General features: G+C 44.5%; 1 protein-coding gene and 1 non-coding gene across 3 annotated transcripts; one reads left to right on the forward strand and one right to left on the reverse strand.

The window, feature by feature from the left end:
- Positions 1 to 21,245: 21,245 nt before the first annotated feature.
- Positions 21,246 to 109,342, reverse strand: UVSSA (UV stimulated scaffold protein A). 2 transcript variants are annotated; one of them, XM_029046433.2, is made up of 14 exons: positions 109,270 to 109,342; positions 107,214 to 107,444; positions 104,907 to 105,237; positions 95,890 to 96,010; positions 90,703 to 91,131; positions 88,776 to 88,885; positions 87,359 to 87,481; positions 62,182 to 62,284; positions 47,559 to 47,736; positions 45,587 to 45,739; positions 40,293 to 40,476; positions 38,004 to 38,115; positions 27,068 to 27,251; positions 21,246 to 22,216 (listed from the first exon to the last, which is right to left on the reverse strand). In XM_029046433.2, the coding sequence occupies exons 2-14, from the start codon at positions 107,351 to 107,353 to the stop codon at positions 22,123 to 22,125; spliced, it is 2,262 nt and encodes a 753-aa protein (XP_028902266.1). In that variant the 5' UTR covers positions 107,354 to 107,444; positions 109,270 to 109,342; the 3' UTR covers positions 21,246 to 22,122. The 2 variants fall into 2 exon arrangements, with proteins under 2 accessions (XP_028902266.1, XP_028902265.1); XM_029046432.2 differs by having other exon boundaries at positions 88,776 to 88,888.
- Positions 53,252 to 53,389, forward strand: LOC114805533. The gene has a single exon (XR_003753505.1). It is a non-coding gene; the product is annotated as a small nucleolar RNA SNORA7 (small nucleolar RNA).
- Positions 109,343 to 144,179: the final 34,837 nt, after the last annotated feature.

Consider the following 144,179-nt stretch of genomic DNA (forward strand, 5'->3'; position numbering starts at 1 on the left):
TTCGGAGTCCCGCCGCTTTCCAAGGCTCATTGGGAAAGTAGTCGGGGCGGGGGGGGGAAGATGAAAAAGAATAAAATCCAACCCGGAGCCACTTTCAAACCAAGACAGAGCCCGAAACGGATCCGGCCCGGGAGGGGAAAGTCTCTCGGTTGCGTTGGTTTGGGTTTTTCGGTTCGTTTGTTTCTAAAGACATCAATCATTTAATTATGTATATTTCTGGTTGTTACAAAAAGTTTTAAATTTATAAATTAATGTATAAGGTATCGGGGAAGGGGAGGGGGCGGAGAGGGGGGAGTCTCGATCCAAAAGCACTTTGTTTGCTAAACACTTTAAACCAATCAATAAACTTTAAGGAAACGGTGATGCTTCGGCCCCCGGTCTCCTCCTTTCTCTCTTCTCTGCGGATCCCGACCCGTTTCTCTCTCGAATCATTTCTCCGGCCTCCGGGCCCTGCGGCGGGACCCTCTTCCCTCCATCCGGATCTTTCTCCTGCTCCCGGACCCTCCTCTCTCCCCCCAGCCCCCCGGCCCCCGGGACGTCCGGGAGGAGCAGAAAAGGTGGGGATTTTTCGGGCTTCGGGCCCGCAGCCGGGCAGATGGAGGAAGGGGACGGGGGCTCCGGAGGCCGGGAACGGGCCCAGACCCACACCCGAGAGGCCTCTCCCTATCCCTGCCCTTGTCCCGGCCCCCTGCCCTTGCCCCTACTGCATTGATCAGCCATGGGCCTCCCCTATTCCCCTTTGCCCCCACCTCTGCGCTCTTTGCCCCCCTGCTCCCCCTGCCTTCACTTCTCCCCCAGGGCCTCCTGTGCCCCTGCTCCCCCTCGCACTCTCCCTGCTCCCTGCTTACCCCCCTGCTTCCCCTGACACTCTCCCTGCCCCCTGCTTACCCCCTGCTCCCCCTGACACTCTCCCTGCCCCCCGCTTACCCCCCTGCTCCCCCTGGCACTCTCCCTGCCCCCCGCTCACCCTCCCTGCCACTCTCCCTGCCCCCTGCTCACCCCCTGCTCCCGCCTATTCCCCCTGCCCTGATGGCCACCTTCTCCCCCTAGTCGCCCCGGACCCCCGGGCTCCCTCCTTCCCCCAAACCCTGTGTTCCACTGCTGCCCCTTGAACTTCCCCGGCTCCCTCCGATTCTCCTCACCCTCTGCTTCTCCCTGGGCCCCCTTTTGCATGGTACTTGTTAAAACCTTACGGTGTGCCAAATACTGTACTAAACGTTGGGGCCCACCGACTAAATAGGAGGAAGTAGGATTGACCTCCTCGTTTTATAGAGAAGGAGCAACGTGGCCAGGTAGAAAGAGCCCGGGCCTGCGACTCAGAGGACTTGGGTTCGAATCCCAACCCCTCCACGCGCCTTCTGTGCCACCCTGAGCAAGTCGTTTCACTTCTCTGGGTCTCAGTTTCCTCAACTGTAAAACGGGGGATTAATACCTGTTCTCCCTCCGATTGTCTGCCCCTTGTGACAAGGACTGGGTCCCACCGGCTTCAGTTGTATCTAAACCAGCGCTTGAACAGTGTTGGACGCATAGTAAGCACTTAACAAATACCATATGTCTTATCGTTAATTATTATGAGATCATTGAAGCTGGGGGCGAGCTGCGGAGACGGAGGGGAGGCTCAGGTCTCCGAGAGCACCTGGACGGGACGGCCAAGCCGGGAAAACCGTTTTTTCTCCTCTTCCCCTTTCCCTGCTCCACCGTGCGCACATCCCGCCCCGCAATTCCCGCGCTTCCCGCGCATCCCGCGCATCCCGCTCCGCTCCCTCGGCCTCCCCTTCCCCAACTGGAGAGAGAGGAAACGAGGGCCTGCCCAGCCCCCCACGATTCCCTCCTGCACCCGGCATTTGGACCGACGATCTAGTTATTATTATTAACGACAATTACTAGTATTATTATTATGCCGCCCGGTCGTTTCCGATTCATAGCGACTCCTTGGATATACTTTCTCCAGAACGTCCTGTCCTCTGCCACACGACGACGAGCCAAAAGGGACACGAAATCCCGTTTTCTCATCGGTCTCGGCAACTCCACCCGTCAACGCCCTGCCCACGCAGCTTTCCCCAAGGGGATCGTGGGGAGGGGGTGGGAAGGTAAGGGACAGGAAGGGAGGGGACCTAATTCTCCTCTACCCTTTTCCTCTAAACTTTCCCCTTTCCCTCCACTTTTTACCCCTTTTTTCAATCCCCTTTCCTCCACCCCTTTCCCCTAGCCTCTACCCCCTCCCTCTTTTCTCTGTCCTTCCTTCTCCCCCTTTGTCCATCCCCCTCCCTCTTTCTCCACCTCTTTCCCCTTACTCTGTCCCTTCCCCCTTCCGTCCTTATCCATCTCGTCCTTTTCTCTAACTCCTTCCCCATCCCCCTAACCACTTTCCCTCTATCCCCTCCCCTTTCCCCCATCCTCTCCCACTTTCTCCCCCTAACCACTTTCCCCCATCTTCTCCCTTTCCCCGATCCTCTCCCACTTTCTCCATCCCTCTAACCACTTTTCCCCATCCCCTCCCACTTTTCCCCATCCCCTCCCCTCTTCCTTTCCTATATCCCTTATTGAGCTCGGAAGTTACCGCTAGAGCCAGATGATGGGAGAAAGGGGGGATGGAGGGAGAGGATGGTGATGATGATGACGATGAGGAGGAGGAGGAAGGGGAGGAGGAAGAAGAGAAGGAGGAAGATCCGGGAAGAAGGAAGCGGAGGAAGAAGAAGAGGAGGAGGAGGAAAAGGAGGAAGAAGAGGAGAAGAAGGAGGATCAGGGGAAGAAGGAAGAGGAGGAGGAAGAAGAGAAGGAGGAGGAGGAAGAGAAGGGGGAGGAAAAGGAGGAAGAGGAAGACGAGGAGAAAAAGGAGGAGGAGGATCAGGGGAAGGAGGAGGAGGACGAAGAGAGGGGGGAGGAGGAAGAGGAAGAAGAGGAGGAGGAGGAGGAGAAAGAAGAGGAGAAGGAAGAGGAGAAGGAGGAGTTGGAGGATGGGGAAAGGAGGAAGAGGAGGAGGAGGAGGAGGAGGAGGAGGAGGAGGAGGAGGAGGAGGAGGAGGAGGAGGAGGAGGAGGAGGAGGAGGAGGAGGGAAGAGAAGAAACATCGGTCGTTGTTTTCCCCTTTGCAAAGGTTTGGGGCCGGAGACCAACAGACAGACAGACAGACGGACAGACGGACGGACAGACAAAATGATTTCCTTCCAACGCCCTTAGCTTCTCGGTCGTCTTATTTGCCCCCTTGTCGGAACGCTTTTGACAGGCTTTTCCGGCCGCGCCCGGCCTCGGAGCGTGAGCGACGCCCACCTGCTGCCGGGGAAATTGGCTCCTCCCCGGCTCCGGCCGCCCGTGTCCTCCCCGCGTGTCCTCCCGTGTCCTCCCCGCCTCGAGAATGGTTTGCGGGGGCGGCCGGAGGACGGCAGGGAGGAGGAAGTGTCGGGGTGCCGGGGCTGGCCGCGCTGGGGGCGCCCGCCCAGACCCCAACTCGCCCAACCTCATCCAACCCTAAGATCCAACCTCAGGGGCCGGGCAGGGCCGGGGGCGCAAGGAGTCGGGAGCCCACACTGCCTGCTCCAAACGGGCTGGGGCACTTACTCACTCTCTCCCTCTCTTTCCTGCTCTCTCCCCCGCTCCCTTTCTCTCCCTCTCCTTCTCTCCCCTTTCTCTCCCTCGCACCCTCTCCCTTTCTCTCCCTCTCTCCACTTCTCCCTCTCTCCTTCTCCTCATCGCTCTCCCTCCTCTCTCTTTCTCTCTTCTCCTCCCTCTCTCTTCTCCCTCTGCCTCTGCCTCCCTCTCCCTTTCTCCCTCTCTTTCTTCTCCCTCTTCCATCCGTCTCTGTCTCTCTCTCCCTTTCTCTCTGTCTCCCTCCCTCTCCTCTACCTACACATACACCTCACTTTGTTCTACCTTTTCTCCTCCCTACCTCCCCGTCTACCCAAACCTGCTCTGTTTTCTGAGAAACACACACATACAGCCCACAGTACGGTTGGGTTTGCCCCATCAACGTTCAATCAAGAATCTCGCCTCAGTTTCTTCCTTTGTGCCACGGCACTCTCCAGTCTGCTGTGTGACCTTGGGCAAGTCGCTTAGATTCTCTGTGCCTCAGTTAACTCATCTGCAAAATGGGGATACCGACTGTTCGCCCCATGTAAGACGAGGGACTTTGTCCAACCCAATTTGCTTATATCCACTCCAGCAATTAGTACAGTGCCTGGCACATAGTAAATGCTTAACGAATACCATAATTATTATTATTATTATAATGCACTCCCAAAGAACGTTCAGAATGGGAGATCTAAAGCAGACCCCTTGGCATTCAATAGGATACATTTCATCCTCGCCCACTCAATCAGTCAATCGGTCAATGGCATTTAATGAGCACTTACTGGATGCAGAGCACTGCACTAGTGCATTAGAGAGAGTTTAATACAATAGAGTTGGTGGACAAAATCCCTGCCCTCTCAGAGTTTACAGTTTGGAGGGGGAGACAGGCACTAAATTACAGATAACAAAGCAGCAAAAAACAAGAATAAATGTTGGAGGTTAGGGTGGAGTGAGCATCAAAGTGCTTAGGACCAAAGTTCTTGGGCCAAGCAGAAGGGAGAGAGAATAGGGAGGGGAGATGAGAGGTTAGTCGGGGAAGGCTTTTTGAAGGAGATATGAATTTAACAGGGCTTCGAAGAGAGGAAAGAGTGCAGCCTATTAATAACGATGGTATGTTTGAGGAACTTACTATGTGCCAGGCACTGTACTAAGCGCTGAGGTGGATTCAAGCAAATCAGGTCGGGCGCAGTCCCTGTCCCACGTAGGGCTCACATTCTCGATCCCATTTTTCAGATGAGGTAACTGGGGCACAGAGAAGTGAAGTTACTTACCCAAGGTCACATAGCAGACAAGTGGCAGAGCCAAGATTAGAACCCACCATCTCTGACTTCCAGGCCCGTGCTCTGTCCACTATGCCATGGAGCTCCAGGTAGGAGGAAGGATGTGAGCAAGGAGTTGATGGTGAGAGAGATGAGACTGAAGTACAGTGAATGAGATGTTACTAGAGGAGCTAAGAGTGCAAGCTAGATTGTAGTGAGAGAGGAATGAGGATAGATAGGAGCGGGAGAGCTGATTGAGTGCTTTAAAACCCATGGAAAGGAGCTTCTGTTTGATGATGAGATGGGCTAGAAACCATCAGAGGAGAATGAAGAAGTATGGATGGAGGGGGAGAGGCTGGAGGCAGGGAGATCAGTGAGGAGACAATCAGTAGTCTAGGTAGGTTAGGATAAGGGCTTGGACAGTAGCACTTTGGTTGAAGAGATGTTGTGAAGGTAGAACTGACAGGATTTGGCAACAGACTGCATTTGCAGGTTGGAGTAGAGAGAGTCAAGTGGAGAATAATGTCAAGGCTATAAGCTCACGAGACAGGAAGGGTGGTGGTGCTGTCTTCAGTGATGGGAAAGATGCAGGGAGGACAGGTTTGGGTGGGAAGATGAGGAGTTCTGTTCTGGACATGTAAAGTTTGAGGAGCAGGTAGGACATCCAAATAGAGATGTCCTGAAGGCAAGAGAAAATGTGAGACTGTAGAGAAGGAGAGAGACCAGAGCTGGAGATGTAGATTTAGGAATCATTCAGATAGAGATGGTAGTTGAAGCCGTGGGAGGACATGGGTTCTCCAAGGGAGTGGGTGTAGATAAAGAATAGAAGGGGACCCAGAACTGATCCCTGAGGGACTTCCACAGTTAGAGGATGGGAGGATCTCGATTAGACTGTAAGCCCGTCAATGGGCAGGGACTGTGTCTATCTGTTGCCGATTTGTACATTCCAAGTGCTTAGTACAGTGCTCTGCACATAGTAAGCGCTCAATAAATACTATTGAATGAATGAATGAGGCAGAGGAGGAGCCCATGAAAAAGACTGAGAATGAGCGGCCAGAGAGCTAGGAGGAGAACCAGGAGAGATCAGTGGCAGTGGAAGCCAAGGTTAGTTAGTGTTTCCAGGAGGAAGGGCAGATTGATAGTGTTGAAGGCAGCTGAGAGGACGAGGAGGGACAGGGTGAAGGAGAAGCAAATGGATTTGGCAAGAAGGTGTCTTTAGAGAGGGCAGTTTCTGTCGAGCAGTGGTAGGGGGGGCAGAAGCTACATGGCGGAGGGGTCAAGAAGATAATTGAAGAACAGAAAGTGGAGGTAGCAGTTGAAAACCGCTCATTTGAGGAGCTTGGAAAGAAACTGTCGGAGGGAGGGGGATGGTGACTGGAGAGTACAGTGGGGTCATGGGACAGTTATTTTAGGAGAGGGGAGACATAAAGTACTGGGAAGGAACCACTGGAAAGTGAACGGTTGAAGATGGCAGTCGAAGAGGGAAGAAGGGGGGGAAAGGGTGAGGTCAGAGGGGCAAGTAGAGGGGGTAGATTTTGAAAGGATAATTATTACAATTATAATAATGACAGTATTTAAGTGCTTACTATGTTTCAAGCACTGTTGTAAGCGCTGGAGTAGACTTGGAGGGCTCTGCATACAGTAAGCGCTCAATAACTATGATTGAATACAAGATAATCTGGTTGGACACAGTCCCTGTCCTAAAGGGAGCTCACAGTCTTAATCCCCATTTTACTGATGAGGTAACTGAGACATAGAGAAGTGAAGTGACTTGCCCAAGGTCGCACAGCAGACAACTGGCAGAGTCGAGTTTAGAACACTCATCCTTTTGAGTCCCAGGCCCCCGCTCTAACCATTACGCCACACTGGCGGGGCTCCTCTAGAGATGAGAGGGCAGGAGGGGTGTGAGACTGGAGAGGCACAGGGGAAATTTTAGGTAGTTCCCGCCTGATGGCTAGGTAAAGGATTTCACCCCAAGACACAGAGAGAATGTCAGAAAGCAGACAAGAGACAGGCAGAAGTTGGTCAAAGAGAAATCCAATTTGAGATACATTAAATCAGCTAGCGAAAGAGAAAAACTAGCTCTTGGAGTCCCACCATGGAAATTCCGCAAGGGAGGGCTGTGGGAAGAACAGAATCTTCACTTGTTTGGGATTTATTTCGAAAGCTGTCATAGAAACTCAATAAAACTTTGATGATCCAGGAATACCGTGGATAACCTAAAATTCGGTCAATAGGGAATGACCAGAATACAGAATGTTCAGTTTATTTTTAAGAGACAGAGAAGCACGCTATGCCTTGATATTCAGGGAACAGTCTAAGACGAATCCCAATGAAAGGGACTTCATTAATAGGGAGTGCCTAATCGTTCCGTGCTATTCAGTACCAGGGTTCATACCCCTTCCCTTCGGTCAGGATCACCCCAAACTCTGCCCCACCTGTGGATTAGCCCGAAGTTGGGATCCTTTAGGCTCTTGACCATAGCTCTCAGGGAAGGATTTAGTTTTGCCCTGGAACATTTAAAATGTCACTCGTACTGTTGGGAAGTCTCACTCAATTAAAGTATTGCAGACTGAGGGCTTGACTCCCTCCTCAGGGTTCACCTGCCCTCTGACTGCAGGCAGCTTCTGTCCAATAATAATCATTATAATAATAGTAGTAATATTGGTATTTGTTAAGCACTTGCTATGTACGTACTAGGCGCCGGGGTAGATACGAGATAATCAGGTTGGACACAGTCCCTGTCTTAATCCCCATTTTACAGATGAAGGAGCTGAGGCCCAGAGAAGTGAAGTGACTTGTCCAAGGTCACACAGCAGACAAGTGGCAGAGCTGGGATTAGAACTCAGGACCTTCTGACTCCCAGGTCTATCATCAGCTGCATCTGGGCTTCTTAAGCATTGGCCGGAGACGGTTGGTCTAGTGGTTAGAGCATGGGCTTGAGTGTCAGAAGGTTCTTACCCCAGGCCTGCCTCTTGCTCGCTGTGTGACCTTCGGCAGGACACTTAACTTCTCTGTGCCTCAGTTTCTTCAACTGTGAAATGGGGATATCTGTTCTCTTTCCTATTTAGACCGTGAGCCCCATGTGGGACAGGGACTGTGTCTTACCCAATTAATTTGTACTTACCCTGGTACTTAGAACGGGGCTTGGCAGGGGAAGCAGCGTGGCTCAATGGAAAGAGCCTGGGCTTCGGAGTCCGAGGTCGTGGGTTCGACTCCCGGCTCTGCCACTTGTCAGCTGTGTGACTGTGGGCGAGTCACTTCACTTCTCTGGGCCTCAGTTACCTCATCTGTAAAATGGGGATTAACTGTGAGCCTCACGTGGGACGACCTGATTACCCTGTATCTCCCCCAGTGCTTAGAACAGTGCTCTGCACATAGTAAGTGCTTAACAAATACCAACATTATTATTATTATTATAGTAAGCACTTAATAAATGCCATTAAAAAAAGGGGAGAGTGAGCTGCAGGGGGTGGGTTCTACAGCCCCTGACTTGGTCACTCCTGGCATCAGAGTGGGACTGTGGGAAAAGGTAATGTAGAAATCCAAATATCTGAATAGTTGAAGGGCTGGTATCCTAGACTGTAAACTCCCCGTGGGCAGGGAACGTAACTACCAACTCTGTTATATTGAACTCTTCCAAGTGCTTAGTTCAGTGCTCTGCGCACAGTAACCACTCAATTAAATACAATTGATTGATTACTCAGAGGCTAGCTCAGATGATCTCCCACTCTCCTGGCCCCCTCTCACTCCACCCCACAACTCGAACAAAGAACTCAAAGAACAGAAAAAATTGGAGACAAGTATACATCCTAATTAAATTTTGAACCTTTGCATTTAGTCACTGCTTTTGTGAAGGCCTTTCTCTTCCTTGCCAGGCTTTAAGGCACTACGCCACCTGCTGAATCTTGCCTATCTGCTGTGTGACTTGGGGCAAGTCACTTCACTTCCCTGTGCCTCAGTTACCTCATCTGTAAAATGGGGATTGTGACTGTGAGCCCCCCATGGTACAGGGACTGTGTCCAATTCAATTGGCTTGTATGCACCCCAGCGCTTAGTAGAGCGCTTAACAAATACCATTATTATTATTACTATTATTATTTTCCCACAATTCCCTAATCCACTGCCTTTGTTCCTCTCAAGATAACCTCATTACCCTCCCCTAAATTTCCAGCAGGGATGAATGTTGGACATGTTCTAATGTTCTAGTCATGCACATTTTCATTTTCCTAATCTACTGTTTGAACACTTGTTCCTCCTAATTGTAAATTATTATGTCCTGACCCTCTATATAGATTGCAAGATCCCTGTAGGCTGGGATTCATAGCTCCTTAATCTGCTGGATGCTTGCAAGACCTTAATGCAGAGGTCTGCACCCAGAAGGGGCTCATTTGTTTTTATGATATTTATTAAGCGCCTACTATGTGCCAGACACTGTACTAAGTACTAGCTTGGATACCACTTGTCAGCTGTGTGACTGTGGGCAAGTCGCTTAACTTCTCTGTGCCTCAGTGACCTCATCTGTAAAATGGGGATTAACTGTGAGCCCCGCGTGGGACGACCTGATTACCCTATATCTCCCCCAGCACTTAGAACAGTGCTCTGCACCTAGTAAGCGCTTAATAAATACCAACATTATTATTATTATACAAGCAAGTAAGGATGGACACAATCCACATCCCACATGAGGCTCGTAGTCTTGATCCCCGTTTTACGGACGAGGTAATTGAGGCACAGAAGTGACTTGGCCAAGGTCACACGGAAGACAAGTGACAGAACCGGGATTAGAACACAAATCCTTCCGACTCCCAGGCCCGTGCTCTATCTACTCGGCCACGCCGCTTCTCGATAAATATTATTGATCGATACATATGTTACCATGTGCCTATTTCGCATTTTACCCTTGTTATCATTTTAGTCCTGGTATATCCACTCCTACCAAATATGCCCCGAGGGTGGGTATTACTTACACAAGCATGAAGGCCCAGATGAATAGAGATTATGGTATTATAGCTGCCTTGCTTCATATTAAAGACAGAGGCACCCAAGTCCAGGCCTGAGTGAATTTACATCAGTGATCCAGGATGGGTGAAGGGACAGGGGTCGAGAAATGGACAGGGGTCAAGAAATAAAACTAGCAGAAAATTACTCACCTTGCAGGAAAAACGGGGAAATAGCTCCAAGCCCCTTTTCTATTTATTGCCATTGTTCTTGTCTGTCCGTCTCCCCCGATTAGATTGTAAGCCCGTCAAAGGGCAGGGACTGTCTCTATCTGTTACCGATTTGTACATTCCAAGCGCTTAGTACAGTGCTCTGCACATAGTAAGCGCGCAATAAATGCTATTGAATGAACCAACTCCCAAACCTGCATTTCCTTGCTGCTGTTTTAGTAGCTGGGAACCCCCCTCTCCTAGCAATTCAGCATGGCTCAGTGGAAAGATTCCGGGCTTGGGAGTCAGAGGTCATGGGTTCGAATCCCAGCTCGGCCACTTGTCAGCTGTGTGACTGTGGGCGAGTCACTTCACTTCTCTGGGCCTCAGTTCCCTCATCTGTAAAATGGGGATTAAGACTGTGAGCCCCACGTGGGACAACCTGATTCCCCTATGTCTACCCCAGCGCTTAGAACAGTGCTCGGCACATAGTAAGCGCTTAACAAATACCGACATTATTAATTCCCCTCCCTCTTCGAGCCTCTGCCGAGAGTCATAGTTGAGCTGTCCACGGCGTGGACGGTGGTTGTGGCGGCAGTGTTGATGTGGTTGTGTTGTTTTGTATGGTGTGGTTGTGATGCGTGACAGGAGTGGGGGAGGCAGTGGCCCACCCAGTGAGGGGAAGCCGGGAAGCAAGAAGAGTGTCACCAAACGGGGGAAATATGAAAAGCATATTTTATGAGAAGCGGCGGGGCTTACCTTATTATTATTATTATCATTACCCTATTTATTTTGTTAATGAGATGTATATCGCCTTGATTCTATTTAGTTGCCATTGTTTTTACGAGATGTTCTTCCCCTCGACTCTATTTACTGCCACTGTTCTCGTCTGTCCGTCTCCCCCGATCAGACCGTGAGCCCGTCAAAGGGCAGGGACCGTCTCTATCTGTTGCCGACTTGTTCATTCCAAGCGCTTAGTACAGTGCTCTGCACATAGTAAGCGCTCAATAAATACTATTGAATGAATGAATGAATGCTTAGTGGAAAGACCACAAGCTTGGGAACTGGAGGATGTGGGTTCTAATTCCAGCTCTGCCACTTGTCTGCTGTGTGACCTTGGGCAAGCCATTTAACTTCTCTGGGCCTCAGTTACCTCATCTGTAAAATGGAGACTTAGACTGTGAGCCCCACATGGGACAACCTGATTACCTTGTATCAGCCCCAGCGCTTAGAACAGTGCTTGACACATAGTAAGCGCTTAACCAATACCATATTATTAATTATTATTATTAAAACAGCATGGCCTAGTAGATAGAGCCTGGGCTTGGGTGTCGAAGGACCTGCCACTCGTCTGCTGTGTGACCTAGGGCAAGTTACTTGACTTTTCTGTGCCTCCATTACCTCATTTATAAAATGGGGATTAAGACTGCGAGCCCCATGTGGGACATGGACTGGGTTCAACCTGATTAACTTGTATTTACCCCAGCACTTGGAACAGTGTCTCACACATAGCAAGTGCTTAACAAATACCATACCATAAACAAAATGTAATTTGCTCATGCTCTGTCCCCTTGGGTTCCTTTTTCAGACCAAGGTGATAGTAAGACTAGACTGTAAGCTTCTTGAGGGCAGATAATAATAATAATAATAATAATAATAATAATGTTGGTATTTGTTAAGCGCTTACTATGTGCAGAGCACTGTTCTAAGCGCTAGGGTAGATACAGGGTGATCATGTTGCCCCATGTGGGGCTCACAGTCTTAATCCCCATTTTACAGATGAGGTAATTGAGGCATAGAGAAGTGAAGTGACTTGCCCACAGTCACACAGCTGACAAGTGGCAGAGCCGGAATTAGAGCCCATGACCTCTGACTCCCAAGCCCGTGCTCTTTCCACTGAGCCACACTGCTTCCCATACACACAGTAAGCACTCAATAAATTGGACCCGGGCCTTGACAGGAATTCTAGGGCTGTGAGTTGGAAGTGCAACTCGGGGAGATCGTAAGCTCCTTGAGGGCAGGAATTGTGTCTACTTACTCCTACTGTACTCTCTCAGGTGCTTAGTACAGTGTTCTGCACATAATAAATGCAAAATGAGCACTCCTGATTAGTCATTATGGCATCTGTTAAGTGCTTACTATGTGCCAAGCATTCATTCATTCATTCTGTCGTATTTATTGAGTGCTTACTGTGCGCAGAGCACTGTACTAAGTGCTTGGAAAGTACAGTTCAGCAATAAAGAGAGACAATCCCCGCCCACACCGGCCTTACAGTGTAGAAGCGGGGAGACAGACATCAAAACAAGTAAATAGGCATCAATATAAATACATCTTGCCTCATGCTGTTGAATCGTCTCTGACCCATAGCGACGCCACGGAGACGTCTCTCCCAAAATGCGCCACCGCCATCTGCAATTGTTCTGGTAGTGTACCCAAAGAATTTTCTTGGTAAAAATATGGAAGTGCTTTACCATCGCCTCCTTCTGCGTAGTAAACTTGAGTCCCCGCCCTCGACTCTTCCTTGCCGCTGCTGCCCAGCGCAGGGGAGTCTTGACTTGCCTGTAGTCGGAACTGGCAGAGTACTGGAAACTCCCCAGGTGTGACCCTGAGAGGGCATATAAATAAATAGAATTATAGATATATACGCACACCAAAACAAGTAGACAATACTATCAATAAATAGAATTATAGATATGTGCATATAATAATAATAATAATCATGGTATTTGTTAAGCGATTATTATGTGCCAAGCACTGTTCTAAATGCTGAGGTAGATACAAGGTTGTCCCATGTGGGGCTCCCACTCCTAACCCCCATTTTATAGATGAGGTAACTGAGGCACAGAGAAGTTAAGTGACTTGCCCAAGGTCTAGATACCCTTTCTAAAGTATCTACAAATTCTTAAACTTTAATATTTGAATCTAGCATCAAGAAATAGTAATAATAATGGTGATGACATTTGTTAAGCGCTTACTACATGCTGAGCACGGCTCTAAGCGCTAGGGGGGATAACAGGTGATCAGGTCGTCCCACGTGGGGCTCAGTCTTAATCCCCATTTTACAGATGAGGCAGCTGAGGCACAGAGAAGTTAAGTGACTTGCCCAAGGTCACACAGCTGACAAGTGGCAGAGCCAGAATGAGGACCGACGACCTCTGACTCCCAAGGGTTGCTCTTTCCACTTAGCCACGCTGCTATGCTGTGCGGGGGTTGGGGGGGTTGGGGAAAGGGAGGGAGTCAGGGTGACGGGGAGGGGAGGGGGAGCTGAGGGAAAGGGGGGCACTGTACTAAGCATTGTACTAAGTGATGGGACAGTTAAGTCAGACACTGTCCCTGTCTTACGTGTGGCTCACAGTCTACAGAAGAGGGAGAACAGGTATTGAATCCCCATTTTACAGAGGAGGAAACTGAGACCCAGAGAAGTTAAGTGACTTGTCCACGCCCACGGAGAAGGCAAGCGGAAGGGCCGGGATTAGAATCCAGGTCCTCCGACTCCCAGGCCCATGCTCTTTTCATTCATTCATTCAATAGCATTTATTGAGCACTTACTATGTGCAGAGCACTGTACTAAGCGCTTGGAATGAACAAGTCGGTAACAGAGAGAGACAGTCCCTGCCCTTTGACGGGCTTACGGTCTAATCGGGGGAGACGGACAGACGAGAACGATGACGATAAATAGAGTCGAGGGGAAGACCATCTCGTAAAAACAATGGCAACTAAATAGAATCAAGGCGATGTACATTTCATTAACAAAATAAATAGGGTAATAAATATATACAGTTGAGCAGACGAGTACAGTGCTGAGGGGATGGGAAGGGAGAGGAGGAGGAGCAGAGGGAAATGGGGGGAACTAGGCCACTCAGCTTCCCATAGATTGATTGATATAAGTACCTTTTACCTCACTCAATCTTCTTGTGCTTGTTCAAAAGTCTCAAGAGAATTGACCATTTTAGAGCTAATAATAATAATAATAATTATGGTATTTGCTAAGTGCTTAACTATGTGCCAGGCACTGTACTAAGCGCTGGGGCGGATACAAGCAGATTGGGTTGGACATAGTCCCTGTCCCATGTGGGGCTCATAGTCTCAATCCCCATTTTACAGATGAGGTAACTGAGGCCCAGAGAAGTTAAGTGACTTGCCCAAGGTCACCCGGCTGACAGGTGGCGGAGCCGGGATTAGAACCCATGACCTCTGACTCCCAAGTCCGGGCTCTTTCCACTGAGCCACGCTGCTTCTCGCTGAGCCACGCTGCTTCTCGTGGAGAGCTGGAGAACAGGGTCAGGGAGGAGGAGAATAATAATGATGGTACTTGTTAAGCGCTTACTATGTGCAGAGCACTGTTCTAAGCGCTGGAGAATAGCCACAGACGTGAGGGCAGAAAGTTCAGCTATGGCCGAATTCCCCCCGCCACCTGTCACCCAACCTCCTACTCCCACCCTTAGGTTCATCCCTCGAAGGCTCCCGTGTGGCTGAGAAGCAGTGTGGCTTAGTGGACAGAGCACGGGGCTGGGAGTCAGAAGGACCTGGGTTCTAATCCCGGCTCCGCCCATGTCTGCTTTATGACCTTGGGCAAGTCACTTAACTTCTGCGTGCCTCAGTTACTTCATCTGTAAAATGGGGATTAAGAGTGGGAGCCCTATGTGGGACAGGGCCTGTGTCCAACCCAATCAACTTCTATCTACTCCAGTGTTTAGAACAGTGCTTGGCACAAAGTAAGGGCTTAACAAATATTATCATCATCATCATACGCATTATTATTCAAACCCAAACAAAAGCCAGTGTGAGCCTGTGTTTGATGATAATAATAATAATAATGTTGGTATTTGTTAAGCGCTTAATACGTGCAGAGCATTGTTCTAAGCACTGGCGTATATTCAGGGTAATCAGATTGTCCCACGTGGGGCTCACCGTCTTAATCCCCCTTTTCCAGATGAGGTAACTGAGGCACAGAGAAGTTAAGTTACTGCCCAAAGTCACACAGTTGGCAAGCGGTGGAGCCGGGTTTTGAGACCCATGACCTCTGACTCCCAAGCCCGGGCTCTTTCCACTGAGCCACGTTCCCGGATACATAAATATCCATATTTCAGTTGGGTTACTTTACCTTGGAATCTGGCCACCTTATTTGCAGAAGCTGTGCATGTGAATGGCCTTTTCTGCTGATAAACAAATCTTGTTTTAACTAAGACTGTTCAAGTTCAAAATTAAGCTACTCAATCTACTTGCTCTAATAACTAAATTCATATTTATAGAGCAAAGGAGGGAGGTAGGAAGAGAAGAAGGGAGAGATGGGGAGAGAAAAAAGAGAGAGGAGAGAAAGAAAGAGAAAGTGTTGGGGGGAAAGAAGTGGAGAGATAAATATTGAGAAAGAGGGTGCACTCTATTACATGGGCAACTGACCTTGACATCAATGAGTCAATGAGTGTTACGAGTGCTTGGCACATAGTAAGCGCTTAACAAATACCATAATTATTATATGGGCAGTAGATGAGGCCCCAGAAAATTGAACAAATTTGTATTTCATACCTCGTAGTGCCAGGTTCTTAACGGTATCTATAACCAAGGGAGAGGTTAGGAATCGTCCCACCGGGAAACAGCGATGTATATTTGTCTTCTCTGAATTATTTTAAGGCGTGAATTTGGTCGGGGCACATATGGATGCAGCTCAGAGATTCAGCCAGTTTCCCGAATTCGTTACTATGTGGAAGGGTTGCAAAAAGGATCTCTTCTATGGTCTAAAGCCAGCTGGACACAGTGAAGAAAGGAACCCAAACGGAATGGAAACGGCAATTTGAAAGACGTAGAAATGTAAATGAAATGCCAGAAAACTCTCCTCCTACCCGGGTCCCGGCTCCAGGTTTAGAACAGTGCCTGGCACATAGTAAGTGCTTAACAAATACCACAGTGATTATCATTATTATTCTTCTTAGAGGTGCAGGGGAGCCCAGGGAAGCAGCAGTCAGGTTCTAGATTTGCCAAGAAAAAAATTTTGCCTTGAAAAACACCCCTCTCTGAAGTTGAATGTGCCCGAGTGGTTTTCGGAAGTGTCTTTGGATTGCAGCATTATTTTGATCGCTATTTTTTTCCTTCCAGAGACTCAACCGCCAACTCAATAATCCCATACCAGGATCGAAAACATTCTGATTCCAGGATTCCCAGGAAATTTCCTTACCCAAAATACCCTTTGAAGGGGAGGAAGAGGAGGGAGAGGAATTACTGGAGAACCATTTGAAAGCTCTGTAGGATCATTCACGCTTCTGGCTCAAAATGCACTTTTAAAGAGGAGGAGGAGGGAGGAGAGGAATTATTGGAAAGCAATAATTTGAAAGGTTTGCTGAATCACTCACACTTCTGATAAAGCCTTCGGAGTGTACAAGAATAAGAAAACTTCCTAATGGCATTATAAATATAGCAAATTAATGGAGGATGGAATGCCACCACCTCGTCATTATGCAAATTAGAATGTCCACGGAAATGGTTATTCAACAGCCCCTTTGAAGTAACTGCTTAGCGCTCTATGCCTAATGTTACTCATTAGGACTAAGCTAATTAGCCCCACTTTGAAACACTTTTTAATAAGCTTATTTCTTAACCCCTTGGCTCCAGAAGTCAGGATATTCTAACTCAAAGGGCCAAGGCATTTAAGTAGGCATGCGGGGAGCATTCTGGAGGGAGACAAAAGAGGTCTGAGCCTCGTAACTAAAAAGAATTAAAAAGTACCATGAGATGGGAGGATCGGCGACCTGGGTTCTAGTCCCGACTACTATTTGCCCGCGGTGTATGGTCTTGGGAAAGTCACTCTGTGGCTCTGTGCCTCACTTTCTTCATTGGTAAAATAGGGATTAAATAACCGTCCTCCTCTCCTACTTAATCGTGAGCTCCTGCGGGCAAGAGATTTGCATCTGTGATGCTTATTTCCTCTTATTTCTTTTATTATTTATTTCTACTAATGTCTGTCTCGCCCTCTAGACTGTAAGCTTGTTGTGGGCAGGGAACGTGCCGGCCAACTCTGCTGTATGGTAGCCTCCCGAGTGCCTAATAGAGTGCTCTGCCCATAGTAGAGAAGCAGCGTGGCTCTGTGGAAAGAACACGGGCTTGGGAGTCAGAGGTCATGAGTTCGAATCCCTGCTCTGCCACTCGTCAGCTGTGTGACTGTGGGCAAGTCACTTGACTTCTCTGTGCCTCAGTTCCCTCATCTGTAAAATGGGGATTAACTGTGAGCCTCACGTGGGACAACCCGATTACCCTGTATCTACCCCAGCGTTTAGAACAGTGCTCGGCACAAAGTAAGCGCTTAACAAATACCAACATTATTATTATTACAGTAAGCACTCGGCAGATACCACTGACTGATCCGATTGCATTGTAACTATCTCAGTACTTAATACAGTGCTTTGGCATATAATAAGTGCTTAATAAATGCCATTGCTATTAAGGATCAATTGATTGAGTCTTACTCTATGCAGAGCAAGTGCTGATGGTGTGCAGACCACTGTACTAAGCCCTCTGAACATTAGTACAGAGTGCTGAGTACATAGTACTATGGGAGAGTGCCATAACAATACAACAGACTCATTCCTTGCCCACAATGAGCTGACAGCCCAGAGGGGTAGGTGGACATTAATATGTTACAGATATGGTATTCGTTAAGTGCTTAGTATGTGCCAAGCACTGTTCTAAGCACTGGGGTAGATATAAGTCGATCAGATTAGACATAGTTCCTGTCCCACATGGAGCTCACACTCTTATTCCCATTTTCCAGATAAGGTAACTGAGGCCCAGAGAAGAGAAGTGACTACCCCAAGGTCACACAGCAAACACGTGGCGGGGCCAAGATTAGATCCAACGTCCTTCTGACTCCCAGGCCCGGGCTCTATCCACTAGATCACCCTGCTTCTCAAGTGTTGTGGGGCTGGGAGAGGGATGAAAGAGAGAGGGACAGAGAGAGAGACAGAGAGGCAGAGGGAGAGATCAATAGAGAGGGAGAGACAGAGGGACAGGCAGAGAGACAGAAGGAGAGAAAGAGAGTGTGTGTGTGTGTGAGAGAGAGAGAGAGAGAGAGAGAGAGAGAGAGACCTGGGCAGAGGGTGAGCTGCGGTTGGGGAGGGGAAGAGGGAGAGTCAATCAGTGGTATTTCAATCAATCATATTTACTGAGCGCTTACTGTGTGCACTGTATTAAGTGCTTGGGAGAATATGATAAAATAGAGTTGGTAGACATGTTCCTTGTCCATTATGAGTTTACAGTCTAGAGGAGAAGACAAGCATTAATATAAATTACAGATATTACAGATTAATAAACAGATAAATTAGAGATTGATACAAATTACAGATAAGAAAGGTGCCGTGGGGCTAAGGGAGGGGTGAATAATATTAGACCGTAAGCCCGTCAAACGGCAGGGACTGTCTCTATCTGTTGCCGACTTGTTCATTCCAAGCGCTTAGTACAGTGCTCTGCACATAGTAAGCGCTCAATAAATACTATTGAATGAATGAATAAAGGGAGAAAATCCAAGTGCAAAAGTGACTTAGAAGAGTGTGGGAGAAGAGGAAATGAGGGCATAGTTAGGGAAGGCCTTTTAGTTTTAGGGGAGGGGTGAAAGAGTTGTTTCCATCTGGTCTGTCTCTTCACCCTTCAGCTACCCAAGACCAGAGAAGCCACAGTGCAGTGCAGTCCATAAGTCTCTATTTTTTTTTTCCTGTTCTCTTTCTTTCTCTCTCCCTCTCCTCTCTTAGCTCCACACTGGGACCAGGAATACGGACAGCAGCAGGGAGGGTGGGCGGAGAGTCAGACAAACAGATTCCAGCTAGGGAGGGGAAATCCCAGAGCCCCATGAAGGAAGAGTGGTGAGGAGGGAGAGACAGTTCTCTAATTAGCTCGATCTCTCTTTTCTACTAGAGAAGAGACAGTTCTCTAGCTCAATCTCTTTTCTAACTAGCTATTTCTCTCTCCGGTGAGAGAAGACAGAGCTAGTGTCAGAGCTGAGAGGTGTGAGGAAGCAAGTGACCCCGCTCATTTCCCGCCCCCAACCTCATTCCGGTTAGGAGCCACGGCTCTTTGAGGTAAACGACTAACAGCGTGGCTTAGTGGAAAGATCATGGGGCTGGGAGATCTGGATTCTAATCCCATCTCTGCCTCTTGCCTGCTGTGTAACCTTGTGCAAGTCACTTAACTCTTCTTCGCCTCCGTTTCCTCATCTGTTCGATGCACCTGCTCTCTCTTCTTAGAATGTGAACCCTGTGTGTGACAAGTACTGTGTTTAAACTGTTCGTATTGTATCTACCCCAGTGCTCGGCACACAGTAAGCGTGTAACAAATATCACTATATTAGGAGAGAGAAAGCCGAGAGAATGAGGAGGGAGATGCTCCACTCGGCTGCGGGCCAGGAAGAGAGCATCTCCTTGCGGTCCTTTCTCCCCGCTTCCACAAAGCTCTAGGTACTGTGTCTATTTTCCAGCAGAGGTTATGCTACAACAGAATTAGCGGACACGTTCCCTGCCCCTAACGAGCTTACAGTCTAGAGGGGGAAGATAAACATTCATAATAATTTATAAAATATAATTTAAAGTTATGGACATAGTGTTGTGGGGTCGGGGAAAATGTCCCAAGTCCAGAGGTCGCGGATCCAAACACACAGACGACGCAACGAGTGCTCAATAAATACCACTGATTGATTCTTTATGGAGGATGTGATCACCATCCCCACGCCCTCCCAGCTGAGCGTGGGCAGAGTCCGGTGAGCAGGGCAAGCCAGTCTGCCCACTCCAGCAGGGCACCTCCACTTGACCGTTCCGTGCCAGGTCTCGGGGCGGCAGGCTCTGTTGTAATAATAATTATAATGACGGTACTTGTTAAGCGCTTATGTGCCGAGGACTTTTCTAAGCGCTGGGGTAGATACACGTTAAGCAGGTGGGCCCCAGTCCCTGTCCCACATGAAGCTCACAGTCGTAATCCCCATTTGACAGATGAGGTAACTGAGCCCCAGAGAAGTGAAGCGACTTGCCCAAGGTCACAGACATGCGGCAGAGCCGGGATTAGAATGCAGGACCTTCTGACTCCCAGGCCCGGCCTCTGTCCACTAAGCCTTGCTTGTAGGAAGGGGGTGAAGTGTTGTGGCCAGAGGAGGAGAGGTGGGTTTCATCCAGACATGTCCGAAGGTGACTTCCAGTCTGGGGGGGGAGGGAAGGGGGGATTCAGCAGAGGGTGGGCTTAAAAGTGAGGCAGTAGACTCTCTCATGCCCTGAAGGGACTACCTACTGCTAAACCATCGGATCGGCATTGTGCGTCTACTTGGGAACAGGGTGAAGTCAGGAATGTGTGTGTTGTTATATTGTGCTCTCCCAAGCGCTTAGTACAGTGCTTTGCACACAGTAAGCACTCAGTAAATACAACTGAATCAAGTCCTCTATGCCTTCCCCTCTAGACTGGAAGCTCGCTGTGGACAGGGAACTTGTCTACCAACTCTGTTGTACTGCACTCGCCCAAGTGCTTAGCACATTGCTCTACGTACAGTGAGCGCTCAACAAATACCACTGATTGAGAATTTGGGTCAACAGACTAAACAATATTACACTTGCTTAATACCACCAAAACACGAAAAGAGTTCCCCCTGGACATCTTTTAAATTTCAGTTGCAACTTTCAGGAATTACCGCTTCTAAAAATTTGTAATTCCGGGGAAAGAATCTAAGGCTGACAACCACTTCAAGATAAACTCTTGAGGGTTTTGCGGCACACATATGCAAGCCAAGAGTTGCTATAACTTTACACGATCTGAAGTCGAATACGGACAACAAGAATTCAAGGTGGTAAAAACCGTTCACCTCTCAGGGTCGCACCTGGAGAGTTTCCAGTCCTCTACCAGTCTCGACTACAAACAGAGGCCTACCCATTCCATTCCCAGCTTGTCCAGTGGCTAGCGAGTGGAAGGCAATCTGCTACACGTCAGAACTCACCTGTGCCGGGCAGCAGCAGCATGGGAGAGAGCTGAGGGCGGAGACTCGGGTTTATCGCACGGAAGGAGGCAATAGTAAATCGCTTCCATATTTTCACCAAGAAAACTCTATGGACCCATTACCAGAATGACTGCAGATGGAGTTGGGCCATTCTGGGAGAGCCGTGTCCATGGCATCGCTACGGTTCTGACACGACTCGGCAGCATAAGACAACAACAACGAAAGCTGTTAAGTGTTGATAAAAACTCCTTCTACCCAAAGCCAACTTTAGAGACTGAAACAATTTACAAAAGCAGTCTGAACGTCTACAGTAGGGAGTGTGAAACGACTTTAAATATCAAGGATTTTATTTAAAAGTATAACTCCTGTAGTAATAATAATGTTCAATAAAACACATTTTTAAAAAATCACAATAACAAACTTGGCTCTGAATAATACTCTCTGGGACTTCCTTATATCTACTCGACGGCTAAATGACTGGAGATAGTGTAGTGTTCCAGAAGGTCTCATCAAACTCAATAGCTTTGAGTGTTGACTGTGTTTAGAACGGTAAACTAGGCGCTTAGGAACATACAAGAAAAAAAAAGACAAGGTCCCTACCCACAAAGAGCGGACAATCTGAAAATAAAAGTGACTGCTCTGAGAAATCTACAGCCTCTCATCTGTTAGGATGCTTATGCCAATTCCAAAGATTTAAGCAAGCTTCTGAGGCTTAATACAGGCCAGATTTTTAAGTGCTTTTTTTTGTTTTTCTTAAACCAACAAAATTGCCTGAGATTGACACCTCTGCTGAGGAGCACTGAGACCAGGGCAAATTTTCAAAGCGCTTGGCCCCAAAGGCAGTAGAGAGAAAATTACATCAGTCCATTAAGAAAGAAAAACCCTGAGCATTTTAATTAGAATATGTTCACGCCGTAAAGCTCATTATATTTCGTGTCAAATCCAAGTAGTTACCAATTTATGCTAAATACACACAATTATGTACAGCCTTGTTGTTATTGCTAAAATCCATGTTCGTTATCAAATCTTAATAAGTTAACAGATGAAACAAGCTGATATGATGATTAGGAAAGATAATGTAAAAGTGCATAGTTCAATTCTTTCATTTCACTAGAAAGGTCCCAGAGCAGTCTTTATATTCACATGGCCGCAGGCTGCTTCTTTTTCCTCCCGGTGTTTTCTTTTTGACCAATTCAATTCAATGCGTAGTTAAATTGGTTGGCAAACTTTTCGTGTTTCTTTTGGTCCATGCGATTCATTTCTTTTATTACTCGTTTCATTGCACCTCTGGAAGAAGAACAAACCACGGATGAAAATAAGTACACTGCTCAAGTGTATTTTTCACAAATACAGTCATGGAAGAAAGTTTATGAATATGTTGGCAAAAAAAATTGAGCGGGGTATGATTAATTGCTAATCAACCTTGCTAACACTGCACTGATGAGGCAGAATAAATTTGTCCTGTTAACCCAGTGAGATGTGGTAATACAAACAGCTTTATTCAGCAGAGTCTGAGGAACAGGAGTAAACAAATTTAAGTTTTTTCCGCACTCCTTTCAGAGTAGATCCCCGTTCTTGGAAGAATCCGTCACCTGTCTGCTGTGTGTCCTTGGGCGAGTCACTGAACTTTGGGCTGTGCCTGTTACCTCATTTGTAAAATGGGGATTGAGACTCTGAGCCCTACGTGGGACATGGACTGTGTCCAACCTGATCAGCTTCTATCTACCCCAGCGCTTAGAACAGCGCCTGACGTATGGTAAGTGCTGAACGGATATCATTTTTTTTAAAAAAGACACCCAAATCGGCATTGTCCAGAGTACCTACGTGAGCAGATTGCACATTTCCCGAAGGTTTATGCTTGGAGGAAACAAGTTATGAGATTCCAATGACTCCCCATCTCCGAGAAAGAAAATTTCATTCAGATGCATTTCTGAGCCCAATTTCCTGAAGATCCTCCTTATCCTCCCAGATCAAGGTTATTCCAGTGAGCTAAATTTACAGCTAAATGACCTAGCGTTGGATTACCGCCCCCTGATTACATAGGGATGCTTCTTACGGAGGATCCCATGTCGCTTTACAAACGAACACGCAGGCGTCCCACACGGGGGTTGGAAAGGCCCGTGGCGAGGCGAGTAATCCGCCAACCGAAAACGTCTGAACCAGCAGAGCAGGCAGCCGGTCAGGCGTTCACTCCTCAGAGGACTTTGGGTGGGGACACCAGAGTTAAAGGACCCTCCCCTTTAAGGAAAGTGTCAGGTGGGCTTCAGTGCCCACAAGAGGTCAGCATTTCCATTTCAGCCTTCCTAGGAAGTTAGCAAATTCAGCATCCGAGGACTTCTAGCTCCACCCGCAGACTCCTGCAGGCCACTGAGTCGGGAGGACGCGAAGTGATCCCCTCGCGGTCCTCTCACCAACACTCCGGAGAATCCGACAGTCGGGCCGTCAAGCCCCTCTCCAACAACGGAGTCTCCTGCCGTTAGTGGGGAGAGATCTCCGAGAGGGGCCGAAGATGGAAGATGGCTTCCTCTTCTTTCCTGGGTGACGCGACAAACTACTGCCCTCCCGAGGACGTGAGGTTCTTCGGAAAATGGAAGGGAACGCCCAACGATGTCTTCCAGGGGATCCGATGGAGGTCGGCTCCGCCCCGGTTTTAAAGACTTCGATGCTGTGAAATAAAGAAGTCGATATTCCGAAAGAGACGCCTCGAGGACGGTGTCCTTAATTCACCAAAGCTGACGGGAAAGTTAACGGGATCGGTGTGGCTTCTGTCTTGTCAGAATAAAGCAGAAAGTGACCCGTCCTGTCTTACGCTGTCGAGTCGTCTCCGACCCGTAGTGACTCCATGAGCACATCCCTCCCAGAACGCCTCACCTCCATCTGCAATCGTTCTAGTAGTGTATCCAAAGAGCTTTCTTGGTAAAAATACAGAAGTGGTTTACCATCGCCTTCTTCGCAGTCAACTCTTGTCTCCACCCTCGACTCTCTCCCACGCCACCGCCGCCCGGCACGGGGGAGCTTTGACTTGTAGCAGATTGCCTTCTACTCTTTAGCCACTTCCCAAGTTAGGAATGGAACGGCTAGGCCTCTGCTTGACTCTCCCTCCCGTAGCCGAGACTGGTAGAGGACTGGAAACTCTCCAGGTGCCATCCTGAGAGGGGAAGAAAGTGACTGGGCACTGATATAGTCTAATTGGGATGAGAAGAGGGAGTCTTCAGAGGCCAAGACTCTTGTGCCCTGCTAGTTTTACACTGCACTGCTGGGCTGTGCGATATTGCTGATGAAATAAGAACCCACTCTGAGGGTCTGCGGCCAACTTCACGTAATAATAATAATGATGGTACCTGTTATGCGCTTACTATGTGTCAAGCAGTGTTCTAAGCACTGGGGTAGATATAAGGTAATCAGGTTGGGCGCAGTCCCTGTCCCACATGGGGCTCACAGTCTTAATCCCCATTTTACAGATGAAGGAACTGAGGCACAGAGAATAATAATAACTGAGGTACCTGTTAAGTGCTTTTTATGGCCACACACTGTTCTAAGTGCTGGGGTGGACATAAGCAAATCCCTGTACCACATGGGAATCACGATCTTAATCCCGATTTGACAGACGAGGTAACTGAGGTACAGAGAAGTTAAGTGACTTGCCCAAGCTCACACAGCAGACAAGTGGTAGAGCCAGAATGAGAACTCAGGTCTTTCTGATTCCTAGGCTCGTGCTCTATCCACTAAGCCATGCTGCTTCACATTGACTTACTGGTACTCCCGGAGCTTGAGTTCATCACCTGGATGTTTCAAATTACTACTTGGGGCTGTTACGAAAACCAAAATTATCATCTCACTCAGCAGCGAAAACCCTGAAAACCACTAAAACATGACAGGTCTGATTCTCCAAGCCTGATACCCTCTCCCAAACACACAAACATACACTCACTGACTCAACATCAGTGGCACTGAGCAGTGACTAACTAAAAACATCCTTTAATTTTTTTCGTGAAGGAAGATGTGAAATTCCAATTATTCAAACTTAACTGCCTAACTGAATCTTCCAACCTATATCGGATAATACGAGAATTTCACGGACACGGGGACATTCCATGACCGAGAGCGAACACTTTCAGTTACGGCATGAGTTATCTCAACATAATATCAAGCAGAGGAAAATATTTGAAACTTATTTCTAAAGAGACACTGTTCTGTGGCTTATTAGGCCCAGCGCAAACAATTTTTTCTAGACTGTAAACTCGTTGTGGGCAGGGAACGTGTCTATCAACTCTGGTGTATTCTATTCTCCCAAAGGCTTAGTACAGTGCTCAGTGCTCTGTATACAGTAAATGCTCAAAAATTATGACTGATTAATTGATTAAAAAAATACTGTAGCCACAAACTGGGGGAACATCATAGACTAGGGAAGCAGCATGGCGTAGTGGAGAGAGCACAGGCCTAGGATTCAGAAGGTCATGGCTTCTAATCCCAGGTCTGCCACTTGTCTGCTATGTGGTGAGACTTGGGCAAATCACTTAACTTCTCGGTACCTCAGTTATCTCATCTGTAAAATGGGGATTAAGACTGTGAGCCCCATGCGGTACAGAGACTGTGTCCAACCCGATTTATGTGTATCCGCCCCACTGCTTAGTACAGTGCCTGGCACATGGTAAGCGCTTAACAAATACCATTTTGGCTGGTTGGTTTTTTTAGGAAGCCAGGAGACTGGGCCACAGGCGAACAATTTCTTTCTTTTAACAAATAATGCTCCCTCTCATCTCTCTTGTCACCTTCACAGGGAATGTGTCCTCACAGTAAACAGGCTGCTGCCAACTCCCTGGTTTAGAGCAGCGACGGAAGTATCATACAGAGTTTGGGACAAAAGACCAGAGCAGTCCCGAGGGAAACAAGTAGGACAAGGAACATCAATCAATCCATCAATGGTATTTACTGGGCGCTTACTGTGTGCAGAGTACTGTACTAAGCGCATGGGAGAGTACAGCACAACAGAGTTAGTAGACACGGTAGACATCTATTTTAATCTACAGAGGTGAGCTTTTCACTGCTAATACCCAGGTGGGGCTCAGGCCAGATTTCCTGGGGGACGGACGGGGTGAGGGGTAAGGAGGGGGTCACCTCCACCTCCCAGTCGGCCAGTCACTGGGTGGACTGGATACCGACTGGGATAAAGGTTCCCCACAACCCACTCTGGAAAAATGCAAGAAGCCCAGCTTGTCCCCCCCAAACCCTCCAGGCGATATTTAAACCCTCGGGGGTCATTTCACCTTGGGGAGGTGGGTCAGCTTGAAATAAAATTATGGGAGTGAGAGACCAAATTCACTTCAACGCAACTATTTCGAAAGACCTTTCAAGCTACAGCTTTGTCTGGCTTCAGACAGTGACAGACAGTGGCTTCAGCAGGGTGGAATGGATCATAGACGATATCAACTAAAATAAGTGCTTTAAAGGCATGAATGGGAGAAAGTTATATGGCCTAGTGGATAAAGCTCGAGCCTGGGAGTGAGAAGGAGTTGGGTTCTAATCCCAGCTCTGCTACTTGTCTACTGTGTGACCTCGGGCAAGTCACAACTTTTTTTCATCTGTAAAATGGGGATCAAGACTGTGAGCCCCACGTGGGATAACCTCATTATCCTGTATCTACCCCAGCGCTTACAACAGTGGTTGGCACATAATAATAATAATGTTGGTATTTGTTAAGCGTTTACTATGTGCAGAGCACTGTTCTAAGGGCTGAGGTAGATACAGGGGAATCAGGTTGTCTCACGTGAGGTTCACAGTCTTAATCCCCATTTAACTGAAGCACAGAGAAGTGAAGTCACTTGCCCACAGTCACACAGCTGACAAGTGGCAGAGCCGGGAGTCGAACCCATGACCTCTGACTCCAGAGCCCGTGCTCTTTCCACTGAGCCACGCTGCTTCTCTAAGTGCTTAATGAATGCCATAATTATTATTATTATTCTCTGGGCCTCAGTGACCTCTTCTGTAAAATGAGGATTTAGACTTTGAGTCCCACCTGGAACATGGGCTGTGTCCAACCTGATTAGCTTCTATCTACTGTTTAGTACAGTGCCTAGCACATAGTAAACGCTTAACAAATACCATTTTAAAAAACCCTTTATATATAAAAACTCTTACTTATTAAAGACTTTTTTCTCGATTCTGGAACGGGATGTATTTGCTTGCTGCTTTAGATCAGTCAGATTAGGGAACTTCTTCTTCTTCCCTTTGCCCTTTCCTCCTTTTCTGCTGTATCTGGCAGAGCCAAGATCCGCTCCGGTGGCTGCTTCAATCTCTCTCATAAGCTCAGGGTCCTGCCATTCTGTCGATTAGAAGAAAATATGTTTTAATAAGAAACTGCAGGAATCGCTCTCCTGTTATTCAACTGAGCTGAACAAGCAATGTTTTGCAAACATTTTTTTAAATCTCATCACTCCAATAAAGTAGGTACAGGATAGCGAACCTTATTCTCTTTCTGTAGATGAGAAGACTCCGGCATAAAATGAAGCAACATCATGAAAGTCCAAAACTAAGTAGCAAACCTAGGCATTAGGATAAGTTACTTTTAAAATCAGCAGTCCTAAATATGATCAATCTCCTTTCTCGCCTTGTGAGAACAATTCAGGCCAGGTTCATTTCTTTGCCTCTAGAATACCTGGAGGTAGGAGGGCTGGAAATGAGGACTAGTGATTTGTTTTCAAACCGATTTGCAAGGCTGCTTTATTGTTGGAGTTTTCAATCTGGTTCAACTTCCGATTGAATTTTGCAGGACTGGAGATCACTGTGACAATGGGGAATGGGGGAAAGGGAGGTCTCAAGATTAAACTTTAAACTGCACTTTATTTTTACTTTAAGTACACCTTTTTAATTCTTTTTTTAAAGCACTTAAAACTATTTTCTTTCTTTAAAAATACAAGGAAATCTAATTCCTGGTATCTTGCTTCTCTTAGCAATGACTTTGCGTTCTCCAAAGTAGAGGTTATTCAAAGGCAGATCTGATGTACAAGCGTAATCAGGCACAACATATATGGATGCACACACACACATACAGACAAATGTACCTATTTCTAGATGAATATACTTGTCATCATTTTCAAAGATGAAGAACAGAATTGACATTCATTCAATCGTATTTACTGAGCACTTACTGTGTGCAGAGCACTGCACTAAGCGCTTGGAGAGTACAATTCCGCAACAAGTAGAGAAATCCCTACCCAACAATGGGCTCACAGGCTAGACGCGGGGAGACAGACAAAAAACCAAAACAAGCAGACAGGCAAAAATAGCATCAATATAAATAGAATTAGAGATATATATCCATCATTAATAAATAGAATAATATGTATATCATAATATTGGTATTTGCTAAGTGCTTACTATGTGCCAAACACTGTTCTAAGCACTGGAGTAGATACAAGGCAATCAGCTTGTCTCACATGGGGGTCACAATCTTAATCCCCATTTTACAGATATACAATATATACGTTTTACATATATACATAAGTGTTGTGGGGCAGGGAGGGGGGTAGAGCAGATGGAAGGAGCTGGGCGATGGGGAGGGGAGGAGGAGCAGAGGAAAAGGGGGGCTCAGTCTGGGAAGGCCTCCTGGAGGAGGTGAGCTTTCAGTAGGCATTTGAAGAGGGGAAGTGTGCTAGATATATCAAACGGCAGATGTGAGGAGGGCAGGCATTCCAGGCCAGAGGTAGGATGTGGGCCAGGGTCGACGGCAGGACAGGCGAGAACGAAGCACCGTGAGAAGGTTAGCACCAGAGGAGCGGGAGTGTGTGGGCTGGGCTATAGAGGGAGAGAAGGGAGGTGAGGTAGGAGGGGGCAAGGGGATGGACAGCTTTGAAGCCAAGAGTGAGGAGTTTTTGCTTGATATAAAGGTTGATAGACAACCACTGGAGATTTTGGCGGGGGGGGGGGGGGGGGGGGGTGTGTGACATGTCCAGAGCGTTTCTGTAGAAAGATAATCCGGGCAGCAGAGTGTATTTACTGAGGGCTACGTGACACATCTGAGGAAAAATGAACAAAATAATTTAAAATAAAAATTCCTTCCCTCTAGGAGCTTACAATCAAAAAGGGGAGATTTCAATACCTTGTTTCACAGATCTGAACAGATGACTAAGAAAATGCAGTCAGTGAAAAGCCAGCACTCTGAAATCCTATTTGAGCGCTCCCAATTGCTGCTCATAACGAGAGAAGAGATTGCTTCTCCAAGTGCCTGGAGCTGTGGTGTGTATGAAAAACAAACTACAAAAATCAAACCGGGAATATACTATAAGTGAACAGGTTGCTAAAAAAAAAAGAAAACCACTCAAACTTGGGCACAGTTTAGAACAGATGGTGGGATAAATACTGAGCTATATTCTCCCTGCCACAGTGGGGATAAATGAGCTCTCAGAAAGTCAGTAGAGAGTCCGTTCCACAGACTATTTTTCTACGGCATTTGTTAAGCACTTACTAGGTGCCAGACAAAGCGTTTGGGTAGATACGAGTTAATTAGGTTGGACACCGTTCATGTGTTATATGGGGCTCACGGTCTTAACCCCCATTTGACAGATGAGGTAACTGAGGCCGAGAGAAACTGTGACTTGCCCGAGGTCACCCAGCAAAAGAAAAAGGCAGAGTCAGAATTAGAACCCAGGTCCTCTGACTCCCAAGCCTACGCTCTACCCATTAGGCAACACTGCTTCCCATGACTTCTGGTAGATCAGAGTAAGTATGGGAGCTCAGGTCCAGAGTGCAGCCGGAGGGGTGGGAGAATGAGTGAGTATTCACAAGAATTTGTTAGGAGGGCTACAGCAGCAATAATAATAATAATAACAGCATTTAAGTGCCTACTATGTTCCAGGCACCACACTAAGTGCGGGTCAGACACAGTCCCAGTCCCACATAAGGCTCACAGCCTTAATCCCCATTTGACAGATGAGGGAACCGAAGCCCAGAAGTGAAGTGACTCGCCCAAGGTCACACAGCAAACAAGTGGTGGAGCTGGATTAGAACCCAGGGTCTCTGTCTCTCAGGCCCGTGCTCTAGGCCTAGGCCATGTTGATCTCCAGTGGCAGTTTCCCAGCACGCTGGAGAGAGCGGTGAGTTGGAGAACTGTATTTCTGTTCAGGGAGGTCTTCAGACTTTTGACTCCCTTCTTAAGCCCTCTGTTCTCCCGACCCCCGCCACTTCTCTGGCCCCTAATGACCTGGCCGTGCAGTTCTTGATACACTGAAACCATTATGCCAGGGCTCTAAAATCGCCCCTGCTTCTTTCCTCTCAGTTCCTCAGTCTTCCCCCTCTTCCAAGCGATACAGCAAGAGGCTACTCCCGCCTCCTTTCCAATTCTATCTCATCCACCTCTGCTTCTGACCTCATTCCTTCTCACCTTATCAAACCACTGCTCCCTTCCTTCTTCCCTCCCTGACCACCATCCTACTATTCCTCTCCAAGAGTTACCACTGATCCTTTTCATGCCAAATCCAATGACTTCTGCTCTACCCTAATCCTCTTTGACCTCCCAGCTGCCTTCAATGCTGTGGACCACTCCCTTCTCCTGGAAACGTTAGTCAACCTTGATTTCACCTACAACTGTCCTCTCTCCTTGTTCTGCTCCTCTCTCTCTAGCTGCGCAATGTCAGTCTCTTTCGCAGGGTCCTCCTCTGCCTCCCACTCTCTATGGGAGTCCCTAAAGGGTCAGTTCTGGGACCCCTATTCTCAATCTACATCCACTCCCCCAAAGAATTCATTCGCTCCTACAGCTTCGACTACCATCTCTATGTGGATGATTGCCAAATCTACCTCTCCAGCCCTGACTTTTCTGCTTTTCGCAGTCTCACATTTCCTTCTGCCTCCAGGACATCTCTACCTGGATGTTCTGCCGACACCTCGAACTTAACATGTCCAGAGCAGAAATCCTCCTATTCCCACACGAATCATGTCCTCCCCTGGACTTTCCCGTCACCGCCGACAGCACGACCATCCACGTTACCTCACGAGCCCATGACCTTTACGTAGCCCTCGTCTCAGTTCTCACATCCGATCCACACGATTCGATCTGTCACGAAATCCTGTCGATTCTACCTTCGCTACATCTCTAGAATTCATCTTTTCCTTTCCATCCAACCACTTATCATATGCTGCTTTGACTATTACATCAGCCTCCTCATTGACCTCCCTGCTTCCTGTCTCTCCCCTCTGCTGCGTGGATCATTCATTTGAGAAACCATTCAGTCCACTTATCCCCGTTCCTCAAAAACCGCCAGTGGTTGCCCATCCACCTCCACATTAAACGGAAACTCCTTACCATCAGTTCTAAGGCATTCAATCAGCCCTCTCCCTTCTACTTTACCTCTCCTTCTACAACCCAACCAGAACCCTTCGTTCCTCTAACGTCAACTTACTCTCTGTACCCTGACCTCATCTATCCCTCCATCGACTCTCGCCTCCGTCCTCCTTCCGGCCTGAAACTCCTTCCCTGTTCATATCCGACAGCCCACCTTCAAAAACCTCCTGAAATCACATCCCCTCCAGGAGGCCTTCCCTAAGCCCTCATTTCCCTTCTCTGCTCTCCCCGTGATGTTGCCTATGCAATATTTACCCCAGCCCCATGATGCTTAAAAAAATATCCTTATACTCTATTTCCCCTATTTTATTTTAACATCCGCCTCCCCCTGTAGACTCTAAGATCCTTATGGGCAGGGATCGTGTCAACCAACTTTACTGCACTGAATGGTCCCAAACGCTAACCAGTATTCTGCACACAGTAAGAGCTCAATAAATACCCTTGATTGGAGAAGCAGCATCGTTCAGTGGAAAGAGCACGGGCTTGGGAGTCAAAGGTCACGGGTTCTAATCCAGTCTCCACCGCTTGTCAGCTATGTGACTCTGGGCACGTCACTTGACTTCTCTGTGCCTCAGATACTTCATCTGCAAAAAGGGGATTAAGACTGTGAGCCCCACAAGGGACAACCTGATCACCTTGTATCCCCCTAGTGCTTAGAACAGTGCTCGGCACATAGTAAGCGTTTAAGAAATGTCATCATCATCATCATTATTATTATTTCTCGATGCTAGATTAAAATATTAAAGTTTAAGAATTTGTAGATACTTTATAAAGGATATCTAGAAGATCTGGTCACTGACTTTTCCGGTATGAGAGATGCTGTGGTTCTTGGGGCACTAAATAAAAAACACACTCATGACTGGCTTATATTGAGATTGCTGGTGAGAGAAAATAAATCGAACCCAAGGGCATGAAATTCAGGAGATTTAAACAGTTAGACAAAAGGGCAAAAACTGAACTTGTGAAGGAAAGAAAGCCCCAGAAGTATGCGGGAGGAGGAAATAAAAAGCCACTCGGAGGCGACTTCACCAACTTTATATTTTGAAGTGCGGGAATACGGAGCAGCCCAATTCTGATAGAGGAACGATTAATCCAAGATTAAGGAAAACTGTCTAAACAGTTTATCTCCCAGTAATAAGAAGGCGTCACAGTTTAGGAACCCAGTGAATGGAGCAATTGTTTAAACACAAGGAAAAAATGCTGGCATCCAGTAGAGATGAAATGAGCATTTGAGTAAAATGAAGGAGCAATTTAAAAGCCTTTGAAAAGAATCAATAGAATGCCAGGGAAGAGCAGTCTTTTTGAGCATTGATGGGCCCTTAAAGCTCTTCATACATTGTTACTGAGTTTAGCAGCAGGGAAAAGAAAATTACACAGTTTGCAAGGGTAGGCGGGAATCGATACTGTAGTTAGTAAAGAGATGCTATTTCACATCTGACTGGCCAGCAGGCTGCCTTCACCAGCTTGTCCTGATACCTGTTTGTTAACAAGTCACTAAGGGCTGAAAAACCAGATACTCTTCAGGGTTGACACAAAAAATAGGCACTTAATTTGCTCCCGTGTGCGAACTATTGGAAAAGGATGAACACTGCAGATTAGTGGGTCAGGGTAATCCCTCATGATTCATTGTTTCAGGCCCGAGGAATCTGCACGACCATTCCATGGGCATCTGGCTAAAATCTAATATTTTCACCTCGAGCATTAAGAGGCACAACCTGAGCGCTCTCTAATTATGACAAATCAAGATCAGATAGTGGCACTGTTGTTTTAAAAACGCCACATCGGGCAGTCGCTCACGTGAGCTACATTATTTTCCCGGATCCTTATTGCTTTCCTCTGCCATTATATCATTTATAGCGTTGAAAATGTGATCTCTCTTCCCAAAGAGCTGAAAGACAAAGCAGGCCTCACTGAAGGCCCACCTTCAGGCAGAGCTTTCCAGGGAAAACCTTTCCAATAAAATAAATATTTGGCATCATGTTATCAAGGCACTGATGAGTAGATGTTACAAAATCAAAATAAAACAAAGTGATGCTTCAATCTCTCTATAAGGATCTGCTTGCTACTGCTCCTAAGGATTTACACAGTGACTACAAGACAATAGTAATTGCTTAGAAAATGATTTTTGTTGTGCTGATGATAATTGATGTCTTAACTCACCCAAAACCTAGAATTGCACTCATTCTCGGCAAGAGGTTTCCTAAATAAAAGTACTTATCCATTCCCAAAAGTGTATTCCGTCTCAACCAGAAACACACATTTCACTAAACTGAAAAAGAGTATTTAAAATACCATCTTCAGTGGGATGAGAGACAATACTTACACTTTTGGTATTTCTTGGAACTAGTCCTGTGAGAGAATTCTAGTTTTCTGCCTTTCGTGGGAAATAAATATATTTATTACAGATATAAATAGTTTTTATGGTATTCATTAAGTGCTTATTACATTCCAGGCACTAAATGCTGGGGTAGATACAAGCTAATCGGATTGGACACGGTCCATCCCGCAATCGGGGCTCGCGGTCTTAATCCTCATTTCTACAGATGAGGTAACTGAGGTATAGAGAAGGAAGCAGACAAGGGCGGAGCCAGCATTCGAACCCAGGTCCTCCTGACTCCCAGCCCCGTGCTCTACCTACTGGGCCACGCCGCTTCTCATTTTGTCGACATACGGATTTACTGAGAACGCATACGAGGATGACGAGGGAATCCGCCATCAGGACCGAGAGCCCACGCAGGGGAACCTATGATAGCACTAGTGGCTGGGGCGGTGACGCTCAGACCCTCCTCCCTGCCATCCCGGTGTCGCTGGGGCGTGGAGGGGCAACAGGTGAGTAAGTAGGCCGAGGTGCGGCACCTTGTGACGTGCAAGTGTAACTTAGTCCACATTAGCCAACTACAGCTAGTACCAGGAATAGACACTAGATCTCCTGATTTCCAGATCAGCACTCTTACCACTGGCCCCAAAATAATAATGTTGGTATTTGTTAAGCGCTTACTATGTGCAGAGCACTGTTCTAAGCGCTGGGGGAGATACAGGGTCATCGGGTTGTCCCACGGGAGGCTCACGGTTAATCCCCATTTTACAGATGAGGTAACTGAGGCACAGAGAAGTGAAGTGACTTGCCCACAGTCACACAGCTGACAAGTGGCATAGCCGGGAGTCGAACCCCTGACCTCTGACTTCGAAGCCCAGGCTCTTTCCACTGAGCCACGCTGCTTCCCTAAACAGCTCGAGAGCTCAAATGGAAAACATAGCCCCTACCCTGAAAGAGCTTCTTTCGCTGAAGCTATTCAAGGTACTTAGACACACACCTTTTAAACAAAATTAAGTGATTTTAGAAGCAGCGTGGCCTAGTAGAAAGAGCTCGGGCTTGGAAGTCAGAGGACCCGGATTCTAATCCCTGCTCTGCCACTTGTCTGCTGTGTGTGATCTTGGGCAAGTTGCTTAACTTCTCTGTGCCTCAGTTACCTCATCTGTAAAATGGGGCTTAAGACTGTGAGCCCCTATGGGGGACAGGGACCCACCCAATTACCTTGTATCCACCCCAACCATTAGTAGAGTGAATGGCCCATAGTAAGCACTTAAGAAATACAATTATTATTATTATTAGATCTACTTGCCTCTGAATCAAGCGTTTCATAATGACTCATCTGTGTTATTGTTCATTCGCTGACCACTAACCAGGCTGATTAATGGACGAACCAATAAGCAGCTAAAAAACAAATCACTGTGGAATTACTGGAATTCTATCACACACAGAGGGACAGAGGGCCATCACTAGGGTAGCAGGAATTTCTCTGACTGTTCTCTGAACCTCAAACCCCTTAGGGGCTACCGGCTCAGAGGCAATACTTCACGATACCCATCCGATTTGTTCTTTCTCGGCAACTGAATAACTAATTTCTGGAGGTGGTGAGAGAGTGGTAGACAAACATCGTGATGGAATTCAGAAGCCAGATTAGAGGCTCTGTGGATGGTTGCACCGGGCAAACTTTTATATCTGCTTCAGGTCAAAAGCATCTGTCCCACTGCAAAGGGATGTCCCTGTTTATGTACACACAGAGCTGTCTTTCGTGTTTGAGGAATGACGCCACGGAGGAAATTCCCCAACCTCACCATGTAGACCCAAAGACGGGGGCGGGGGGTGGGGAGTTGTGTGTGTATGTGGCTGAAAAGACCAGGGAAGGGGGGAGCCACAGCCCCAACCTCACCAAGCAACCCCAGAGATGTTTTGGCTGTCTTGGCTTTTGCCTCCACCTCACGATCCACAAGCCTCTGATGGAGAAGAGTCTCTCCTTACTTGATTGCAGATAGATTTTGGTGATCCCGTTTAGCTTTTGATATTTCCTGAATAGAGTTCACGAGTGATGTTGACAAAACTGCTCAAAGAGACATACAGGGCATCTGTGAGGGGTCCAGACCTCTCAGTTACAGACAAGGCCGGGCGCCCCAGAATCCTCTCTCTCCCCTCTCCAGTCCACACTTCACTCTGCTGCCCGGACCATTTTCCTGAAAAACTGTTCAGTCCGTGTTTCTCCAATCTGCAAAACCTCCAATGGTTGCCCATCCACCCCTTCATTATTATTATTTATTAATGGTATTTGTTAAGTGTTTACTATGTGTCAAGCACAATTCTAAGCACCGGGATGGATTCAAATTAATCAAGTTCAGACCCAGTCCCCATCCCACGTGGGGCTCAGAGTCTAAGTAGAAGGGAGTATAAATTTTAAATACCATTTTATAGTTGAGGAAACCGAGACAGAGAAGTTAATAAGCTATGGGCAGGGAACCTATCCGCTAATTCTGTTGTATTGTACTCTCCCAAGTGCTTAGTACAGTGCTCGGTCACAGAGCAAGTGCTCAATAAATACCATTGAGTGACTAAGTGACTTGTCCGAGGTCACCCAGCAGACAAGTGGCAGAGCTGGGATTACAACCCATGTCCTCTGACCCCCAGGCCCCTGCTCCTTCCACCAGATCACGCTGCTTCACACTCATCAAGCAGACACTCCTTACTATCGTCTTTAAAGCATTCGATCGGCTATTTCCCTCCTACATTACTTCGCCGATCTCCTGCCACAACCCGGCCCACACCCCCCACTCCTTTAACACGAACCTAAGGCTTAGTGGATAGAGCACTGGCCTAGGAGTCAGAAGGAACTGGGTTCTAATGCCGGCTCTGCCACTTGTCTGCTGTGTGACCTGGGGCAAGTCGCTTCACTTCCTCTGGACCTCAGTTTACCGCCATCTGGAAAATAATAATAATGATGGTATTTGTTAAGTGCTTACTATGTGCCAGACACTGTACTAAGTGCTGGGATGGATACAAGCCATGTAAGAGTGTGAGCCCCATGTGGGAAACGGACTGTGCCCAATCTGATTAACTCGTAGCTACCCCAGGGTTTAGAACCATGCTTGGCACATAGTAAGTGCTTAACAAGTACCATAATTATTATTATGTTCTCTCTCCGGCCTGGAACTTCCTCCTCCTTTATATCCAATAATCCACTACTCTCCCCATCTTCAAATTCTCCTAAAATCACAACTCTTCCAGGTGGGCTTCCCTTTGTTTCCCCTGTCTTCCCTCCCTTCTACATAGACCCTGCACTTGGCTGTGTCCCCAATTAAGGATTTTGAAACTCACCCCAGCCCCACAGTACTTCCGTAATTTACTATAACATCTGTCTCCGCCCAGTGACTGTAAGCTCCTCCTGGGCAAGGATAGCCTCTCCCATGTCTGATGCATTGCATTTTCCCAAGCACTTAGCGCAGTGCTCGGCACACAGTAATGCTCCAAAACGACCATCCCTGATTGACTGGGTGTGTTTCTCATCTATTAAGAGAGCTGAACAATTAAGCTGTGATATTTGCCAAACTGACATAAAGACGAGTGTCGATTGACCTAAAGTGCAACTTTCAGTTTGATTTCTGGTTTCTTCCCGGGGCTGATACTGTTTTAAATGAGTATGCCCCCAGCCTCCTGAATCCTTCGTTTTCCAGAGCCCACAGAGTTTATTATTATTATTATTATATTATGAATAATAATAATAGCATTTGTTATGTGCTTGCTATGTGCCAAGCACTGTACTAAGCACTGGGGGGGAGACAAACACATCGGGTTGGACACTGTCCCTGTCCTACGTGAGACTCACAGTCTCAATCCCCATTTTCCTCTGACCTGGGGCAAGTCATTTCACTTCTCTGGGCCTCAGTTCCTTCATCTGTCAAATGGGGATTGCCACTGTGAGCCTCATGTGGGACAGGGACTGTATCCCACTCGATTTGCTTGTATCCGTCCTAGCGCTTGGCACATAGAGAAGCAGCGTGGCTCAGTGGAAAGAGCACGGGCTTTGGAGTCAGAGGTCATGGGTTCGAATCCCGATTCTGCCACTTGTCAGCTGTGTGACTGTGGGAAAGTCACTTAACTTCTCTGGGCCTCAGTTACCTCATCTGTAAAATGGGGATTAAGATTGTGAGCCCCACGTGGGACAACATGATTCCCCTGTGTCTACCCCAGTGCTTAGAACAGTGCTCCGCACATAGTAGGCGCTTAACAAATACCAACATTATTATAGTAAGTGCTTAGCAAATACCATCATTATTACTATTTTCCACTTGAGGGAACTTAGGCCCAGAGAAGTGAAGTCACTTGCCCAAGTTCACATAGTAGACAAGTGGCATGTTTTATCAACTATGCCGTGCTGCTAATTCAGTCCTCTTCCCCATAAAACCAACCTGGCTGGTCTGCCTGCTTCTCAAATTTCTTCTTTTCCTCTCTGGCTTTGTCTTCTGGGTCAGTGGGAGTCCCAGTTTCATCCCGAGGAATTATCTTCCCATGGAATGGACACTGTCAAAAGGGAAAAGAATAACTTGGGTTAGAGGAATAAAGTATTTTGCTTCTTTTCAGGCTGGAATCCAGTGAGTTGCACTGAACATGACTCACCCTTCCAGTTCAGGAACTACCAGTTAGTAACATTTATTGGAACGATGCTCTGTACTAGGCATTTGAGAAATATGGAATAAACAAGGATGGAATCAAAAATGTGGGACCAAGAAGTTTCAGAGAGCAACTAAAATCACCTTTTAGAAAAGCAGATCTGCAGAACAGCACAGAGGATATCACAGCACAGCCTTTCCAATCAACCAATAATAATAATGATGATGGTATCTGTTAAGCACTTACTATGTGCCAGGCACTGTACTAAGCGCTGGGGTGGATACAAGCCAATTGGGTTGAACACACATCTCCAAGTCCCAATCTCCATTTTACAGATGAGGTAACTGAGGCCCAGAGAAGTGACGTGACTTGCCCAAGGTCACACAGCAGACAAGTGGGGGAAACGGGATTAGACCCATGACCCTCTGACTCCCAGACCCAAGCTCTATCCACCACACTGTAGACTCCACTTCTCCCTTCTGGCTTCAGGCCATATTTCTAAGACTTTGGGCTGCCCATTTCAGCTTCCCGAGGTGTTAACAGTGGCTATTTTGGGGCATATGCTGAGTTTCTGGGTCTTTAACTCAGAGAGGTGAAACATATTAGCATTCACGTATTTCTAGTTAAGACAAAGGAATGTCTACTTTCCCCCAAATACACATACACATTTTAAAGACCTAACCAAACTGAATATCTACCATTTATTTGACAGAGAACCAACAGCTTTCAAAATGGGAATTTAATAATAATGTTGGTATGTGTTAAGCGCTTACTATGTGCCGAGCACTGTTCTAAGCGCGGGGGGGGAGATACAGGGTAATCAGGTTGTCCCACGTGAGGCTCACAGTTGATCCCCATTTTACAGGTGAGGTAACTGAGGCACAGAAAAGTGACTTGCCCACAGTCACACAGCTGACAAGTGGCGGAGCCGGGATTAGAACTCATGAGCTCTGACTCCCAAGCCCGGGCTCTTGGCACTGAGCCACGCTGCTTCTCAAATCAGGTCAAATAGTAGAGCAGCCTTGCCTTGTAGAAAAAGCATAAGCCTGGGAGTCAGAGGGCCCGGGGTCCAATTCAGGTTTGGCCACTTATCTGATGGGTGACCTTCAGTAACTCAATTAAATTCTCTGTGCCTCAGTTACTCATCTGTAAAATGGGGATGAAGATTGTAAGCCCCATGTGGAAGACGGACTGTATCCAATCTGATTATCTTGTATCTGTCCCAACACTTAGTACAGTGCCTGGCACATAGTAAGCATTTAACCAAAATCATTAAAATAAATGTACATGTATACATATTTGATGTTTATATATTATACTTGTATATACATATGTATGTATGCATATAGGTCGATAGATACAAATATATATTGTACATAAATATGTGTACATTTGAAAGGCTGAGAAGTCAGGGAAGAAGACAGAGTGCAATAATAATACTTGTTAGGTGTTTATTATGTGCCAAACACTGTGACAGACACTGGATAACTGAATAGAAGACAGTCCCCGTCCCACATGGAGCTCAAAATCTAAGGGGGAGGGAGGGCAGGTAATTTAATCCCGATTATACAGGTGACGAAACTGAGACCCCGAAGACGTAAAATGACTTGCCCAAAGTCACACAGCTAGTATGTGATTAGAACCCAGGTCTCCTGACGCCCAGTTCTGTGCTCTTTCCACTAGGACATGAAATCAGTGAGGTGGTGGAACCAAAAGGAACTCTGCACAAGAAACCAAACCACAGTGTTATGGCCAAGTGCGAGCACGCACTAAGGAAATATCAGCATTGAAATTAAATAGCACCATCGCAAAAGAGCACAAAATGAAGAGCATTGTAGTGAGAGACACCTCTATTTGAAACAGCCCGAGCGCATCAGACCTTTCATTACAATTTACCAATGCATTAGAAAAATTCTTCCTACCTGTAAGGCGCTAGGACACTATGTGGAGGAAATTCTAAGCAGCATTTCCTCTTCACCTCCCCAGGTGCCGCTTTCAGTGAAGTGCTTGTCTTTACTCTGAGCGGTTAACCTTTAGTCAATCTTTTACACCCAGGACACCGAATTCAAGTGAATGCAGGGACACACCTTAAACCTGTCCTGCCGCTCACAAAGCCTCCCGCCGGGCATAGGCGCTCGACACTTGTGCTTCACGGGTTCGAACTTGCCGGCAAAGGTGATGTAGCGACTTTTTAACATCTCGGCTATTTCTGTACTTTCCACTTCCTCCTCCAACTCATTCGGTGCCCAGAACCGGTGTTGAGAACTAAATCTGGAAAAATCAGTAAAAAAATTGATTTGTACATATGCAAAAAAACTGTATATATGATAATAATAATAATGTTGGTATTTGTTCAGCGCTTACTATGTGCCGAGCACCGTTCTAAGCGCTGGAGGAGGTACAGGGCAATTAGGTGGTCCCACGCAGGGCTCACCGTATTCATTCCCATTTTACAGATGAGGGAACTGAGGCACAGAGAAGTTAAGCGACTTGCCCAGGGTCACACAGCTGACAAGTGGCAGAGCGGGGATTAGAACCCATGACCTCTGACTCCCAAGCCCGGGCTCTTTCCACTGAGCCACGCTGCTTCATATACATATGCATATGTATATGTGTGTGTGTGAGAGAGACGGAGAGAGAGAAAATTTGTTCTCAATTTTACAGCAGAGAAGCAGTATGGCCTACTGGACAGAGCGTGGGTCTGGGAGTCAGAAGGACCCGATCTCTAATCCTGGCTCTGCCACTTGTCCAGTGTGTGTCCTTGAGCGAGTCACTTGAAATCTCTGGGCCTCAGTTACCTCATCTGTAAAACGGGGATTAAGACTGTGAGCCCCATTTGGGACAAAGACAGAGTTCAATCTGAAGCTTATATCTAATAATAATTGTGGTATTTGTTAAGTGCTTACTATGTGCCAGGCACTGTACTAAGTGCGGGGTTGGATACAAGCAATTGGGTTGGTCACAATCCCTATCCCACGGGGGGTTCCCGGTCTCAATCCCCACTTTGCTGATGAGATAACTGAGGCCCAGAGAAGTGAAGTGATTAGAACCCATGATTTTCTGCCTCCCGGGCCCGTGCCCTCTCCACTACACCATGCTGCTCCTCCTATCCCAGCGCTTAATACAGTGTCTGGCTTAATAGTAAGTGCTTAACAAATATCTTGTCATGTTCCGAGTTCCAGCCGGGGTCCCTGAACTGAGAAGCTCCTTGATGGTTGTGTATAGTCTCTGAGCTCTACTGTTCTTACTGTGTGCAGAGCACTGTACTAAGCATTTGGGAGAGTAAAATACAACAGAGTTGGTAGACACATCTACCCACAAGGAACTTAAAAACATTTTGGCATTCAGCTCCTACTGTCTCCATGCAGTGTAAACAGTTCTACGACTTGGGTGCAGATTGGGTGAAGGGGGTGGGGGTACTCCTTTATTTTTTGTAAATGGTATTTATTGAGCGCTTACTGTATGCAAAGCTGTGTACTAAGCGCTTGGGAGAGAACAATAACAACATCAGACACATTCCCTGCCCACAACAAGTTCACAGTCTAGATGGGAACAGTCTCCTCTTGTTCTTAGTGGGGACAGATCTCCGATCTGGAAAATCAGAAAAGCAGCGTGGCTCAGTGGAAAGAGCCCGGGCTTGGGAGCCAAAGGTCATGGGTTCGAATCCCAGCTTTGCCACTTGTCAGCTGTGTGACTGGGCAAGTCACTTAACTTCTCTGTGCCTCAGTTCCCTCATTTGTAAAATAGGGATTGAGACTGTGAGCTTCACGTGGGACAACCTGATTACCCTGTATCTACCTCAACACTTAGAACAGTGCCCTGCACACAGTAAGCGCTTAACAAATACCGACATTATTATTTGGGAGTCGTCTGACCCTGAACAGCAAAAGAAACAAAGAGGGACACCAAATTCCAAATTTCTGTTTTCAGCCTACAGTCCTTTTGATTATCCAAGTGACCAGAAAGGGCATAGAAAATAGCAGATAATACAAAACAGCCATGTCCTTGAGGCTCATCTGGGCAGAGGTGGGCAAAATACCATTCCCAGCCCAGGCTGGAATCAGCCCATCATGGGATTTGATCCATGGGGCCTCTGTATGCAGTGACTTCTCCTGAACGGCTGCAGATAAACTCACCAACCTCTCAGCGACTCTCACGAACGGTCTGGAAAGGTTTTACCGAAAGTGTCTGAGACGGACTGAGTCCCTAGCTTGACTGACAGCCCTGACTCTGGCCTCAGCCTATTTGCCTCTTCTATTTCTTGTTTCCTGCCCTTGCCTGAGTTGACTTTTGCTTGACCTGTCTTTGGGTTTTAAAAGTCAGAGTAGGCCGGGAACCAAACAAAGTACATTTCATAATAATAATAATGGTATTTGTTAAGTTTTTACTATGTGCCAGGCACTGTACTAAGCACTGGGGTGGAGACAAGCAAATCGAGTTAGACACAGTCTCTATCCCATGTGGGGGGCTTCTCCAAAGGCAGAATATGATAAATGCTGGAATCGGTAATAATACTGGTAATAATGCTGACGATGATGATGATGATTAAAAAAATGTAATAATAACGATAGCATGTGCCAAGCACTGTACTATACCCAAGAATAGATACAGGCTAATTAGATCAGTGACAGTCCTTGTGACACATGGTGCTCACATTCTAAGCAGGAGGGAAAACAGGTATCATCTCAATTCTACAGAAGAGGAAACTGAGGGACCGAGAAGCCAAATGACTTGCCCAAGGTCACACAGCAGAACCCAAGTCTTCTGACTCCCAGACCTGGGCTTTTTCCAACAGGCCACATTGCTTCTTTTAATGCACTTTTAGATATTTTAATAACTTCCAGTATTCATCAGCGTGTTTGTAGGAGTCAAGGAACTGTCCGTGAATAGGATCAGTTTTATAAAATGCTCTGCAGACAGTACACACTCAATAAATAGGATTGTATGAATGAATAAAGGCCCAAATGACCCCCTATATTAACAGGCTCCACTACTTTAGGTAGTAGTACCTTTTAATTATAGGTTAAGAACAATTACAAATACGTATCCTAATTTATCAGTGAGTAAATTCTAACCAAGAGCCAGTAACGTAGCAGTTGTGTGGGTGCAGTTTCTTAAATTATCTTTGGTAAGATTGGTATTTCTGTACTTTTAGGCTCTAAGGTTCAAAAGTGTGCCCTCTATTTTATTGGGAAGCATAAAAATAAAACAGTACAGCACCAAGCAGACAGGCAGTGAAATATGCTTTTGATTTCACTTATGACTTGAATAATTTATTTGCAATGTAAAATAAAGCCTTACCATACTTTGGATGGTATCACAGGCAAATGCTCCTTAAGGTCTCAGTGAAAACTTAACTAGAGTGACTTCGGAGAACTCGCTTCGGACAAAACAAAACCCGAGCGCTGGAATGGCCAAGTATTCCTTATCATCACTCCCCAGAGTGGAAGAAATTAAGAAGAACGTATGGTGTGATGGATATGGATCACGAAAGAACACCCCACAGGAATATTTCAGCAGATGAGGGGAATATGAGGGAAAATCTAATATTGGTGCCAGGGGGCTCCCTGGAAAAGGAATCTATGAGGGGTTCTTTTAAATGCCTTAACACTAAAAACCCAAGCTAAATAAACTAAGTCCTGGAGAACTTAATTTGTCTATGAGTAATACAACAGGATACACTTCTCGGGACTCATAGGGATTGGGGAGGGAGGTGTGTGTATCAGGGGGAGGAACAAAGGGAGGCGAAGAGCAGGAGAAAAAGGACCAGCAGAGCAATGGTTCACTGAAGCAGCGTGGCCTAGTGGAAAGAGCACGATCCTGTGAGTCAGAGGACCTGGGTTCTAATCCTGGCACTGCCACTAGAAGCAGCGTGGCTCAGTGGAAAGAGCCCGGGCTTTGGAGTCAGAGGTCATGGGTTCGAATCCCAGCTCTGCCACCTGTCAGCTGGGTGACTGTGGGCAAGTCACTTCACCTCTCTGTGCCTCAGTTCCCTCATCTGTAAAATGGGGATTAACTCTGTGAGCCCCACATGGGACAACCTGATTCCCCTGTGTCTACCCCAGCGCTTAGAACAGTGCTCGGCACATAGTAAGCACTTAACAAATACCAACATTATTATTATTACTTGCCTGCTGCGGGACCTGGGGCAAGTCACTTAACTTCTCTGTGCCTCATTTCCCTTAACTCGAACTCACCCCAGGGCTTAATACAGCACCTGGCACACAATAAGCACTTAACAAATACCCTAATTACTATTATTGAGAGGCAGTGTGGCTTAGTGGAAACAGCAAGGGCTTGGAAGTCAGATGTCATGGGTTCTAATCTTGGTTCTGCCACTTGTCAGCTGTATGACTTTGGGCAAGTCACAACTTCTCTGTGCTTCAGTTTCCTCATCTGTAAAATGGGGATTAAGACTGGGAGCCCCATGTGAGACAACCTGATTACCTTGTATCTACCCCAGTGCTTAGAACAGTGCTTGGCACATAGAGCTTAACAAATACCATTATTATTATTATTATTATTACCTTATCTGCAAAATGGGGATTCAGTACCTGTTTTCCCTCCTATTTAGACTGTAAGCCCCATGTGGGACCTGATTATCTTGCTTCTATCTCAGCGCCTAGTACATTTTAGCATGTTGTAGTGGACAGAACATGGGCCTGGGAGTCAGAAGGTCGTGGATTCTAATTCTGGCTCCGCCACTTGACTGTTGTGTCTCGGTAACCTCATCTGTAAAATGGGGATTGAGACTGTGAGCCCCACATGGGACAGGGACTATGTCCAACCCAATTTGCTTGGATCCAACCCAGTGCTTAGTACAGTCCGTGGCACGTGGTAAGTGCTTAACAAACACCACAATTATCATTATTATTATCATTATTACAGTGCTTGACACATAGTAAGCACTTAATAACAAATACCACATTTATTATTATTATTACTGGGGAAAACCTCTACCCAATTCAGCGCAAACTCTAGGCTATCCAAGGATATAAGAGACCCCACCCCAGTGACTACTGCTGATGATACAGCATCGTTAGAAGCTTCAGAAGTGGCCGAGACCTGAGGCAGAGTCTGAAAGACCTATCCTAATGTGTCCTCTGGAAGTATTCTCTGTTCTTTTTCCACCAAAACCTGACAAATTCTGGACAAGTGGCGCAGCCAGGATTAGAACCCAGGTCCTCTGTCCTCCAGGCCCGTTAACCCCTGCTTTATCCCCTGCTACCCACCTAGGTCATGACCTCGAGAAATTGAGATACAGAGAAACGCAGGGTAGTCACAAACAGCAAGTAAATGTCTCCTCCTCACAGAATCATCCCTTAATTGGGAGGTTTTTTTTTCTGCCTATATTTTTCACTCTGAATGCACTTGTACTTACTTTAGAATCTTTCCAGCAGTGGGCTGCTCCTCTCCCCAGTAATAAAGATCTATTCCAAAAGGCATAACTGGGGCTTTAGCTCGTTCTTCCTCCAGCTTCTGGGACTTGCTGCTGGGTTCCCCCTCCGAAGCTGATGCCATGTTTCCTGAGCCACTACAGAGAGATTATAAAATGTCACTGCAAAACAACAGTCATCAAAAAGAATCTAGCAGATAGCCCCACTAATATAAATTCCTAAGCTTTTCTCTTCTTTCAGTATTAGCAGGACTTTCGCACTTCGGCAGCGAAGACAACCGTGACTCCTCGTGGAAATTCAAATCCACGTGGACATTCTGGGGAATTATTTCGAGAGAAGGAAACTTACCGTGGAATGAATTCAGCTTCAAATTGTTCCCCGTCCACCCCCACCTCGGCTTGCATCTTGGAGTGGTGGAATCTTCAGCATGCACTCTTACTCTTTTATGTATTTAAGGATTTATTTATTCACTTATCCATCTTTGTGTTTTTCACCTCTACGGTTCTCCCCCCAAAGCAGTTAGCCCACTTGACCTGCAATAAATCCCGAGGGTGATGATCTTAGTGATGGAGTCTCCCATCGAGAACACGGGACAAGACTTGGACCTGAAACTGATGACCGAAGGGAGGAGTTGCAGCCCAGCACCATCGGAGCTTAGCAAGAAGCATGGCAGAGGCCCCTTAGCGACTGGTTATGCTATTGCTCGTTGCCAATGCCTGGTCGTTGTGTTTTCAAAAACCACTCTTTCCATTTTTGCTCTCTGAAACCTTGCAATCCATACTGGCGTAATTCCTCTTTCTCCTCCCTCAGTGGGGGGAAAGTTTAACATTAGTAAGACTGTGCATTAACCCTTCAGTTCATTTTTCCACTATCAAGAGTTCATGTTCACAATTAGCAAGCTACAATGAGTCATAAGCAATATCTCCACTGGCCACAATAGTTGTGAAAATAAGTTCTTGGAGGCAGTCCTGAAATTTCTGCCAACTCTGAGAATGTGTGACAAAAAGACAGTAAGCTCAAGTTTCTTTCTGCCAAAGTTTACTCCCTCATAATAATATGGGCAGAGAGTGTATAAGGAAGCACCTTATATCCTAACTGAACACTGAAATTGTAATGATTTATTCTGATCTTCTCTATTTCATACTTGCATATTCTTTCAATTTCCTATTTAGTCTTCAGTCTCTCTTCTGTTCTTATAATTGGTAGTTTTAAATCCAGTAGATTTTAAGCTCCTTGTGGGCAGGAAGCAAGAATATTGTTTCTATTGGGCCTTTCCAGATACTTATTACAATGCCCTGCTCTCAGAAAGTGCTCAATAAATGCTATTTTTACTATACTACAGTGCTCTAAACAATCTCCGGCAGGCTGAAAGAAGAGATGCTTCTCCCAAAGAACCTAACTTTTTTTTTCTTTTTTTATGCTATTTGTTAATCTTACTATGGGTCAAGCACTGTTCTAAACACTGGGGTAGGAACAAGCCAATTGGGTTGGACACCATCCCTATCCCATAAGGGGCTCACAGTCTAAGTAGAGCCTAGAGATTGTAACTTTAGGGCCCGAAATGATTGCTCATTGTGATTTTATATCACTATGGCAATCTCAAGGCAGGCATTTCTGCTAAAGAATGTTAAAAACATTTGACAAAGTAGCAGGATTCTCACTCTCGAGTCACTTGAAAACAACAGCACTTCCCTGGCACCTTTTAGCACAGTTTTCTGAACCACAGCTTCTGTGAAAAGGGTAAAGTATGAATGAGGTTTAGAGATCACTGAGATATCAAGTTCTAATTACTAGGCTTGTTTCACGACTGGGTTTGAAACATTTTTCTATTTTTTTTTTGGCTTCATCGGCTAATCGGATTCTTTGAAGGGTGAGGGTTTTAGGTGTGCAACTCTCAGAAGTAAGAATGACTCAAAACCGAGATCTCTACAGAAAACCCAATAGGCGGTGAAGGACCTGGTTGGCGGAGAAGGTAACTTGGGCAGTTTATCTCTGATCAGCCTCAGGGTCGCAGCGGCACAGGTTGGGTCGAGTTCCTCTTCGTTCCGTTTTGGTTGCCGTGAGTGGCCCGGCCCCAGTGATCTCACTCCTTTGGCTTTCTCTGGGTTCAGAGGTGATACTGTGGGCTCCAAACCTAAAAAATACATATAACATGACAATGCCACTTGGCATGCCTCCACATTTTCTTCCAAATGAATTTGAGGATTTCAAAGATCACAGTTACACCCCTTCAAATCTCTCTGTTAGACTGTCAGATAGCCAGGATCAGCATCCCTCTTTATAATACTACTACTACTACTAATAATTGTGGTGTTTGTTAAGTGCTTACTGTGGCCCAGATACTGTTTTAATAGTTGGGGTGGAAACAAGCAAACTGAGTTGGACACGGTCCCTGTCCCACATGGGGCTCACAGGCTTTATCCCCATTTTCCCTTTGAGGGAACTAAGCCCATAGAAGTGAAGTGACTTGGCCAAAGTCACACAGCTGACATGTGGCAGAGCCGCAATTAGAACCCAGATCCTTCTGACTCATTTCATCATCAAGGGATCCCGAGTCGCAGGAGTCCAATGCCTTTTTTTATACCATGTATCAAACTCGGTCCTAAGCGCTGGTATAAATACAAGTTAATCAGGTTGGACGGCGTCCCTGTTCCACAAGGGGTTCACAGTAACTAGGAGGGAGAACAGGTATTGAATCCCCATTTTATAGATGAGGAAACTGAGGCAGAGAGAAGTTAAATGACTTGCCCAAGGTCGCACAGTAGGCACGTGGTAGAGCCGAGTTTAGAACCCAGATCCTCCGACTCTAGACCCATGCTGCTCCTCGACTTCAACATCAGTATTACATTCACATTACAGTCACATGGGGCAAAAAATATTTCTTACTGTGTTTCACAGGATTTGACAGCAGTAGACTTATAACTGAGATCATTCTATTGGGCTGAGACTTACAAAACCCTAGGTATTTATTCTTAAACTCTAATGTAATAAAGTACAAATGCTTCTCAAGTGTATCAGGATATAAGTTATTCTGGTTTGTTATTTCAAAAAGAAAGTTTTCAGTATCCCCACTCAAAAATCAACCAAAATACCCAACATCCAAATTAACTTCTAAAACTTGACCAAATTCCCCAAATTCTTATATTATCTCAATACAGTTTAATGCTCAAATGCTGAAAGGAACACATATATACTGTGGAAAAGCAAGACTGATAAGTGAACAATGTGACATTTAGGTAGATACCAATCTCAACCAAAAGATCAATATTAGAATTCCCAACAGATACAAGAATGAAATATACTTTTTCATTGATTTGTTGTTTTCAACCATTAAAAAGATGGGTAAGTGTGTTAAAGAAGGGTAAATACTTAAGGCATAAAATAAACTACCATTTTAACATTGTTGTAGAAAATCAATCTTCCTGACATACTTTCAAAGTAAAAATCCTTACAGCAGATAGAATTCCTCGGCATCCGTAGCATTCATTTTCCAAAAGACTACCGAACTCTTGGAAAAACAAGAAACAAAATGTGTTGCTCACAATTCTATGCCTCTCACCATTCCTTGACTCTGGTCTCGCACAGCTACAGGACCTAGGTTCAAATTCACCCTTGGAGTTGCTTTTAGAAGGAATCATAAAAAGGACCAAATCCCCTTTTTTGTTTAAATTGACCAAATGGCACCTATTTGCCTGAAGCAATAAGGCAGACGGTGTTCAAGAGATAAATCGATAGGAGGAAATAGAGAGGCTGGGGTTTCAGCTGAAAGTTAGGCTGCTGAATGCTGACATTATTGATTTTACCTAGTTCAGCTGGCCTTGTAATTAAAATGTAAATTTGAGAAAGAGATTATGTCCTGACAGAAATGGTGGGATTAAGGGGAAGATAAAAGCCCCTCAGTGAAAATTCAGGGAAAGAAATGAGAAAGAGAAAAAAAAAAAGAGGACTGCTTTCTTCAGCAATGTGGATTTAGACTAAATCTAACTACTTCTGATTCCCCTAAGTTTAATTGAAAAAATGGAGACAGAGAATAAATGAGAACATATTTAATATTTCATTTTAATTTTGAATTTTACCTTTTCTCATTACCTTTTAGATTGTGCTCCCCATCTGGGACAGAGACTGTTCGATCTGATTATTTATATTTATCCTAGTGCTTAGCACAATGCTTTGTTTCACAGGAAGCATACTTCACCATCATTATCATCATTTCATGGTACCTCTTATTCATTCAATTGTATTTACTGAGCGCTTACTATGTGCAGAGCACTGTACTAAGCGCTTGAAAAGTGCAATTGGGCAACAGAGACAATCCCTATCCAACACCAGGCTCACTTGGGACTCACAGTCTAAGGGGGAGGAAAAACAAGCTCTGTAATGCCCATTTTGCAGATGCCAAAAATGGTGGAGCTAGGATTCGAACCCACGTCTCCTGACTCCCAGACTCGGGCTCTCTCCTTGAGGCTGTGTGGCTTCATCAAAGATTAATGTCTCGATGTCTTCATCAACGATAATTGCCCCTAACAAGAGGTTGCCGTCACTTAAGCTGAACGTATTACTAGTTCCCGTTTCGTAATAATTAATAAGCAGAAGCCATCATACGATGCTATGTGAGCATCAAGAGAAGATTCCCCAGATGCTTAGAAACAACCGTCACGAGGTCTAAAATGAAGATCCAATAGTATGTTTTAGGCAAAGAGTTTGCCCGGGGAAGGGGATGGCACGAATTGACTGAGTGGCCACTTGCAAACAGGTCCTGTTGGAAACAATATTGCCACGGAAGGCGCCCAGGGTTAAACAGGCAACCATGTCTGTAAACTCACTGTGGGCAGGGAACTTGCCTACCCACTCTATTGTACTGTATTCTCCCAAGTGCTTAGTACAGTGCTCTGCACTCCATAAGCACTTAATAGTATGTGAAAGCACTGTACTAAGCACTTGGGAGAAGAAGTTTGTTGTGAGCAGGGGACGTACAGTACAGTGCTTTGCACAAAGTAAGCACTCAGAAATACAACTGAATGAAGCCCTTAACCACTTTGGCCCCGCCTATCTTACCTCCCTGCTCTCCTACTACAACCCAGCCCACACACTTCGTTCCTCTGGTGCTAACCTGCTCACTGTACCTCCATCTCGTCTGTCTCGCCGCCGACCTCTCGTCCACATCCTACCTCTGGCCTGGAACTCCCTCCCTCCTAATATCAGATAATTGCTCTCACCCACTTCAAAGCCTGATTGAAGGCACATCTCCTCCAGGAAGCCTTCACTGACCAAGCCATCATCTCCTCTTCTCCCACTCCCTTCTGCGCAGTTCATACTTGCTCCTTCATTCGTCCTCCCTCCCTTTCCCCTGGCACATATGTATATATCTTTCATTAATTAATTTATTTATATTAATATCTGTGTCCCCCTCTAGACTGCGAGTTACTGTGGGCAGGGAATGTATCTGATGTTATACTGTAATCTCCCAAGTGTTTACTACAGTGCTTTGCACACAGTAGGCACTCAATATTATTATTATTATTAATAATAATGCAACATAACAGAGTTGGTAAAATTAAATACCATAGACTGATGAAATGTGATGCCTAATTTTTGTAAAGGCATAAGGTAGAAGTGAAAGCCAGCACCCTGAGGCATATCATCCCTTCAGCCAACCCTAAGCACTTGAGAACTTATTTATATATAACTCCCTCAGCACTCACGACTCTCTCAGGATGGCACCTGGAGAGCTTCCAGTATCTCGGCTAGAGGAAGGAGAGTCAAGCAGAGGCAAAACCATTCCTAGCTTGGGCAGTGGCTAGCGAGTGGAAGGCAATCTGCTACGAGTCAAAACTCACCCGTGCTGGGCAGCAGCGGCAAGGGAGAGAGTCGAGGGCGGAGACTCAAGTTCACTGCGTGGAAGGAGGCAGTGTAAATCGCTTCTGTACTTTTACCAAGAAAACTCTATGGATACACTACCAGAACGACTGCGGATGGAGGTGGGGCAGTCTGGGAGAGATGTGTCCCTGGAGTCGCTATGGGTCGGCAACGACTAGACAGCACAAGACGAGATAAGCCCCTGTTCCAAGTGTACAAAGAGTTGGAATCAAGATCATCAAGTCCCACATGGGGCTCCCTAAGTAGGAGGGAGAAGAGGTATTGAATCCCCATTTTGCAGATGAGGGGACTGAGGACCGGAGAAGTGAAGTGACTTACCCAAGGTCACCTAGCAGGTAAGTGGGGGAGTCGGAATTAGAACCCAGGGCCTCTGAACTCCCAGGCCCATGCTCTGTCCACTAGATCAAGCCGCTTTTCACGTAGGACAGCGGACCTAGCCCAGTCACCTTTGTTGTCCACAATGATGACCACGTTAATACCATCACTCATCCTATCCTGCCTAGATTACTGCACCAGCCTCCTTTCTGACCTCTCAACTACCTGCCTCTCCCCACTCCAGTTCATACTTCACTCCGCTGCTCAGATTATCTTTCTACAGAAACGTTCAGGGCATGTCACCCCCCTCCTCAAAAATCTCCAGCGGTTGCCTATCCACCTCCATATCAAACAAAAACTCCTCACTATTGGTTTTAAAGCACTCCATCACCTTGCCCCCTCCTACCTCACCTCCCTTTTCTCCTTCTATAACCCAGTCTGCACACTTTGCTCTTCTGGTGCCGCTAACCTTCTCACTATGCCTCCATCTCACCTGGCTCGCCGCCGAACCCTGGCTCAAGTCCTACCTCTGGCCTAGAGTGCCCTCCCTCATATCCGCCAGACAATTACTCTCCCCACTTCAAAGCCTTATCGAAGCCACATCTCCTCCACAAGGACTTTCCAGACTAAGCCCCACTTTTCCTCATCTTCCACTCCCTTCTGCGTCACCCTGACTTGTTGCCTTTGCTCTTCCCCTCTCTCCCCACCCCACAGCACTTATATATATATATATATATATATGTGTGTAATTTTATTTATACTGATGTCCGTTTATTTGTACTCATGTCTGTCTCCCCGCCTTCTAGAATCTGAGCTCACTGTGAGCAGGGGTTGTCTCTCTTTATTGCTGTATTGTACTTTCCCAAGTGCTTAGTACAGTGCTCTACATCCAGTAAGCACTCAATAAATATGACTGAATGAATAAATTCATCAATGAAAAGGACCTTGCAATATTTTAGCGGAAATAGGACTTGTGAGGGTTGATCTTACCTCACTCAATATTTATTTCTACTTAAAGAATCTTCAGTTTTCCTCTTTAATTCCCCTCAGTACCCTTTACAATGGAACTCAAAAAATACTGTTGAATGCACGCTGTTGACTGGAGAACATTTTGTCAACCACATCTGTTGTATTGAAAACAAATGCAATAATTTGGATTTTTTCAGTTTCTTCATTGCTGTTAAATATCTTCCTCCCAAAAGCTATCCTTCACACTCTGAAGGAGTCTTTTTGTTCCAAGAACTACTACTTCCTCATAACCTAAAACTGAATTTAATTGCATATGCCCTGTTTAGGACTGCAATTGTGACCTGTGAAATTTCTCACTATTTCTACTCCACCTGCTGACATTTCCTCCCCCATTTTTAATCTTCAGTTCCTTAGTCATCCTAATCTAAACTAGAAAGAACAGAACAACTAGGACATGTGGATTTTTTGGGGTACATATGGGAAGCTTCACCCTTTCAGGATCACATCTGGAGGGTTTCCAATAGTCTACCAGTCTCAGCTACAGGAGGGGGAATCAAGCAGAGGCATATCCATTCCATTCCTAGCTTGGACAGTGGCTAGTGAGTGGAAGGCAATCTGTTACAAGTCAAAACTCACCTGCGCCGGTTGGCAGCAACATGAGAGAGAGTCAAGGGTGGGAACTCGAGATTAACGCATAGAAAAAGGCAATGGTCAACCACTTCTGTATTTTTTACCATGAAAACTCTATAGATACACTACCAGAACAATTGCAAATGGAAGTGGGGCGTTCTGGGGGAGATGTGTCCATGGAGTCACTACGGTCAGAGGTGACTCGACAGCATATGACAAGACAAAATGGGAAGATTAAGGACACAAGTGGGAGACATACACATAGGTGTTCCACGAGTTTATGGAAAACTGAGGGAATACCCCCAAAACTTCAGAGATGCCACCTTAATCACCACCTTCAAGAAGAGGAAAAAACTGATCATATAGATCCCTGAAGAATCTCTCCGGTTTCCACTGCTGTGATGAGTTTAGGCAGTAGAGAAGCAGCGTGGCAAAGTGAAGACAGCACAGACCTGGGAGTCAGAGGACCTTGGTTCTAAACTCGACTCTGCCACTTGTCTGCTATGTGACCTTGGGCACACAGCAAAAAACTTCTCTGTGCCTTAGTTTCCTCAACTGTAAAATGGGAATGCAATACCTGTTCTCTCTCCTACTTAGACTGTGAGTCCCAGGCAGGCAGGGACTGTGCCCAACCTAATTAACTTGTACCTACCCCAGGGCTTAGATCCGTGCTTGACACACAGTAAGCGCTTAACAAATACCATAAAAAGGATAGAGTGGTCTACTGTGTTACATCCTGGACAGACAACTGAAGAACACTAGTCAACTGGGCATTGTCTGAATAACCATGAGGTTTCAAACCAAAACAAGGCACAGTAGATATGATCTCATAACAAGAAAAGGAAAAGTCCAGAGAACATCACCAAAAATTCTAGATTGTTTTCCTACATTGAATTTGAAAGCATGTGATTTGGCACGTGATTTGAGCAACTGCTATGGAAATTCAGCTCTTCTGAAAAATTTACGAGATCAGATGTGTAGGAGTTGAAGGTGTCCTGTTTCACTCTTTACCCTATCACCATAGGAGAAAAGCAGGGCTAGGTCCAGAGCTGTTCGGTTTATTCTATACTGCCTTTACTGCTACTTGACTACTGCACCTGCCTCTTCACTGACCTTACTGCTCCCCATCTGTCCCCACTCCAGTCCATATTTCACTCTGCTGCCCAAATCATTTTTCTAAAATTATACTCAGGCCCTGTCTCCCAGGTCCTCAAGAACCTCCAGTGGCAAACCATCTACCTCCATCTCAAAGCAGAAACTCCTCACCACTGGCTTTAAAGCACTCAATCAGCTTGCCCCCTCCCAACTTACCTCACTGATCTCCTACTCCATTCCTCTGGCACCAGTTTACTCATGTGTCCCAATCTCATCTACCTCACTGCTGACCCCTTTCACACGCCCTTCCCCAGCCTGCAATTCCCTCCCCGTCCAAATACACCAGACCACCCACCGCTCCACCTTCAAAGCTTTGTTGAGGTCACATCTCTTCCAAGAGGCCTTCCCCGATTAAATCCTCTTTTCCCCAGCTCACTCTCCCTTTTCCATCATCTATGCACTTGGATCTGTGACCTTTAGAAATCTGATATTTGTCCCACCCACAACCCTACAGCACTTGTACATATATCTTTAAATAACATATCATAAATTACTTCTTTAGTCATATTAATGTCTGTCTTCCCCTCTAGACTGTAACCTCATTTGGGGCAGGGAACGTGTTTGTTAATTCTGGCCTACTCTCCCAAGCCCTTAGTACAGTGCTCTGCATATAGTAAGCACTCACTATATACCACTGCTTGACTGACTGGGGAGTGGGGTGAACTCATTCATTCAATTATATTTATTGAGCGCTTACTGTGTGAATACGATGGGGAGACGCACGATTAAGCAGGAAAGGCCTCCTGGAGAAAATGTGATTTTAGTAGGGCTTTGAAGATGGGAAAAATGGTGATCTGTTGGATATGAAGGGCAAGAGAATTCCAGATAGAAAGAGGCTGTGAGCAAGAGGTCGACAGTGAAAGAGCCAAGAGGAAGGCACAATGAGTTGGTTGGCATTAGGAGAGTAAAGTGCACAGATTGGGTTGTAGAGGAAGAGAAATGAGGATAAGTATGGAAGACAGAACAGCTAAGTGCTTACAGCTGAAGGTTCAACTTGATGTGGACAATAAGGGACTCGTTTTGGGCGTGGAACTTGCCTGCTAATTAAGTTGTACTCTCCTAATTTGCTAGTATGGCACGCTGCACATAGTAAGCACTCAAAAATACCACTGATTGATTGGACGACTAGATCTCCATCAAAAGACCAAAAAATCAAGTCAGGAAATTCAAGGCCGGGGTGGAAATGGAATTGTGAGGAAATGCTCAGCTCTGTTGTTTTTCCTGAAGGTTCAGAGCTCTGCCTATAACAGACAGTTCTTGTCGGTGAAGATATACAACATCTGTGGCTTTGCATCATAAACGCAACCACTTTTAAAGGTCAAAAATTCTGCACCACTGATAATAATAATGGTATTACAAGTGCTTACTGTGTGCCAAGCACTGTTCTAAGCACTGGGTTAGATATGAGGTAATCAGGTTGAACACAGTCCTGTTCCACATGGGGCTCACAGTCTTAATCCCCATTTTACAGATGAGGTAACAGGCACAGAGAAGTCAAGTGACTTGCCCAAGGTCACCCAGCAGACTAGTGGCGGAGGTGGGATTAGAACACACGTCCTCTGACTCCCAAGCCCGTACTATTCTGACCATTCTACACTGCTGGAGTAACGGTTACAAGATCCCTTCTCAGAGATTTTAATTTCTAGTCGTAGCACCCTGCTACGACTACTCTGGCCGCTTCACCCGGTCACCAAGTAATAGGAGTCAGAGGACCTGGATTCTAATCCCCCCTCTGCCACATGCCTGCTGTGTGACCGTGGGCAAATCACTTCACTTTGCCTCAGCTACTTCATCTGCAAAAGGGGATTAAATCCTACTCCCTCCTACTTAGACTGTGAGCCCCACGTGGAACAGGGACCATAATCAAATCCAATTAACTTGTATCTACCTCACCACTTACAACAGTGCGTGGCAAATAGTAAGCGCTTAACAAGCACCATTATTATTACTAGTTGCGTTCAGATCGCTGTACTCCGTGCTTGGCAGAGTACAAAAGAGTTTTGGCAGACCCATTCCATTCCCCATCTTCAAGACTGTTCTTGAAATCCCACCTCCTCCGGGTAGTCTTCTCTGATGATTATTGTCATCTCCCCAACCCTTTTCCCCCCGTACTGCCACTTCAGCCCTTCTGTATCACCAAAGCACTTGCATGCATTCAATCGTGCTTATTAAGCGCTTACTGTGTGCACAGCACTGTGCTAAGCACTTGGGAAAGTGGAAGACAACAATAAAGAGTGACAATCCCTGCCCACAGAGAGCTCAGTCTCCTTGGCTTCTCGTATAACCCTGTTGCACTTATGTACATATATCTTTACACTTTATTGCTTCCCCCTACCTGGAATTTATTTTAGTGCCTGTTTTTCCCCACTAGGTTATAAACCCCTTGAATAGTAATAATAATTATGGTATTTGTTATACACCTACTATGTGCCACACACTGAACTAAGCGCCGGGATGGATACAAGTCAATCGGGATGGACACAATCCCTGTCCCACCTTGGGCCTCACTCCCCATTTTACAGATGAGGTAACTGAGGCCCAGAGAAGTGACTTGCCCAAGGTCACCCAGCAGACAAGTGACGGAGCTGGGATTAGAACCCATGACCTTCCGACTCCTAGGGCTGTGCTCTATCGACTACGCCATGACGCTTACATGTTTTCTAACTACTGAACTCAGTACAGTGCTCTGAACAGAGCACTGCTCAGTAAGTACTATTGACGGCCTCAATTTTCAACTACGCTTTGGAGTATCTTTTACTCTTTGTCCACTTGGGTGATTGTTCCTCTTTCCTCTAAAGTGTACCTCCACAGAATTATCTAGGCTTTGGGAATCTTCCCATTTAATGGCTTTAATACACCTTTTAAATAAGGCTAATCTTTAGAACTCTGTTAGGGTTTTTATGGGAAATGTAGTGGCTTGTTTGTTTACAGATACAAAGGGTCTGAAGAATGCTACACCTAAGCTCCAGGATTTCTACTGAAATCCCATTTCCTTCCTTATCTGTTTCCTTCTCAGTCCTCTAGACTGCCAGCTGGTCTCTAGCCTGGAAATGCAACGTGGGCAGGGAACATGTCTACCAAAGCTGTTATACTGTACTCTCCCATGCGCTTAATACAGTGCTCTGCACACAGTAAGTGCTCGACAAATACCACTGATGACGATGAGCATCATCCAAGGTACTGGTTTTTTCAGGGATGCTTTATCCCCTGGGCAAAACCTTAGGTTCCCATGGCTACTCTGACAGCATTACCACTGCTGCTTGATTCCCTTTGGAATTTGTGAGTACATTCTAAATTTTAAAGGTGCATTTGTGGGGTGTTTTTTTAATGTAAAGATGCCACACACATTTGATTCTAATCCATACTACAATTTAAGTGGCACTTTAATACTGCAAGATGGCTGGCCTCTTGCCCCACTGCAGACATCAGGTGCAAGTGTAAATAAGGATTATACAAATGGGAGGTCGTTAAAAGTCTGGTAATGTTAATTTGGCATGACACCCCCTAATGGGTTATATCTTCACACTTGAGTTGCCTAATCATCTAAATTCTTTTAACAAATTTACATTTCATTTTACAGACAGAGATTCAAATAGACTTGTCTAATTCCCCACAACAGCTTTGAGAACTGTTTTATTTGTTAACCCTTAATTTTTAAGTCTTTACTGGCGCACACTTTCTGTATGATTGTGGTGATTGTGAATATACTCAAGTTCAAGTAACTTTTTGTGTTCGACAGACAGGGCCTAAGTTCTAGGAGAACAAAAAACTATTTTAAAGGGAACTTTTATCATTTAAAAAGCCATTTTCAGGTAAAATTTTAACAGGTAAATATGTCTTTACATATAGAGTAAGGTATTGTGAATAATTCAAAATTTATCATTTCAAAAATTTCAAGAAGTTGTTTATCAAAGTTTTGCTTTGTCACCCAATAAAATACCAAGCGTGTGTCTGCCCTGACTTCTCTATGGCATAAAAACAGTTGGCATTGGCATAAAAGCTGGACATTTCAATTACATTAGACTTACAATCACATAAAACGGAGCTCATTAGGTGCTAATTAAAACTAGTTCAAGTTTCAAATTGATAGATTAGCAAAAACACTTTTCCTTTAGAAAAATAGGAGCTTTACTAGCTCAGCTATTTCTTTATGTCAGCCAAGTCTTTCCTCATATACTAACTTCCACGTGCCTGAGAATTTTAAGTGTTGCTGACCAAATTCTGCAGGAAACATCTAGAGAGACTGCAAACTTAAGTCAAAAAAGAAATCGATGCTTTGAAAAACTTGAACCAATTTAAAGTAGAGGGTACCAAGAGGGTGTCTTAGCTTTCCTAAGACATTGGCTTATTTCTCAATGTGATGTAAACTTCTACAACAAGCTGCTAGGCACAAATCATTATGCTAAACATTATAAACTATGATACTTAATTTGTTGTTCTGTTTCAAAGACTGTATAAAATTCCTTGTACGTGAATCTTCCAGAAGGACTGCAACTAAGTCTCCAAAGCAAAGCAAATGGTTCACATTAGCACCAAAACCTATTTGGTTTCCTGGAGCATAATGAAAAAAGAATAAAAATGCATTTGAGTTTGACAGACATGAATGACTATAATGTTGTGATTTTATGGTTTGTTTTCAAAACTTCCTACCCAAATCTTCAGGAATTAAAAATAAGAAGTTTATTCAATTTGACTTGACACAACTACTAAAACGTGATTTGGGATCACTAGTCTGATTCTGGCTACTGAGAGGTCTTTTCTGTAGTTGCTCATGTTGTACTAGTAATAGCATTTGAGTGCGGCACAGTCTTACTTAAACAAAAACTCTTCATCAGTGATTTCATGGCTCTTCTACCAGGTTTACCTCTGCTCAGGTTTACCTATCAATCAACAGTATTTATTAAGCGCCTACTCTGTGCAGAGCACTGTACCCTCTAAACTGTAAACGCATGGTGGTCAGGGAACATGTCTACCAACACTGTTGTACTGTACTCTCCCAAGCCCTTAGTACAGAGCTCTGTACATAATAAGCACTCAATGAATACTACAACAGAGTACAAGAGAATTAGTAAACATGATCCCTGCTCTCAAGTGTACAATCTTAGTGGGAGAGACAGACCCTAAAATGAATTACAGACAAGGGGAAGTAACAGAGTATAAAGATATATACATAAGTGCTCAAAGGGCTGTGAGGATTTAAGTGCTTAGGTGATGAGAAAGTGCTGATCCCAAAGTATGGATTAGGGAGTTGAGAGGGAGATTAGAAATTTATTAGAAAAGGACTCCTGGAAGAGACGTGATTTAAAAAGAGTCTTGAAAATGGAAAGCGTCGTGGCCAAGTGGAAAGAACACAGCCCTGGAAGACAGAGGTCCTGATTTCTAATCCTGGCCCTGCCAGCCTGCTGTCTGACCTTGGGCATGTCGCAACTTTTCTGAGCCTCAGTTTCCTCAACTATTTAGTGGGGATTCAATAGCTGTTCTCCCTCCTACTTAAACTGTGAGCCCCTTGTGGGACAGGGATTGTGTATGACCTGATTAATTTGTATCTACCTCAGCACTTAGAACTGTTTGACACGCAGTAAGTACTTTACAAATACTATAATTATTAATATGGGAAGATTTGTGGTCTGTTAGATATGAATAATAATATAATAATCTTCCCACCCAAACTTTGTCCTCACCCAGACTTTCCCATCACTGTAGACGACACTACCATCCTTCCCGTCTCACAAGCCGATAACCTTGATGTCATCCCTGACTCCCCTCTCTCATTCAACCCACACATTCAATTCATCCCTCAATCTTGTCGGTTCCACCTTCACAACATTACTAAAATCCACCCTTCCCTCTCCATCCAAACTGTTACCAGGTTAATACAATCACTCATCCTATCCTGCCTGGATTACTGCATCAGCCCCCTTGCTGACCTCCCAGTCTCCTGTTTCTCCCCCATTCCAGTCCACACTTTATTCTGCTGCCCTGATCCTTTTTCCACAGAAATGTTCAGGACACGTCAACCCACTCCTCCAAAAACTCCAGTGGTTACCCATCCACTTCCACATCAAGGAAGAGGAAGGGACTGAAGACAGGGAAATCAGTGAGGAGGGTGATGGAGCTGTCATGTCAGAACACGATAGGTGCCTGGATTAGTATCGTGGCCATTTGGATGGAGAGGAGGAGTGGATCTTGGAGGACAATTTGACAGGATACGGCAACAGACTGCATATGAGGGTTGAGAGCCGAGGAAAACGCCACAGTCACGGGCTTGAGATATGGGGAGGATGGTGATGCTGTCAACCGTGATGAGAAAGATTACTCAAGGAGAAGATTTGGGACAGAACATGAGGAATGCCGTTTTGGCTAAGTTGAGCTGGAGGTACCAGGGGGACATCCTGCAGCTCGCAGATAAGGAGAGAGGTCAGGACTAGTGGGTAGACTGGGGAGTCACCCACAAGGGGATGGTCGTTAAAAGACATGACCCACAGGAGCGTAACCTACACTGTCAACAATTAACAAATACCACTTGAAGAAAAATGATCATGCGGCTTCTACATGCCTGAATTGGAAGAAGTTCTAAGAAGCAGTTCAAAAATGCTATGTATATGAGATGAGGCTTTCACTGAAAGTTGAATGGACCTCTTTGCTTTGCTTTTCAGGAAGCTGCACTCTACATGACTCTAAAATGTAAACATGAGTGAAGGGGAGGAGTGATGGCAGAGAAAAACCAAACATAATAGCATATGAAGAAAAGCATTCCTTTTGCGAATACAAAAGTCACTCCTCTAGCAGCGTGCTGGTTAGTGGCAACATCTACAAATGAGGAACTTTTAACTTTTAATGCTTTTAGCTTTTACCTAATGATAACAAAACATTTCTTCTGCGGTCTATTGCAGGATTAAAATGCATCACATTAAGGAAAAGCTAAGCTCGGACCATAAATCCGTCGGCTGCATTATGGAGTCAGGAGAGGTGGGGAGTTGGATTTGATGGAACTATCATTTCTGTTCTTTACGGGCCACTAACTCACCTTTGGGCTTTATTAGTACACAGCAGTATGTGTAATCCCCCAAACCTTTACAAATTATCTCAAGTGGAGGTAAGCACAAAATTTCATTGGGTTATTGGGTTTTGCTCCACGGTTCTACCACGGAGCAGAAGGATTAAGCTCAACTTAACCTTCCTCGCCATATTGGTATGAGAGAGTCAGGCTGTGGCATTCATTTGGCTTCCCTAACAGTATCACATAGCTTGGGTCTGCAGATTCTATGATGGCAGAAAACAGCAGGAAATACTCTCTGGTTTCACCTGTGGGTATTTATACGCTTTAACTCTTTTTTTTCTCCCTCTGAGCAAATAAATATCTCTGTTTTCAAGCACAGAATGGCTTTTTGTTGCACATGAGAGTGGAGGACGCCAGAATGATATAAGCATCTATTCTCAGTGGCTTCTTCTCCTAGAAAGTATTTGTTTATCTAGAGCCAATAAGCTGGGCTTCTATCTAATGACTTCCTCACTGCAGTCAGAGAGATTACCCACACGGCTGATCACTTTATTACTTCATAATGGCTGTTTATTTACTTTACTATGGCAGTAACATGGAGGGATAAAGCTTTTCACAGCTGGGCAAACTCACCATACTCCTTTCGCAGGTGGTCTGGAATGTGAGGCTCATAACCTTCCTTCTCAGGAACCTCCACAAATTCATCTTCATCATCTTCATCGTCCGAGGCTTTCGTCTACCAAAACATCAGAAAACACAGGGAGACAGATTTTAACATGTTGTACTGAAAATATTCATTCAAGGTTAGGGTGCTTATTAATAACTGAATTATTAGTGACATATTTGACCATCATTCCAGGTTGGACTTGGTTTTAAGATATTATTTCCAAACTATTCCTGATCCTTCAAATGCTATTTTCCCTACAGAGTCTCCTAAACAAGGCTTTAAAAAACCTGACAATGCATAAACTAAAACATTAAACTGTCAATATCAAAAATATATGTTACAAACGAACCACACTAGGCCCACCCCAAGAAGAAAAAAGTGTAAACTGAATATTGAGTTGAGAAAAACAAGAAAACCAAACCTGAAATTTATAGCATACACGTTCTAAAATTAACTGCAAAGCATTACAAAACAGTAGCTAAAACAAGTAATGAAATAATAGATTTAACTCTACTATAGAGAGTGGCATAAATAACATTTCAGGTGTTTTGCTAGATCCAACTTAAACCTAAAAAAAACAGAACACCGATTCAGGTACTTTAGATCTGAGATTAATTAAACCAATTCAGTGTGAACTTTTACCCTATATAGACTATTCATACAGTGGATTTCCCTGTACACCTAGTAATGAGAATTATGTACTCCTCAAAAGGAGTAATTGCTTCCTTCAAATAATACTTAGGTTATAGAATTGATTTGGAGGGGGGCAGAAAAGAGAGGAAATCATATCAATCAGCGATTCCTCCTACTTGTAGACATTTGTAAATTACGAACATTTTTAAAAACATTGAAAGTTTTCTTCTTAACCCGGGGAAGCTGGCACTGTGAATATGCAAAATGAAGTTATAATGACTAGATCTGCTAGCCGTTCTCTAGTCATCCGGGGAAAGTGCAATAAATGCTTTTTCATCTTGCCCTCCGGGGCAGTGAAGCCCCTTGCCTGGACCCACATAGACCGTTTCATTTAAAAACAAACTAACAACCTCTATGTCATTTGCTCATTTTATGGGTTTGAGAATCAATGCACAGTAACTGCATAGGAAGAAAGATCTTCCCACAGAACACAACAATATTGGGTACTCACTGCAGTAAACCAAAGCAACAGACAGGTCGGTGCTTAGATAATCTTAAGTATGATTTCCGTTAGGAGGGAGACCATTTTTTTTCCACATAATTCTTTCACAGAGGTATTTATATCAACCACTTGTTGTTTCAAGTAAAGGGAGGGAGGAAATATTCCTCTGCAGCAAAATCACAGTAATTTAATTTACTAATCTAACTGTGACTCACAGTTGGACAGATGAGATTCTGAGGCTTGAAAAATATAAAAACTGGAGGAAACATCATAAAGTGCAGCCAAGTCTGCATTTTCTCTTGACTGGATTTTTTGTAGGCCAGACCGAAGTTGATCACCAAGAGAATTCTCCTAATTGCTCATGATCCTTTCAGTACCAGGTAAACAAAAAATGTGAACACGGAGATAACCTGATTTTACTCTTTTCTCAAAATATAGAAAACCTTTTCAAACACCATGGAAGGTATTTCTAACGTGTCATTAGAAACGAGTATTTCTTGCCCTGTTTTTCCAGTTGACTAAGGATTCCCTAGCCTTGACTGAAACAACGCTTTTATGGTTAAAATCAAGGGGAACCCAAATGACTATTCCCCAGCTAAACGATCCCTACTCCCTAGTCAGCGGAAGCTCTGGGCTCAGTGAGATGGCTTTGAAGCTCAACTCGAGTTCATTTCCAAGTTCAATCACTTGTCTACAAGAAAAAAAGAAGATCACATTTGTCCCACCTAATCTGACCAAACACGTATTCACACACGGTGATCTCCTCTGCTGTCCCAGGCAGAAGTCATGCCACTCTGACAACACAGTGAACTAAACTCTCGGCTGCCACTGAGCTTCTCTGTGAGCCAACTACCAAAGTCAAAAAACGTTTGCAATTGCAGTTTTAAAAACACCTGCAGAAGGGTGAAATATTACCACAGCTTTGCTTCAAACAGGCAGTCAGTGGAGGTTGAAAAGAACATGGTACTTCTTTTCGCTAGGTCAAGCTTATTTATCAGGAATTGGGAACAGAAACCTAATCAGTCACAGCATTCGACATCCAACCATAATCCATCGATGGTATTTATTGAGCGCTTACTATATGCAGAGCACTGTACTAAGTGCTTCGGAAAGTACAATACAACAGAATTAGCAGAAACGTTCCCTGCCCAAAGGATTACACTTCAGCAATTCCCCTTTATTTTTTCAGCCATTTCAAGAATAAGCACCAACATGCTGCAAGAGGTGATCATTTAAAAAAATAAGTGCTGAAAAGGAAAACTTCTCACTTAAACCTCGACAACTGACTGCTCTAAATTCATCCCCAGGGCTGTGACCCTTATGAATTCATCTGTTCTGTGCTGAGGTGAGCTTGGGGTTTGAGCTAGAAAGAAGCGTCTTTCGACTTTTCCGGTTTGAGAAGTTGTATTGCTTCTCCGAGATTCTTCCCCAGGGTGGCAATTTTGCAGGGTAAATCTCCAATAACTTTCTCATCCAAATCAATCATTTAATCGTATTTATCCCCACACCAACTTCATCACTGCCCGATTACAAGAGGGTGTGGAAATCAGCAAAACCTCAGGGATCGCTTCAAACACAACAGGCCAGTTTTACAGTGCAAAAAGAAGTCAAAGAACAAAGATACATCCTGATACTTCTATATTTCTGGGCTTTGTTTTGATTAGCAATTTTAAAAGGTGAAGGTCCCTATTTTTTTTTCAGGATGTAGAATGCCGGTGTGCATTTCCCAAATTCAAGTCATACCAAGATTGTTTTTTAAAATGACAAAATGACAAAAGTCAACACCTGAGGGACTAATTAGCCAGCAGTTTGTGCAAAAATCTGTGTTAAGTGTTTAAACCACCAGTGTTTCAAAACCTGGGTAAACAAAGTTATGGTCAACTAATCAGTCACGGCATCTGACATCCAACCATAACCAATCAGTGGTATTTATCGAGCACTTACGATGTGCAGAGCACTGTACTAAGTGTTTGGGAGAGTACAGTACAACAGAATTAGCAGAAACGTTCCCTGCCCCAAGGATTAGACTTCAGTAATTCTCCTTTATTTTTCCAGCCACTAGTTTCAAATGAACTTTGAATTTCCTCTGTTCTTTTCATTTGTTCCAGATTCAGGTTGTCGTTTAAAAATATTCATATGTTAATCCACTATTAAAAAATCAGAACAAAACATGAGTTTTTATTATGTTTGAATGACAGGGACACTGCACCAGGACTAACATCTGTGCCTACCTGGAGCCTCCCAAACTCTAGAGCACATGAAAATCACTTCTGAGAAAAGGCATAATCAGATGCAAATTCACTTTGTTTAGGTACAATCCATGAGCTGTGCATTTAGGCGCTATAGAAAACATTAATCATTGGAAACTGTAATTTTTGTTATCAGTCTAACACTAATCAAAAGGGAAACCTGTCACTACCACTGACCTGTGAAACGTCCCAATTATACTCTTCGGAAATGACAGGAGCACTTAACTTTCTCACTGAGTAAATGACGACAATCAATCAAGTTTGAATAACAATGAGCCACGGAGCTGAAAATTATTTTTTGTATAGAATCTACCCAGGAATTTATGAAAGGTGAAAAGCAACCCAAGGTTTTAGGGGCATTATGGCTTTCAGCTAGTGCAGTGCATATCAAACACTAAACAGAATTTATGTGTTTTAATTTTCTAAAAGGTAGATGTGGACTTGGTGCTACAATGCATAACATATAATGCCAGATTTTAAATATGGGGGTCATTTTCATAAAATATTATGCTTATTGTTTGCACCCTTGAATTTTCCAGGGGACTTCCATTAAATTTCCATTTCCTGTAAAATATTTAACTGCTTTGCTAACTTTCAAGAATTAAGCCTCTTTTCCCCATTTCGCTTAAGACCGGATTCACATTTAATTCTTTTATGACTTTAAGCAAAAAGGTCCAGGTGCCTTTTTTGTTCTTAAACGAGTTGTTTTGAGGTTTTGCTCGCAAATCAGTATTTTGATCAAGTTACATTCATTACCACATTTTTAAACAGTGAATGGGAACAAATTTCACCCAAAGCAATTCAGTCTCTCTACCCTTAATGGCACATTTATTAAGTCTCACCTCTCTGCTAACATTTACTCTAGCTGAAGCAACTGTTCTTCAAATATGAATTTCACTTTCTAGCCCCCAACTCTATCTCGACTACATATACTGGGTTTCCTTTTAGATCAGCGCTACGGCAGTTGGTCATTCTGTTCCTTTTTATTACAAGAAAAATCCAGAGTGCGCTACTGACAATCAACTTAGGCTTGAAGGACTGAAATTTCAAACAATCGATTGCATTTATTGAGTGCCTGATGTGTGTGGAGTACTGTACTAATCACTTGGGAGAGAGCAAAAGAATTAGTAGATATGATCCCTGGCCTCAAAGAATCTACTATCTAGTGGGGGAGACCAACACTAAAATAAATTCCAGGTAGGTGGAAGTGACAGAGTATAAAGATATGTACTTAGGTGCTTATAGGATATAAGGTGGGGGAAGGGGTATTACCAAAGTGCTTGGGTGACTAGAATTTACTGAAGGAACATCTGAGGGGGGAAATAGGATGGGAGGATGAGAGGTGAATCAGCGAAGGCCTGCTCCTGGTGCTAAGATTTCTCGGAGAAGTGGTCTGCAGGATTTGAAGGGGAATTCCATGCCTAAGGGAAAGTGTGAGCAAGAGGCCGGGGGTGGAAGAGATGAAAATGAGGCAGAGTGAGAAAAGTGACTTGAGAGAAATAAAGCATGTGAACAGGGGGTGTACTGGGAGGAGATCAAAAATGAGTTACGGGGAGAGAATTGATGGAGCACCCATAAAGCTGGTGATCAGGAGTTTCTGTCTGAGGCCAGGAGGAATGGATAACCCTTGGCGGTATCTAAGATGCAGGGAAATATATACAGTAAGATGCTGTAGAAAAATGATCCAGGTAGCAGAAGGGTGAATGGAACGGAAAGGGAAGAAACTGGAGGCAGAGACGTCAGCAAGGAAATTGACTCAGGATACGAGGGTGACTGGACCAGGCAGTTTAGATGGTGACGGAGTGGTAGGTTTTGGAAATGGTACAGACGAACAACTGACAGGATTTGGTGACAGACCAAATATGGGGGTTTAAAGAAAGACTAGAGTCAAATATAAAGCCACGGTTATGGACTTGGGAAACAAGATGGATGTTGGAATTGTCAACTCTGATGGAAAAATACGAAGGAGGAGCGTATTTAGGGTAGAAGCTGAGTTCGGTTTTGAACGTGTTATTTTATTTTAAGCAAGTTAAAATCTAAAATATAAAATCTACAATGCATCAGTTTATGTTTTATTTAGATTATACAAATTATACAACATGGAAAAACATCAGAGTTTTAGATATTGACAGTAGTTGCAAAGCCAGTCACTAATTTCAGGTTTTTCTTGATAGAATTCTTTTAAAACTACATAAATTTTTCTTCCTGCTCTGGCTATCCTGTATCTCCCCCAGCACTTACCACAATGCTTGGGGGATATTAAGTACGTAACAAAAAAATTATTAATCTCTGTTTAAAAACGTAGAGCGAGAAAATAATTATAGCCCGCTTTATGATCACTTGCTTCACAGACCACAGAACTCTTCAAAAACAGATTGTTCTTTTCAGAAAATTCCCAATGGACACAAGAGTGAATAAGTTCATATTTTCCTCTAAAGAAACTAAAACCTTTCCCTTGCAGTCACAGATTCAAATGGGGCTAAAGTCAGTGACGCTGAGGGAAAGTTGTTAGCTTCTGATCGCGAGTGTTGATGGGAATCACGGAGATAGATGGGGCTAAATGAGACCAGTTCTAACAGACTGGAACTTACTAAAAACATCGATCTTACTAATAAATCACCACAGCTGACACCTTTAGCCTCAGAAATTAAGCCCCAGCCAGAATGAATCACAAGGACACCTGTTCGCCAAAAGAACGGAGAAAATTTCAGAACCCGCATAAATTCCTCCAGAATGGGAAATACTACATGGCCTGCCTACCTGTTTTATAACCCAAGAACTTTCAGCCCTGCACCACAAGAAGCAGGGAATGTGTCTGTCGATTGTTATTTTCTACCCTCCCAAGTGCTTAGTACAATGCTCGGCACACAGAAAACACTCAATAAATATCACTGAATGAAAGAAATGTAGTATCTCAGAAAGCATTCTGATTAGCTGGAATATTTTTCTAAGCAGCCTAATCTGGTAAGAAGTCTATATAATTTGGAGATAGAAAGTTGGTTACCTATTTTCTAACTAAGTTGGTGACTTTGAGCCACCAGGGTTAAAACCCATGTGTTCTCGACAAAAAAGATTCCATCTCGTTTTCAGAGAAAAAAAGTTTTCAATCCATTAATCAGTGGTATTTATTGAGCGCTTACTAGGTGCAGCGCACTGTGCTAGCAGCTTGGGTACAGCGGAATTAGTAGACACGTTTTGCTCTTCTTTGTCATTTGGGGGAAAGAATGAGAAAAGCAGGTATCCAAGAGCCATGGATTTTCTGGGACCAGGTTCACATAGCAAGGGGAATCTCAGACAAGTGTAGAGTCAGAAGCCTTGTGAACCAATCCGATGCTTGCATAAAAATCACTGCTTTGCAAAACAGTAATCAGGCAAGAGTAGGCAGGGAACGTGTCTATCGACTTTCTTCTATGATACTCTCCCAAGCACTCAGTACAGTGTTCTGCACACGGGAAGCATTCAATAAACACCACTAATTGAGTGGTTGTGAAGTTGTGATGGGATTTCCCCTAGACTTTCAGAAATAGGATGCCTCTGCTTCGATCAAAGCCTTAGAATAGACCCGAGGTGGGACTGCCGCTCAATGAAGTCCAACGCACTTAAAGTAATGGCCTTCATTCCCTCCAATAAGAATTCCCAAATACAGAAGCAAAATACCTAACACAATCCAACCCTGGAGGGAAATATGAAGACAGGCCTCTTGGTGCTATTCCCAGTATTATGCAAATTGATTCCTACAGTCAGTTAAAAGGATTTAGAAAAACAAATCTCTGCAATCATAATTAAACAAGCAATAAAATGACTAAAATATACAATGCAATCAGTTTACAGAACTAGCTGCACTGAGGTTACTAATTATTTGAGAAAGAAAAAGAGAGGAAAGAAAACGGCAGCATAAAGAGAAGGCATATCTACTCCCTGAAATGCTGCTTGGAAACTACAGCTGTGACCATTAAATAAATTTTGTACGGTCTAATTAACTTGGTTTGCAATCTCAATTACTTTTCACCCAAGAAATCACTTTTGTTCAGTTTTGTGTGTCTGTTTCCCTTTTTTAAAAAAATGATGTAAGGCATCCTCAGACAAGTGAACTCTAAACTTCATTTGTCTTTCAGCAGGCTTGATGGCTATGCATTTAAAAACCCATTCTATCTTATAAACTAAAAATTAAATGTACTCAGCTGTGATGGTCGTCATTACATCTGCTATTTATATGCTAATACCCTCCCTGGAAGATCTTGCAAATTATTCCACCATGCCAATATCTCATGTGCATCTACACACAGCCAACTAAATATTTTTTCCAGAGGACAGAAAATTTTGACCAAGGCACTATAATATCTGTCTTAGTGGAACACATTTAAAGGGACCTCTGTTGAGAGAATCCATTTTGTCTAAAATAGCAAAGGATGCATCAAATATGAGCCATATCTGCTTAAATAAAGATGGCTAAGGCTTTGTATAATCAAGCTCATGTTTTTCAACACCTTTTAAGTGGTAAATTTACAGGGGATTTCCTAGGAAGGAAACAATATCATCTGAGGCTATTTAACTTAAAAAAAAAATCAAATTCAAACTAGGACTGAAAAATTTCTAAGAATCCTCTCTTTTTTTCCATAATTATGGTGTTTAAAGAAACACGCTACTTCGAGCTTAAATTTACAACAAGCACAGGATAGTAAAGATCCACAAAAGCTGGGCGACTTCAAATATTTTTTTAGACAGTCTCGGAAATGTGTCCTATATTTACTAGCTAAGAGGGGAAAAAAATCTTTATTCTCATTTGCCAAACAGGAAAAAGGAAACATTCTTTTCAAGAATGTCATTCAAGATTGCCGTAAATATGGCCCATGGTTAAGGCTCAGAAATACATCCAAAAGGAGTAAGAACTCAGGTCCCCCCTTTAGACAGGAACCTCATTATGGGCAGGGAATACGTCCATTTATTCTTATATTGTACTCTCCCAAGCACTTAGTACAGTGTTCTGCACACAGTAGGTGCTCAATAAATACAAATGACTGACTCACTGACAGATCCAAATCAGAGCTTCACAGCCTGTTTCTATTACTGAACTCAAAGCCATACATGCCGGGAAAGACTTGACACGGTCTCATATTTTAAATCTCTGTATTCTTAAAACTAAAAATTAAGTACTATGTCCCGAGCGATTTGTTCAGGGGAACCTTGTGAAACTGAGTTACTGGGGTTCTAAAATGAAATATTTTGAACTTCCAACTTTTCAGACTCATCCTTTTACGGTAATATTTGCCTGTCTGGATTCCAAAAACGTAGAAGACTCAGTTGTCTGGGTTGTGTACCATCCCATTCCCCCTTCCTTGCCCTCTCTGAGAGCAGCAGGTGTTTGTTTCTGCAGGAGTGACCCCCCGCTTCAGTCTTCCCCGTTTCAGTCTCTGCATTTCCCACTGCTGGTCCAGTAGCAGCCTGAGATCTAGAAGAGTTGCTGTTTCAATACCTAAGTTCACTGTGGGCAGGGAATGTGTCTGTTTATTGTTATATCGTACCCTCCCAAGTGCTTAGTACAGTGCTCTGCACATAACAGGCACTCAATAAATATGACTGAATGAAGTGCATGAATGGTCATGCATCTGCAGGACGATGGATGTGAGGACCTCTAAAGCCTCTTCCAGCTGCTGGATTCTATGACATGAAGATACAAAACTAATTAGGGTTAGCCCTAACCCTAATTAGTTTGGACTGTCAGTAATAATTATACTTAAGCATTTATTATTCATTTAGTCATATTTATTGAGTGCTTACTGTGTGCAGAGCACTGCACTAAGCTCTTGGGAAAGTTCGATACAACAATAAACAGACATATTCCCTTATTATGTGTCAAGCACTGCTCTAAGCACTGGGGTGGACACAAGTTATTATTACTATTCTTATTATGAAATTTGATAAAAGCTTATTATGTGTCAGGCACTATTCTAAGCGCTAGGGTAGATATGAGGTAATCAGGTTGTCCCACACGGGGTTCACAATCTTAATCTCCATTTTACAGATGAGGTAATTGAGGCACAGAGAAGTGAAGTGACTTGCCCAAGGTCACACAGCAGACAAGTGGCGGAGCCAGGATTAGAACCCACGTCTTCTGACTCCCAGGCCCACGCTGTATCCACTAATTGGGACTGGCCTCTATCCCACATCATAGAGAAGCAGCATGAACTAGTGGCAAGAGCATGGGCTTGGGAGTCAGAGGATGTGGGTTCTAATCCCGGCTCTGCCACTCGTCTGCTGTGTGACCTTGAGCAAGTCACTTATCTGTGTCTCAGTGACCTCCTCTGTAAGACAGGGATTAAGACTGTGAGCCCCACGTGGGACAGCCCGATTACCTTGTATTTACCCCAGCGCTTAGAACAGTGCTGGGCATATAGAGGGTGCTTAACAAATACCATAATTATTATCTTAGATAATTGCATTTTTTCTGCGCTCCGTCAAAAAAGACCATCACATGCTCCTTTGCCTGCTTGGAAGAAGGGAGAGGGAGACAGAGAGAAAGACAGAGCTAGATCAGCAGGCCTCTAAGGCCCCTATCAGATTCTACGATGATTACGAAGAGCAAAATGGCTCCAGAACTTTTCCAGGACTAGGCTAGAACTTGCTAGAATCTGAATACTTTCAAACTGTGGGTTATCAGAAAAATGGGCCAAATTTGCACTTACATAATCAGAACTTGACGCCAAACTAACATCATAATCAACGGAGTGTGTAATTGTTTCACAGAATTTAAGATAACCAAATCTAATAACTCTTGCCCCCTCCCTCTAAGTCTTTCTGCTAAGCACAGTGAACTAACTTTGGGCTATGCTAAACAGTGCAAAGGTAAAATGAAATTTAATAATAATAATAGTGGTATTCATTAAGCGCTTACTCTGTGCCAAGTACTGTCAATCATATTTATTGAGCGCTTACTGTGGGCAGAGCACCGTCCTAAGCGCTTGGGAGAGCACCATCTAACAACATAATGGAAGCATTCCCTGCCCACAACATGTTTACAGTCTAGATGGAGAGACAGACATTAATATAAATAAATAAAATTACAGATATGTTCATAAGTACTGTATTAAACGCTGGGATAGATACGAGATGATCAGGATGGCCACAGTCCCCGTTCTACAGTCTAAGCGAGAGGGAGAAACGAACTTGCCTCAATGAGTCAGTTCATTCTGCTGAACTACTTAAAATGAAATATTTTATATGAAAAAAATGCAGAAAGGCATGCTAGTCATCCATAAGTTTTTTAGCCACATCTTTTCAAATGGATAACCACCCCATTAACAGTGTCATCACTGGATACCAAGGATGATGACAAATTGTATTTATGACAAACACCACCAATACTGTACCTACACATCAATTCACAATGGGCTTGCTAATCTATATGTATATACATTCTTCATCCCTGCCATGAAAATCTCTGTCCCCTTTTCACCCGCCATGCTCCAAGTGAAAAGTTAGCACCTTCATACATAGAGTGAACAAAGCTGACACAGTAAATGGTAAAAAAAAACTCCAAGAAAACCAAGATGAGTTTCATCACTCAGTAACATTTTCTTAAAATTAGAGAGGATCATGCTCATAAATGCCATTAAAATTTTTGAAATAAATGGGTACCGTCATTAATATTAGTCCACATCTTCCCTCAAAACCCACCATTCCAGTCATCTATGATGCTATGAACACATTTTTCTAACAAACTGGCTCTTCCCACTGCATACGAAGTTTACCTCAGTAGGTTAAGTTGAGCAGGAGGCCAATTTTTAGTGGGTTAGGGAGAAGAGACTGAGCAGTGAGCAAAGAGCAAACTCAAATGGAAAATGAGGACGTTATTTTTTTCTTACAGTTTAAAGCACTAGTATTTTGCAATCCTTGCTTACATAGCTTTTGGTGTCCAGTGAGAGTTTACAAATTATTATGATACCTTCTGCTTTAATTCTGCATAGTGATCAAAACCAAAGCTTGTTTAAGCTCTCTCTGGGCCTCTGGGTAAATAACCTAAACTCTCTTTGGCTCTGCTTTTCTCATCAATAAAATGGAGCTGGGTTACAGATGGTGTAATGATCTCGAACGTTAGTAGACCAAGTTCTTTGTTTTTTATTTTTATTTTATTTTATTGACCCTCTAGAATAGCAATTTCATTTGCTCTTGGAAAAAGGATTCCTCATAAATAAAAAATTAAGCATGGATTAAAAATAATAAATCCAATTATAATAATGAAGGTATTTGTTAAGTGCTTACTATGTGCCAGGCCTTGTACTAAGCGCTGGGCACTGTACTAAGCACTTAACATTCTTTTGGCATCTCTTAAAATTAGGTGTTGAACTATTTTTCCCTTCCCTTATTAAAATTACAAACCTGCAAATACTTCATGAAAAGCCAACTTGCAAAACAGACCTTATTCAAAATTAAGTTTCAATACTATCAGTGGAAAGGATAGCGTTTCCCAAATTAAGATGGCAAAAGATTTGTTTAGTACTGACTTGGTTCAACATTCAACAAATTTCTGCATTTTTTACTTTACCAATACAAGTGCTGAGAAGGCCCATTCACATAAATGTATTGTGGGAAACCCCCGCTACACGTTTCAGTGACTTGGCTGACAGTTTGGTATATATAATCAGGCCTCAAATGGACTCAAAAGGCTTGGAGATTATATTGATTACAAATCAGCTTCAAAGAGGTGGCGCCAGAAAGCTCCACCGGGCTATTTTCTTCAAATGAAGTTGAACTCTTGAAGCTGTTGACACTACCAGAATCGGGAAGGGAAATATGGTCATTTTAACACATCTGTAGCTGGACTATCGGGCTTGGGGCTGACCCCTACCCTATCCTGGATCACAGATTCCAGTGCTAGATCCTCCCTGCTGTTTTCCCAAGGGTCAGCTGCAGCAGTGACCTCTTGGAAGTACACAGCTACAGAAGTCATATCTTCTTCCTGATTTCCGGAACAAATTGGGTCAGGAATTCTACCCTCCTGCATTGGACAATAACTTCATTTAAAGGAAGATGTTAGTTGGCTAAAGATGGCATCTTCCACCCTATTTCTTATTTCTGTTTTGGAATAGAGTTCTCGGGGTGGACTTCCTGATTCAGACTAATCTGGGGGACACTTCAGGCTCAGTACTGGGGTGACAAATAGGCTGATTTGGATCCGCCCGCTACTCGGTTAAGGATGACTCCTCTGAAATACTGGACCCTCTAAGGACCCCCGTGCTCCACCGACTATATACTGTTCTGCAGTAGAAATAAGGATGTGCTGCAAAGCTACACACAATTGGCTCCATACAGTATGTGATTAGCAATCGCAATCGGTTGAATTTCATTTTTGCTGGGACAGGAAAACTCTGCAAAATGCCAAAGCTTTGTAAGATGACAGTATAATGTCTTTCCTGAGGAGGACACCTAATAATGCCCATTTAAAAAACAGTCCCCCAAAAAACTGTAAAGGAGCTCAAACCAACTATGAATCGCATAGCTTAAGGCCTAAAAGAAACCAGGCCAAAACTTGAGTGAGATCAAGGAACAGACAGAGCAGACCTAAAAACACACTCTAATGAGCTATGTCTCTCCCCTATCATTTTTTATTAGGTTTTTAAGGGAATTTTGTTTGCGGTAGCATTTGGAGCAAGTAAATACAAGAGTACTCCATGATAAGTCTATTAACGAAACATCCTGGCTGGGAGGAACTCATCGCAGTTATAGCAAGGAGTAATAATAATACTAATAATGATGATGATGATGGCATTTGTCAAGCGCTTCCTATGTGCCAAGCACTGTTCTAAGAGCTGGGGTAGATACAAGGTAATCAGATTGTCCCACATGGGGCTCACAGTCTTAATCCCCATTTTACAGATGAGGTAACTGAGGCACAGAGAAGTGACTTGCCCAAAGTCACACAGCTGACAGGTGGTGCAGCCGGGATTAGAATCCATGATCTCTGACTCCCAAGCCCATGCTCTTTCCACTAAGCCATGCTATGCTATGCTATGCTTCTCACATAGGTTTTCACATAGGATTATATGCAATTTTTTTGGTTCTGTTCCTGAACCAGCTCCGACACGATGACTGAGATCCAACTCGTAAATAAAATATCACTCTAAATCCTTCCCTGCTACCCCCACCCGCCTTGTTGATTTTCCTCTTATATTGGTAGTGGCTTTCCTATTCCCATCTACCCCAAATGTGCACCCCTCTTCTGGTTCCCCCAGGCACCAAAACACACTGACCTCATGATACAGCAAGCCTAGACCCCTGCAAAACGTAATTGCATCATGAATGGCTACATCACAGGGTATGCTTCTCCCTAGGCTTATATGTTATAAATTGGAATCCATTCCAAACCTGTGAAAAAATGACTCGAAATTCCTTTAGGCTACATTACATTAAACCTGACTAAATTATCGTTTAATCTTCGATAAAAGCGATACAAAGAATTATATCACAGCATTTACTAAATGAAGAGTTGGAACTTGAATATGAGCCTTTGCAGGAGGCCGCAAAAGTAGAAGCTTATTCAGCTGACTGTGGATGTGGTTTTCCAAGTTTAGTGAAGAATTTGTCCAATTTAGATTGAACAGTCTTCTTAACCTTCCTAAAATACCTTGTAGTAAGGCCAACGCCTTTCGAACACCTCTTCACACCTTTGAACTCCTCTCTCCATCTGCTTTCCTACTACAACCCTGCCTGCACACTTGGCTCCTCTAATGCTGACCTACTCACTGTACCTCCATCTCGCCTATCTCATCGCCGACCTCTGTTCCACATCCTACCTCTGGCCAGGAGTGTCCTCTCTATTCATATCCAACAAGAGATTACTCGCCCCACTCTCAAAGCTTTATCAAAGGCACATCTTCTCCAAGAAGCCTTTCCCGACTAGGCCCTCATTTCCTCTTTTCCCCCTCCTTCTGAGTCACCCTTTCACTTGGATTTGCCCTTCCTTCAGCCCTAAAGTGGCAATATAGCAAAAGTTTAGCTAAATATTTCACTACTTAATGTTTATTTCCATAATGTATTTATTTAAATTGATGTCTGTCTCCCCCACTACACTGTAAGCTCATTGTGGGCTAGGACAGTGTCTACCAGTTCTGTTATACTGTAATCTCCCAAGTGCTTAACACAGTGCCCTGCACACAGTAAGTGATCAATAAGTGACTGATTGATTCTTAAAAAATTTTACAAGACTTCTTAATCCCAAAAGTTAGCTGGTGGTGGGGAGATCGAACTTCTTCACCAGTTCTGGCATGTTGTCATGATGCAGTGGATGGTCTAGGGCTCAAACAGTAAGAGCTGATTCCCTCGACTCTATACGTCATTGGGTGGCTGTAACATGGGGTAAGATTTCAAACCATAATGGTTGTAACTCTGGGTTATGTGTGCAGCATCAAGAGGCCGCGATCTGTGGTACGCCTCTTACGTTCTAATAATGTTGGTAATTATTAGGGCCTTATTATGTGACAAGTACTGTGCTAAGTGCTAGGGTAGATAGAAGTTACTCAGGTCAGACACTGTCCTTGGGTTCGCAGCTTAGATAGGAGGGAGAACAGATATTGAATCCCCATTTTACAGGGGAGGAAGCTGAGGCGAGGCACAGAGAAGTTAAGCAACTTGCCCAAGGTTATCAGGCAAGTGGTGAAGCCGGGATTAGAACCCAGGTCCTTCTGAGTCCCAACCCCCATGCTCTTTCCACTAGGCCACACCTCTTTCTTTAGCCTATGATAGGAGTATAAGCAAGGAAAGGGGAAGGAGTTAATGGAAATTTTAAGGGCTGCTTATAAATACTGTGGTTACGTATTGTGCATACATTTTTTAACCTACTTGAAAAAAGCTAACACATTTTAGAAACATTGATTACCAATGGAAATCAAATTAATTTATTAGTGAAGAATTCCAAATTGTCGGATAAAGATGATACTTAAAGAAAAGCATAATAGTGTTGGTTGACAGAAGGAATCATGATGGTAAATGTTCACACCTAAATTTAGAGAGGACGATTTATTCCCAAATAATGATTTGCTGCCTACATAACCTATGTCTTCACTCTATATAGATATTTAGTATTAAACAGCGAATAAACTGTACATTAGCTCTAGATAGGGCCTGGGAGAAATAGCCCAATTTGATTTAGAAAAAGAATAGTCCGTCTTTTTTATGGAGAAAAAAGCTGGTACAAGGCCAAAGAGGAATAGGCAATCACTCAATCATTGGTATTTACTGAGAGTTTACTATGTGCACAGCACTGTACTAAGCAGTTGGGAAAGTACAATAAAAAAGAATTAGGACACACATTCCCTGCCCTCTACGAGCTTATACTTTGGGGGAAAGCTGTAAAATGAAGTGAATATCATTAGCGTACCCATGACAAAGAAGATATTTGCCGGGCTGAAAAAAGCTGAGAGAAAGCTATTCGTAATCTATCATCTGTAGGACACGAACAAAACTCTTAAAATTCAATATGCAGTCACTTCACTGTGCCTCAGTTACACATCTGTAAAATGGAGGCTGATACTGTTATCCCCATATGGGACATTAACTGCGTCCAACCTGATGAACCAGTATCTACGCCAGCACTTAGTATGTTGGTATTTGTTTGTTAAGCGCTTACTATGTGCTGAGCACTGTTCTAAGCGCTGGGGTAGACACAGGGGAATCAGGTTGTCCCACGTGGGGCTCACAGTCTTAATCCCCATTTTACAGATGAGGTAACTGAGGCACAGAGAAGTGAAGTGACTTGCCCACAGTCACACAGCTGACAAGTGGCAGAGCCGGGATTCGAACCCATGCCCGGGCCTGGCTTATAGAAAGGACCTATATATCATTAAAAACAAACAAAAGCAGTTGCGGTGTTTGAGGCGTAAGGACAATGTGAACATAGAACTATTTTAGAAAAATCTGTGTGTAGAATGGACTGTCAAAGAGAGAGACTGAAAGGGAGAGAGTGAGGAGGCTGATGTAGTACTCAAGTCGCTCTTGGGGTAAATCATATAAATGGCACATGCCTATCATCAATCAATGGTATTTATTAAGTGCTTACTATGTGCAGAGCACTGTACTAAGCACTTGAGAGAGGTTCTAGGTGATTTATGCTTATAGGCAGTACCCGTTATAATGAAATTCCTTCCTGAATTTTACGACCTCTTGAATTTTGGAAGGGATGAGGCTTGACAGTGGTAATAATAATAATAATAGTGGTATCTGTTAAGCACTTACTATGTGCCAGGCACTGTACTAAGTGCTGGGGTGGATACGAGACTATCAGGTTGGACACAGTCCTTGTAATAATGATAATAATGTTGATATTTGTTAAGCACTTACTATGTGCAGAGCACTGTTCTAAGCGCTGGGGTAGATACAGGGTCATCAGATTGTCCCACGTGGGGCTCACATTTTTTAATCCCCATTTTTAAAGATGAGGTCACTGAGGCCCAGAGAAGTTAAGTGACTTGCTCAAGGTCACACAGCAGACAGGTGGCGGAGTAGGAATTAGAACCCATGACTTCTGACTCCCAAGCCTGGGCTCTTTCCACTAAGTCACGCGTCCCACATGGGGCTCACAGTCTTAATCGTCATTTGACAGACAAGGTGACTGGGGCATAGAGAAATGAAGTGACTCACCTAAGGTCACACAGTTGACAAGTGGCAGTGCCAGGATTGGAACCCAGGTCCTCCTGACTCCCAGGCCCATGGTCTATCCACTAGGCCATGCTGCTTCTCAAGCCATCGCAGTCTCAACTGCATGCCACAACAGTGCAGGCAATGACAGCGCAAACAGCCCGCGAGGTCATTCATTCATTCAATAGTATTTATTGAGCGCTTACTATGTGCAGAGCACTGTACTAAGCGCTTGGGATGAACAAGTCGGCAACAGATAGAGACAGTGTCTGACCTTTGACGGGCTTACAGTCTAATCGGGGGAGACGGACAGACAAGAACGATGGCACTAAACAGCGTCAAGGGGAAGAACATCTCGTAAAAACCGATGGCAACTAAATAGAATCGAGGCGATGTACAATTCATTAACAAAATAAATAGGGTAACGAAAATATATACAGTTGAGCGGACGAGTACGGTGCTGTGGGGATGGGAAGGGAGAGGTGGAGGAGCAGAGGGAAAAGGGGAAAATGAGGCTTTAGCTGCGGAGAGGTAAAGGGGGGATGGCAGAGGGAGTAGAGGGGGAAGAGGAGCTCAGTCTGGGAAGGCCTCTTGGAGGAGGTGATTTTTAAGTAAGGTTTTGAAGAGGGAAAGAGAATCAGTTTGGCGGAGGCGAGGAGGGAAGGCGTTCCGGGACCGCGGGAGGACGTGACCCAGGGGTCGACGGCGGGATAGGCGAGACCGAGGGACGGCGAGGAGGTGGGCGGCGGAGGAGCGGAGCGTGCGGGGTGGGCGGTAGAAAGAGAGAAGGGAGGAGAGGTAGGAAGGGGCAAGGTGATGGAGAGCCTTGAAGCCTAGAGTGAGGAGTTTTTGTTTGGAGCGGAGGTCGATAGGCAACCACTGGAGTTGTTTAAGAAGGGGAGTGACATGCCCAGATCGTTTCTGCAGGAAGATGAGCCGGGCAGCGGAGTGAAGAATAGACCGGAGCGGGGCGAGAGAGGAGGAAGGGAGGTCGGAGAGAAGGCTGACACAGGAGTCTAGCCGGGATATAACGAGAGCCCGTAATAGTAAGGTAGCCGTTTGGGTGGAGAGGAAAGGGCGGATCTTGGCGATATTGTAGAGGTGAAGCCTTCCCTGACTGGCCCTCCTTTCCTCCCACTCCCTTCAGCGTCATCCTGACTTGCTCCCTTCATTCATCCTCACTCCCAGCCCCCACAGCACATATGTACATATCTGTAATTCAATTTACTTAGTTATGTATATTAATGTCTGTCTCCCCCTCTGACTATGAACTCGCTGTGGGTAGGGAATGTGTCCGTTGCTATATTGTACTCTCCCAAGCAGTGTACAGAGAGGCTCTGTACACTGTAAGCGTTCGATAAATTCGATTGAATGAATGAATCAAGTAGAGCAAATTAATGCAAATCCAGCATACTTGCCAGAGAATTAAAATTACGGTCTTCATTACTTGATGGCTTCTTTTGGGAAAGAGGTATATTATTATCTAGGAGGGGCATTTATTCTCAGACAATTTTCCATAACTGAAAACTTTCCAAGCACATGAATAAAACATCTCTCAATTGACTACTAAAGGCATGTCACTGTCAAATTTACAGTTCTGTCAATGAAAAAGAGTTTACGACACTTATTCTCAACTTCCTCAAAGGATTGTCGACTTCCTCAAGGGGCTTCTGCAACTGATCTCTAGGAGTCATTTTAATGAGGCTAAGCCTGCCTTCAGCATAGGTGGGTCAGGAGCTGTTTGAAGTCCAAAGAGAGGGGCCTTCAAAAGTCAAACGTCGTTAAGGTGGTTGGGGGTGTCAAGAGCCAAGCGCTTGGTGCAATGCTTTGCACACAGTAAGCGCTTAATAAATACGACTGAATGAGTCCTCTCCTGCCCTTAGCGAGGCTACCAAGTGGGCAGGGAATGTGTTTACTGTTATAGTGTACTCTCCCAAGTGCTTAGTACAGAGCTTTGCACAGAGTAAGCATTCAATAAATACGACTGAATGAATAGGAAGGGTGCTATTTGGAGGAGTGGCTAGCTGTGGCCTCAATTCTGTCATTAGTCAACCACTATTAACGACTCTGCCAGCCTTCCCAAGACTCTTTATTGCAGCTAAAAGAGGTAGGCTGGGAGAGTGGGCAACAGGCAGAAAAATGTGATTTGCCACCGGGAGCTCAAAGTAGGCAAAATAAGGTGGCGGGGTGGTAGGGGAAGGAAGCATACTGTTTTCCTTCTGCAGGTCCTCCCGGCTATGTAGCATCATCAATGGGGTTAAATATTTATAACTGGCCTCTAACACAACTCTTAAATTTACACCTCTCCTTAGGAACACATTAGTGAAGCATTAAAGGGGAACTTCCGATCAATCTCACAGAAGAAAGGGAATAATTTCTTCAAGATTGGAAAATACCACTTCTTCTCCCAATAAAATCATCCCAAAGTTGGTTACTGAATCTTTGCCTCCATCCACAAAGTTAACTCTAAACTCACATGGCTGTATTTACTCTGACAACAATCTCAGGGCTGAGTTCTTGCTTGGAACAGCACTTTGCACTAGGATTGACTGGTCCCTCTTTCCCTCGCTCCGTTTAATTTCTTATATATCAGCGTGCAACACCATTAGCCGAATGAACGACACGTGTTGTCACACAATAACTATTTCATTCAAATCCAAAGGTGTATTTTTCACCACAAGAAAGCTCACAGTTTAGTCACACCTGAGTCCCTCTCAACTTTAAACTCCCTGTAGGTAGGAAATGTCTCCCAACTCTGTGCTGAATTCTTCCAAATGCTTAGCCCAGTGTTCTGCTCACAATAAGCATTTTATAAATGTCACTAATTGAACGATTGATTTTGAAGCTTCTCTATGAAACACACTTCTTCAATAATGAACAGATTCTGCACCTTTCTGTCCTCTGTGCTGAATTCTTCCAAGTGCTTAGCCCAGTGCTCTGCCCACAATAAGCATTTTATAAATGTCACTGATTGAACGATTGATTTTGAAGCTTCTCTGTGAAGCCCAACACTTCTTCAATAATGAACAGATGCTGCACCTTTCTGACCTCTGTGGAAAAGATGGAGGGAAAAAAATCTGTCCCCGATTTCAAAAAGGATATTTTAATTTTTTTTCCCAAGTTTCAGAACTAAGGTGGCTATATCCAGAACTAAACCTGCCTCCCACATGTGTGTTATAGAAACACCTCATAGACGACATCGGGAAAAATTTGTTTTAATTGTAGAAAATTTCTGCCATCAAAATGATCCCAAATAAGTTACTTCTTGGCTGGAAAATGTGTAACCCGCATTCTAGATGAAACAAAATGTGACAACGTGTAAACAAGCTGGTGTCTTCCACTGGAAAGAAACCTAATTCATTAGATTGCTTAATTGTAATTGTTTTTAGAGCACTTGCAATATCTCCACTACACTTCAAACTTGCTTGAAAGCGAGAACTGGATGAAAGGAGCACCAAGAAAACCTAGCATGCAGTACACACTCCCTCTGCTGGCCCTTAAGCTAACTTTAGACCTACTCGGTTCCTGAATTTTCTTCTCCCTTTAAAATGAGTTAAAATGTAGAAAAGTTCAAATTTATTTGCTAGTTGATAAGACACAGTTTAACATGTTACCATTCATTGATCGGATCCAAAGACTACAGGAGGCTTTCTGAATTCTGATGACTATGGTAGTGGCCAGCATGTAGCCGACAGGGCACATCAAATTAATCAATTAATGGTATTTATTAAGCACTTATTGGGTGCAGAGCACTGTACTAAGCACTTGGGAGAGCACACACAATAGAACTGGTAGATCCAATTCCTGTCCACAAGGAGCTTACAGGAGGAGATATATTAAAATAAATTATATATACTGGAAATATAGAGTAACATCACGTACATTAATGCTGAGGGGGTTGGGAAGCATCAGAGTGCTTATGGGTACATAGCCAATCAATCAATGGTATTTACTGAGCACTTACTCTGTGGAAAGCACTGTACTAAGTGCTTGGGAGAGTATAATACAACACAATTAGCAGACACAATCCCTGCCCAATACGAGCTAGTGCATACGTGACATAGATCGGTGGGGGTGAAGGAGGGAAAATGAGGGCACAGACCTCCAAAAATCCACCAAGTGGTTTCCTTTTCTCTTAAACTTGGGAAACTATCGCAATGATGCTTAAAGTTAACGTAAGGACTCATCTTCTCCATCTGAAGCAAATAAACTGATCTGGGGCTGCTAGCCAGGTGAAGTTCAGAAATATTAACCAGGATTCACCTGCTGCCAGAATCAACAATTGGTCAAGCAGAGGTGACAGAAGAAGTTTCTCTAAATCCTTACTACGTGAAGTTGGAGTAAAGCTTAAACTTATTTGTTAAACTGCCAAAGCAATCTTATATCCAATGCAATCTATTTGGAGAATTACAGATGTTATAGGGCACCTTACTGTAAATAATCCTGGGCACTGAATAAGCTGCCAATGTGTTGCTCGGTTTGAGCCTAATAATACTGGTGACATTTACTGAACACTTACTGGGTTTTTTTCCCCTTCCATATTATCAGAGGAACCAGATTTGTTCTTATCAAGATAGGGAGAGCGCGAAGAAAAGAGGAAGGACAGGAGAGGGAGAGAACAGAGAGAGAGAGAAAAAATAAACACAAATACACGTATACGGGCAGTAAGTCGAAGAAAACCATTTGACGATGAGACTGTAAGCCCGTCAAAGGGCAGGGACTGTCTCTGTTACTGATTTGTACATTCCAAGCGCTTAGTACAGTGCTCTGCACATAGTAAATGCTCAATAAATACTATTGAATAAATGAATGAATCACCAGGCATGTGACCAGCATGGGCTAGTTAAAAGAGCACAAGTCTGGGAATCAGAGGACCTGGGTTCTAAACGTGGCCCTGCCTCTTGCCTGCTGTGTGAGCTTGGATAAGTCACTCACCTTCTCTGTGTCTCAGTTTCCTCATCTATAAATTGGGGATTAAATATCTGTTCTCCCTCTCCCTTAGACTGCGAATTCCATATGGGACAGGAACTGCATCTGACCTAATTATTTTGTATCAATCCTAGCATTTTAGTAAAGTGCTGGGAACCTAGTATGCCCTTAACCAAATACCACAATCACTATTACCATTATTACTATATTTGTTAAGCGCTTACTAGGTGTCAAGCACTGTTCTAAGCTTTGGGGTAGACACAAAATAATCATGTCGGCTACGGTCCCCGTCCCACAAGGGGTTCACGGTCTAAGTAAGAGGGAGAACAAGTATTGAATCCCTATTTTACAGATGTGGAAACATAAGCACAGAGAATAATAATAATAATAATGATGGTTTTTGTTAAGCGCTTACAATGTGCCAAGCACTGTTCTAAGCAATGGGGTAAACACAAAGTAATCAGGTTGTCCCACGTGGGGCTCACAGTCTTGATCCCCACTTTACTGACGAGGTAACTGAATGGCACAGAGAAGAGAAGTGAAGTGACTTGCCCAAAATCACACAGCTGACAAGTGGAGGAGCTGGAGAGAAGTGAAGTGACTTAGTCAAGGTCACACAGTGGGCAAGTGGCAGAACCAGGATTAAAACCCAGGTCCTCTGAGTCCCGGGCCTGAACTTTTTCCACTAGGCCAAGCTGCTGCTCACAAAGCCACACATATTAGTGTATATCCCATTACGCTCATATTTATGTCTTCACATTCTTGTGTAATCTAGTTCTCTTCCCCTACTGCAGCTGGGTCACTGTTGATTCAGCCTGTTGGCAAGTGAAATGAGATTTGCTAAAATCTTACTCTCTGGGGACCTGGACATCAGGGCTCCTGAGACCAGGCTTTTACTTCATTTCTCCCGGCTGTCTACAGACTAAGCACAGAGGAAATATCAAAAGCAGACTTGATTAATGGAACAAGAGATGATGAGCGAAATCAATGACAGTGATTTTCACTCCTTTCTACTGGAGAGGAAAAAATGCCACTAATACCCCATTCCTAGAATTTGTTTAGCTTCCCCCATTTGGAAGATTTTCCGACCATAGCACTGCTCTCTTTCACTGGAGTCTCCATCCCAAACAACTTAATGAGGCAGAGCAATCAGAAGCATCTTCCGAGAACCTCCATTTTATCCCCATTTAAGGTTCACTTCAAATACTGACAAGCTTCTTAACAAGTATAGGCATTTTTCTGCGTGGGGGGAAAATGAAGAATCATACTGTATTTAGTTGTTAAAACTCTTCAATCTTGAAGCTAGTGAGGCATAAAATAACTAGCGGAGTACAAAATCAAAAATAAGATCAAAAATACAAATGTTCAAAATCCAAAATGCATCATTATATATTTCTTTCCGACTGACGCCGAGGATTACAGGCTTGCACAGTGAAAAATAAGTTTTGACCTCCAAAAGAGGAGACGTGATTTTCAGTGCACGTCTAAAAAAATGAAAAACTGCATTGGACTCCCAACTGAAAACTTATTCTGTAATTGACCCACTATTTAGGGAGTTCAAATGAGAAGCAGTGTGGTCTAACGGATGGAGGGATGGGGGGAACCCAGGTTTTTAAACCCTTATCTGCCACTTGTCTGTTGTGTGGCCGTGGGCAAGCCACTTCACTGGCCTCAGCTGTCTGACCTGTTAAATGGGAATTAAGACTGCAAGCCCCACAAGGGACAGGAACTATGTCCAACTTGATTAGCTTGAATCTATCTACCCCTGCACTTTGAACAGTGCCTGGCACATAGTAAGTGCTTAACAAAAAAAAAACCATGCACCCGCAGGCAAGAGGTGATGTCAGAAAATAAAGCATATGTCCTTTCACTGCTGCGGCAGTTGGTCAGTCAGAAGACATATTCTTATGACCGACTATGAGATTTAGGGATTAATAAAAAGTAATTACTTACCTTTCCGCATACTTCAAATATGAGCTAAAGCAGGTAAAAAGTGGTTAAAAGTCAGTGAAAAAGCCCAAAGGGTTATCACCCAGCTCAAAAGCAAAACCTTACCTTTCTGTCTTTGAGAGAGGATAGACGTTCTACATTCAAATCAAGTGAGGAGATGTGGCAAATAAAGAAACGGCATGACCTAGTGAAGAGAGTACGGACCTGGGAATCAGAAGGACCTGGGTTCTCATCTAGGCTCCACCACTCATCTGCAGTGCGACCCTGGGCGAACCGCTTGACTTCTCTGCACCTCAGTTCTCTCAGCAATCAAATGGGGATTAAGACTGTGAGCCTCAGGTGGGACAGGGGCTGTGTCCAACCTAATAAGTTTGTACCTACCCCAGTCCTTAGTGCCTAATACATAGTAACTGCTTAACATATACCATTTTAAAAGCCACTCTAGGTAGTATTTTTCCAACCTTGATGGTTGCCGAAAAACCACGGAATCTCCCATGAGAAGCAACGGACGGGCCTCAGTTCCGAGACTTCGGGACAGACTCTGTATGAAGGAATTGTGAAGGCGGTGTCAGTGGGGCTTGCTCATCCTTGCCAAGTCCTGTTCCTACGGGGGTGTGGAGTGCAACAAGTGAGAGACGCCAGGCAGGGCAGCAGCAAACTGCCAACTGAGCCTTCAACCACGTTAGCCAGCTACAAGCGGAACAGGGAAGAAAACGCAGCTCTCCTGATCCCCAGAGCGGTGCTCCATCCACAAGGCAGAGCTGAATAAATATAGCACGCTTTTGAAACAGAGGGTATTATCTGACTCGTTAGGGTGATGTTCAAGGAACTCTTCTCGTCTTACCAAAGGGGTGTTGAAACGGGACAGTTCCCACTCTAGGTAGGGGAGGAGGAGAATTGAATATAAAGGCTCTCAACTTAACGGAACTTCTCGTTGGTAAGCTTCAGTTCGTCATTCACGGAGAAAAGGAAAATAATTTTCAGTCGCTGGAAAAAATGTATGGCGGGCATAATTTGGTTCACGAGGAAAAGTTCCTCCTCCCCTTCTCTGGGAGTCCTTAGAAATCTGCATGCTCAATGTCTTCGATGTGGTCTGGGTGTGGAAAGGATGGCGGAACTGGAGAAATCTCCAAGACCTCATTCCGGTCCCACTCTGAGTGAGAAAGCACTGAAACAAGAGAGTAGTACCGTCCTCTAGAGAGCTCAAATTGCTTCCTCATAGAGGATACAACGCACCAAGTCAAAACTCACCACTCGACTCTGTTTAGGCTCAAGGTTCATTTCCTTATACTTTTCCACGACCGTTTCTAATTTCTTCTTAAGATCAATGGCACGCTTTAAACGGTCATCATGTACACCTGCCCGGGTAAAAAGCTGCAAATCAACAGAACAAAACTACCGTTAATCACGCTGAGCTATTTTTAAGCATGCCATGGGATGAAGCGATTTCAAATGGCACAGAGCATCCTTGATTGATAATTTCATTTTAAGCCTATAATTTGCCTCAAACTTCATTTATTTTTTTATTCGGTCTCCAGGAAAGAGGTTGATGTTCGCAGATGAAGGTGAATCTGGAGCAGCCTAGAGCTGTGCAAGGTTTCGATGACACCGTGCAAAACAGCTCTTCACTCTCTGACCAAAGGGTAAAATTTGGGGAAACAGAATATCGATACAGTGGATTACCCATTGTATTAGAATGTAACCCATTATGGGTTAGAGAAGCAGCATGGCATAGTGGACAGAGCACAGGCCCGGGAGTCAGAAGGTTCTAATCCCAGCCCCACCATTGGTCTGTTGTGTGACCTTGGGCATGTCATTTCACTTCCCTCTGCCTCTCATCTGTAAAAAGGGGGATTGAGATTGTGAGCCCCACATGGGACAGGGATTGTGTCCCACCTGATTTGCTTGAATCCACCCCAGCACTTAGTACAGTGCTTGGCCCTTAACAAATACCATCATTATTATTGTAACAACGTCATTTACATCAGGAAAATAGAGCATGATCCAACATCAATCAAAGACCGATTTGATCATCAAATTGAATGCACGTTAAGCTGCTCTCTTTGTCAGAAAAATATTTTCCACCTGTTCCAGTCTCAAAATTTTCATCCCATTTCACTTAGTATTTTTATATTCTTTCTTTGAGTTTTAACTTTCCTTCATTTAGTAAATTGGGAAGCAGCGTGGCTCAGTGGAAAGAGCCCGGGCTTGGGAGTCAGAGGCCATGGATTCGAATCCCGGCTCTGCCACTTGTCACCTGTGTGACTGTGAGCAAGTCACTTAACTTCTCTATGCCTCAGTTACCTCATCTGTAAAATGGGGATGAAGACTGTGAGCCTCACGTAGGACAACCTGATTACCCTGTATCTATCCCAGCGCTTAGAACAGTGCTCTGCACATAGTAAGCGCTTAACAAATACCAACATTATTATTATTATTATTATTAAATTTTACTGGGTTTTTTGAGTAAGCAAACCAATCCTATTATGTTTCTTTCCAGATGTAAAGTCAGCTCTACATCAATTAATTCATGGTAACCAGCTAATTCATGGTGCTGTCAGATTAGGATCTTATTACTTGATTTAAGAGCCTGGTTGACAACAATTTAAAATAAAAAAAGATGAACCACGATACACGACTGTTTTTTGGAGCATAAAACTTTCCCCACCTGAATCCAGGACTGAACAGAAGGTTGGAATTTATTTCTGATGAGTTTAAGCACGTCCATGACATTGTTTACTATAGCACTATTATCTTCATTCTCATGTACTTTCATATCTGCTTAAAAAAAACAGAAATAGCCCAAAATATTACTTGTTTAATATCTTTTTCAAAATCCTGAGATGACCAGATGGGAGTGGCAGAATGTATGGTTATTTTCATTAGAGATGGTTACACAACTTTACTGCCAAATGACAAGGGGAAATTTGTAGTTCAAACTGAATTCTCTCATAGAAACAAAATTATCCTTACAAATCCGAATCAAATCCAAGTCGGAGCCAGAATTACCACCTGAACTCCACAATTCCTATCTTTTGTTTATCTAATTCTGACCTGAAAGTAATATGAAGAAAAAGATAATCATTTTCAAAATTCTGGTTTCTCATTTGACCATTTTAATTCATTTCTCAGCAACTACTTGAAGAACAAAGCTCTTTTCCTTTGTGAAAACCTTTCTCCAATACATAATCTTTTTTGTGCCATTTATGTATGGATTGCTGTTGCTGTTGCTGATTTTTAAAGAAAACAATGAGGTTCTTGGCATTAAAAGAAATTTGCATTTACATTCACAGAGAGCTGTAATACGCACCACGGCACCACACTTCTTCCCCTGTGAACACCCCTGGCTGCTGCCATCATCCCAAAATCATAATGAGGTATTATTATTATTGTTACTGTTACTATTATTAAGGCATTTAAATGTTTACTATGAGTTGTCAAGCACTGCACTGGGATAGATACGAGTTAATCGGATTGGACAGAGTCCCTGTCCCACAGTCCTAGTAGGATGGGGAACAGGTATTCAATCCCCCTTTTACAGTTGAGGAAACTGAGGCCCAGAGAAGTGAAGTGACTTGCCAAAGGTCACACAGCAGGCAACTAGCAAAGCCAGGATTAGAACCCAGGTCCTCTGACTTCCAGGCTCATGCTTTTTCCACTAGACCACGCTGCTTCAGAGGTACAAGACAGTCGTTCATGCTAATGCCATAAAGAAGCATCTATGGTCATAGAGCACTGTGGCTCAGTGGAAAGATCCCAGGCCTGGGAGTCACACGACCTGGCTTCTAATCCTGGCTCTGACCGTTGCCAACTGTGGGCAAGTCACTTAACTTCTCTGGGCCTCAGTTTCCTCAACTGTAAAATGGAGACTCAGTGTCCGTTCTCTCTCCTACTTAGACTTTGAGTCCTATGTGGAAAAGGGTCTGTGTACGACCTGATTAACTTGTACTTACATTAGTGCTTAAAACGGTGCTTGACACACAGTAAGTGCTGAATAATAATAATAATAGGCTTTTCTGTGTTAAACTGTAAATACTAGCTGTCCACTGTGATTTGCTGGGCTGTAAATGTTTCACGAGAATTTTAGAGAAATCAATAAAATATTGGGTGGTGTCGATATCTACTCAGGAATGTAGATGACAAGAGAGGAACTGATGTTTGACAGTCATCAACAGACCACATGAAAAGTCTAAAATAAAATCTGAATTCATCCAGAAAACTCTCTCTGACATATTACAGTCCTGAGAAACGGGGGCCTAAAGCCTGACTTTAAATTAATGCAAATCAGATACCATAATAAGCACGCCGTGGTTCGAGTCTAAATGAGAAGCCCAAATTAGCAGCAATGGAGAGTTAGAAAAAGGTTTTGCCCGGTATTAATAAACACTCAGATTCTCCTGATCAAAAAAAGTGTGGCACTGCTCACTTCTGACCCTCAGTTACCTCATCTGTAAAATGGGAATTAAGACTGTGAGCCTCATGTGGGACAGGGACTGTGTCCAACCTTCTTAATGTGTAACCATCCAGCACTTATAACAGTGCTCGGCGCATAGTACATGCTTAACTAGTACCATCATTATCAAAGAATAGATTACCTGTGGAGATTTCAAGGTTGAGAGTATATTTACGAGACCCAAGACCGTGGCTTCTTATGAAGACTTCGCCATCTTCTTCTTCTTCTTCATCATCATCATCGTCATCATCATCACCATCCTCGCCACCATGACCTTCTGGAAGTTCCTCGGGATAAAGTTGCTTTTGCTTCCAGTGGGCTGACATCTGGGGGTTTTCTCCATTTCTCTTGCCTCTTGGGTCCAGTGAAGGGAGGTCCTTGCTACAACAAGGCTGCTCATCGTCAGTGGGAATGGAGCAGGACGCCCACTGAGAAGCTCCCTGCTCGGCCGCAGGTGTCCTGCCTTCTGCGAGTTCTAAATCGCCAGCGCTTACGGTAAAATCGAAGGGCATTAAGAGTCTAAAGCAGGTCTCCACCTCGGTCAAAGAAGCCTCAATTTCTTCAGACATTTCTGCCAAAATACGACAGATGAGTTTGAATTCGGGTACAGAGCACAGGCCAAAACGTATTTTGCAACTTTTACATTGCTCATGAAGAAACAAACCAACGGCAACATGCTCAATAAAGCATAAGGGTGGTCGTGAACCCATTCTCTGCCCCGTCACTCTGTGGATCTCTCTCCTACGCAGTAATTCTCCCTCTAAAAGGGGAAGAATTCTTCTTCCCTTATTGAAAAGAATGTGGTGGAAGGGAAGGACAGAAACAACAAAGAAAACTCAGAATTCTCAGGGCATTTGTCAAAGATAGCTTTTTAATTGCTTCATAAAATATGAAGCCTGGCAGATGGATGTGCAAGGTTATTCGCTGAGATGTCGGGAGCAATAATCCCAGAGTTCTAAAACTTATGTTGTTATGACAGGTCATTGGAGCATCTATGAATATCAAGGGAGACATGTTGTAACTGAAATAACCTACGTAAAGTTAGCAGTTACTTTAGAATTATTAAGAGACGCTGAATTTCCAGTCTGAATCTAGGTTTATCTTAACCGAGGAAATCATCGAGTCTCTTTGCATTATACGATCCTTCTTGGGATCTTCCTATCTTTCTCCTGTCACCCCGAGCTGTGAGTTTTCCCTCAAGGCCCTGTTCTGGCTTCCCAATCTGCTCAATTTGCACTTACTCTTTCACTCTGATGACTTCATTTCCATCTGTTGAACGGCCCCAAACCTATCTCCGTAGCCCTGAACTCTGATCTCTTCTGCCCTCTCACATTTCTTCTTGGAAATGTGATGTCCCTGTGGCAGGGCAAACTCAAGATTTTGTCTTATGCTGTCGTATCCGACCCACAGCGACGCCATGGGCACATGTCTAGATACCTAAGTGAGCTCCTCATCTTCCGATCAATTAATCAAAAGTAGGTATTGAGCACCTACCGTATGTGCAGAGCATTCAGCTAAGCACCTGGGGTGGGCATTATAATATTGCTATTTCTTTATATTAATCTCTGTTCCCACCCCCAGACTGTGAGCTCATTGTGGACTGGGAATGTGTCTGTTTATTGATATACTCTATCTCCCAAGCCTTTAGTACAGTGCTCTGCACACAGTAAACGCTCGATAAATATGACTGACCATAGAATTAGGAGACAGGATGCCTGCTCTCAAGCTCACACTCTAGTGGGGGAGACAGTAAAATAAATTTATTTTATTTAGGAGGAAGGAATAGAATATAAAGAAACCTACCGGGGGGTGTGGGAGAGGTTTCAGATCCCAGCCGCTTCTCCGGCTAACTTTCCCATTACAGTTGGCAACACCGCCACCCCCTTTCTCCAATAAAGCATAAAGGTGGTTGTAAACTCTTTCTCTGCTCGGTCGCTCTGTGGATCTCTCACCTACATAGTAATTCTCCCTCTAAAAGTGGAAGGATTCTTCTCTCATTAAAAAGAATGTGGTGGAAGGGAAAGACAGCAACGTCAAAAATTCAGAATTCTCAGGGCATTTGACAAAGATAGCTTCAGCTCTCGTCTATTCGCCCCACATCCTACTCCACAGGACTTATGTACATAGCTTTAAATTATATATTATAAATTACTTACATTAATGTCCGTCTTCTCCCTCGAGGCTGTAAGACCGATATGGACAGGGAATGTGTGTGCTAATTCTGTTGCATTGTACTCTCCTTAGCGCTTAGTACAGTCCTCTGCTCATAGTAAGCACTCAATAAATACCATTGATGATGATACTCTCGCATTCAATCAATTTGCTAAATCCCCACCAGTTTTTCCTCCAAAACATTTCCAGGATTCATCCCTTCCTCTCCCCCTTGAGACTGTAAGTGTGTTGTGGGCAAGAAATATGTCTATCAACTCTGCTACGTTGTACTCTCCCACACGCTTAGTACAGTGCTCTGCACCCAGTTGAGCGCTCGATAAATACACCTCCACACCAGTCCAGGCATTTAGATCCCGGCTGAGCCACGACATCAACTCCTCCCTGGTCTCCCCACCTCTAGCCCCATCCCTTTCCAGTCCTTATTTCGCTCCACTGCCCATGTCTTGCCGTCCGTATCACCCCCTCCTCAAAAACCTTCAACTGATCCCGAACCTCTCCGCATCAAGCGGAAACCTCGGATCGGTGGCTTTAAGGCACTCCATCGGCTCTCTCTCTCGCTTATCATCATCATCATTAATGGAATTTATTGAGCACTTACTGTGTGCAGGGGACTGTTCTAAGTGCATGGAGGGGAGTGCATGCCCACAATGAGCTTACAGTCTAAAGGGGAAGACATACATTAATATAATTATAAAATCTCTTCTCTCCCCCTGCACCCCAGCTTCCATTCTTAGTTTTCCCCAAGTTTACTGTTTCACTGAGCCTTCATCTCATCTCCCCTGCCTCCACATCTTTTTTTTAACACCCCTGCTCCTGCATGAGTCCCGCATGGGACTCACTCCCTCTTCAAATCTCCCAGAACCTCTCCGCATCTTTCAAGTTAGACTGTGAGCCCCGTATGGGATGGGGACTTTGTCCTGTCTTCTATCTACCCCAGTCCTTAGTACAGCGGAATGAAAACTCCTTTTGAGCAGAGACTGTTTCGAAGAACTCTGTTATACTGTACTCTCCCAAGCGCTTAGTAGGGTGCTCTGCACATAGTGAGCACTCACTAAATACTACTGACTGGCACATAGGAAACACTTAACCAGTACCATCATTTTTAATTTCCCCAGAAATCTGACCTCCTCCGTGAGGCTTTCCCTGATAAATTTTTCTTCTTCCAGGTCATGTCCTCCCAACCTCAGCCCTCTGACACCCCCTTACACTAACAGCGAGTAACAGTATCCTGGCACTTACACTTTGAGAAGCAGCGTGGCTTAGCAGAAAGAGCCCGGGTTTGGGAGTCAGAGGTCGAGGGTTCTAATCCCAGCTCTGCCACTTGTCAGCTGTGTGACTACGGGCAAGTCACTTCACTTCTCGGTGCCTCAGTTCCCTCATCTGTGAAATGGGGATTAAGACTGTGAGCCTCACGTGGGACAACCTGATTACCCTGTATCTATCCCAGCGCTTAGAACAGTGCTCTGCACATAGTAAGTGCTTAACAAATACCATTATTATTATTAATCCTGGCTTCGCCACCTGTCGGCTGTGACCTTGGGCAAGTCACTTAACTTCTCTGTGCCTCAGTTACCTCATCTGTAAAAATGGGGATTAAAAAATGTGAGCCTCACGTGGGACAATCTGATTACCCTGTACCTACCCCAGCACTTAGAACAATGCTCAGTACATAGTAAGCGCTTAACAAATACTATAATTATTATTATTATTTATTAAATGGCATTTCAGAGTCCCAAAAGTGTTACTTTATAGCTCTAAGTGGAAGCCGATATACATTAGCTGAGTTTGAGAATCGCCACTAGATGGGGTAGAGATGCTAAACTCGGGCCCTGTCCTATGAACTAAACTCTCAAGCTACAATTCTGCTTTTATGTCCTGCTGTATTACGCCAACGGAAGACTCTTCAGATGTTGGGGTGGCTGAAGAAGCTGACCGGGTCTCAAATTCTCAACCCGGCCTCTTTTCAGACTCGCTTATGAAGCTCTTATTAAGCAACGCTCCTTCGTCCACTTCACAGACTGCTGGGAAGGACTAAGGCTTATTTCTGCCACCGGTGATTTTAAGCTTCTTGGGCGCCTCGGAAAAATACTCAATCGTATTTACTGAGCACTTACCTTGTGCAAAGCACTGTACTAAGAGCTTGGGAGAGTACACTATAATTTCAGACACGTTCCCTGCTCACGACGAGATTACAGTCTAGTGGGGGAGACAGACGCTAATATAAACAAAGAAAGTTACTCCATGGGAACTACTCATTTGCAAATATGGCCTGCCACAATAATCCAGTTGTTACCAACAGAACTGGAGGCCCGGTTGGAGGGGCGGGGAGTTGGAATAAATTGGGGTGGGAAGAGGGGTGCCGAACCACAAAAAGTGCTGACTACGCAAAGAGCTAAGGACCACTCATGGACCCGGTGAACTGGGTAGGAAGCCAAGAACTGAGAGCAAAAAAAACCCTCAATGGGAGTCTCGGGAGAGTTCACGGCCACAAACTCAACTTTGGTTAACCACAGAAGCTAAGGCACTTGTTTGTTCCGACAGGAGGGGCTGGAGGGGGGCCTGGGCCGCCGAAGGGGACCCCAAAATGGATGGGGGCTGTAGAGAAAAAGGACAGAAAAGCAACCCAGCCTACTGGGTGGAGCATGGCCCTGGGAATAGGAACATCTTGAGTCCTAATCCCAGTACTACCACCGAGGTCTGCTGAGTGACCTCCGGCTAGTCACTCCACCTCTCTGGGCTCAGTTACCTCATCTGTAAAGTGGGAATGAAGACTGTGAACTTCAATGTGGGACACAGACTGTATTCAAACTGATGAGCTTGTGTCTACCCCACCTTCGGTAGAGTTCCTGGCACAAAGTAAGTGCTTTAACAAATGCCATTAAAAGAAAGAGGAAGCGAGGAAGTTAGGCTAACTGAAGTTGGGAGGGGCTTGCTTAGCTGGAAAGGGGTCTGCCTGCCATTTTCTACTGGGATGGTGAGCACTGGTAAGAGGGTCCGGTGAAAGGAGCAATAAAGACAGCCAAAGGGAGCATCCTGCCAACAGCAGTCCTGGTGTGCAATCTCCCCAAAAATGGTACGTTCCCCAAGGGGACGGCTGGATGGTTGCCAAGAGTTTTGTACAGATTTTCTTAATCTTTTTTCATTTTTTGCCACTTGCCTTCCATTTCTTTTTCCGCTTTCTCAGCTCGTTCTCTGTAGATATTTTCTAACCGTTTTTGCTTCTCCTCTTCCCTTTTTCTTTCAGCCAGCGTCCTAGCACTTATGTCTTGAAAATCCACCTGGGAAATTAAATAGGAAGAATTAGATCTATAGGGACTCGGTGTTCCACAATGCATCTTTAGCGCAAGATGAGCTATCAGGAAGAGGCTGGAATTTTCATGCTTTCTCTTTTATTTTAGGATTAATAACTACAGAATAACCTGAAGAGCACCTGAAGTTTCTGACTGTTGAAAAAAAAAAACCAAGCATTTTTTCCTCCTAAAATAAGAGCAGTTCAGGGATAGAAATTCATGCTACTGAATGAGTTATCAACATGAAACAAATATTTTAAGTGAACCTCAATGATTGAGTCTAACTCTACAAAAAGCAAGAGTCAGATGTGGAATCTCAGATGAATGCTTTATCACAGTTTAGCACCTTTCATCTTAAAATTACCAAATAATAATAATAATAATTGTGGTATGGGTTAAGCTCTGTGAGCCAAGCACTGTTCTAAGCACTTGGGGTAGATAAAAGGGTCTTCAGATCTGACCCAAACCCTGTCCCACACGGGGTTTGCAGACTTAATCCCCACGACAAAGCAAGAGTGGTTCTGCCTTTCACATTAACCCAGCTTTGGAAATAAAAAGCTGTCCAGTTGTCCCATGTCTGGATGATCGGAAGCCTAGGTGTGACTTCTACTAGAAAATGAGAGAAACCAGAGAGTAATAATAATAATAGCGGTACTTGTTAAGTGTTTATTACGTGCCAACCACTGTTCTGGATGCTGGAGTAGATACACGCAAATCGAGTTGGACAGAGTCCCTGTCCCATACGGGGCTCACAGACTTAATCCTCATTTTACAGATGATGCCCAGAGAGGTTAAGTGACTTACCCAAGGTCACACGGCAGACAGGTGGCAGAGCTGGGATTAGAACCCAGGTCCTTCTGATTTCCAGGACCTTGCATTAATTGCCCCAGAAAGGGATAGGTGACTTGGTGTGAGGAGCTAGTTAAGGCACTGTGCTTTCCAGTTATGAGGAGGAGGTAATGAGATCCAAGACCAGCAAAACAGCCAAACAGAGGAGAGACGTTTGGCTGAGGGGAGTGGGAAAGCTCATTTTGGGGTAGGCGAGTGTTTATTCGGCCTGAATTGGCCCATCGTGAATTTACCTGGGATTTGGTTTGCAATTTTCCTTGCGTAAATGTTCAGAAAAATCACGCCACTGTGCAATGTGAAATACCTAAATTTAAACTGTTCATTAAGATCAAAACACAAAAATGTTATGAAGGAATGTCTGATGGTTAGTTTTACATATTTATCTTGGATTAATTCTCAATTTGGGGCTTCTGTTTTCCAGTCCAGACAGTAAACTGCAGGAGTCATTTGGTTTAATCATGCCAGTGAACACTAATGAGCTCAGTTCACTGGCTTATTTAGTTGTTTGCACAGGCATCAGGTTCATCCATAAAATACGGCGGTAGCTCACTGGAGCTCTGAAACTGTCCTCTAGAATAACTTCCTGAGATCTTCCTATAGCAAGCTGGCTCCCTAAGGCAAAATGGGGTTTCAGCATGTCACGGGTGTCTGAGAAACCAAATCCCTGACCTTCTTTCCCAAGCTCTAATCCCGGAGAACCCCTGCTTTAAATCAGAAATGGCTGCAGTTCAGGCAGTCGATAGGAGAGAATGAGAATAGCTGTCATCATGACGGCTTTCCAAAGGATGTACCAACTCAGAGACCCTTCCCATACGTGACAATATACCAGCAATGATGCATCTTTTGCAATTTGAAGAAATCGAGTTACTAGCACTGTGGGTTTTATTTTTTAATCTAATAAAACTCTTACTAGCCAATCCATCAATCGACAATTTACTGAATGCTTACTGTGTGCAGGGCACTATACTAACCACCTGGGAGAGGACAACACAATATAACAGACACATTATAACTACATTTCCTTGAAATCCAGGCCTGTACTAATTTACATGGCTGCAATACGCTATGGAAGACGCTCTGCACTGCGTTGATAATGACAATAGTAATAATAATAATGGTATTTAAGTGCTTACTATATGCCAGGCAGTGTACTAAGCACTGGGGTAGATTCTGGATAATCAGGTCCCTTATGGGGCTCACAGAGTAAGTAGGACGGAAACCAATGTATCAAATCCCCATTCTGCAGATGAGGGAACTGAAGCACAGAGCAGTTAAATGACTTTTCCAAGGTAACACAGCAGACAGGGAGCAAAACTGGATTAGAATCCAGAATCTCTGACTCCCAGGCCAGTGCTCTTTCCACTAGGCCATGCTGGCATTAATTATGCCAGTTAGAAAGGTGAGTGATCCAAAGTTGCTCCAATCCTGATGCCCAGAAATGGGATGCATAATAATATTGATAAGAGAATAAGTCAATTATGGACCATTTTGGAAAAACAAACCCCTACAGGGCTTGAATATTATGGAACACCTGAGCTTCCTTTAGCATCTTTTATTTGGACAGTTTCAGCAATGAAGTTGTGACACCACTTGCCTTTGGACAATATACTGACCTTGCTTTAGTTCTGGTTTAAGGTCTTCCCCAAATGAAATACTGTCCGTCCCTCTTTTAGACATAACTAAACTCTTAGAATCTTATTTTATTCGCCCTGGATTCTGTTTCCATCACTAGAAGGAGGCAAATTCATATACTCGGATTGAATCCATAATGGCAACTGCTTCAACTTGAAAGTTACAGATTGCCTTGTGTTGATAAATTGAGAAGCAATTTAGTGGATAGAGCATGGGCCTGGGATACAGAGCCTGAGTTCTAATCCTGGCTCTGCCATTTACCTGCTGTGTGTCCTTGGACAAGTCCCTTAACTTCGCTGTGCCTCGGTTTCCTCAATTCATTATCTGTTCTCCCTGCTACTCTTGGGACGCGGACTACCCCAGCGCTTAGAACGGTGCTTGACACAGAGTAAACTCTTAACCAATACCATTAAAAAAAGGAAAGCATCCTATCCTTAAACAACGTGCATTTGGAAAGGGGCTTTCGCTGCCATCTTCACCTACATTTTTGTGGCTCTGTTTATGTGTTCCAGCCTGCCAAGCAACAGGCCAAAGCTCGACTCCCCCGAGCAGGATCGGATTGGTGGGAAAATCTGCCTGCCGAGTTCCCCGCACCAGTGATTTCAATCCCCTCTAATTTTGAGAGTGGGCATGATGAGCTCAATTCACCATCACCCACCCGACCCTCCACCCCCACCTCCACAGTACAGAACATGGCAAGAGTCAGACAAGCTGGGATTGACCGTAGATGCACTTTCGGAGTAGCAAGGAAGAGGGACCGCCTCTTCCCAGATTAGGCAACTCTGCTCTACATTCCGAGGGAATCTTCAGTCCTGCCTTTCCCATCAATAGTAAGGGTAATGCTATTACTATTCCTACTGATGAACTTAACTAAGTACTTAAAATGAGCCAAGAGAAGCAGCGTGGCCTAATGGGTAGAGCACAGGCCAGGGACTGCGTCTGTTATATTGTTAATGATAATAATAATGTTGGCATTTGTTAAGGGCTTACTATGTGCAGAGCACTGCTCTAGCACTGGGGTAGATACAGGGTGCTCAGGTTGTCCGACGTGGGGCTCACAGTTTTAATCCCCATTTTACAGAGGAGGTAACTGAGGCACAGAGAAGTTCAGTGACTTGCCCACAGTCACACAGCTGACGAGTGGCAGAGCCAGGATTCGAACCTGTGACCTTTGACTCCCAAGCCCAGGCTCTCCACTGAGCCACGCTGCTTGTTACAGTTACATAGTTACATTGGACTCTCCCAAGCACTTAGTACAGTGCTCTGCATACGGTAAGTGCTCAATAAATCCATCTGACTAAGCACTCAATAAATAATAACAATTACGATATTTGTTAAGCACTTACGACGTGTCAGGCACTGTACTAAGCGCTGGGGTGGATCCAAGCAAATCCAGTTGGACACCGTCCATGACCCGCACAGGGCTCACAGTCTTCATCGCCGTTTTACAGATGAGGGAACTGAGGCACAGAAAAGCAAAATAGCTTCCCCAAGGCCACCCAGCAGACAAGTGGCGGAGCCGGGATTAGAGCCCATGACCTTCTGATTCCCAGGCCCATGTGCTATCCCCTACGCCATGCTGCCCCTAAATACAACTGACAGATCACTACTCTCTCCACCTTCAAAGGCCTATTAAAATCATAGCTCGCCCAACAGTCCTTCTCTAACTAACCCCTCATCTTCCCTATTCACCCTCCCTTCACCACCTATTCCCTGGGTCATTACCCCTTAAGCACTTTAATATTCACCCTTCCACTCTTCCACGTCCCCCATCTGCAATTTAATACCTGTCTCCTCCTCTAAGCTCCTTGTGGGTAGGAATCATTTCTACCAACTCCAATGTACTGTTCTCACCAAGCACTTAGGACAGTGTCTTGCACACAGTAAGTGCTCAATAAAATACCACTGATCGATGGATCTGTCCCGCCCACTCCCTGGACTTGGGGAAGCGGGAATGGATTGGTGGGAAAATCTGCCTGCTGATTTTCCTGCATTAGTGATACAATCCCTTCTAATTTTGAATGTGGGAGAATGGGTACAGGGAGCACTCGGCACCTACTGTATCTTGTTTCTCAAGGCTGTTTCCCAGGTCTCCTATCAGTCCTGGGCTCTTTTCATGGCCAAACCAAAAACTGTGGGAACGGTGATATCAGAAACGGCGGGCGGGAGGTGGGACGGGGGAGGCGGGATGGGGGAGGCAACTTGGATTTTCGCTAGAGTTTGGGGTGGAAGGGAAGGAAGAGAAACGTTTTTCTCCCCTAAACCCTGGTGTAATGTCTATAGCATTTGAAGTCTGGTAAATAGCAAACAAATGGGAGAGAAAGCAATAAGTATTATTTTCTCCATGAAAAACACACGTATTTTTTCCTTGCTGGGACCACAGTGGGAGAGGGATGGGAGGAGAGAAGCAGATTATAAACTGCAAACGAGTGGGAGACAGAACAACACGTATTCTTTTCTCCATTGATCACCACCATAAAGGTGCAGCTTTATTCTGTGAAATTTGTTAAGCGCTTACTATGTGCCGGATACTGTACTAACTTCTGTGATAGAGAAAAGATAATCGAGTTGGACACAGTCCCTGTCCATGTGGGGCTCAGTCAATCTCTATTTTACAGATGAGGTAACTGTGGACCAGAGAAGTGAAGTGACTTGCCCAAGGTGACACAAGTGACAGCGCCAGAATTAGAACCCAGGTCCTCTGACTTGCAGGTTGGTGCTCTTTCCACTAGCCAATACTGATTCCTTGCTGGAACCAAAGTTGGTAGGAGGCAGAGGGAGGAGATGAGCAGATAATAAGTTGCAAATAAGTGGAAGGGAGAGCATAAAATATTAATTTCTCCTGCTTTCCTGCATATCTCCTCAAAACAGCCTGGCACAGGGGATAGGGCACAGGCCTGAGAGCTGGAAGGGCATGGGTTCTAGTCCCGGCTCCACTATTTTTCTGCTGTGAGATCTTGGGCAAATCACTTGACTTCTCTGTGCCTCAGTTACCTCATCTGTAAAACAGAGACTGAGACCGTGAGACCTGCTTTCAAAATCCACCCCTTTGATCTAGGCCCTTGATCCCACATCTTCTCCCCTTTTAAATAACTCTTGCTCCAACTCTCCTCTCTCTGACCAGTATTGGAGACGGGAGCCTCTCTCTGATAGATCCTTTCCTTCTGCTTTTAAACATGCCCACGTGTCCCGTAGCCTGAAAAAAAATCTTCGGACCCTACTGCATCCCCCAGCTTCGCTCCATTTCCCACTGCCTGCGCTTCCTTTTCACCAATTCCCTTCTTGATCTTCTTCAATCACGTTTCTTCCCCCTCCACTCCATTAAGACCGCAACCAGCCAAACCACCAATGACTTCTTTCTTGCTAATATCTGATTTTACTGCATCCTGATGATCTTTGACCTCTCAATCAATCAATCAGTGGTATTTATTGAGTGCTTCCTGGGTATGAAGTTCTTAGGAGAGTGTAATACAATAGAGTTGGGAGACTCAATCCCTGCCCAAAAGGAACTGACAGGATGGAGGGGGACAGAGACATTAAAAAAAATTACAGATTTGGGAAATGGCAGGGTATAAAAATATGCACAAAAGTGATAGGGGTGGGGTGAGTTTCAAAGTGTTTAAGGAGCCCACACTTAAATGCATAGATGATGTAGAAGGAAGGACAAGTAGGGTGAGTAAATGGGGGGGCGAGTCACGGAAGGCCTCCTGCAGATGTGATTTCAATAGGGTTTTGAAAATGGGGAGAGTGCTGGTCCACTGGATATGAAGCGGGAGGACGTGGGGGAAACAAACAAGATCGTGCTACAGAGGGAAGTTCTGCATTAGGGGAGCAAAATGTGCTGACCCTGTGCCTCAAAGGTGAACTCTGACTGTGTGGACCCCTTCATTTCCCTGGAAACACTACTTAACTTTGGTATTATAGACAAAGTCTTTCTTCTCTTTGTTCTCCTCTTACCTGTCTGGTCAGTCCTTCCAGGGTCTTCTGGGTCTAATGTCTCTTTCTCTCCACCCACACTTTAAATGTATATGTGTCCCTCAAGGTCCTATTCTGAGTTCCCCTTTCTTCTCTAATTACACTTCCTCCCTTGGGAAGCTCATCCGCTCCCACATCTTCAACTACCACCTCTGTGACGATGACTTGAAATCCATCTATGTCTCTAGGCCTGACCTCTCCTTTTCTCAATCACTTCACATTTCCTCCTGCCTCCAGGACATCTCTACAAAGGTGTCGTCTCCTGCCTCTGGACTGTAAACTCACTGTGAGCAGGGATTGGGTTTTTCAACTCTTTTACATCTGCTCTCACGAGTGCTTAGCACCACTAATTGATTGCTTGTTGGCCCTCATCTTTCCTCAAAAATCTTCTCCTCCACTTAACTTTCCCATCACAGTTTAGGCCACCTCTTTCTAAAACCCACAATCACGTCCTTAAATGGGATTTTCCTATGACAACCTTCTAGCTGATCCTTGTTCTCAACTCTCCCACTTTCAGCCTCTCACTCACGGTATTTCTCCCTCCCCAAACCTGACGGATCTCAGCTCTCCCCACATTTAAAGATCTCCTAAAGTGCCACCTCCTCCCACAAGCCTTCCCTGATTAATTTGCCAGGCATATGTACTCATCAGCCAACCTTAGCACTTAGGAACCTAGTTATATTTATACTTAGCTCCTTGATTATAGAATAATAATTGTGGTATTTGTTTTATTGAGCACTTAATGTGCGCGAACACTGCATTAAGATAATCAGGCTGGACACAATCCCTGTCCCATACGAGGCTCACAGTCTAAGACATCTGTCTCTTCTACTGATCATTATAACAACTCTAGCTGTAAATAATTCAGCATCTGTCTCCTCCTTTGAAGTGTAATCTCCTCTTTTATTTTTATTTCAATGGTATTTGTGAAGCACCCTTACGGTGTGTCAGTCACTGTTCTAAGAGCTGGGGTCGGTAATAATAATGTCGATATTTGTTAAGTGCTTACTGTGTGCACAGCACTGTTCTAAGCGCTGGGTAGGTACAAATTAGGTCGGACACAGTCCCTGTCCCGCATGGGGCTAAGGATCTACGAAAGAGTGAGAACAGATATCCCCAATTTACAGTTGAGGAACCTGAAGCACAGAGAAGTTAAGTCACTTGCCCAAGGTCACCCAGCAAGTAATTGGGTAGAGCCGGGATTGTAACCCAGGTCCTTCTGACTCCCAGGCCCATGTTCTCTCCATTAGTCCACGCTGGTTAAGGAATGTGTCATTTCTTTATTCTGTACTTCCTAAGCATCTAGCATAGTACACCGTACCAAGTGGGAGCTTAATAAATATCACTACACTTACTATTAGTACAACCGCAATAAACTTGAAAATCTAGTTCCTGGAACCCAGACATAGCAAATCCCGGGAGAGGTAGATGAAACAAAATCAACATTCCGGTTAAAAAGTTTGCCTCTATTTTCTCCCTAGCATTCATAAAAGCCTAATCTGTTCTGGGATCAGCATTAGCTTCAACTGATCTTCACCCTCCTTCTCATCACTTTGGATGTTATTTCCTATCTGGCCCCATTTACCCACAATAGAATTAAGTTCATCTCTCCCCCAAACCGTATTTCCCTCTCCCTTTACATTCAAACATCTTATCTTTCAAGCTGCAATAAACTCAGCTTTATAGCCATTACAGATTCATGCATATTCCACTTTAGGATTTAGAAGGAGGGGTAAGTAGAGAAGATGAAAAGAGTATACTTCTGAAGAGCGAGAGAGAATCTAAAAAAGGAGCAAATAATGTGGTGAAGCAGACCATCTACTCATAATAAATGGCCCACTTTAATCTCAAGCTTCTAATTCATTCGTCTCTTAAATAAAACCCACCAACCTCTCTCATGACAACTGATATTTCGGGAGCATGCCTATAAAATCCAATCAGGGTCGGGAAGTTTGCCCAACCGCCTTTTCCCACTTCTCTGTCCCCATTAGTTTCCAATCCAATCTCGGTGTGAAATCCATTTCGGATTATCTTGCATCTACCCCAGTGGTTAGTAAAGCCCGGGGCACACAGTAAGGACTTAACAAAACCCGCTGTTATTATCATTAATACCTCTGTTTCTGCAGCCACCTCTAAAACTGTCAGAGGATTCTGCATAAAAACAACCATGGGTCTAACAGTTCTACTGGGCATGTTCAACATCTCTGACTCATTTTAAAAGGTTTACTTCTAAAATCCCACCAATCCCCTCTTAAGACACGGACGCCTTGACGCCCTGAGCTCAGAGCCAATGGCAAGCATTTAAAAGCACACCGACAGCTCGTATAAGAAAGAGTAGCCTTTACATTTTTTTCTCGTGCTTTTTCCACCATCAGCGGCCCTGTGTTAAACTACGCAATTAACAAATGCAGCTCTAATGGTGAAGTACCTTTTTGTTATGTTTTAAGAAATGGTATCCTAGCGATAGCTTCTTATAGGCCTCTCCGTATTTCTCGTTCCACTCTTGCACGGATTTGATGGCCTCTCTCTTCAGCTTTTTCGCGACCTCTTTTGGGGGAGGCAGGGGCTGCTCGTGGTCCGTTTCCACCGTGAGCTCCAGGAATTCTTGGAAATTGGAAATGATCAGTGTCCGAAATTGGTGTGACCGTGTAAAGAGCTCATCCACAATCTGAAAAGCTGAGAAGCGTATCTCAGCGTGCTCTTGGTTCAGCTGGGTCATGAGAAGATGGTACGCTTGGCTAATGTGCTCTTCAGAAGACCTGTGGAAATAGTAACAATCACCAAAGTTCTCAATGGGCTTTTTTTTTTTCTCTCAAGGTACAAAGGCATTATTTCCATGAAATATTTCATTTGCACATTCTTTGTCCCCTTTCGGTACGGTACCTGGAGAGTTGCCCATCTGCTACAAGTCAAAACTCACCCGTGCTGAGCAGCAGCGGCATGGGGGAGAACCAAGGGCGGAGACTCAAGCTGACTGTGTGGGAGAAGGCAATGGTAAACCATTTCCTTATTCTTACCAAGAAAACTCTATGGATTCACTACCAAAACGATTGCAGGTGGAGGCGGTGGAGGGGGGGGAGGGGGGTTCTGGGAGAGATGCGTCCATGGAGTCGCTATGGGTCAGAAACGACTCGGTAGCATAAGACAAGACATTCTTTGCGGAAAATGTTTTGTAGCTTGTCTAACGACCATCATCCCATTTTAAATCGTGCTGCCTTTCAACATTCCTTCTAAAGGGAAGGAAGGCATTTCTTGAAATTCTGAGAAAATCATTGTTTCACTGGAAACAAAACAGTGAGAGGATCTCAGACACATAATAGAGGTCCCAAACAAAGTACATCAGGGAAATCCATTCTTTTGAACGTGGCTAAACCCTACTTAAAGCTCACCTCCTCTAAGAGGCCTTCCCAGACTGAGCTCCCCTTTTCCCTCTGCTCCCTCTACCCACCCTTCACCTCTCCTCAGCTAAGCCCTCTTTTCCCCCCTTTCCCTCTGCTCCTCCCCCCTCCCTTCCCCTCCGCACCGTACTCGTCCGCTCAACTGTATATATTTTCATTACCCTATTTATTTTGTTAATGAGATGTACATCACCTTGATTCTATTTATTTGCTATTGTTTTAATGAGATGTTCATCCCCTTGATTCTATTTATTGCTATTGTTCTTGTCTGTCCGTCTCCCCCGATTAGACTGGAAGCCCGTCAAAGGGCAGGGACTGTCTCTATCTGTTACCAATTTGTACATTCCAAGCGCTTAGTACAGTGCTCTGCACATAGTAAGTGCTCAATAAATACTATTGAATGAATAATCTTATTCTTGAAATCTCCATGGAGAGAGATTCCTAATCAGTACATAAAGAAGTTTTAGAGCAAAAAGGTCAAATAAGTAGACCCATTTCTGCCTTCATTCTATGATTCGGATATAACACGAAGCCGCTTTGCAGTGAGCCTGTTGTCGGGTAGGGACTATATTTATTGCCGAATTGTACTTTCCAAGTGCTTAGTAGACTGCTCTGTACATAGTAAGCGCTCAATAAATACAAGTGAATGAACGATCTGTGACTTTTGGCTACTTGATATTCACCCTACATTCAACCCCTCAGCACTTATGTACATATCTGTAAATTATATATCATAAATTATTTATATCAATATCTGTCTCGCTCTCTAGGCTGTATGTTTGCTGAGGGCAGGGAACGTATCTACCAACACTATGTTGTAGTCTCCCAAGCACTCACTACAGTGCTCTGCACACAGTAAGCACTTAATAACTACCACTGATGATAATGGAATCTGTTCTGATAGAACACAGTCCACAAACTGGTGCAACGAGATTCTGGTGATAAGAGGAAAAGGGGAGACCTACAAACTTGATATGAACTAAGGCAAGATGCTGCTGTGCTCCTCAGCCTCTGCTTCAAACTTACTGCCCGCACTTTACTTTGTGTTTTCCCAACTTTAGAATATTTACTACAGTAGAACAGCATGCTGTGGGGAGGATCAAAAGCATGCTGCTACAGGGGGACATAAAAATATGGGAATTTAGATCAAAAGTATCGTCGTGGTGTTACTTCTGAACATCTCTCCCACTAACCCACTCGAAACGATGGTTACTCTACCACACTTCTCCCATAATATAAAGTTCTTCGAAACTGTAAGACCCATCTAAAACTTTCTTGGTTTGACTACCCTTAGGCCTCCAATGCTACAAGCTAATGAATTTAACTGAAATGCATACTTGCAGATTTTCTTCAGCTCTTTCAGTTTCTCGGAATTCAGCTCTGATTCTCCTGAGGTTGTCAGGTCCTCCACCAACTGGGAAAGCTTCTGATCCATAGCTAGACAGGTGTGGTTCGACGTGGTATAATCGAATGTCATCTCATTCTTCACGCACCTTCTTCCGTGTGGACGTATTAGGGCTCAGATTATCCTGCACTTGATTTGGCAGTTTTACATCCTGAAACACTCCCTGTGGGTAAGAAAAACATGTGACTCCCACACTCATTGACCCCACCAGGTGTTTCAGACATTTAACTCCCTCCTTAAATAAACCCCCTGCCCCCACCCGGCTAGGCCACTTGCCTGCTGGGTGACCTTGGGCAAGTCACTGCACTTCTCTGGGCCTCAGTTTCCTCATCTGTAAAATAGGGATTAAGAGTATGACTCCTGTGTGGGACAGGGACTATGTCCATCTGGATTATTTTGTATCTATCCCAGCATTTAAATCAGCGCATAGTGAGTGCTTAATACCACAATTATTATTATTACTGGAGACAAAAAGGTACCAAGCTAGATTTAGTACTTTGAACTAAACTCCAGAAAATCCAGCGGTTGCCCATGCACATTCTCATCAGGGAAACTCCTTACCATCGGCTTTAAAGCTCTCCATTAGTTCGTGCTCTCCCATTTTATTACCTCGCTGATCTCCTACTACAACCCGGCCCGCACGCTTCACTCCTCCAGTGCCAACCTACTCCCTGTACCTCGATCTCATCTACCAACCTACTCGCTGTACCTCGATCTCGTCTACCTCACTGCCGACCCCAGGCTGACATCTTCCCTCTTACCTGGAACTCGCTCCCCCTTTATAACCGGCAGACCATCTTCTAATCCTTATTAATGATAATAGTGGTATTTATTAAGTGCTTACCCTGTGCCAGGCACTGTATTACGCTCTAGGGTCGATACAAGCAAATCGGGTTGGACACAGTCCCTGTCCCACGTGGGGCTCTCAATCTTAGTATCGACACTTAGTACGGTGCCTGGCACATAGTAAGTGCTTAACAAATACCATAATGATTATTATTAAGTCCTCATTTCCCCTTCTCCCTCTCCTTTCTGCACCACCGATGCACTTGGAGCTAGCTCTTCACCCCACCCTCAGCCCCACAATACTTTTGCATCAATCCATAATTTATTTTAATGATTAGCTCCCCTCTGGACTGGAAGCTCCTTTTCATTCATTCAGTTGTATTTATTGAGCGCTTACTGTGTGCAAAGCACTGTACTAAGCGCTTGGAAAGTACAATTCAGCGACAAAAAGACACAATCCCTGGAACTCCCTGTGGGCCGGGGGCATGTCAACCAATTCCGCTGCACGGTACCCTACGTGGTCCTCGCAGGTCCTTCTGATTCCTAGGCCCGTGCTCTATCCATGAGGCCACCCTGCTGCTGAGCGTCCTTAAAGTAAGCACTTAAAAATACCATAAAAGAGACAGGGGACCTAATGGTGCAGGGAAATGCGATCAGTTAGTGTTCTGCACAGAGTAAGCGCTCACAACACCGTGGCTTAGTGGAAAGAGCCCAGGCTTGGGAGTCAGAGGTCGTGGGTTCTAATCCTAGCTCTGACACTTGTCAGCTGTGTGACTATGGGCAAGTCACTTCACATCTCTGGGCCTCAGTTATCTCAGCCGTAAAAGGGGGATGAAGACTGGGGGCCCCACGGGCCTTGTATCCCTCCCAGCGCTTAGAATAGTGCTTGGCACAAAGTAAGGGCTTAACAATAATAATAATAATGTTGGTGTTTGCTAAGCACTTACTACGTGCAGAGCACTGTTCTAAGCGCTGGGGTAGACACAGGGGAATCAGGTTGTCCCACGTGAGGCTCACAGTCTTCATCCCCATTTTACAGATGAGGTCACTGAGGCCCAGAGAAGTGAAGTGACTTGCCCACAGTCACCCAGCTGACAAGGGGCAGAGCCGGGATTCGAACTCATGACCTCTGACTCCCTAGCCCGGGCTCTTTCCACTGAGCCACATCATCATCATTATAATTATTATTAAAACATACATACCATTAACTGAGTGTAAGCAGGACCTGCCCTGGGGCCTGGAAGCAAGACTTTTGGCGACTGGGCCCAAGGCGGGTGGGGGGGGGGGGGGGGGGGAAAAGGGGCTCTTGCGCAGGCGCGCTAGCCCCGCCGGCCGGTAACCCTAGCAACGGCGGCTCCGGCCCCGAAAAGCCGCCGACGCTTCCTCCCGGAAGTGGCCCTCCGGGTCACGTGCCTTCTTCCTGACATCCCATTGGCTCCTTCGGGATGGGGGGGACGGCCCCTCGTAGGCCGCGTGGTGACGTCATCACGCTCCTGCGCGAGGGACGCAAGGGAGGGGAGGGTTGGCCACGAGGAGGCTGAGAAGGCCGTGGGGGGGGGGGGGCTTAAAGGGGAAGTCCACGCTTCTGTAGCTGCCGAGGCCTTTATTAATAATAAATTATAATAATAATAAAACGGTATATATTAAGCGCCTGATATGTGCCAGACACTGTGATCTCCCCAACTTTCCCATGACAACCATCTTTTCCTGTCTCCCAAGCCTGCAACCTTGGTGTCATCCTGTGTGACTGTGGACAAGTCACTTGACGTCTCTGTGCCTCAGTGACCTCATCTGTAAAATGGGGATTAACTGTGAGCCTCAGGTGGGACAACCTGATGACCCTGTATCTCCCCCAGCGCTTAGCACAGTGCTCTGCACATAGTAAGCACTTAACAAATACCAACATTATTATTACAAGGTTGTCTGGTCGTCCCACATGGGGTTCACACTTTTAATCCTCATTTTACAGATGAGGTAACTGAAGCACAGAGAAGTTAAGTGATTTGCCCAGGGTCATACAGCAGACAAGTGGCAGAGCCGGGATTAGAACCCATGTCTTCTGACTCCCAAGCCCGGGCTCTTTCCACTGAGCCACGCTGCTTCTCTGAATGAGAAGCCTGTATTGACACCTGTTTACTTGTTTTGATGTCTGTCTCCCCCCTTCTAGACTGTAAGCCCGGTGTGGGCAGGGATTGTCTCTCTTCATTGCTGAATTGTACTTTCCAAGCTCCTAGTTCAGTGCTCCGCACACAGTAAGCGCTCAATAAATAAAATTGAACGAATGAATTTATACTAAGCTTTGGGTTGGATACAATTAATAATAATAATAATAATGTTGATATTTGTTAAGCGCTTACTATTTGCAGAGCACTGTTCTAAGCGCTGGGGGAGATACAGGGTGATCAGGTTGTCCCACGTGAGGCTCACAGTTAATACCCATTTTACAGATGAGGTAACTGAGGCACAGAGAAGGTAAGTGACTTGCCCACATTCACACAGCTGACAAGTGATAGAGTCGGGAGTCGAACCCATGACCTCTAACTCCGAAATCCAGGCTCTTTCCACTGGGTTGGACACGGTCCCTGTCCCACACGGGGCCCACAGTCTTCATCCCCGTTTTCCAGATGAGATCAATGAGGCCCAGAGAAGTGAATGAAGTGACTTGCCCAAGGTCACACAACAGACAAGTGTTGGAGCCAGGATTAGAACCCGTGACCTCCTGACTCCCTAGCATGTGCTCTATCCATTACGCCATGTTGTTTCCTTATCTGGCCTTCCCTGCCCTTCCTTTACCCATTGCCTGGGCGGCATCAGCGTTAAATCAGAGTCCCTGGACGCTCAGCAGCAGTGTGGACTAATGGATAGAGCACCGGCCTGGGAGCCCCCATCTAATAAGACTGTGAGCCCCATGTGGGACAGGGAATCTGTCCAACCTGATTATCTTGTATCTACCCCAGCACTTAGAATGGTGCTTGGCACACATTCAATAGTATTTATTGAGCGCTTACTATGTGCAGAGCACTGTACTAAGCGCTTGGAATGAACAAGTCGGCAACAGATAGAGACGGTCCCTGCCGTTTGACGGGCTTACGGTCTGATCGGGGGAGACGGACAGACGAGAACAATGGCGATAAATAGAGTCGAGGGGAAGAACGTCTCGTAAAAACCGATGGCGACTAAATAGAATCGAGGCCATGTACATCTCATTACCAAAATAAATAGGGTGAGGAAAATATATACAGTCCAGCGGACGAGTACAGGGCTGAGGGGATGGCAAGGGAGAGGGGGAGGAGCAGAGGGAGATGGGGGGAAAAGAGGGTTAAGCTGCGGAGAGGTGAAGGGGGGCGGTAGAGGGAGTAGAGGGAGAAGGGGAGCTCAGTCTGGGAAGGCCTCTCGGAGGAGGTGAGTTTTAAGTAGGGTTTCGAAGAGGGGAAGAGAATCAGTTTGGCGGAGGTGAGGAGGGAGGGCGTTCCGGGACCGCGGGAGGACGCGGCCCGGGGGTCGACGGCGGGACGGGCGAGACCGAGGAGCGGTGAGGAGGTGGGCGGCAGAGGAGCGGAGTGTGCGGGGTGGGTGGTAGAAAGAGAGAAGGGAGGAGAGGTAGGAAGGGGCAAGGTGATGGAGAGCCTTGAAGCCTAGAGTGAGGAGTTTCACATAACAAATACCTTTATTATTAAATTCCAGCTCCATCGCTTGTCTGCTGCTGAACTTGGGCAAGTCACGGCAAGTCGCTTCACTTCTCTGGGCCTCAATTACCTCATCTGTAAAATGGGGATGAAGACTGAGCCCCATGTGGGACACGGACTGTGTCCAGTTCGATTAGCTTGTATCTACCCCAGCACATATAGTGAACACTTTAAAAATACTATAAAAAGAAACAGAGAACTTATTCCGTCTCAGTGGCTAACTGGGACACAGACCAAGTATTCACCAGCTGAATCGTTGAAATCAGGCCAGGCATAATGCTGGGGAAGCAGCATGGCTTAATGGAAAGAGCACGGGTTTGGGAGTCAGGGGCTGTGGGTTCGAATCCCAACTCTGCCACTTGTCAGTTGTGTGACTTTGGGCAAGTCACTTCACTTCTCTGTGCCTCAGTTACCTCATCTGTAAAATGGGGATCGACTGGGAGCCTAACATGGGACAAACTGACTACCTTGTGTCTACCCCAAAGCTTAAAATAGTGCTTGGCACATAGCGCTTAACAAATACCATTATTATTATTATTATTATCACCTCTCAGAACTGTGGGAGTCGCTGGCCACCAAGACTCCCAGGGGAAATAGGGCTTACCTTACCTAGGTCGATGAAAGAATTGTATCATTTTAGATTCTTTACCCCCATCCTAGCTCTTCTGCTCCTCCGCTTCCTGCCTACTTTTCTCCACAGAAAAAGGTCATGTGGTTTCTGAGATGTATTTTCTAGGGCTAGCTTCAGGGGATAAGCAAGTGAGGCAACCATGATGATGATGATGGTATTTGTTAAGTGCTGACTATATGCCAAGCACTGTTCTAAGCACTGGGGGAGATACAAGGTAATCAGGTTGTCCCACAAGGGGTTTACAGTCTTAATCTCCATTTACAGATGAGGTAACTGAGGCACAAAGAATAATAATAATAATAATGATGGCATTTGTTAATTGTTTACTATGTGCCGAGCACTGTTCTAAGCCCTGGGGTAGATAGAAAGTAATCAGGTTGTCCCATGTGGGGCCCACAGTCTTAATTCCCATTTTACAGATGAGATAACTGAGGCCCAGAAAAGTGACTTGCCCAAGGTCACCCAGCAGAAAAATGGCAGAGCTGGGATTAGAACACAGGTTCTTCTGACTCCCAGGCCCCTCTGCTAATAATAATGATAGCGTTCATTAAACGCTTACTCTGTGCCAAGCAATGTTCTAAATGCTGGGGGAGATACAAGGTAATCAGCTTGTCCCACGTGGGGCTCACAGTCTTAATCCCTATTTTACAGATGAGGTCACTGAGGCACAGAGAAGTTAAGTGACTTGCCCCAAGTCACACAGCTGACAAGTGGCGGAGACAGGATTAGAACCCATGATCTCTAATTCCCAAACCTGTGCTCTACCCAATAGGCCTGGGTATTCCTGTGGAGTCCTCAAAGCCAAGCTTCCCAGAGCGCTAGGTCACGAAGAGGCAGCAGCGGGGCTGGGGGTGGAGAAACACACTTAGGACAGACAACACAAAATGTTAGCTGTGAAGTGTGTGCATCGGGAAACAAAACGATGTCTCGCAGAATGGAAGGAAGCAAAATGTTCCCTGATTTGGGGTGCCAGGGATCTGAAGCTGGTCCTGGCAGTTTACCTGGTAGCCACCCACTTCACTAGCTGGCCCGTCAGTGGGGCCTTCTGTGCCATTTCCAGGGAAAGGGCAAGCTCCTTGAGTTTCTCCTCAGGAGCCAAGATAAAATAATATTTTACCCCCTCCCTCATGGAGGTGTTGTGAGGCTTCAGTTAAATCATAATCCTGAAATAGTGAAAGATCATTAGCCAAATGGCGCTAATGGGCGGCAATTGCAGAATGACATCCTATTTGGGAAACATATACGCTGTTTGAGTAAATTAATTTATGGCATGATAATCTTCCTAACCATGTCACAGACCTACTCATACAATGTGCCTGGTTGATAACACTCCAGATAGAATCTATTTTCCACACCCTCCACTTGTTTAAATGCTGCATTTTAAGTTACAGCTGCTCTTTTCATTTCTAACAGCATGATGCCAACAACACATTGAAATATTCCCTTTTGGAAAGGGCATTTATCACGGCAGTGACCATCCCTCATTAGTAGATGACTTGTCATGGCACATTTAGGCCTGCCGATGTCACTCCTTAACTGGCAAAGATAAATGTCACCTCTAAAATTAAGCTATCAAGCATGATAATAACAAACCACTGTGAATTTCTCCTGCGTCAGATTTATCAAAGACAGGAAATGCAAAAAAATTGAATTTCGTAAAATATACAGGATATCACACTGCACACATATCAATAGAGGGCTGTAATTCAGTTTCATTCCGGTTTCCAGAATTTGCAATTTTTAATTAAGGCTAAATCATGCTAATTTCAAATTTTTGGCAAAACTGATTTCTGTTGTCCATAGTCCTGTTCCCAGCAATTAATCGATCAATCGATCAGTCGTATTTTATTGAGCGCTTACTGTACATAGTGCACTGTACTAAGAACTTGGGGGGGAACAGTGTAACAGTTAGAACAGATATGTTGCCAGCAGTCATTGCCAGACAGAATCCCATCCAGTCATACTGAATTAAAAGAAAAAACACAATCGTACTTACCGGTAATTTAATTATTACCAATAAACCCCCACCAACAGTCTAAGATAAGTATGTGTAATGCAGAGAGCTGTGCAAGAGAAATAAGAGGGGCCCAGAACATTTCTGGATTAACTCATAGTAGTGTTCTTCATTAGGAGCCTATCTGCTGAAAGAAAGGAAACTCAAAAGACTGGATTCTAATTCTGCCTCTGTCATTAAACTTTTGGAGAGAGTTGGAATCTGTTTCCCTGCCTGTGAAATGGGGATAATAATTCCTGAACCTACCCTAAAGGCGTGCTCTGAGGGTGAAAGAGAGATATTGTGAAAGTCTAATGGAAATGAACGCCAAATGAATTCAATCTATTATTCTTTCCAGGTAAATTTCATTATCTAGACTGAGTCAGAAATAGGCCTTTAGAGGAAAGGGATTTTGTAGAGAAGCAGAACTTCAGTTAAACTCTCTTCAGATAATTGAACATTTCGCTCACGGGTGATGACAATAATAATTACTGTGGTATTTGTTAAGTGCTTACTGTAAGCTCGTTGTGGGCAAGGATCACGTCTACCCACTCTGTTGTACTGTACTTTTTCAAGTGCTTAATACAGTGCTCTGCACACAGTAGGCACTCAATCATGGATCGATTGATTGTGTATGAAGCGCTGGGATAGATACAGGTCCCCTTCCCACATGGGCTCATAGTCTAGGAGGGAGACCAGGTATTGAATCCCCATTTAGCAAAGGACGCAAAGCAGGTACAGGGAAGCAGCATGGCCTAGTGGATAGAGCACTGGCCTGGGAGTCAGTAGAACCTGGGCTTTAATTCTGGCTTTGCCACTTGCCTGCCGTGTGACCTTGGGCAAGTCATTTAACCTCTGGGCCTCAGTTACCTTATCTGTAAAATGGGGATTAAGACTATGAGCCCCACGTGGACATGGACCGTGTTCAATCCGATTAGTCTGTATCTACCCCAGAGGTTAGCACAGTGCCTAGTACTGGAAGCGCTTAACAAATGCCACTGTCTTGTCAGAGTCATTTCCGACCCATAGCGACGCTAATGACACATCTCTCCCAAAACGCCCCGCTCTCCATCTGCAATCGTTCTAGGAGTGGATCCTTAAGAGTTTTCTTGATGAAAAATACTGAAGCAGTTTACCACTGCCGCCTTCTGCGCAGTAAACTCAAGTCTCCGCCCTCGACTCTCTCCCATGCTGCTGCTGCCCAGCACGGGTGAGTTTTGACTTGTAGCAGATTGCCTTCCACTTGCTAGCCACTGCCCAAAGTAGGAATGGAATGGCTATGCCTCTGCTTGACTCTCCCTCCCATAACCTGAAAACTCTCCAAGTGTGACCCTGAGAGGAGAAACAAATGCCATTAGGAAACGAAAAAAGAAAATAAGAACACCCACCAACCTTGATCGTCAGTCAGGACAGGCTACTCTGGGGATCTGAAGCCTGAGCATCTTCCCGATTCCTGGAGACAGACAGTCTGTTGTTATTTATATGGGATAATAGAGAAACCCAGCACTCCACAGCTGTCAGGCTACAGATAAGATAGAGCTGGGCTAGGAAGAGCTTAGCCAAGGAACAGAGATAGGCAGAAGGTGAAAGGTCCGGCCCTGAAAGCCCCCCTGGGAAATCCACTTGGCCAGGAAGTTCTCTTGTTCTTGCTTCTCATCAGGAAGCCCTGTAGTTTACTGGTAAGCTGCTTAGGGATGAAGAACAAGGGAACAAAATAAATGTGTCTTGCAGCTCAGCATCCTTTTCTGCGGATCCAAACGTATTTGGCCACGACTGGGAGAACATAGAAGGAACCAAGAGTGAGAAAGGGAAAACTTGGAAAAACAAAGAGGTGGTATTGGGAGCTGGGGGGAAGAGGCACTGTATCAATTTTGGAGAAATTCTTCTTCTTAAGAAAAAACAAAAAAACAAATGCCCCCTTCCCCAGAACCTGTTACAAAACCGTCTACATGAATAATAATGATGATATTTGTTAAGCACTTACTATATGCCAAGCACTGTTCTAAGCACTGGGGTAGATACTTGGTAATCAGGTTGTCCCACGTGGAGCTCACAGTCTTAATCCCCATTTAACAGCTGAGGTAACTGAGACACAGAGAAGTTAAGTGACTTAACCAAAGCCACACAGCTGACAAGTGGTGGAGCCGGGACAGAACCCACGACCACTGACTCCCCAGTCCGGGCTCTTTCCACTAAGCCACGCAGCTTCCTTAGTATATACATATATATATATACATATATATACATATATACATACATATATAATGAATATAGTCTCAATTCCTTCTCCATAGAAAAGCCTTTCTTGAGGGTGTTCTATATAGTTCTAAGCAGCCAGTTAGCTCTTTCCTTCCTACCTCGCCTCACTGATCTTCAGCTCTAACCTACAACTACACCTTCAGCGTAGCCCTCGCAGTCTGGAATGTACCACTTCATGCTTCCGAATCCTCACCCATTCTCTAGGTATTTTCCATGGAAAATCTGGTTTCGACCAGTAGTAGTAATAAGCAGCATGGCATAGCGGATAGAGCACGGGCCTGGGAGTCAGAAGGTCACGGGTTCTAATCCTGGTCCTGTCACTTGTGTGACCCCAAGGTCACTTTACTACTCTGTGTTTCAGTTACCTCATCTATAAAATGGGGATTGAGACTCTGAGCCCCATGTGGAACAGGGACTGTGCTTGTATCCACCCCGCACTTAGTACAGTGTCTGGCACATAGTAAGTGCTTAACAAATACAATTATTATTAGGAGTAGGATAGAGAAGCACTGTGATCTAGTGAAAAGAGCACGGGCCTGGGAGCCAGGGGACCTGAGTTCCAAACCCAGTGCTGTCCACATGCCATGCTGTGTGACTTGGGTCAAATGACTTAATTTCTCTGCACCTCGGTTTCCTCATCTTTACAATGGGGGTTCAATACGGGCAGGGAATTTGTCTACCAATTCTGTTATATTTTTATAGTGTACCCTCCCAAGGGCTTAGTACAGTGCTCTGCACACAGTCAGCACTCACTAAATACCACTGATTGATTTGATGGACCCCTCTCTCTCCTACTTCAACCTAGAACACCATATCCTACCTTGATTATCTTGTATCTACCCCAGGTCTTAGTCCAGTGAGGTACTCTAGACGGTAAGCTTGTTGTGGGCAGGGAATGTGTCTGTTATATCGTTATAGTGTTCTCTCCCAAGCCCTTAGTTCAGTGCTCTGCACACAGTTAGCGCTCAGTAAAAACAGCTGACTGACTGAGAGTGGTTAGCACACAGTAAGTGCTTAACAAATCCATTATTTTCATTGGTAATTGTAGTGATAGCAGCAATCATATTTATTGAGTACCTCCTGAATCCACTACACTGCCTTAGCCCACATAATCCCAGTAACTATAAGTCCTGGGCAATGGGCCAAAAGCACTTGAGATATGTTAACCTTTGAAATCATGTCACGGGCAGGTGAAATTGATGGCAAAATGTTGCCTTAGTGAAATACAAGTCTAGCCATAACCTGAATTAGAAAGTCAACCATGAAATGATTTAACCTCAAGGAAAAAGGTTTCAAGGTACTTCCATTTGTGCTCATTTTTCCCTTATAGTCAGGAAGTGATTTTCATGAACATGAAAGAAATTCACAATTAGAGGAAAATATGATTTTAATGTAGTCTCGGTGATTACCATTTCAAAGCTGCTAAGTGATAGTCTCACCATATTAACTGGATCTCCACAAAGCTAACGTTTTCTTCTCTGGGCCACGGCAGCTTTAAAATGAAAAGTGTATTGACGGGAGAAAAACGAGAGGCCGCAGGTAGAAGTGGGAAATTGAACATTTTCTAGAATTTTCCATTTGTTTTTTTTTCTTATGATATTTGTCAAGCACTTTCTATGAGCCAGCACTATGGACAGAGCTGGGGCAGATACAAGCTAAACGCGATGGACACAGTTCATGTCCCACGTGGGACTGACAGTCTTCATCCTTATTTTACAGGTGAGTTAATTTAGGCATAGAAAAGTTAAGTGATTTACCCAAGGTCACATAGCAGACAAGCGGTAGATATGGAATTAGAACCCAGATCCTTCTGACTCCCAGTCCCGTGCTCTTTCCACTAGGTCATGCTGCTTTTCAAATTGATATTCACCGAAGGATTATTGAAGATAAGTTCATTTGTCACTGTGGGTATACTCAAAATAATAGTTGTGGTATTTGTTAACTGGTTGCTGTGTATAAAAAGGTGTATAAAGGTGTAAAAATCCCCGTTTTACAGATGAGTAAACTGAGACATGGAGGAGTTTAGTGATTTGCCCAAGGTCACACAACAGGGAAATGGCAGGGTCAGGATTCGAACCCAGGTCCTTCTGATTCCCAGGGCTACGTTTTTTCCACTGCTTCTCTATCTTCATGCCTGAGACTCATCCCTACCTGATCAGACTTTTTAGGCCACAAGAAATCTGTGATTTCCCCCAGCCCCTCTTTCCTTTGGCTTTCAAAAATGTATCTTCATAATCATGGTGATGATCATGGCATTCAGAAAGCACTTACTATGTGCTGAGCACTGGGATAGATACAGAGCCCTTTCCTCTCCAACCAAACTGCTACATGTTAATATGATCACTCTTCCTATCCTGCCTGGATGACGGCATCAGCCTCCTTGCTGATCTCCAATCTTCTGTCTCTCCCCACTCCAGTCCACATTTCACTCCACTGCCTGGATTGTCTTTCTACAAAAACATTCAGGACACATCAGCCTGCTCCTCAAAAATCTCTGGTGGTTGCCCATCCACTTCTGTATCAAACAAAAACTCCTCACCATTGGCTTTAAAGCACTCCATCACCTTGCCGCCTCCTACCTCACTTCACTTCTCTCCTTCTACAGCTCAGTCTGCACACTTTGTTCCTCTAATGTTAACCTTCTCACCGTGCCCCAATCTCGCCTGTCTTGCCGCCGTCCCCGACCCACGTCCTGCCCCTGGCCCGGAATGCCCTCCCTCCCAACATCCGACAGACAATTACTCTCCCCCTCAATTCAAAGCTCTATTGAGGGCACATCACCTCCAAGAGGCCTTCCCTGAATAAACCTCACCTTTCCTCATCTCCCACTCCCTTCTGCGTCACCCTGACTTGCTCCCTTTGCTCTTCCCGCTTCTCCCAGCCCCAAAACACACCCACACATTTATATTATATATATAATATATATATAATCTGCCATTTAATTTATTTGTATTGATGTCTGTCCCCCTGCACTGCCCCATCCCAGACTGTGAGCTCATTGTGGGCAGGGAATGCCACTGTTTATTGTTGTATTGTACTTTCCCAAAGGCTTACTACAGTGCTCTGCACACAGTAAGCGCTTAATAAATACAATTGAATGAATGAATGAATGAATGAAAATTGGACATGGTGCCTGTTCTTCATGGGATTCACAAGCTAGCTTACCCCCATTTTATAGATGAGGAAACTAAGGCCTAGACAGGTTAAGTGACTTGCCCAAGATCATACCCCGCTGGAGTAGGCAAGGTGAACATCTGAGACCAGAACCAGGGCTTCCTGAATCTCAGTTAGTTTTCCCTGGATCACATGGGAAAAACAAACTGAGTAAGGAATATCATGCATTTCCAACGTCCACGTCCCCACCCCGGCTCCCAGATTTGAATCAACTCTAGTTAATTCAAAATGACCCCTAAATTCTCTTTCCTACCATTAACTCTTGGGGATGAAGACGATTTTCACCTTTCATATACAGCCTTTCAAATTAAGCTGCAAACTGCATAGACCCCGATTTAATATCTTTGCAGAATGTTTAAAGGAATCCCTGTAAGGAGCCATCTGGCCAGGCAAGGCTCAGTCAGTGAATAAATGTTCAATTGAGTGACTCATTCACAGAATTCCCTGGGGCAAACCTCAGTTGCAGTTGAGCTATTTAAAAGACAAGGGACACACAAAGTACTTTCCCTAGTAAAAACCAGAAAAAATGATGAGGAGGGTAAGAGGCTGCCAGGCAGGTATTTCTAAATTCCTTTCATCTGGGCAGCCCTGATAAAAGGCATTTCTGTTGCCTGAAAAGCAAAGATCATCCTTGCATAATTTGTATTTCTCCCAGGTCCTGAGCCACTAAATATTTACATCCATTTGCCTTTCAACTAATGTTTCTCTAAACAAACCCCTGGAATTGAAGAGTATCTACTATTTATTTAGCCCTAGCCCTATTCACCCCAAGCCTTCCGGAGACTCTTAGAAACAGGGCTTTAAATGTGCTACCGTTTTCAAAACTGCATTGTACTTGGGAAATGGGGCCATTCATTCATTCATTCTTTCAATAGTATTTATTAAGTGCTTACTGTGTGCAGAGCACTGTACTAAGCGCTTGGGAGAGCACAAAGCAAGAGAAGGAAAAGGACAGAAGGGAAAGAATAAGTGAGGAGTGGGAAAACAGCTTCTTCCTTGTTGGCATGGTGACCCTCATGGACTCAATTGGCTAAAATCCTATTTGTGTTTCCCACTACCTTCCACACAGCCCAGAGTCATTTAACCAGTAGAGAAAATGATTCAGAGAACAGCTTTCTAAAGCCTAAAGATGAATTAACTTCACTTAACTTCTCTGTGCCTCAGTTACCTCATCTGTAAAATGGGGATCAAGACTGTGAGCCCCACGTGGGACAACCAGATTCCCCTGTGTCTACCCCAGCGCTTAGAACAGTGCTCTGCACATAGTAAGCACTTAACAAATACCAACATTATATTATATTATTAATTGGCTGGCACGGGGGAGAAGGCTGATATGGAATTTAGTTGTTTGCCCATGGCAAATATCCCTCGTTGCATTGGGTATCTCCTAGTGGTAAAAATATCACAGAAGCCATGTGGTCTAGTGGAAAGAGCATGGGCCTGGGAGTCAGAGGTCCTGGATTCTAATCCTGGCCACATGTCTGCTGTGTGACCTTGGACAAGTCACTTTACTTCTCTGGGCCTCCGTTCCCTCATCTACAAAATGGGGATTCGATACCAGTTCTCCTTCCTACCCAGACTGTGATGTAAGAAGGAGAACTTGTCTTTTGTGTGATCTTGGGCAAGCCACTTCACTTCTCTGTGCCTCAGTTACCTTCTCTGTAAATTGGGGATTGCAACTGTGAGCCCCACATGGGACAACCTGATTACCCTGTGTCTACCCCAGCGCTTAGAACAGTGCTTGGCACATTGTAAGCACTGAACAAGTGCCATTATTATTATTATTATTATTTGAACTGGTATTGAATTCCCATGCCTGATTATCTTGTAACTACCCCAGTGCTTGGCACATAGAAAGCACTTAAGGAATACCGCAATTATGATTATTATTACTGTTCATTATAATTGTGGTATTTGCATAATATATATTATACATAGCCTACTATATATTGTAGTATAATCGTGGGGGCCTCATCTTCACCGACTCTCCCAGAGTCAGCGGCAAACGGGAAAGTGTTGGCTTCCTTCTTAGTCCCCAGTGCCACTTTTACACCATTCCATCTCCCCTATCTCTCTTTCCCTTCCTTCGAAGCCCATATCATCCGCTTCTACCACCCACTCCAACTACTAGTCACCGTCATTTACCACTCCCCATGCTCCACCTCCAACTTTATGAACCATTTTGTTCCCTTTCTCACATTCCCTCTCTTTCTCCATCCCTACACTGATTATCGGGGACTTCAGTATCTTCATAGATGTTCCTGATGACCCTTCCGCTGCCCGCTTTCTATAACTCCTCAACTCCACTGACTTCCTGCTCCACCCCAGCTCACCCACTCACCAACTTGGACATACACTCCGTCTCAACATCTCTAGCCACTGCACAATCTCTACCCTCACAAACTCTGAACTCCCTCTATCTGACCACAACCTCCTCACCTGCCTTCTTCCCTACATGCCTTCTCCCCACAAATCTGTGCTGTTTCCCCACAGTGACCTCCAATCTTTTGACCCCATCCAATTTTCTCAAGTCATCATGACCCATTTAGCCCCCATACTCAAACTACCTTCCCTGGATGACCAAATTGATGTTCTTAACACCACTCTACTGAATTCAACTCACTCTCCTATCCTTTGGTTGATTTCATACTACTAACCCTCAGCCTTGGATCACCTCCACAATTCACTTCCTTTACTCCTGCGCATGAGATGCAGAGTGCTGCTGGTGGAAATCTTCATATCAGGCCATCCTCATCCACTTTAAGCTTATCTGGCAAAATTATTTCTCCATCCTCATTGACATCCATGCCCATTGTGCTCGCCAGTTTGTTCCAGACATTAAACTCCCTCCTCAAACCCCCTGCCCCCCCAGCTCCCTCATATCTTGCCCCTAATGACCTGGCCACCTACTTTACTAAGAAAATTGAAACTATCAGGTGTGTTCTGCCTAAAGTCTCCCCTGCCCCTCCCCAGTCCCTCCTTGCACCTGCCCCTTTTCAACTCTCCCATCTTTCCCAGGAGATCTCCTGCCTTCTCTCAAAATCCACATCCTCCTCCTGTGCACCCTTCGCATGACCCCTCTCATTTCCTCCCTTAGGACCATCTTCAACTGTTGTTCTCCAATTGCTTCTTCTCCGCTGCTTTCAAACATGCTCATGCCTTCCCTATCCTAAAAAAACTCTTCCTTGACTTCACGGTTTCTTCCAGTTACTGCCTCATCTCCTTCCTCTCCAAACTCCTTGAGCGAGTTGTCTACACCCACTGTCTCAAGTTCCTCTCCAACTCTCTCCTTCACCCCCTCCAATCTGGCTTCCATCCCCTTCACTCGCAGAAACCTCCCTCTCAAAGGTCACAAAAGATTTCCTTCTTGCCAAATTCAATGGGCTCAACTCCATCCGAATCCTCTTCAACCTCTCAGCTGCCTGTCACTGTCAACCACCCTGTCAACACTGTCCTATCCTGGTTCATTCAATCATTCATTCATTCAATTGTACTTATCGAGTGCTTACTATGAGCAGAGCACCATACTAAGACTTGGGAGAGTACAATAAAACACTAAACAGACAAATTCCCTGCCCACAACAAGCTTATAGTCTAGAGGGAGAGACAGACATTAATATCAGTCAATAAATTACAGGTATGTACAGAAAGGGCTGTGGGTTTGGGAGGGGGGATGAATCAAGGGAACAAGCCAGGGTGATGCAGAAGGGAGTTGGAGAAGAGGAAAGGAGGATTTAGTCAGGGAAGGCCTCTTGGAGGAGATGTGCCTTCAATAAGGTTTTGAAGAGGGGGAGAGCAATTGTTGGATTTGAAGAGGAAGGGAGTTCCAGGCCAGAGGCAGGATGTGGGCAAGAGGTGGGTGGTGAGATAGACAAGATCAAGGTATAGTGAGAAGCTCGGCATTCGAGGAGCGAAGTGTGTGGGCTGGGTTGTAGTAAGAGAGTAGTGAGGTGAAGTAGGAAAGGGCAAGGTGATTGAGTGCTCTGAAGCCAATGTGGAAGAGTTTTTGTTTGATGCAGGGATGGATGATTAACCACTGGAGTTTCTTGGGAAACATATGCTGAAAGTTTTTGTAGAAAAATGATCTGGGCAGCAGAGTGAAGTATGGATTGGAATGGGGAGAGACAAGAGGCTGGGAGGTCAGCAAGGAGGCTGATACAGTAATCAAGGTGGGATAGGATAAATGATTGGATTAATAATAATAATTATAGTACTTGTTAAGTACCTACAATGTGTCAAGCACTGTTCTAAGCACTGGGGTAGATACAAGTTAATTAGGTTGGACACAGTCCCTGATCTACATGGGGCTCACACTCTTATCCCCACTTAACAGATGAGGTAACTGAGGCCCAGAGACGTGAAGTACTTTGCCCATCGTCACATCACAGACATGTGGTGGAGCTGGGATTACAACCCAAGTCCTCTGACCCTATCCACTGAGCCACACTACTTCTCAAGGTGGTAGCAGTTTGGATGGAGAGGAAAGGTTGGGTTTTATTCATCCATTCATTCAATCATATTTATTGAGCACTTACTGTGTGCAGAAGATTTTAGCATTGTCGTGAAGGTGGAACTGACAGGATTTAGTGATGGATCGAATATGTGGGATGAATGAGAGAGCGAGGAGACAGGGATAGCGCCAAGGCTCGGGCTCGTGAGATAGGAAGGATGGTGGTGCCGTCTACAGTGTTGGAAAGTCAGGGCAGGGAAGGGCAGGGTTTGCGTGGGGAGATGAAGAGTTCTATTTTGGACACGTTAAGCCTGAGGTGACGGAAGGACATCCAAGTAGAGCTGCCTTGAAGGCAGGAGGAAATGCGAGACAGCAAAGAGGGAGAGAGGTCAAAGCTGGAGATGTAGATTTGGGTATCATCTGCAGAGAAGAGGGAGCTGAAGCCATGGGAGCAAATGAGTTCTCCAAGGGAGTGGGTGTAGATGGAGAATAGAAAGGGCAGTACTGAACCTTGAAGGACCCCCACTGTTAAGGGGTGGGAGGCAGAGGAGGGGCCCATGAAAGAAACTGAGAATGATTGAGCAAGGAGATAAAAGGAGAACCAGGAGGGGACAGTGTCAGTGACAGGAGGTTGTCTAATGTTTCCGGGAGAAGGGGGTGGTCGATAGTGTCGAAGGCAGCTTGAGGGGTCGAGGAAGATTAGGATGGAGTAGAGGCTGTTGTATTTTGTTTATTGTTCTATTTTACTCTCCCTAACACTTAGTTCAGTGTTCTGCATGCAGTAAATGTTCAATAAATTTGATTGACTGACATAGTTTACTTCCTGTAGTCTCTTCCCCACTGGGTTTTGTACAAAAGGTTTCAACAAACTGTTGGACTGAAAGCTCTTCGGTGGCAGGGATCGGGTCTGCTTTCTCTATTATATTCTCTCAAGCGCTTAATGCAGTGCTCGGTAGAGAGTAAGGCCTCAATAAAGACTGCTGGAGACATGCCACTTGAAGCCCATTAAGTACTGGAGAGAGCTCTCCATGTGTTTGTGCCTAGCAGTAGTCTCACATCGAAAATAACTCAGAATTCAATATCCAACACTAGAGTTTCAACTTGGCTCAGGGCGCTGGCCCTTCTTCCAAGTTAGATGTTCGTGTTCACACATCGAGTTCTTTAACAAAGTTCAGGCTGTAGCGGTGGGATTCTCCGTGAAGTGTTTATGTCTGTTTATTCTTCTGGCCCATTCCCTGGATTCCGGGCCTCTCACAGACTCCTGGCCGTCATCCCGAAACAGGCTCAAAGGAAGCGGCTAGTTCCATCGGTCTTCTGACCGACTTCTCCTCCTCTGACTGGCTCTCGACCTGCAGCTGATAAATCCGACCCAGGGAATAGTCTCAGAGCTGAGGGGAGTTACAAGTCGATCCACCTACAATGATGGCTAACCAATTTTATCACCAGTCCTACTTTTTTATCAATTATTATTATAATCACTGTTATTATTATTTATTAAGCACTTACTATGAACCAAGCACGGTTCTAAGCACTGGGGTAGATACCAGTTAATCAGGTTAGACACAGTCCCTGTCCCACATGTGGCTCACAATCCAAGTAGGAGAGGATAAGATTTTATCCCCATTTTGCAGATGTGGTAACCAAGGCCCAGAGAAGTTAAGTGACTTGCCCAAGGTCCCCCGGCAGACACGTGACAGAGCCGGGATTAGAACCCAAGTCCTCTGACTCCCAGACCCGTGCTCTTTCCACTAGGCCACACTGCTTCTCACTTTACCTTCCAGTGTCTCCGTGAAAAGGAACAGGTACCGCCCAGAGGGTTTGATTTTCCATTTTATCCTTTTCTTCTTGCCCGTGGCTCCTTCTCATATAGGCAGTTTGTTTCGATTTTCTGTGCTTGTAGACTTAGGCTAAGACTCATGGCTACTTTTGTCCACACTGGTGGGGTAGCAAAGTTTCTTTTCTATGGTCTCTTCCTCACTGGGGTTTGTGCAAGAGGTTTTCAACAACATGTTGGATTGTAAAGTTTTTGAGGGCAGGGATTATGTCTGCTTACTCTGTTGTACTCTCCCAAGTGCTTAGTACAGTGCTCAGCACAGAGTAAGGTCTCAATAAACACTATTGGTTGTTTGACTGAGTTCAAGTGCTTGAGACAGGAAGAGAGATTTTGAGGTGGGCTCCTATTCATTCATTCAATCAATCATATTTATTGAGCACTTACTGTGTGCAGAACACTGTACTAAGCGTTTGGAAAGTACAATTCGGCAACAGAGACAGTCCCTATCCAACAACAGGCTCACAGTCTAGAGTGCTCTCTCCCATGTAAGGCCAAGTGGGCTGGTTCTGATAGACCTCAGCCTTTATATAGGTCGACCTTTAGAATGAATCTCTTCAGGTAATAGTTCTTAAGCATCAGAGTCCTCCGCACCACTCTTTAGGTATTTTCCATGTAAGATCTGGCTTAGACCAGTAGTTGTCATGGTATTTACTGAGCATCTACTGAACAAGCACATTCCTAACAGCTCCCAGGCCTGGGCAACAGACCAACTCCTCATCAGGGCAAGACAGGCCTTTTGGAGACATGTCATCCTCCGAAGTCATATTACAGGTTAGAGCAAGATTAATGGCACAGTGTTGCCTTAGTGAAATACAAGTATAGCCATAACCTGTATTAGTCAAGCATGACTGAATATGTGGGTTGAAGGAAAGAGTTGAGTCTTGGTGACTGACAGGAGATGCAGGTTGAAGGAGAGAGGTGAATCGAGGATAATATGCCATGTTGCCTACCTGACTGTTTTGTTTTTAATGGTGTCTGTTAAGCACTTACTATGGGTCAGGCACTGTACTAAGCACTGGGGTAGTACAAGCTAATCAGGTTGGATACAGTCCGGGTCCCACATGGGGCTCACGGTCTTAATCCTCATTCTGCAGGTGCAGGGTACTGAGGCACAGAGAAATGGAGTGACTTGCCCCAGGTCACACAGCAGATATGTGGCAGAGTTGGGAACTCCTTTTTTATTTGATCTCCTAAAATGGTCTAGCTAGTCTCCCGAGATGGCCAGCTGTCCAACTTGCTCTGCAATGCCTGCACCCTGCTTGGTAAAATCCCCTAATTAATCTACAAGCAGCTCTCTCACAAGATGATCGACTCCACCTATTCCTGTTTTGTTTTTGTTTTGCTGGGGGGAGGGGAGTATGTGAGGGAAATAGGAAAAAAGCAGTCAGCCGAACCAACCCAAAGTAGAATTTGGGTGGGGTGGCTACCTACACTGACCAAATTTGCCGAGATTGAATAAGTGCCAGATTTATCACTTTATGCTGGGCAATCAATCAGTGGTATTTAGTGAGCACTTACTGTGTCCAGAGCACTGTACTAAGTGCTTGGGAGAGTACAATAGAACAGAAAATCAAAGGAAACCATGAAAGAAAGAATGAAATCATTTTGATGACAAGGTGTTGTGGGAATGTAGGGGACAAGAAATTGGCCAGAGCAGAGAGTGTGATGGTTTTCAGAAGTGGTCTCCACTGAAAACCTGGGTCATATTGTTTAAAATCCAGTCACTCCTCAAAAGCAGCATAACATGTCCTTGTCCGAGGCTCTCTGCCCTAACCCCAGAAAAAGCACTAGTATCACAATTCTTTGGACTCCAAATCAATATTGCCCCTAATCATTTTGATTCAAAGATGAATGTGGAAAATTTCCATACTGGTGTTTTTTCCCAGGGAAAAGTGGGATGAATGCAAGGTAAGGATTGTAGCAAGAAGCCGCAAAAGTCAAAGTAGAGGCCGACACCCGAGAGAGTTTAAAGTAGGACAAAGCGATCCCATGAGGCTCTTTCAAAATGAATACTTAATCTCAAGACATATTTTGAAGACATTTTAATTGATTGCATTTTCATTCTCAAACTTCACGTGGTTTTTATAGTAAGTTAACAACTTGCAAAATGAAACGATTCAATTTTAGAAGATGTTTGAACTGGTTAAATATGCTACAGTAGCTGTTTCTGTAGCCATCTTTGGTGAAATGGAGATCTTTTTCGATATGGACTTGTTTAATTCCTTTCTTAAGCTCGTTTCCTTTTTTAATGAGCTTGTGAAATGGAACACATTTCTTTTCTCTATAATGCATTTTACAATCATCGTTGCCGAGATAGTTCTAATCTAGAGGAGCTTCTTTTCCTTTCTATATATATTTAAAGAAACTATTTCAAACTGATGAATTCATCAAAAAGCAAACAGTGCCTTTGGCGTAACTGTTTTAATATTTTCTAAATAGTCAACAGTCTTAGCCTGATCAGTTTGCTTAAAGAAATCCAGGCCATCGATCTCAGGGATCTGAAAGGCTATTCCCATTCTTCTGTGTCTATCGCATGCTTATTATAATAATCCTGCTGATAGTACTTGCGGGCTACATTCGTCACCAAGGCCTAGCCATTCATTCGCATTATCAATCAACTCTTACCACTCTGCTGAAGGTAACGGTCTGGTGGCATCAGAAAGTCTTTCCTGACTAATTTCCAATACCTTAGTTACTCCAACCCAACAACCCCCCCCATCACTTCTATATTGCATTTCTATTCCCAGCACTTATGTACATATATATGCTTAATTTACCTACTCAATTATGCCTTCAGTTATTTCATTATGACACATTTGAACTACTTCCAGCAATGTGACCTAGTGGAAAGACCACTGGCCTGGGAGTCAGGGGACCTGTGTTCTAATCTTGGTTCCTCCAAGGACCTGCTGGGTGGCTTTGGGCAAATAACCTAACTTCCCTGTTCCTCACTTTCCTCAACTGTAAAATAGGAATTAAGTTAATCAAACTTATTTATTGAGGGCTTTCTGTGCGCAGAACTCTGTACTGGGTGCTTGGGAGAATACGACAGAGTTGGTAGACATGCTTCCTGCCCACGACAAGCTTACAGTCTAGATTCTAACCTCAGAAGCAGCACTGATATCACAATACCTGTTCTCTCTCCTACTTAGACTATGAGCTCCAACTGAAATAGGGACTGGGTTCAACCTAATTAACTTGCATCCACCCAGGACTAAGAACAGTGCTTAACACATAGTAAGTGCTTAACAAATATAATAATAATAATAATGTATTTGTTTCTTTCTCCTCCTCCTCCCTCTGTCAATTGTTTTTGTCTGTTTGATTTCCTAGATGGATTGTAAGATCCCTGAGAGCAGGGAACATGCAGGCTTCTTATACTCTCCCAAGTACTAAGGATAGTATTTCACCTTTAGAAGGCACACAGGAAATAACACTAATGATGATGTTGATCATAAATGTCTATTTTCTTAGTAAGGGGTTCAACCTTACCTTTCATTTCAAATGCAGCAGCTTTCTACCTCTCCATCAAACGTGAACAAAAATAGCTTCGGATGACTTGAAAGGCAGTGTAGGGAAAATTAGTGAAAAGGGGTTTCAAAAATGCTGTTAACATGACTGGTTATTTATTTATAGAACTAAAATATTAACTTTTTATAACAGTTGAATAATCTTTCCAGAGTAGGCAGTAACGATAAGCAATGGGTTTTGCTGTGTCCTAATGCATTTTTATAATCTTCATCAGCAAAATCATAAAAGAACTTACGTGTTTTACTTCTTGGTGCGGTTGCAAGGATATCTTGAAAGTCAACTGGCAAACTGAGTGCCACATTTTACTTTGAGTATGATGTGGGCTTAGCATTTAAGAACATGGTAGTAAATGAAGACACATCAGCACCATAATTAGGCCAATCCTGTGGTTCACTCAGCATAAAATCCTGCATGGAACAGCGACAGGGTGCTTTTTAAAAAAATGGATAATAATAATAGTTGTGGTATTTGTTAAGCGCTTACTGTGTGTCAAGCACTCTTCAAATACTGGGGTGATACAAGTTAATCAGGTCAGACGCAGTCCCTGTCCCACATGGGGCTCCCAGTCTAAGTAGGAGGGAGAACAGGTCTTGAATCCCCATTTTACAGTTGAAGAAACTGAGGCCCAGAGAAGTTAAGTGACTTGTCCAAGGTCACACAGCAGGCAAATGGGAGAACTGGGATTAGAACCCAGCTTTTCTGACTCCCAGGTCTGGGCTCTTTCCACTAGGTCAGGCTGTTCGGGACTGCTCGAAGGCAGTAGTCTGACGATTACCCTCTCTGACATCAATCCAAAACTCTGACATTCCTAATTTTCCCTTTTGTAACTCATTATGGACTGTTTATCAGTAAAATTATCCAAACTCTAAAATGGAACCTGCTGGCACAACTTCCTGTGGAAGTGAATTCCATATGTTTTACCACCTGCTGTCTGAAAGGGTTTCCTTTTTTGAGTTGAATTTGAACCTATTTTTTGGGAAGCAGCATGGCCTAGTGGGAAAATCATGGGCCTGGAAGTTAGAGGACCTGGGTCCTAATCCTGGCTCTACCACTTGGCTGCAGCCTATCCTTGGGCAAATCACTTTACTTCCCTGTGCCACAGTTTACTCGTGTGTAAAATGGGGATCGATTTGTCTGTCTTCCCTCCTATTTTGACTGTGAGCCCCATGTGGGACAGGGACTTTGACTGATCTGATTATTTTGTATTTACCCCAGCTTGACGTGGAGTAAATGCTTAACAGTTACCTCATCTGTAAAATGGGGATTAAGACTGTGAGCCTCATGTGGCACATGGACTGTGTCCAACCTGATTACCTTGTCTCCACCCCAGCACTTAGAAGAGTACCTGGTACATAGTAAGTGCTTAACAGATGCCATTATTAACACAAATACCTCAATTATTATTATTAACAATAATACTATTATTATTATACTTGCACCTTCTTTTTATTGTTGCTTCTTTCTTTTGGCTCCTCCAAAATACAATTAATATTATCTGCTGAGAAGACGATAACTTTTTCTTTTAGATGGAGTTTATCCAAAACTTGTAAATTGAGAGCAGTAATGAGATCAGATATCTTTCCAGGTAGAACTGGTAAAATCCAATAGTTCATTTGTGCTACTTTTTCTGATGATATCACATTAAAGCAGGAACAAATTTTACATTGGAATGTTTAAAAATATCATTGAGCGGGGGTAAATTTGACTTCACTTAAATACTTCAAATGGGGAAAGTCCATTTACTATCCTGATTTTTAACTGAAATACAGTCAGTGGTCTGAAAGTCATGATTTCTTTTTGGTGTTTAGGTTCTAAAGCCAATTACCAACAATCTAAAATGGAAGATTTAAGCAGCCCAACAATCTGTTGTGGACACATGAAGTGTCTCCACAGCAGTGTGACCTATTGGAAAGAGAAGGTGCTGGGAGTCAGAGAACCTGGGCCCTAGTCCCAGCTCTGCCACTTGCCTGCTGGGTGACCTTGGGTGAGTGTCTTAACTTCTCTGGGCCTCAGTTTCCTCAACTGTAAAGTGGGGATTCAATACCTGTTCTCCCTCCTACTTAGACTGTGAGCCCTATGTGGGACAGAGACTGAGTACAACCTCATTAATTTGTACCTACCTCAGTGCTTAGAACAGTGTTTGACAGATAGTAAGCTCTTAATGAATATCTTAAAAAATGGCTGGGTGGAGAGGGAACTATCCAGAGCTGAACAGATCATGTAGACCACGAGTAACCCAGGGATGGACCAGGCCCAGGGAAGACCCCCACCGATCTAGTTCAGGTAGACTGCTCACACCTTCCAGCTTGGATTGTGACAATTCCTCTCCCAACTTTAATTAATCCATCAACTGAATTTACTGAACGCTTACTATGCACAGAACACTGTACTAAGCTCCTGGGAGAGTACACTACAACAGAATTAGCAGACAAGTTCACTGTCTGTAACAAGTTTACAGTCTAGAGGGGGACACAGACAACTGCCCTTCCTTAACCCATGCTACAGTAATTCCACGTGATTTCTAAACATTTGCAGTTACATCCTGGTGCTCTGTTGGATTGTACTCTCCCAAACGCTTAGTACAGTACAGTGCTCTGCACATGGTAAGTATTCAGTAAATATGATGGTGTGATAATGCTGTGGTTGTGAGCTTGTGCTATAGGGAGGATGGTGGCGCTGACCACAGTGAGGAGAAAGCAGGAGAAGGAGAGTGTTTTTCTGAATGGTATTTAGTGAGTGTCTCCAAAGAGCTTTGTACTGGATGTGCTGTACTCTGTCCCCTAGTACAATGTGGGGATTGGGGGGGACATGTACCCCGATCTCAAAGAACTTCAGTTTAAATGTATGAAAAGCACTGCAGAAAGCTTTTTTGAAGGGACCTCACTTCAAATTTGTCACTGCCCGAGGCCAGCAGAGTAATTCCCTTCACCCCTCAGCTTTGACTGGTCAGAGATCGCCTTTGATAGGAGCACAGTAAAATCCCCAATCCTCCCTTTCAATTCCTTTCTTCCCTACTAAACAGACCACTTCTCTACTCTCAAGTAGAATGCCATTTTGTCTGTGCATTACCGTTTCCTTTTAATAGACAATTCTATTCTGAAAACATTTTCACCATTCATCTCCAACTGCAAAAACACTCCCAGGGCATTAGGAGATTCACTTTTCTCAAGAGGAAAATAAAAAACACAAACCTCTTCACCTGTAGGAATAGAGCAGCCAAGGAGTGAATCCTCTCAATTTTATGCAGTTCAGTAAAATGTTCACTTTACTGATGACTTTCAAATTTCCCTTTAAAAACTGGAAGCATTTCCTTCCTTGCTAGCACTGATCTGTTACTAAATTCTTCTCAAGAATATGATACCGTGTCAACCGAGAAGTTTAAACTTTTATGACTGAGAAAACTAAGCTCGAACAAATGACCTCGAAAGAAACTCCAAAGCTTTCCAAAGCAATCAATCAATCAATCGGTGGTATTTATCCAGCGCTAACTACCTGCAGGCCACTATACTAAGCACTTGGGTATGGTTGCCTATCCACCTCTGTGTCAGACAGAAACTCCTTACCGTCGGTTTTAAAGCACTCAATCGCCTTGCCCCCTCCTACCTCACCTCTCTGCTCTCCTATTGTAACCCAGCCCGCACTCTTTGCTTCCCTAATGCCAACCTACTCACTGTACCTCAATCTTATCTCTCTCACCGCTGACGTCTCATCCACTTCCTACCTCTGGCCTTGAACGCCCTCCCTCTTCCTATCCAACAGACAATTAATTACCCTCCGCCTGTCCAAAACCTTTTTGAAGGCACATCTCCAAGAGCCTTCCCAGACTAAGCCCCAATTTCCTTTCCTCCCATTCCCTTGTGCATCACCCTGATTTGCTCCCTTTATTCACCCCATCCCTCGAGCCCCACAGCACTTATGTATATATTTGTAATTTTTTATTTATATGAATATCAATCTCCCCTCTGGACAGTAAGCTCCTGGTGGGCAGGGAGTGTATCTACCACATCAGTTTTATTGTACTTTCCCAGGTGTTTAGTAAGGTGCTCCACACACAGTAAGCACTCAATAAATATGATCGATCGATCGACTGATACAATACAGCAGAGTTGGCAGACACATTCACTGCCCTTGAGGAGTGAAATCATTCCCTAACTGAAAAGAAAGTGCTCAGTCCTACCCAGAATTACCTTAACTATTTTATGCCATGAGAAAAACCAAAACTGACTTAAAAAACAAGAAAATGCCATTTGAACAAACATTTATGTTGGCCCAACCAATGTGGGGTAGAAAGAACAAGAATTGAATTAATTTGGATTAGAGAATCTTGCTCAACTTGCACTGATTTTCCACCACCAACACTGCTATTAAGCTGTCACTGGGTCTGAGCCAGCTGGGCAGCAAAGAAAATGCCGATTTTCCTTAAGAGTGACTAGTTACTTAAACATAGCTTGGATTCCATCAGAGAGAGTGACAGTTGTTTGAAAACTGGAAAAGCTGTTGCAGTTAGGAACAAATGCTCTACTTAGCCAGATGTTTTCAAATAGAAAATCATTTACGAACACATCAACAATCTGAGTTCCCCCGGGGGTTATGAAGGACATGGGTGGTAACAGGAAGTCACCCTGTGTTTTGGATGTGAAATGTGAGGAGAGCCTGCAGAGGATAAAAGAAGAGAAAAATCCTCCTCCCTCGTCCTCCCTCCTCTTCCCTCCCAACCACCTCATGGCCGTCTACGATATCACTCATGTTCTTCTCCCCGGTCTGCAGCAAGTCATGAAAGGCACGATTTAAACTGGTGGGTTTGAACCACAGCGTACATCTGCCTTGACACACCCCTTTTACCAAGACCTACAGGATGTCTGCAAATCTCACTTCAAGCAAAAATTCTTCCCATCTGTTTCTCCGAGAAACCTGACCTTTGTACTATCATTTTAGTAAACAACCATCAAGACTAATTATTGAATAAAAACCAAGACAATCATTCTTCTGTGTGCGAGGCAATATCGTAGCCTAGTGAAAAGAGTACGGACCTGGGTTCTAATCCCAGCTCTGCCACCTGTCTGCTGGGTGACCTTGGACAAGTCACTTCATGAAGATCATCTCATCTGTATAATGGGGATTAAGACTGTGAGCGTCACGTGGGGCCCAGATGGGGTCCCAAACTGAGAAGCTTGAATCTACCCCAGCGCTTGGTACAGTGCCTGGAACATAGTAAGTGCTTAACAAATACCATAAAAAATATGGAAATCCATCTCCATCATTTTCAAAGTCTTTCAATCCTTAATAATTGTGGTATTTGTTAAGTGCTTACTTTGTGCCAGATGCCATACTAAGCATTGGGGTGGATACAAGATAACTGGGTTGGACACGGTCCCTGTCCCACATGGGGCATTGAATGGGGATTAAGACTGTGAGACCCACTTGGGACAACCTGATTCCTTTTATCTACCCAAGTGCCTAAAAGAGTACTTAGCCCGTAGTCAGCGCTTAACAATTATGATAATTACTATTATTAGAGATGGTTCGGGGTGCTATGAACTACAATCAATCAATCGTACTTATTGAGTACATACCGGGTTCAGAGCACTGTACTAAGCACTTGGGAGAGTACGATTTAACAGGGTCAGTAGACAGATTCCCTGCCCACGACGAGTTACAAACCCATGGATCAGGCAGACATGTGATGCTTATTTTCTGACATTTCTCCAAGAGCTTTGGAAATGGCCAGTCCAGAACTTTTCTCCACAGACCTCTCCCCCACCTACCTTCTTCCCCATACCTGGTTCCCGTGCTGGGAAAACAAGAATAAAATCTGAGGAGCCTGATTTACTTCTCTTCAGGAAAAGGATGCCATAGTTCGGAGGTTCAAAACCTTTGTGGTTTGTCAGAAATCACTAGAAAAATCCAATTAGAAATCAGCAGTTATTTGTACAAAAACGATCAATAGCCATGCAACCAGAGAGAAGGAAAAAAAATGAATGTGGGGTAACAAACCGTGCACTCTTCCCATTAACCCACAAGAAAAGACAGCCAAACCTTCCCTTGGAATTAAATGAAATTTGGCAAAATGCATCTGTTCTGTTTGTTGGAAGAAAATGTGTGTATATACATCTCCAATATGGCTAAGTTAAATAGTAAGATTTCTTCCCCATATAAAAGTCTTTCATTATGTCATTAGGGAGTAGCCACCTGGCCTCATGAATCACGAGGAAGCAATTAGGACAATTAATCCCTAAATACTCAGAAATGAATGCAAGTTGATCTCATGTCATGCGCTGCATAACCGTGGTGCTAAGTAACCAGGAAATCATATGACTTCTAGAATTTCCTTACGAAAATGCATAAAGTGGAAAAGGAAAAAGGATTCCGAGGAGATGCAGACATTCTCATTTTGTGAAAAAGCAAATTGCTTTTTAATACTTGTCCATATAGTTGGGAATTACTGGGTGCTGTCACAATAAATCCAAAGGGAGAAGGTAACAGAAAAACACTGACAGTTCAAAATGCAGGTGTCTGTATTCTCTAAAGCACTTAGTACAGTGCTCTGCACACAGTAAGTGCTTAATAAATATGATTGAATTCAGTGAATATGATATTATAAAGACAGAGTTTGTAAACTGGACCAGGAATAAGGTGAGGTAATTACAATGCTTTTACAACAATATGCATGTATGTAAAACAAATACATATCACTCTTTTCTATACATATAACACCCTTTGGTTTTACTCTTTGCAAAAAATATATTCAAAGTATTTATGGACAAACTGAGGCCTATGACTCTTCCTCCTCTGCGTTGGAAGTGATTGGTTAAAAAAAAAAGGCAAGGAACGTGTTTCACTTCTGACCCTTCACACTTCCATCTCTTATCCCTTTAAAGACAAGTACTCAATAAATCCTAATAATTCAATAGTATTTATTGAGTGCTTACTATGTGCAGAGCACTGTACTAAGCGCTTGGGATGAACAAGTCGGCAACAGATAGAGACAGTCCCTGCCGTTTGACGGGCTTACAGTCTAATAATAATAATTATGGTATTTGTTAAGCCCTTATTATGTGCCAAGCACTTTTCTAAGTGCTGGGGTAGATACAAGATAATTAGGTTAGACATAGTCCCTGTCCCAAACGGAGCTCACAGTCTTAATCCCCATTTTACAGATGAGGGAACTGAGGCACAGAGAAGTTGTTACTTGCCCAAGGTCACACAGCAGGCAAGTGGTGGAGTCGGGATTAGAACCTATGCCCTTCTGACTCCCAAGATCGTGCTCTATCCACTAACCCATACTTCTTCTTAATAAAATAAGGTGGTCATTAGTCATGATTTGTCAAAAGTTCTTGACAATTCATCAACCTAGCGATAGTATTTATGAAACATCTACCATGTGTGGAGCATTATATTCAGTTCCGTAATTATTCATATAAAAATAATTATTATTCAGTACAATAATATGTGTGGAGCATCATATTCAGTACAAAGAACAATAGAGCTAGAAGACATTTGGCCAGATAATATTTCTTATTGTTATAATGTACTCTCCCAAGTGTTTAGTGCAGTGCTGTGTGCTTTGCACACAGTAAGCGCTCAATCAATACAAATGAGTGAATGAATGAAGACACGATCCCTGCTTTCAAAAGGCCTCTATAATCGAATGGGGGAGCGAAACACCAGAATTACAGAGGGGAGAAGAAGGACAAAATTGGAAAGACGGATGCGTGGATGTTACAGTAAGTGCTTAAATAGACGAGTGCCTGAATTGATATGTAGCAAAGGGCTATGTTTGGTAGTGTGTGCATAAGGGCTAAGGCTGAGGAACTGGAGGAGCAGGAGCTGAGCAGGAGGAAAATGAATCAGGGAGGACCTCCCAGAGGAGGCAGACTTTCATGAAGCCTTTGTAGATGGGGCGAGCTGTAGGAGAGCTTGCTTTCCGAAGTCCATAAATACTACTGATAGGTTGATTGATTGTTAAGAATTTTTGACAAGTCATGACTAAGGATCACCTTATTCTATTAGGATTTCTTCATTACTTGTCTTTTAAGGGATCTGAGATGTGTGAAGGACCGGAAATGAAACATTTTCTTTGACTTGATATCTGTAATTTATTATTTATTGTAATATCTGTTTCCCCCGTTAGGCTGTAAGCTCCTTGTGGGCAAAGAATGGTTCTGTGAGAGAAGCAGCATGGCGTAGTGGATAGAGCATGGGCCTGGGTGTCAGAAGGTCATAGGTCTAATCCGGGCTTCATCATTTGTCTGCTGTGTGACCTTGGGCAACTCACTTCACTTCTCTGGGCCTCGGTTCCCTCATCTGTAAAATGGGGATTGAGACTGTGAGCCCCATGTGGGACATGGGTCATGTCCAACCTGATTAGTTTTCATCTACCCCAGCGTTTAGTACAGAAGCAGTGAGGCTTAGTGGCTAGAGCAAGGGCCTGGGAGTCAGAAGAACCTGGGTTCTAATTCTGGCTCGGCCACTTGTCTGCTGTGTGAACTTGGGTAAGTCACTTCACTTTTCTGGGCCTCAGTTACCTCATCTGCAAAATGGGGATAAGAGTGTGAGCCCATGTGGGTCAGGGACTGAATCCTACCTGATTTGCTTGTATCTACCCCAGCGTTTAGAATAGTGTTTGGCATGTAGTAAGTATTTAACAAATACCATAATAATTATTATTATTACAGTACTGTATGCAGAGCACTTAGGAGAGTACAACCCAACAGAAATGGTAGACAACAGTTTAAAAAAATTTTTTTATGGTATTTGTTGTGTTTATTAGGCGCTAGGCACTACACTAAGCACTAGTTAGTTCCCAGCCCATCATGGACTTAGAGTCTAAAGGGGAGCTTACGAGTCTGGAATAGTTGGTGCGGTCAGCAGGCAAGGGAGTCAGTAAGAGAGAGAGGTAGCGCTGCTGGTCAGAGGAGGGAGCTGAATTGTAACAGGATAAATCTATGAATGAGCAGCATCTAATGGTTTACTGAAGGGAAAGTTATCATCAGTGGGATTTATTGAGCGCTTCCTGTATGCAGAGCACATGGGAGGGTACAATATGAGAGTCGGTAATCACATTCCCTGCCCACAGTGAGCTGTGAGAAGCAGCGTGCCTAGTGGGAAGAGCATGGGCCAGAGTCAGAGGACCTGGGCTCTAAACCTGATGCTGCCACTTGTCTGCTGTGTGACCTTGGGCAATTCACTTCATTTCTTTGGGCCTCAGTTACTTCATCTGTGAGCAGGGAATTGAGGCTGTGAGCCCCATTTGGGACAGGGACTGTGTCCAATCTGATTTGCTTGTATCCACCATAGCACTTAGTATAGTTCCTGTCATGTAATAAGTGCTTAACAAATACCATTATTATTATTATTGTTAGGAGATAAAGATTGTGAGGTCCACGTGGGACATGGACTGTGGCTAATGTGATTAGCTTATATCGACCCCAGCACTTAGTACAGTGCCTGGTACAAAATAAGTGCTTAATAAATACCATTAAAAACAAAACAAACATGCAAAAAACTGAGCTAATGACAAAGAGGGGAAAAGTTCAGGATGTTAGATGGCATATCCCTAGCTATTAGGATGGTGTCAAGGGTAACACCATGATATAGATCTTCCACATGGCAAGAGAAGACTGGGACTACCAATTCAGAGCCAGAAATGACAGTGTTTGTGCTGTTCTGTAACTTGTCCTGCTCCACTCTTTTAATTCCTTTCGATGCTATTAGCCTAGGTGATCACAGAAATGGATGAAACTTTGACTTTTCCAAGTCTCTGATTCTGTTCCTCTGGATACCCTAATTACAAAATGAGGGTGAGAAATGGATGTAGGCTGTTAAGTGTTCTGTATTTCTTCGTAAATTGGCTTTAGATTCCCCCCGTTCTAACGGGGGATCGTAGGCCAGGTCGGACGGACGGATGACGTAGCCTTCAAATGGTTCGGGAAAGATTTCGCCACTTCTCTTAGCAACCTGTACCAGGGTTTCCCAAGGATAAAGCCAATTCCTGGTCTTTGCCCAACTTTGAAACATCTCATCACCATTATTCAGCACTCTGAATGGTCAAAGGCCTCTTGTCTGGAAGGCTAATGAAGTAAGAGCAAGGTAAGCTAGCATTTTGGCCTAATGGTCTCGAAACTGTATCATTTTTGTTGAAGGGAATTCATTACCTTAGTGAGAGCCACCTTGTTTCAGCCCTCTTGTTACTAAATGTGCTTAGCAAGTCTCTAACATCGCCTGACTTACTGTGGAAAAAAGGCCAAGTTAAACTAATTAATAGGAACATCTCTACCCCAGCCCCGGATCATTATCACACTGAATCCCAGGCAAACTGAGGAGCACAAACACTAACTCCAAAGATCGCACTACATAAACATCATTAGCATCCAAATAGCTGCTACTGTACATAGATGCAATTCCACCAAAGGAGAGATGAGAGGCAGAGAAAGACCCAAGGGCAGTTTTGGGGTTTTTTAAATGGCATTTGTTAAGCACTTACTATGTGCCAAGCACTGTACTATGCACTGGAGTAGATACAGTTGGACACATTCCATCTCACATGGGGCTCAGTCTTCATCCTCATTTTACAGATGAAGTAACTGAGGCCTAGAGGAAGTGCCAAGACTTGCCCAAGGTCACACAGCCGACTAGTGGCAGAGCTGGAATTAGAACCCAGATCCTTCTGTCTCCCGGGCCCGTGCTCTATCCACTAGGTCACTCTGCCAGTTAAATTATTGTTAGTGCTATCCAGAGCTGAAATAAAATGAATCCATAAGAGTCTGGCCACTTTAGCCCTCCCTCTTGGCAGGTTTACATACTTGGACGAGTCTCTTCACCCAGCCTCTAAAAAATAATAATTGTGGTGCTTTTTAAGCACATACTGTCAGCTGGAGTAGATACAAGGTAATAGGTTTGGATGCAGTACCTGTCCCGGTGAGGAAAATGCCGGTAAACTGAGGAAAGCCGGACCACGTCAATGGGGTGATGAATGAGGTGATTACTGTTGGGCAAGTGGCCATGGAGGTAGCTAAGCGTTTCACACTTCCTTATTTCGCTATCACTGTCACTACTCTGCCCTCCCTGGTTAGGACTACTACTAAGTGCTGGGAAGCAGTGGGGTTTAATGGAAAGAGCAAAGACCTGGCTTCTAATCGGGGCTCTGCCACCTATCTGCTGTGTGACCTTGGGGAAGTCACTTCACTTCTCTGGGCCTCAGTAATCTCACCTGTCGAACGGGGATTAAGACTATGAGCCCCAAGCAGGACAGGGATTGTGTTTAACACGATTAGCTTTTATCTATCCCAGTGTTCAGTACAGTGCAGGCAAAGCGCTTAACAAATACTGTTAAAAAAAATACCCGGGGGAGGGCTCACAAATAGAAGAAGATGAACTGAGGGTAGTGAGCCTTGGAGAGATGGGGGTGAGGGGAAGGGGGTGGGGGGAAGACAGGAAGGGTGAGGCAATGGCAGAGTGGCTATGGAGCGTGAGGGATTCAAACTCTGGGCTGAGTTAGGAGTAAGGGAGGAGAAGGAAAGGAGGTGAGAGAGCAGGACAAAAAGAGCGAGAACAAGCTTAGATACAGTGAAAATTGCAGTGGGCCAATCAATTTTTAACATATTTCCAAGAACCAGCTGAAAGAACAATCAAGGCATTTTGCCTGCAGTTTTCTTAGAACTTGGATGGTATTATGCCAATTTCCTTACATAGCAAATTCCAGAGAGTAGAGAAAAGACAAAGTTTCATAACATTGGCTACCTCTCCCTAGAAGGCTCAGTAATTTTCCAAGATTTCATTTTCTCTATTGCGACTCTGGGGAGACCACGCGAATACGATGCTGCGGGTGCCCTCGAGCTCGGCCCACGGGGGGCCGTCAGTGGCTTCGGGGGGCCACGAGGACGGGGGTAGTGGGCTCCTTCCCCAACAGGAAATGGGGTCACTGTGGCATAATAATAATAATAATAATGTTGGGATATGTTAAGTGCTTACTATGTGCCAAGCACTGTTCTAAGTGCTGGGCGGGGGGATACGAGGTCATCAGGTTGTCCCACGTGGGGCTCACAGTCTTAATCCCTTAATCCAGATGAGGGAACTGAGGCACAGAGAAATTAAGTGACTTGCCCAAAGTCATAAAGCTGACAAGCGGCGGAGCCGGGATTAGAACCCATAACCTCTGACTCCCGAGTCCAGGCTCTTTCCACTGAGCCACGCTGGCATAGACTTCTGGGCCCGATGGGCGGAAGACAAGAACGGCGTTGGCCTGACAGGGAGTGGGGTGGAGAGTATCCCAAACCCCCTAAACTGGAAGCTCACTGTGGGCAGGTAGCGGGTCTACCAACTCCATTATATTGTACTCTCCCAAGTGATTAGTGTGGTGCTCTGTGCATAGTAAACCTTCAATAAATACAATCAATTGATTGACTATCTTAAAAAACAACCAGGAGAAATATTTTAAAAGAGGATTTTGTCTTCCAACCCTGGACCAATTAAAAAATGCAAAGAGAAAAGAAACATCTTCATTACCTTTCAGTTTTGCTAGTACTCTCTGCATATTCCTATTCAGTTAATATTACGATTATCTGTTAATGTTTTATCCCAGATCTAACGTTTGCTGTTAAAATAATCTTTTATTCATTCATTCAATCATATTTATTAAGCGCATACTGTGTTCAGAGCATTGAACTAAGCACTTGGGATAGTACAATGTGACAATAAGGAGTGACAATCCCTGCCCACAGTGAAGTCACAGGTCTAGAGGGGAGAATCTTCTCTTGTCAACTTGACGTACACCTCACGCCCTCGAACTGTAGACATTTCTATGTAGCCCTTTTGCTATTCTCATTTCCATCATGCCATCCTTTAAAGCTGCCTCTCCTTCTGATCGCTAACAACTCTTCCTTGAGTCTCTTAATCTGAATGAGCCTCCATTATCTAAGAGAAGCAGCGGGCTTTAGTGGGTAGAGCACGAGCTGGGAGTCAGAAGGACCTGGGTTCTAACTCCAGCTCTGCCACTCTTTGGGCAAATCACTTAACTTCTCGGTGTCTGAGTTACCTCATCTATAAAATGGGGATTAAGAGTGTGAGCCCCATGTGGGACAGGGACTGTATCCAGCCTGATTAAGTTGTATCTGCCCCAGTGCTTAGAAAAGTGCTTGGCACATAGTAAATGCTTAACAAGTACCATAATTATTATTACTCTTTTTACCCAAAGGGCGTCCTCCCTCCAACCCCATCCTTCTGGCAGACTCTTCGGCAAAGCACGGATCAAATCAGCTCAGACCACAGAAGCCAAGCCGGTGAGCACGGGAGAGGATTTGGGTTGCACCTTCACCACCTTCATTCAAGCCTATGAACCCATGGGGCGAAACGTAATCCGGCTTTATGGAAACTTTAAACTCTGAAGGGAGGGTTGGTCAGTATTGGTCCTTTTGGTCTCCTTTGCGGAAAGTCTTCCCTTGCTAATTCCCAACCTCCTAAATCACATCACCCCTATCGCATAGCCGTACCCATTCTTAACACTTACGTACAGGTTGTCCTCAAGTAACTCTGCCTGGTGATCAGGCAAATTTTTGAGTGCTCACTGTGTGCAGAGCACTATACTAAGTCCTTGGGAGAGGACAACAAACTTGGTAGACACGTTCCCTGTCCACCAGGAGCTAATAGTTTCGAGGGACCTCCCCACCCTGACTTCTTTAAACTTCTCCCCTCATTGTGGCTTTTAAAATTGTTCTCCATTTGCCTGTACCTCCCTTGGCTCTCACCACCCTCCCCCAGTATTGCCCAAACCTAGAACTACTACCAACTCCGCTGTACTGTCTTCTTCCAAGTGCTCAATACAGTCCTGTGCTCATAGCAAACGCTCAATTAACACCAGTGATGATTTGATGACACTACCTTGAAGGAGGCTAGTATTGTAAAGCTGATATAAATTTGGAAATCTAAGTGTTGCTTATCTCAATTTGAAATAACTTAAGTTGAAGGCAATCTGAGTTTATTATATGCACACATCCAATTATTGATCCTATCTTGACCTATTTGCACTCCTATTTATTTTATCCTGTTCTTCCTCTTCCTCCTGCTGTCATTCATTTTTTGTCTCTCACATTAGATGATAAACTCCTCAAAGGCAGGCACGGTATATTTTGCTTCTGTTCTACTCTCCAAAGATCCCGTGCAGTGCTTGGCTCTATGCAAGCTTTCAATAACTATTATTGATTTGCACAACACAGTGATTGACGCTACTGCTATCGACTTAGAATCTAAAAGACGGGAGAAGCAGTTTTGACTAGTGCATAGATCACGGTCCTGGGAGTCAGAAGGATCTGGGTCCTGATCCCGGTTCTGCCACATGTCTGCTGTATGACCTTGGGCAAGTCATTTCACTTCTCTGTACCTGTAACCTCAACTGTAAAACGGGGATGAAGACTGCGAGCCTCGTGTGGGACAGTGGCTGTGTCCAACCTGATTAACCTTTATCTACCCCAGCGCTTAGTACAGTGCCTGACGCCTAGTAAGTGCTTAACAAGTACCACAATTATTATTTTTAAGAGGCTGTGTGAAGAGACTCGTCCAA

This window comes from Ornithorhynchus anatinus, chromosome 18, assembly GCF_004115215.2.
Source record: "Ornithorhynchus anatinus isolate Pmale09 chromosome 18, mOrnAna1.pri.v4, whole genome shotgun sequence".
Taxonomy (NCBI): Eukaryota; Metazoa; Chordata; class Mammalia; order Monotremata; family Ornithorhynchidae; genus Ornithorhynchus; species Ornithorhynchus anatinus.

Excerpts from the sequence above, each read along its gene's own strand:
- UVSSA (XM_029046432.2), bottom strand. The coding sequence starts at position 107,353 with ATGACATTCGATTATACCACGTCGAACCACACCTGTCTAGCTATGGAT. Across the intron at positions 47,737-62,181 it reads CCACCTGCGAAAGGAGTATG|GTTTGGAGCCCACAGTATCA; the intron begins GTGAGTTTGCCC and ends TGTATTTTTTAG. Across the intron at positions 22,217-27,067 it reads GAGAAAAAAGTCTTTAATAA|AGGTGCAATGAAACGAGTAA; the intron begins GTAAGAGTTTTT and ends TTCTTCTTCCAG.